This window comes from Malus sylvestris, chromosome 16 (assembly GCF_916048215.2).
Source record: "Malus sylvestris chromosome 16, drMalSylv7.2, whole genome shotgun sequence".
NCBI classification, from domain to species: Eukaryota; Viridiplantae; Streptophyta; class Magnoliopsida; order Rosales; family Rosaceae; genus Malus; species Malus sylvestris.
The window spans coordinates 24,747,904-24,892,082 of NC_062275.1; the positions used below are offsets into that span (position 1 = coordinate 24,747,904).

The following is a 144,179-nucleotide window of genomic DNA, read 5'->3' on the forward strand; positions in this document are numbered from 1 at the left end:
GTACGTCATAATTCACTTGTTGGCTTGGGTTTTATTCGTGTGAACAAACAGCTATGTAGGTAGAGAGAAATGATGAAAAAAACATGAATTCCGCAACAATAGTAACGACAACTTTAATCAAGAGTTCCTTCATGAGACATATAAGTACATCACATCTGCATAACTCTCAATCAAGAAGGTTCAGTAATGGTCTATGGTGTGGGATGTCTAGGTGTTGGATTTGGATGAGTAGTCACTCCATGATAATCGATGTGATAAACAAGCTCGTCTAAATCACTGTTGCTGTTTGAATGTTTGATTACTACTGGAATTTCTCGGAACTTCGATGTTTCTGACTCTCCGTCTCCATCAACGACCTACATGTAACACAACCCCAGTGATGATTTTGGATAAAAGTAGAAGACAAACACAATCATCTACTAAAAAAAACTTAAAAACTGATCGTAATAGAATCAGATAGTTTCAGCATACAAACTTGAAAATAAAAATACTATGTTTTCTGTCACTAAGCGGACTGTTAGGGGACTGAACACTATGATTATCAACTCATGCATTGTGTTCAAAGAAATTAAGCTTGAGCAGGATTCATTTTTCAAGTGGAATTTAGTATGTCTGAGAACTGGGAACAGATCTATTTTGGACCCTATATGAAAATAGTTGAAGTCAACTTTATGAATTGCACGAAAACTTGGAATAAAAACATTATGCATCATATAAAAAAACCTACCTTGAACTTTTGATACTTATTAACCTTGTTGTTGGTCAATGACATGCTTAATTTTCTCGTGGGTCGTCTTCCTGGGAGAGAAGTCCGTGAATCGGTACTGATCTTGTGGGAAGAAAGACAGAGAACTGTTATAAGGAAGCATAAGAAAATGATGTACACGGATTTCATCGTTTATACAGCTGAATGAAAAGAAGGTATACTTGGGGAGCGAAAAGTTGGAGAACGAATATAGATATATATTGTGTGAGAGTGTGTGTGTGTGAGAGAGAGAGAGAGAGATAGAGGGAGAGAGAATTATTGATTAAGGGACTGGGAAACATGTCTGAGCCCATGCTTGTGATTCTGTTGTTTATGAAATGGAGTAGACAGGTGTGTCCCCATGTTGTTTCCTAATATACACTCTTTGAAAACTCGATTGTGGCCTAAGAGCAATTCCAGCGGAGAGAAAAAAGGCAAAGGTAAGGGCTGCCAAATTGCCCAAAACTCTAGCCGCTTAGTACCACGGTCTAGTGGTACTTTTCTTCACTTGTAAGTGAAAGGTCTTAAGTTCGATTCTCGCCAAAGACGAATTTGAACCACATTATTGCTAGCTCATTGTGAAGCTTAGTCCACCCCCACCCCCTAATGTGTAGTCCACCCCCACCCCCTAATGTGTATAATATCGTTTGTTCAAAAAGAAAAGAAAAAAATAAAACCACTTAGTACTACAGTCGAGTTGTGTTTCTCTTCACTTGTAAATGAGAGGTTTTAGTGTCACATCCTGACTCGGGCTCCCACTATATCTTGGGCTCGACTCCACCGTAACACGATATTGTCCGCTTTGGGCCCCCACCACGTCCTCATGGTTTTGTTTCTGGGAACTCACACGAGAACTTCCCAATAGGTCACCCATCCTGGGATTGCTCTCGCAAGAACTCGCTTAACTTCGGAGTTCTGATGGAATCCGAAGCCAGTGAGCTCCCAAAAGGCCTCGTGCTAGGAAGAGATGAAAATTTACATATAAGGCTTAGAGGATCAACTTCCTTGCACACGAGTCAGAACCACCTAATGTCGTATGTACGACAGGACTAGGTGTAATAGGTATGCTCAAGTGCTACGATCACGTGAAGACCATGCGAATAATCGCGGGTCACCTACAAGTTGGAACCACCTATAATGGTCTGTACGACAAGACTGTGCACCAAACTTGGATCCAAGGTGAGCGTGCGGTGCGGGAGGTGAACATCACGTGAAGGACTGTGCCCTGGCCATAGGTGGGAGCATTAACACCGGGGTGCAGGTTTATGAGCTCTAAATGCGTCTATGCATAACCATCATAATGCAACTCACAATCATAAATACATATACTTACTTGGAACTTACCTGAGCGTCCGTAGCGTCAAACAATAACATACACAACTACTAAAAGCATATACCAAAATATAAAGCATTTGACATGGCATATAAAACACAAAATCATTTAAATCAATAGAAAATAAAAGCCCACTCACCTGGAGTCCGCGCTACAACTCCCTCGCACAAACATCGAGGCGTCACTAACGATCGGCGTCTAGAACAATTATCAAATCATGTCTCAGAAATCTTATCGATAGAATATGTAACTTACATAAAACACATCCCTAGATAATTTGATCCGGAAGATCCGCATCACGGATTTCCGATCCTTTACTTCCAAAGATCCACATTATGCTTTTAGAACAACATCCTAAAGTTTCATTACGATCCAACACACATCCGGCCAAGGATTGCTCTCGCGCGAACTCGCTTAACTTCGGAGTTCCGGTGGAACCCGAAGCCAGTGAGCTCCCAAAAGGCATCGTGCTAGGAAGAGATGAGAATATCATATAAGGCTTAGATGATCCACTCCCCTGGGTGATGTGAGATGTTACACTTAGGTTCGATTCTCGCTAAAGGCGAATTTAAACCACATTATTGCTAGCCTATTGTGAGGCTAAACTCACCCCCTCTGTAGATAATATGGTTTGTTAAAATAAAAATAAAAAATATGCCCAAAATTTCGAAGGGTTGCTCCAACAGCCCAAAAAAAATAAGGGACAATTCGTGGGCTTCACCAAGTCCGTTGTGCAGCCAACGTTTGCAAGGGTTTGCTCCCACTGATGTTGCACGACGTCCGCATGACATCAGCTAGTGGATGGCGGGCCCCGAGACAAATAAATGCTGACAGAGTCCAATGACTCTCTAAACCGCTTAACATAGACTGTTGGATTTTCTACAATCTAATGGTCAGGACCGTTGGATTTTCAATGGTAAAAGAATTGAAAACTTTATCGTTGTGCCACTTCACACAACTAGGTGCGTCTAATTTCCATATAGTATGGAAATTAACGGCGAAGATTAATCCAATGGTAAAAAAATATACCAAATATTTTTTGTAATTCTATAAATACCTAACCATCTTCTTCATTCCCCACACCACGCTACAATTCAATATTTATTTGTACTACAATCTCCTATATTTGTTTTCCACTTTCTAAATCATTTTGTTAAAAAAAAAAAATGAGTGAGAAGGCAAATTGGTTGATTGGAGAAGATGTTGCTTTGTTTGAGACTTGGGTGCTGGTTACTCATGACCCGGTCACGGGAAATGAGAGGAGGGTGCAACATGTAGAAGAAGATTCATTTACAAGGCACGAATGTTGGAACAATGTGAAGCATATTCCAAAGTACAAAGTTCTTCCTGCTGGTCCAGAAGTTGTGTTGAACGACACTCCTCTACACGAATCAACTACTGAAGAGTCACCATTGAAGCCCCCAATTGAATCGGTCACACCGACCCAAGAAATCCCAAGGCAAGAAGGCTACTAAGAAAAGAGCTACAAGAGGGAGGCGTTCGAATAATGATTATTCGAAATTAGTTGACAAATTGGCTCGCCAACATGCACTGACTATAGAGCAAGAAAGGTTATCTTATGAGCAAGAATAAGCTAGAGATAAAGTAAATGTGAGAGAAAGGGAGTTAAATATGCAAGAAATGTAAGAGGAGAAGGATGGAGTGGAACTGCTCTAATAATTTGCAACAGGAAAGTAAGGTCCATTTCCCCACCTCTTGTGTTGCAGAGCAGGTAAAGAGAAGAAACTGAAATTCACGTTTACGTTTCATGTCAAACAAAGCCATTCACGCTTGAATCATTATCCATGTTTTGTCCTCACCAATAACTTCCTTATTTTGGTCATGTCACTCTTTGGCTGCTTTCCCCCACTCTCACTCTCACTCACTCTCCAATGTTTCGATGTTGAAGGCATCTTTAATTCAAGATGCAATATGTGATGATGGCATTATTGTTAAATGCAATCCCTGGCCCTTGATGTCAGCTTCATATTTACAGTCATGTTTTTCATTTTTCAGAAATTCAGGACCCATTTGATTGCTATTTAGTTTTTTTGTTTTTGTTTTTCTCTTTTTTGTGCTTGATATAAGAAGAAAGTACATAGAAAAAGAAGTGATGAAGATGGGTGCTAGCAGAAGGCAACAAACAACTAAAGTATCAATTGAAAATAAAAATTTTAATTTGAAAACAATTTAAAATAATTTTGTCTTTTAGTTTTCATTTTGTGTCTTCCTCTTCTTATATATTTTCCACTATATATATCCTTCCTCGACGACTCGTCTAAACCCCTCATTTCTTCCGTATGTTATCCCCTATCTCTAAGATTAACATAAAAACAGAAAAATAAAAAACGAAATAGTTATCAAACAAGTCCTACAAAAATTGAGTATTCAACGGTTTTTTACCGCAAGCAGATTGTAGACCGCAACACGAGATCATGTAAAGATGTTTGAGAGACTGAGAGTATTCAAAGCTATGAAACGTTTTTTACAGCATGGGTTTTTTTTATGGTGGTCTTCCATAATTGTCAATCCGGACGGGTGGTGAGGGTCAACTCAGTGGTGGTTAAGGAAAAATGGGTCGGGAATGGTTATGAGGAGAATATTGATCTTCGTATTTGAAGAATTTTCCTCTTTAAATTAATGTATAGTCCTAGTGACGTTACTGATTCATTACATGTTTGTCATTTATTCATTAAATGCGTCAGGTAGTCGACAGCCGGCACTCCATGATCACGTCGAATCCTTATGAAAATGAATCCAGAACGAAATCGCGCTAAAGCTAGGGCGTCACCCGTAAGTGGCGCGCTGTGTGGCCTGAGCACAGTGATAAGTGAGCAAGGGTCGCTGTATCTCCATCGGCACCCGGATACAGTGTTAAATGAGCAAGGGGGCTATAGAAACTTCTTTTCGAACGACTCCACTCAAAGTTGTTTGGGAGCATATGCTCCTATCAACTTTACACGGGACACACAAAAGAAGTACTTTGATCCTATTAGACGGGGAAGGGTGAAGAAGCTAGGACAGAAGGGTAGAGTTCAAGAGAGCAAAATGCGTTTAGGAACGTGGAATATAGGAACCTTGACGGGAAAATCTATGGAAGTAGTCGAAGTTATGGTGAGGAGAAGGATAAATATTATGTGCCTACAAGAAACTAAGTGGGTTGGTCGTAAGGCAAAGGATCTAGAAAACTCAGGGTTTAAACTATGGTATTCGGGCACAAATAGAACGAGAAACGGTGTTGGCATCATCGTGGACAAGACCTTGACACAAGATGTTGTAGATGTCAAGAGGGTAGGAGATAGAATCATGGCAATCAAGATTGTAATAGGACAAGAACTTATCAATGTGATTAGTGCGTACGCACCTCAAGTAGGGTTGGATACGAGTTCGAAGGAGAAATTTTGGGAAGACCTTGGAGACTTGGTGCAAGGAATTGCTCAGACGGAGAAGTTATTTATAGGAGGAGATTTAAATGGACACGTGGGCAGGGAGACAGGCAACTATGGAGGTTTTCATGGTGGCCATGGTTTTGGGGAGAGAAACGAGGATGGGGAAGCTATCTTGGATTTTGCAATGGCATATGATCTCTTCTTAGCCAACACCTTCTTTAAGAAGAGAGAAGAACATGTGATCACCTACAAGAGTGGGTCGTCAAAAACACAAATAGATTTTCTTCTAATGAGGAAAGGGGATCGTATAACTTGTAAGGATTGCAAAGTTATACCAGGAGAGAGCGTGACTAATCAACATCGCTTGTTGGTGATGGATGTACATATCAAAAGAGTGAGAAAAAAGAACAAGACTTGGAAGTGCCCAAGGACTAGATGGTGGAATCTAAAAGAAGAAAAACAAGCCATTTTCAAAGAGAAAGTAATCACCCAGTGTGTGTGGGATAGAGAGGGGGAAGCTAACCAAATGTGGGATTCCATGGCTAGTTGTATCCGAAAAGTAGCAAAAGAGGTATTAGGAGAGTCCAAGGGCTTTGCCCCACACCAAAAGGAATCTTGGTGGTGGAATGAGGAGGTACAAGCAAAGGTGAAGGCTAAGAAGGAATGTTGTAAAGCCTTATACAAGGATAGGACCGATGAAAATGGTGAAAGGTATAGAAAAGCGAAGCAAGAGGCGAAGAAAGCTGTGAGAGAAGCTAAGTTAGCGGCTTATGACGATATGTATAAGCGACTAGATACCAAAGAAGGAGAGTTGGATATCTATAAACTAGCTAGAGCAAGGGAAAAGAAGACAAAGGACCTAAACCAAGTGAGGTGCATCAAGGATGAGGATGGAAAGGTTCTTGCTACAGAGAACGCGGTTAAAGACAGATGGAAAGGTTATTTTCATAATCTTTTCAATGAAGGACATGAAAGGAGTGCTTCTTTAGGGGAGTTGAGTAACTCAGAAGAGTGTAGAAACTACTCTTTTTATCGTAGAATCCGGAAGGAAGAAGTGGGTGTAGCTTTGAAGAAGATGAAGCATAGAAAAGCAGTAGGCCCAGACGATATACCAATCGAAGTGTGGAAAGTTTTGGGAGAGACAGGTATAACATGGCTCACTGACCTTTTCAATAGGATTTTGAAAACGAAGAAGATGCCGAATGAGTGGCGAATGAGCACTTTGGTGCCTATCTACAAGAATAAGGGCGATGTACAAAATTGCATGAACTATAGGGGAATTAAGCTAATGAGTCATACAATGAAGCTCTGGGAGAGAGTCATTGAGCATAAATTGAGGCAAGAGACACGGGTTTCGGACAACCAATTCGGGTTCATGCCAGGGCGCTCAACCATGGAGGCAATCTATCTCTTACGAAGATTGATGGAAAGATATAGAGATGGGAAAAAGGATTTACACATGGTCTTTATAGATTTGGAAAAAGCGTATGATAGGGTTCCAAGAGACATTCTTTGGAGGATTTTAGAGAAGAAAGGAGTACGAGTAGCATATATCCAAGCTATACAGGATATGTATGAAGGAGCAAAGACTGCCGTAAGAACTCATGAAGGACAAACCGAAAGCTTTCCCATAACTGTAGGATTACATCAAGGCTCATCCTTAAGTCCTTACCTTTTTGCGTTGGTAATGGATGAGTTAACAGGACATATTCAAGGTGATATTCCTTGGTGTATGCTTTTCGCAGACGATATAGTGTTGATAGATGAAACTCAGGAAGGGGTAAATGCAAAGCTTAACCTTTGGAGAGAAGTGTTGGAATCTAAAGGTCTTCGCCTAAGCCGATCAAAGACAGAATATATGGAGTGCAAGTTCAGTGCAAATGGAGGCCAAAACGAGTTAGAGGTGAGGATCGGAGATCAAGAAATACCAAAGAGCGACCGTTTTCGCTACCTAGGATCTATCTTGCAAAAGAACGGAGAATTAGATGGAGATCTCAACCATAGAATACAAGCTGGATGGATGAAGTGGAAGAGTGCATCCGGCGTGTTGTGTGACCGCCGTATGCCACTGAAGCTCAAGGGAAAATTTTATAGGACGGCAATAAGGCCGGCGATGCTGTATGGCACAGAATGTTGGGCGGTGAAGCATCAACACGTACACAAAATGGGTGTAGCGGAGATGAGGATGCTTCGTTGGATGTGTGGGCACACAAGAAAGGATAAGATTAGGAATGAGGATATCCGGGGTAAAGTAGGAGTAGCCGAAATTGAAGGAAAGATGAGAGAAAATCGGTTACGGTGGTTTGGACATGTGCAAAGAAGGCCTACTGACGCTCCGATTAGAAGATGCGACTATGGGACAGAGGTTCAGGGCCGAAGGGGCAGAGGAAGACCTAGGAAAACTTTGGAAGAGACCCTAAGAAAAGACTTAGAGTACTTGGATCTAACGGAGGACATGACACAGGACAGAACACAATGGCGTTCTAAGATTCATATAGCCGATCCCACTCAGTGACTTGGATTTTCCAAGTCTCCAACCGAGAAGTTTTCCTCACTCGGGAAATTAAGGGAACACTACCTCAACCTATATGCTCCACTCACAAAGCTTCAACATACAAGCTTTAACAAAAGAAAATTCAAAGAACTTAGCGAAGAAGGCTTTGGTGTATTTAACACAATACGTTGAAATGAAGGAAAGCTTATTTATTGATATCCCCGATAAGTTACAAATATGTACATATACTTGAGTCAAAATAAACAAATAAGAGGGAGCCTTCACAAAGGTTGCTTAGGAGAAGTCTCAGCAGTCGGTAGAGCCCCAGAAAGAGAAGGCACCGGAGGGGGATCATTCGGAGCCTCAGTACTGGACAAAACCCTAGAAGGAAGAGGCATCAGAGATTGATCATTTGGAGCTTCATTACGCGGTACAGCCCCAGAAGACGAAGGCAATAAATGCCTTTGGAACAAACCCACAAATCTCTGATGATCAAGTAAAACCTGACCATCAGATTCCTTCATCTGGTCAAGCTTCCTCTTCATGTTTGTAGCATAGTCATGTGCGAGCCGGTGCAACTGTTTATTCTCATGCTTGAGCCCTCTAATCTCCTGTTTGAGACTCATCACTTCAGCCGCCAATGATTCAACTTGGCGGGTTCGAGCAAATAGGCGTTGGGCCATATTAGACACAGAACCTGCACACTGAACACTGAGAGCCAGAGAATCCTTAACAGACAACTCATCAGACCGTTTGGAAAGTAGTCTGTTATCTTTGGGAGTGAGAAGGTTCCTGGCCACTACCGCATCGGTCATATCATTCTTCATCACGGAATCCCCAACGGTAAGAGGACCAGTAGGGGAGACGAAGGATGGGCGCCATATGTTGTCTGGAGAAGGCGGGGCTGCCTCTTCAACAAGGTTCAAGTCAAAACGACGGTCGGAGGGGCCAGACATTTTCAAAGGTGTTGAAGAGAGAAGAGGTCGGACAAATCAAGATCTTAGAAGTGCAAGAATGGAGCTTCTACTGGTGGATATTCAAGTGTGCTTTGGAACTTAATGTCAGCCCCTATAAAAATCTGCACTCGACGAAGCTTCAGAAATCGAAGAGGCGCCTGCTCAGAAATCGAAGAGGCGTTTGCTTTCTCAAAAGCTGGGCTGCTCAGAGACCACGAAGGTCGATCTCAAAAATCGAAGAGGTGTTTGCTTTCTCAAAAGCTGGGCTGCTCAAAGACCACAAAGGCCGATCTCAGAAATCGAAGAGGCTTGCTTTCTCAAAAGCTGGGCTGCTCAGAGACCACGAGGGCCGATTTTAGAAATCGAAGAGGCACCTACTTTTCCAGCCTTGTCAGCACCTGTCACACGCACACTCAGCTTTGCGGAAATTATGGGCATTCTGTCGAAGATTTCTGGCGAAGTAGAAAGCACATGAATCGTACTGTTCAATCACCCACTTCCCACACGCAACAGTAGCTCATGGGTACCACAGATAACTTTGTCAAAGTTCTCTGACAAAGTTGAGACACGTGAAGCTTGCAGCTCCCACTACATCGCTCTGACCAAGAAAGGTAAAAGAATTGCAAAGAAACAACACTAACAAAGTTTAGACACATAAATTTTGAAGGTCTAGCTACCATATTATTACCCACAAGGGTAAAGGAACAGTACCACTGCTGGATAATTGGAAAGTCCCGGTGTGTCAACCTCTGTGCTTCGTGGCAAGGTAGAATAGCAAACATGCCCAACCTTTACTCACATTCGAGAAAACACTCCTAACAAGATTGCTTGCTCCAAAATCGAAGAGGCACCGCCCTCCGAATCTCGAGAGCCAGACTCCCAACATGATTACTTTCTCAAAAATCGAAGAAAGGGTAAAGGAACAGTACCACTGCTGGATAATTGGAAAGTCCCTGTGTGTCAACCTTTGTGCTTCGTGGCAAGGTAGACTAGCAAACATGCCCAACCTTTACTCACATTCAAGAAAACACTCCCAACAAGATTGCTTGCTCCAAAATCGAAGAGGCACGGCCCTCCGAATCTCGAGAGCCAGACTCCCAACATGATTACTTTCTCAAAATCGAAGAGAGGGTAAAGGAACAGTACCACTGCTGGATAATTGGAAAGTCCCTGTATGTCAACCTCTGTGCTTCGTGGCAAGGTAGACTAGCAAACATGCCCAACCTTTACTCACATTCGAGAAAACACTCCCAACAAGATTGCTTGCTCCAAAATCGAAGAGGCACGGCCCTCCGAATCTCGAGAGCCAGACTCCCAACATGATTACTTTCTCAAAAATCGAAGAGACACCGCTCTCCGAATCTCGAGAGCCAGACCCCCAGCAGGATTGCTTTCTCAAAAATCAAAGAGGCATCGTTCTCCGAATCTCGAGAGCCAGACCCCCGACAGGTCTGTAATCTTCACACGCAACATCAGCTTTCCAGATACCACAAACCACTTTTTCAAAGTGCTCTGACAGAATTAAAACATGTGAAGCTGGCAGCTCCCACTACCGTGCTATAACCAAGCAGGGTAAAGGAATATCATTATTACTTGATGTTAGGGAGACTCCTATATATGTCGACTTCCATCCCTAACGGACAGGCAGACCTGCAAAAATGCTCAACCCTTTCTCTTATCTAAGAGGGCACTCCCAACAAAGCCTTTCGAAATATTCAGCTTTCTTTCCCCCCGATAATACCTCTGTAAACAAGCTATACTAGAGCAAAAATATCTCATATCATCAGGGTTAAAAGCAAGAGTATCCCATATCATGCTTTTTCCCTGTCTTTTCCTTTGGCCTTGTTCTTACCTGCAAGACAAGGAGAAAGAGAGCAATCAGTCAACACTTGGAATCAAGCTTCCAGCCAGGAACTGACTGCCTGGAACCCCTTACCTGATTACTTACCTGGCATTGCTCTCGAGTACTCATCTTCAACATCTTATGCTTCCAGGGAAGATACCGCATCTGCCTGAGGAACATATAGGGCAAGTGAGAAGGATACAAGGAAGCATGTGGAGACAAGCGTAACAGCACACGTGCCGATACATCCACTACTCTATCAAAAGCAAAAGTATCCCATATCAGCAGGGTCGAATGTACTCTAGATTTGATGGACTTGTTTTGACCCTCAAATTCTTCAGTCGGCCTTATACTCTGGAGGAAACCAGAAAACCCTCCAGCCCAGTTCAAGAATAAGCCTGTGGAAAGTTACTTCTTCAAAAGCAAAAGTATCCCATATCATCTCTCCTCATTTTTCTTCTCTTTATCCTTCATGCTGCCTGCAAGATAGGGAGAATGTGAACAATCAGCCGGAGCTCTGATTGCTTACCTTGTCTGTCACCTCTTTCAGCAGATCCCTCAGCTCGGCGACTTGGGGGACTCCTACTACATGGTTTGTATCTCGCTTGACCAAGCATGAAACTACAAGTAAGCTTCAAGTGAAATTGATACATTACCTTGTGCATCTCCACCAGTTACAGATACCACCCCTGGATGGAGGAAGAGTACTTCCAGAGAAGATGCCACATCTACCTATGAGATAGATAAGGCAAGTCAAGACGATACCACACTCCGGTACTTAGAAGTTTCGTGGCTACGAGATCATTCTCCCACAATATTTCCTAATGTCATTTGTACTAAATCATTCACTTGTACTCACTAAAGGAGAGCTTGAACCTATGTACTTGTGTAAACCCTTCACAATTAATGAGAACTCCTCTATTCCGTGGACGTAGCCAATCTGGGTGAACCACGTACATCTTGTGTTTGCTTTCCTATCTCTATCCATTTATATACTTATCCACACTAATGACCGGAGCAATCTAGCGAAGATCACAAAAAGTGACCGTTTTCGCTACCTAGGATCTATCTTGCAAGAGAACGGAGAATTAGATGGAGATCTCAACCATAGAATACAAGCTGGATGGATGAAGTGTAAGAGTGCATCTGGCGTGTTGTGTGACCGTCGTAGGCCACTGAAGCTCAAGGGAAAATTTTATAGGACGGCAATAAGGCCAGCGATGTTGTATGGCACAGAATGTTGGGCGGTGAAGCATCAACGTACACAAAATGGGTGTAGCGGAGATGAGGATGCTTCGTGGGATGTATGGGCACACGAGAAAGGATAAGATTGGGAATTAGGATATCCGAGGTAAAGTAGGAGTAGCCAAAATTGAAGGAAATATGAGAGAAAATCGGTTCCGGTGGTTTGGACATGTGCAAAGAAGGCCTACTGACGCTCCGGTTAGAAAATGTGACTACGGGACAGAGGTTTGGGGCCGAAGGAGTAGAGGAAGACCTAGGAAAACTTTGGAAGAGACCCTATGAAAAGACTTGAGTACTTGGATTTAACGGAGGACATGACACAAATGAGCGCAATGGCGTTCTAGGATTCATATAGCCGACCCCACTTAGTGGGAAAAGGCTTTGTTGTTGTTGTTGTTGTTGTTGTATGTGTTCAAAATTGACCTAACTATTTAATAGATGTTTATCACACTACTACATTTTACAATTACCACACAAAGAAGAATTCTGTCACACAAAACTCGTGAAGTTAGGGTTTGCACGATGAAGACACAGATCTTCGTCGCGCAAACACTTTTGCGCGATGAAAATGAAATTCATCACACTAGGTTTAAGGGATGAAGACCTTCGTGGCGCAAGATTTACAACCACGCAGGATTGTATGTCACACTAACTTTTAAGGAACGAAGTTGGTGCAAGATTTAGAACCATGAAATATGTCGCCAACTTGAAGTAATGGCGACGAAAGCATTTCCTTAGGTAGGTACTAGAAATTAGGCACACAAGTGTATATGGAGAATAATGAGTATGCGGAAATCAGTATAATTTGCTAAAATGTTTATCTTTATAACTCATGGTATATATGAGTTATGTTGAAGCACAAAACCGGAGGTCTTGGAACAACGTAAATCCGACCGTGAATCTGCATGAAATGTAAATAACACAAGATGTATCGTGGTTCACCCCAAGGTTTGGGCTACGTCCACACTGATTATGTATTTATCTGAGGGAGAAAGAGTTTGTGAGGTGAGAGTGAAGCCTCTGGGGGTGAGGAGGCTTCCTCTGAATATGAGAGACCTTAGGCCAAGGAAATGGCCTTCCCTAATTGTGAGGGTGAATGGTCGTTTTATAGAATAAGGACTCCTTACTTATTACATATTTGCCCCTTCCTTTATCACATAATTACATTTAAGTCCCCCAAGTATTTGTACGAGATCTAAATACGAGGCCCTAAATATGGTATAAACAGTAGTCCCCCAAGTCTTCAGTCAAGAGAGTCTTTTGGCTGGAGACTTGAAATTCAGTCTATGTGTGGGCCGAAGTAACTAGATGTCGTCTTGAACTGGTACTTGATATGAGGCGGTGCTCAAAGTGAAATTATGCTAAACTATAAGTAGCACATGCTGCGAGGCTGCTTGGATTGTGGCTTATGTTGCCTTGGTTGGCTCGACTTGTGGCGTTTGAAGGTGAGGGAGTCCCTTTTATAGAATAAGGGCTCGCTCCTCAATACATAAATGATGAGCTAGAGTTGATGCTCGCGGCGAGGCGGTTGCTCAGTAGGCGGCGATGCTCTCTAATGGAGGTGAGGAAGTCCCTTTTATAGAATAAGGGCTCGCTCCTCAATACATAAGTGATGGGTTAAAACTGATGCTCGCGGCGAGGCGGTTGCTTAGCAGGTGACGTTGCTCTCTAATGAAGGTGAGGGAGTCCCTTTTATAGAATAAGGGCTCGCTCCTCAATACATAAGTGATGGGCTAGGAGTGATGCTCGCGGTGAGACAGTTGCTTAACTGGCGACGTTGCTCTCTAATGAAGGTGAGGGAGTCATTTTTATAAAATAAGGGCTCGCTCATCAGTACATGAATAATGGGTGCTCTCTAATGAAAGTTAGAGAGTCCCTTTTATAGAATAAGGGCTCGCTCCTTAATACATAAATAATGGGTTAAGTCCCCTAAGTATTTTTCATGAGGCCCAGTTGAGGCCCAATATATGGTACATAATGTAGTCCCCCAAGTCTTCGGTCAATTGAGTCTGTTGGCTGGAGATTTCAAATTGAATTCATGTATGGGCCGAAGTGGCGGTTGTTCGAAGGCGATATTTGTATACCCTGCATTGAACCTTTGTAGGTGAGGCTTTGCAAGTGAAGCTTTGAAGTTAGAGCTTTGTAAATGACGCTTTTGAAGCTAGAGCTCTGTAAATGAAGCTTTTGAAGCTGATTGACATGAGTGATGCTCATGAATGTTAACATGAGTGATGCTCATGAATATTGACATGAATGATGGTCATAAATGTTTACGTATGATTGTCATGAGTAATGCTCATGAATGTTTATGTACGAGTGACATGAGTAATGCTCATATATAATTTGGAATACTGGGCGTACTTTTGATCACCTGGTTGGTGGCATGAAGGAGAGTACAAGTTGTACATGTCATCACCTGGTTGGCAGCATGAATGGCATGAAGGAGAGTACAAGTTATACATTTCATCACCTGGTTGGTGGTAATAGCGGCAGGTTGCCGAATAATTTTAGAGTATTGGGCGTACTTTTGATCACTTGGTTGGTGGTAGTAGCGGCGGGTTGCCGAATAATTGTGGAGTACTGGGCATACTTTTGATGACCTAGTTGGTGCTATTTTAGGCTTATGGGCCTTCGCTCTCCACACAACATTCCAGCCCATTTATTTTGGACTTTGCCTTTTTTTTATTTTTTATTTTTTTTTACCTTATGATGGGGTTTATACAGATATCTCCGAAAGATACAAAAAATAAATTACATCAGTCAAAAAACAAGAAAAGTAAATTACATTATTCTGGTGGGGTGTTTATTCCTTGCTTTTGCTTTCTCTTTTGCTTTTGTTTTTTTGCTTTTGCTTTCTCTTTTTCTTTTTCTGCTTTTGTTTCTGCATGGTCCATGAGGCCCCCGTAATTATCTCTGGTCTTGCGCAATTATCTTTGTCCACCCATGTTTATATGGCTTTTGGAAACCATCTGACTTTAAGGTTTTAATTGCCATTGCTTTTCTTGCTTTTCTCTAGAATGACAGCTGCGTGGACAACCTTGACACCACCCACTTGCTTTCTTTTGCTTTTCTCTAAAGTGACAACTGCCAGGCATCACTATGAACAATGACCAAAGATACCCAGTCATTTTCTACCATGCCATGCCGTCGGGTTTCCCATTGCCTGTGGATGGGCAGGTTCTCTTGCTGAAGAAACCCAACCTGGAAAATGCTTGGTGCGACGGGAGAAAGAGCATGGAGCTGTCCAGGGTCTCATGTAAGCTTCTTGAATATTTCCACGCAAAGCCAGCAGTTGATATTGCTCCTATAACCCTTCCTGCAAGACCAAATTTCACTGCTTCCCCTAGCAGTCTTCAGAGCGGGGCCATGAACAGGGTCGAGAGCAATGAAGGCTTCGACGCCGAAGTTGGACCAGTAACAGCATGAGAGTTTGCGAATTCCGGATGCGCGTTGCGCAGCGACTCCAGGTACTGTAGCGCGGCCATGACTCCAGGTACTCCCCAGCTTTTGCCAACCCACCAATCATTGGATTCCAAGACACAATGTCTTTCTCTTCCATCACCACAAACAGATTCTTCGCCTCACTAACGCCAATCAATTCACTATTGGAATAAGTATCAATGAGCGAATTGGGCAGGAAGATATCCAACCAAAATCCAAATTTCTCAATGTGGGCATGAATCATTTGAACCACCGGCAGCCATGGCAGGCCAAAAATGAAGAAAATGGGTACGTAAAATTATCAGGATAAACCCCATTAATCTGCATATCAAAGAAAGCCGCGAAGGCCTGCGAAGTCTGCGAGTTTTGAATGTGAGCTCTGATGAGAGCGTCGTACAAATGGACATTTGGCTGATCAATCTGATTGAAAATGTTTACCACCACCATCTTTTGACGGCAGAGGGAGAAGGTGGCGACGAGCTTGGGCGCCGCGTGGATATCCTGGTGAAGGTTGGTTTTGAGGATTTGGACGTGGACTTGCTGATGTGGCTAAGGTTTTTGCACCTATTGAGGTCCTAGAGCTTCTGGTTTAAGAGCTGTTCCGGGAAATCCGAGTCGAGATGAAATCGTACGACACACCGCTACCGTTGACGCCAGAGATGATGCATCGGACGGAAGGAGTTGAAACGTCTTCCAGGTCCAGGTCCTGCTATGGGTATACATCGATCTCGTCCTCCAGGTCCTGCAAATTTCTGCAGCTCTCGGATCTGATTCACCCAGAGTCCTTTTGGATCTTCAAACCCAACCCGTGACATAAACTGGACTGCTTAAGCTATTCTAGCATCGAATACGTGTCACCTAGCTGCCTGTACCCTGAGAATTTTGCCAGCGCATGATCCGACCCATTTTCCAAATCTGACCTTGAGGCCCCTGTAGTGAACAACCGTAGAAGAATGTTGCTGGGTGGTGGTTTGGGAGGTTGTGGGATCTGTGAAGGTGACGACAAGTGAGAGCCGTGGACACCAATTGGTCCCGAAGGCAACGTCAGGTTGGGGGCTTGAGGAGCTCCCAATTAATGGTGCTCAGAAGAAAACATTGGTGCAGCCCTTAAAAGGAAACACGTGGTTGATGACTCATGGAATGCAGGACCATGTGGCAATTCATGATAAGGTGACTGACGCATCAAGATGATGTGTCCTGCATTTCATATGACCAAGTGGAGAATTCTGCTCCTTTCACATGTCCAAGATGTCCAACGATTGTTCTTGGGACTACTGGAGGTCGTCGATCAGGTGTATCATTCTATGCTCGGAACTTGAGCTTGTGTATGGCGGAGTAGATGGTGGCAGCTGAGAAAGAAGAAACAGAGCAGGGCGGAAGAGACCTTCAGAGTTTTGGTTCTAATATTTTTTGCTTTTGGCTTGCTGGGTTTTTGCAGATTCACGGAGGGGTGAAAAATTGAGAGAGAACCGACATCACTTTTCGTATCGTTTCCCACAGATGGTGCCAAATGTTGATGCACAAAACCGAAGGTCTTGGAACAACGAAAATCCGATCATGAATCTGCATGAAATGTAAATAACACAAGATGTATTGTGGTTCACCCCAAGGTTTGAGCTACGTCCACACTGATTATGTATTTATTTGAGGGAGAGAGAGTTTGTGAGGTGAGAGTGAAGCCTCTGGGGGTGAGGAGGCTTCCTCTGAATATGAGAGACCTTAGGCCTAGGAAATGGCCTCCCCTAATTGTGAGGGTGAGATGTCATTTTATAGAATAAGGACTCCTTATTTATTACATATTTGCCTCTTCCTTTATCACATAATTACATTTAAGTCCTCCGAGTATTTGTACGAGATCTAAATACGAGGCCCTAAATATGGTATAAACAAGTTATGTTGTTGTTGCTTTTCTTGCCTTTGCACGTTCTGCTCTGAAATTTATAAATACATAGAATATTGTGATTGAAAGAAAAATAACTTTGGACCGAATTCTACATAGTCAATTTGATAGGAAGAAGGTTTCAAATCGGACGATTGGAAGACAAAAAGGTTATAATTGTTATGACGGATTGAGCATGGTATGTTTAATTATGCAAATGACCTTCTGTCTTACTTTGATTAATTTCTTTGGTCAGTGCATATCATAGATAATGTATTTAATAAATGATGTAGAAACAGTGTCCGGCTTCAATACTACAAGTGTATTATCCATTAGATTCGACTTTCACAATTATTAAATCTTTTAGTGTAAATCTGAACTGTTTATTTCCCGTATCATTCAATATTATTGAAGTATTTTCTGTAGAAACCTGCTGGAAAAAAATTGATGCAGAAACCCACCTGTGAAAAGCTCAATACAGGCATCTCAACTCAATTACTACAAACCCTATTCAAGGTGAAAGGTGTTGTACACTATGGAATTGGAGATGTCACCATCCCTCAATTTTGGGCTCATACAGGCCTTTGGAATTGGCAGGTATAAAACACTAATTTTCTTTAGAAAATTGGCTTTTGTTTGGTAATCTTTTTTTAATCCCAGTTAATTGAATATCCAATTAATGGAAAATGTATTTGTACCAAACCCCATTCCAATTGAATGGTTGGTGTATTTGTTCCAAACGACATTCGAATTGGATGATTGGTTTATTTGTTCCAAAACCCAATATAATAGTATGTGAATTTCTGCCCATTTATGGATGATTTGTGTAGCTGCTACGATTGTCAGATTATGTATGTTGGTTATTACTTAACTGAGCAAATAAGGTCAGCAAAAAAGTAGATGCTATGTCAGTGTATTTCAATGGGGAGTGTAGCTATGAAATATATGATTACATTGATCATGGATGATGAGTATAACAGAGTCCTAACAGAGCAATGTATGTTAGCGACTCAATGTAGATGCTAAATACTAATGGGTGAATAATGAATGTTCTGCTGAGTAGCATCTTATTACCAATCTTCATAGATTTACAAAGCATATGAGAGAATTCGTATGAATTTTGCACTGGTGGCTGAAGAAAAATCAACAAGCTAAATTACTCATTTAACCATTTACATGCATTTGATCACAGATATTGAGAAACCTTAGAGTTAATCATCTATGTTAATTATTCAATCTTGATTTCTTGGCAATGGCTTCCTTCGTTAACCTCGACAACTATGTCTCTCTTCACTTTCCCACTTCCTCCGGTCTCTCATTCTCTTTCTAATCTCTACTGAGTTTCTTTCAATATGTCAATTTATATCATTTATTCTTTGTTGTGATATTTAACTCCGTCTGTGTAAGTTTATCTTACATTGCCGGTCCTAAGCCCGGATAAAGGAGGAGGGGGAGGGCGTCAGGTAGTCGACAGCCGGCACTCCTAGTTTACGTCGAATCCTTATGAAAATGAATTCAGAACGAAATCGCGCTAAAGCTAGGGCGTCACTCGTAAGTGGCGTGCTGTGTGGCCCTAGCACAGTGATAAGTGAGCAAGGGTCGCTGTATCTCCATCGGCACCCGGATGCAGTGTTAAATGAGCAAGGGGGCCATAGAAATTTCTTTTCGAACGACTCCACTCAAAGTTGTTTGGGAGCATATGCTCCTATCAACTTTACATAGGACACACAAAAGAAGTACTTTGATCCTATTAGACGAGGGAGGTTAAAGAAGCTAGGACAGAAGGGTAGAGTTCAAGAGAGTAGAATGCGTTTAGGAACGTGGAATATAGGAACCTTAAAAGGAAAATCTATGGAAGTAGTGGAAGTTATGGTGAGGAGAAGGATAAATATTATGTGCCTACAAGAAACTAAGTGGGTTAGTCTTAAGGCAAAGGATCTAGAAAACTCAGGGTTTAAACTCTGGTATTCGGGCACAAATAGAACGAGAAACGGTGTTGGCATCATCGTGGACTAGACCTTGACACAAGATGTTGTAGATGTCAAGAAGGTAGGAGATAGAATCATGGGAATCAAGATTGTAATAGGACAAGAACTCATCAATGTGATTAGTGCGTACGCACCTCAAGTAGGGTTGGATATGAGTTCGAAGGAGAAATTTTGGGAAGACATTGGAGACTTGGTGCAAGGAATTGCTCAGACGGAGAAGTTATTTATAGGAGGAGATTTAAATGGACACGTGGGCAAGGAGACAGGCAACTATGAAGGTTTTCATGGTGGCCATGGTTTTGGGGAGAGAAACAAGGATGGGGAAGCTATCTTGGATTTTGCAATGGCATATGATATTTTCTTAGCCAACACATTCTTTAAGAAGAGAGAAGAACATGTGATCACCTACAAGAGTGGGTCGTCAAAAATACAAATAGATTTTCTTCTAATGAGGAAAGGGGATCGTATAACTTGTAAGGATTGCAAAGTTATACCGGGAGAGAGCTTGGCTAATCAACATCGCTTGTTGGTGATGGATGTACATATCAAAAGAGTGAGAAAAAAGAACAAGACTTGGAAGTGCCCAAGGACTAGATGGTGGAATCTAAAAGGAGAAAAAAAAGTCATTTTCAAAGAGAAAGTAATCACCCAGTGTGTGTGGGATAGAGGGGGAAGCTAGCCAAAGGTGGGATTCCATAGCTAGTTGTATCCGAAAAGTAGCAAAAGAGGTATTAGGAGAGTCTAAGGGCTTTGCTCCACACCAAAATGAATCTTGGTGGTGGAATGAGGAGGTACAAACAAAGGTGAAGGCTAAGAAGGAATGTTGTAAAGCCTTATACAAGGATAGGACCGATGAAAATGGTGAAAGGTATAGAAGAGCGAAGCAAGAGGCGAAGAAAGCTGTGAGAGAAGCTAAGTTAGTGGCTTATGACGATATGTATAAACGACTAGATACCAAAGAAAGAGAGTTGGATATTTATAAACTAGCTAGAGCAAGGGCAAAGAAGACAAGGGACCTAAACCAAGTGAGGTGCATCAAGGATAAGGATGGAAAGGTTCTTGCTACAGAGAACGCGGTCAAAGACAGATGGAGAGGTTATTTTCATAATCTTTTCAATGAAGGACATGAAATGAGTACTTCTTTAGGGGAATTGAGTAACTCAGAAGAGTGTAGAAACTACTCCTTTTATCGTCGAATCAGGAAGGAAGAAGTGGTTGTAGCTTTGAAGAAGATGAAGCATGGAAAAGCAGTGGGCCCAGATGATATACCGATCGAAGTGTGGAAAGTCTTGGGAGAGACAGGTATAGCATGGCTCACTGACCTTTTCAATAGGATTTTGAAAACGAAAAAGATGCCAAATGAGTGGCGAAAAAGCACTTTGGTGCCTATCTACAAGAATAAGGGCGACGTACAAAATTGCATGAACTATAGGGGTATTAAGCTAATGAGTCATACAATGAAGCTCTGGGAGAGAGTCATTGAGCATAGATTGAGGCAAAAGACACGGGTTTCGGACAACCAATTCGAGTTCATGCCAGGACGCTCAACCATAGAGGCAATCTATCTCTTACGAAGATTGATGGAAAGATATAGAGAGGGGAAAAAGGATTTACACATGGTCTTTATAGATTTGGAAAAAGCGTATGATAGGGTCCCAAGAGACATTCTCTGGAGGATTTTGGAGAAGAAAGGAGTACGAGTAGCATATATCCACGCTATAAAGGATATGTATGAAGGAGCAAAGACTACCGTAAGAACTTATGAAGGACAAACCGAAAGCTTCCCCATAACTGTAGGATTACATCAAGGCTCATCCTTAGGTCCTTACCTTTTTGCGTTGGTAATGGATAAGTTAACAGGACATATTCAAGATGATATTCCTTGGTGTATGCTTTTCGCAGACGATATAGTGTTGATAGATGAAACTCAGGAAGGGGTAAATGTGAAGCTTAACCTTTGGAGAGAAGTGTTGGAATCTAAAGGTCTTTGCCTAAGCCGATCAAAGACAGAATATATGGAGTGCAAGTTCAGTACAAATGGAGGCCAAAATGAGTTAGGGGTGAGGATCGGAGATCAGGAAATACCAAAGAGCGACTGTTTTCACTACCTAGGATCTATCTTGCAAAAGAACGGAGAATTAGATGGAGATCTTAACCATAGAATACAAGCTGGATGGATGAAGTGGAAGAGTGCATCCGGCGTGTTGTGTGACCACCGTATGCCATTGAAGCTCAAGGGAAAATTTTATAGGACGGCAATAAGGCCAGCGATGCTGTATGGCACAGAATGTTGGGCGGTGAAGCATCAACACGTACACAAAATGGGTGTAGTGGAGATAAGGATGCTTCGTTGGATGTGTGGGCACACGAGAAAGTATAAGATTAGGAATGAGGATATCCGAGGTAAAGTAGGAGTAGCCGAAATTGTAGGAAAGCTGAGAGAAAATTGGTTATGGTGGTTTGGACATGTGCAAAGAAGGCATACTGACGCTCCGGTTAGAAGATGCGACTACGGGATAGAGGTTCAGGGCCGAAGGGGTAGAGGAAAACCTAGGAAAACTTTGGAAGAGACTCTAAGAAAAGACTTACAGTGCTTGGATCTAACGGAGGACATGACACATGACCGATCACAATGGCGTTCTAAGATTCATATAGCTGACCCTACTCGGTGACTTGGATTTTTCAAGTCTCTAACTGAGAAGTTTTCCTCACTTGAGAAATTAAGGGAACACTACCTCAACCTACATGCTTCACTCACAAAGCTTCAACATACAAGCTTCAACAAAAGAAAAATTCAAAGAACTTAGTGAAGAAGACTTTGGTGTATTTAACACAATACGTTGAAATGAAGCAAAACTTATTTATTGATATCTCCGATAAGTTACAAATATGTACATATACATGGGTCAAAATAAACAAACAAGAGGGGTCCTTCACAAAGGTTGCTTAGGAGAAGTCTTAGCAGTCGGTAGAGCCCCAGAAAGAGAAGGCACTTGAGGGTGATCACTCGGAGCCTCAATATTGGACAGAACCTTAGAAGGAAGAGGCATCGGAGGCTGATCATTTGGAGCTTCATTACATGGTACAGCCCCAGAAGACGAAGGCAATAAATGCCTTTGGAACAAACCCACAAACCTCTAATGATCAAGTAAAATATGACCATCAGATTCCTTCACTTGGTCAAGCTTCCTCTTCATGTTTGTAGCATAGTCATGTGCGAGCCTGTGCAACTGTTTATTCTCATGCTTGAGCCCTATAATCTCCTGCTTGAGACTCATCACTTCAGCTGCCAATGATTCAACTTGGCGGGTTCGAGCAAATAGGCGTTGGGCCATATTCGACACAGAACCTGCACATTGAACACTGAGAGCCAGAGAATCCTTAACAGTTAACTCATCAGACCGTTTGGAAAGAAGTCTGTTATCTTTGGGAGTGAGAATGTTCCTGGTCACCACCGTAGCGGTTATATCATTCTTCATCACAGAATCCTCAACGATAAGAGGACCAGTAGGGGATAAGAAGGATGGGCGCTATATGTTGTCTGGAAAAGGCGCGGCTGCCTCTTCACCAAGGTTCAAGTCAAAACGACGGTCAGAAGGGCCAAACATTTTCAAAGGTGTTGAAGAGAGAAGAGGTCGGACAAATCAAGATCTTAGAAGTGCAAGAAGGGAGCTTCTACTGGTGGAGATTCAAGTGTGCTTTGGAACTTAATGCCAGCCTCTATAAAAATCTGCACTCGACGGAGCTTCAGAAATCGAAGAGACGTTTGCTTTCTTAAAAGCTGGGCTGCTCAAAGACAACAAGGGTCGATCTCAAAAATCTAAGAGGCGCTTGCTTTCTCAAAAGTTAGGCTGCTCAGAGACCACGAGGGCCGATCTCAAAAATCGAAGAGGCACCTGCTTTCTCAGCTTTGTCAGCACCTATCACATGCACACTCAGCTTTGCGGAAATTACTGGCAATCTGTCGAAGATTTCTGGTGAAGTAGAAAGCACATGAATCTTACTGTTCAATCATCCACTTTCCACATGCAACATCAGCTCATGGGTACCACAGATAACTTTACCGAAGATCTCTGACAACGTTTAGACACGTGAAGCTTGCAGCTTCCACTACATCGCTATGACCAAGAAGGGTAAAGAATAGCAAAGAAATAGCACTAACAAAGTTTAGACACATAAATTTTGAAGGTTTAGCTACCATATTATTACCCACAAGGGTAAAGGAACAACACCACTGCTGGATAATTGGAATGTCCCTGTGTGTCAACCTTTGTGCTCCGTGGCAAGGTAGACTAGCAAAAATGCCCAACCTTTACTCACATTCGAGAAAACACTCCCAATAAGATTGCTTCCTCCAAATTCGAAGAGGCACCACCCTTCGAATCTCGAAAGCCAGACTCCCAACATGATTACTTTCTAAAAAATTGAAGAGACACCGCTCTTCGAATTTCAAGAGCCAGACTCCCAGCAGGAGTGCTTTCTCAAAAATCGAAGAGGCACCGTTCTCCGAATCTTAAGAGCCAGATCTCTGACAGGATCGCTTGTTTGAAAACCGAAGAGGCATCGCTTTCTCAACTTCGAGAGCCAGATCTCCTTGGATAAAGCTTGTCTGTAATCTTCACACGCAACATCAGATTTCTAGATACCATAGACCATTTTTTCAAAGTGCTCTGACAGAGTTAAAACACGTGAAGCTGGCAGCTCCCACTATAGTGCTATGACCAAGAAGGGTAAAAGAATAGCATTACTACTTGTTGTTAGGGAGACTCCTATATATGTCGACCTCTATCCTCAACGGACAGACAGACCTACAAAAATGCTCAACCCTTCCTCATATCTGAGAGGGCACTCCCAACGAAGCCTCTCGAAATACTCAGCTTTCTTTCCCCCCGATAATACCTCTGCAAACAAGCTACACCAGAGCAAGAATATCTCATATCATCAGGGTTAAAAGCAAGAGTATCCCATATCATTCTTTTTCCCTGTCTTTTCCTTTGGCCTTGTTCTTACTTGCAAGACAAGGAGAAAGAGAGCAATCAGTCAGCACTTGGAATCAAGCTTCCAATCCGGAACTGACTGCCTGAAACCCCTTACCTAATTACTTACCTGGCATTGCTCTCGAGTACTTATTTTCAACATCTTATGCTTCCAGAAAAGATACCACATCTGCTTGAGGAACAGATAGGGCAAGTGAGAAGGATACAAGGAAGCATGTGGAGACAAGCGTAACAGAACACGTGCCGATACTTTCACTACTTTGTCAACAGCAAAAGTATCTCATATCAGCAGGGTCGAACGTATTCTAGATTTGATGGACTTGTTTTGACTCTCAAATTCTTTAGTCGGCCTTATACTTTGGAGGTAACCAGAAAACCCTCCAGCCCAGTTCAAGAATAAGCCTGTGGAAAGTTACTTCTTCAAAAGCAAAAGTATCTCATATCATCTCTTTTTCTTTTCTTCTTTTTATCCTTCATGCTGCCTGCAAGATAAGGAGAATGAGAACAATCAGTCGGAAATCGAAATCAAACTTCTGATTTGGGACTGATTGCTTACCCTGTCTGTCACCTCTTTTAGCAGATCCTCTAGCTCGGCGACTTGAGGGACTCCTACTACATGGTTTGTATCGCGCTTGACCACGCCTGAAACTACAAGTAAGCTTTAAGTGAAATTGATACATTACCTTGTGCATCTCCACCAGTTAAAGATACCATCCCTGGACGGAGGAAGAGTACTTCCAGAGAAGATGCCACATCTACCTATGAGACAGATAAGGCAAGTGAAGACGATACCACACTTCGGTACTTAGAAGTTTCGTGATTACTCAGCGGCTTGGATCTTGCAAGTCCCCAACCGAGGAGCTTCCCCTCTAACCAGGAGGCCAATACAGAGCGACACGTGTCGACATCAGAAGCCAATCATAGCGCGACACGTGTCAACATCGGAAGCCAATCACAACACGTCACGTGTCAATGTCAGAACAAGGCTAGAAACTCTCTTCTATAAAATGAGATCATTCTCCCAAAATATTTCCTAATGCCATTTGTACTAAATCATTCACTTGTACCCACTAAATGAGAGCTTGAACCTATGTACTTGTGTAAACCCTTCACAATTAATGAGAACTCCTCTACTTCGTGGACATAGCCAATTTGGGTGAACCACGTACATCTTGTGTTTGCTCTCCTGTCTCTATCCTTTTACATACTTATCCACACTAATGACCGGAGCAATCTAGCGAAGGTCACAAACTTAATACTTTCTGTTATACCAAAGTCCTCACTGATTTTGTGCATCAACAATCCTTAAGTCCTTACCTTTTTGCATTGGTAATGGATGAGTTAACAGGACATATTCAAGATGTTATTCCTCGGTGTATGCTTTACGCAGACGATATAGGGTTGATAGATGAAACTCAGGAAGGGGTAAATGCGAAGCTTAACCTTTGGAGAGAAGTGTTGGAATCTAAAGGTCTTCGCCTAAGCCGATCAAAGACAGAATATATGGAATACAAGCGGGATGGATGAAGTGGAAGAGTGCATCCAGCGTGTTGTGTGACCGTTGTATGCCACTGAAGCTCAAGGGAAAATTTTATAGGACGGTAATAAGGTCGGCGATGCCGTATGGCATAGAATGTTGGGCGGTGAAGCATCAACACGTACACAAAATGAGTGTAGCGGAGATGAGGATGCTTTGTTGGAGGTGTGGGCTCACGAGAAAGGATAAGATTAGGAATGAGTGGGTTGGACATGTGCAAAGAAGGCCTACTGATGCTCCAGTTCAAAAATGTGACTACGGGGCAGAGGTTTAGGGTTGAAGGGGTAGAGGAAGACCTAGGAAAACTTTGGAAGAGACCCTAAGAAAAGACTTTAAGTACTTGGATCTAACGGAAGACATGACATAAAACCGAGCACAATGGCGTTCTAGGATTCACATAGCCGACCCCACTTAGTGGGAAAAGGCTTTGTTGTTGTTGTATTCTTTGATGTGATATTTGGTGCATTTGATTTGGTTTTGTGAATGTCTTCCTGACTTTTCCGCTTTGGATTCAAATAATAAGTTCAATGGTTGTATATACAATAGAATACTGATTTGTGAACAATGCAATTCAAAGCTTGAAAATTTGTATATTATGCTAAGCTGACTACCTTTTTTCCCCGCTTTTTCAACTTTGAGCAATTGCAGTATTTTAGCCCAACTTGCTAAAATTTTTGTTTATTTTTAAACGAATTATGTATGAATTTACTTGGAAATGTTATATGAATTTGGTATAAACTAGAATAGAACTTATATCTCCAGGTTGAATGTGTCCTTTGCCAACTATTTTTTGGTATAAGAAAAAGATTACATTATATACACACAATGCAATATGTTACCTATCTGTTTATGTACATGTTATATTAATACATATAATGTTACATGTTAAATAGAGCAATAGATGCCAAGCCAAAAGTGAGAATGGGAACGAAGAAACCATGCCAAAATCTCACATTTGTTCAGAGTGGTCCTGATGGAACATGGAATTCATATCACCAAATGTACTAATTCAAGGTTCATTGTTCAAATTCTTAAATTAAAATTAATTTTGTCTTGACTCTAGTTTCTTCATGCCTTTCTTAACTTCACATGCATAGATATTGATAAAGAGCTTCAGGAGGGTCATTACTAAACATCTACAAATTTGTTAAGCCTCAGGCTGCCAGTTATCAAACTACAGGTAACTACGGATTAGTAGATGTATAGTAATGACCCTTCTGAAATGATGGATATATTGTCGATATTATTGATCAATTGAGTATGCATGAGAACTTGAAGTAATCATTGCCATAAAAAGTAGAAGTGATGACACACCAGGAATCAGTTATCTCATCAGCAACTTTATTTTTATCTAAGATCGAATTTGATACTTGTAGGTGTATATAGATTAAATCGATTGTTAAGATGGCAATTTAATCACTTTTCAATGTCCGATATCTCCATCTCCCTGTTCTAGATTTTTACTTACTTGAAATGAATAGATTCTAGGTGTTTCATTTAGCAAAATGAGCAATGGATAGTGCTAACTCATTTTTCTTACATTCACAACAATATGGGAACTTTTCTTGGCAATATAGTGCTTAGCTTAAAATTAGAATGTGATTAAGGTGTATTGAATTTGTTCGATTAACCACTGGTCCATTTATAGTTCATTTAATCTTTTGAATTAGTAAGCAACTGTGTTGTGTCCTTTACATTTCTTGGTATGCTATTGATATGGAAAACATCATTTATATGTTCTATTTATCGCATGTCATAAGAATCAAGGTAGACTTGGCATCCCTTTTGTGATCTTTTTTTGTGTTGGAAAATGCCATCAGATAGGCAAAATCATATCGGCTACAAAGTGCAATGAATGCTAAAGGTTACTAAGTTTCGCCATATGCTTTCAATGTGGCATTGCCTTCTCTACGACAAATAAGCATTCTAATTGCACTTTGTGGAATGATATTAAGTTGACTTATGTAATAATATAGGATTGTGTCATATATTCTTCTCAGTGTAATGCCAAGCAAAACAATCTCTGAATTCTTGCAAGAGATAGATAATTTGTGCCCGATCCTCACTTTCCAATAAACCACTGATTTGTATTGGTCTTGGATCCTCATTTGTTCCTATCTCAATAACTTTCAAAGGATCTTGGACCTCTGGTGGTGGCTTATCAGGTTCTGCACACAAAAATTCGACTAGCTCCGGGCTCTCGGGCAAGTCGTCTGGCCCATCTAGGTCATATATGCACTCGGCCATTTGAATGGCCCTTTCCAATTCTTCTCGACAAGATTCCTCCTTGCTTTCATCCTGGCTGGTTGAAGCTTCTACTTGCCATTCCTGCTCTTCTCTGTCTAAGAGCTCATTTTCTTGTCTTCTTCCTTTCCCATACACCAATAGTCGTTTAATCAGGGATCTGACTGCCATTACCTGATCCTTCCTTTTTTGTTCTGTCATTAATGGTGTAGGGGTGTTGGGACGATACAAGGTCTATCCTACTTATCTCTAGTAAGGAGCATTCCTTGTTCTAGAAGCTTTTGGGCCGTCACCTTGGTAGGGCGGCCGTTCTCATCTGCTCCTGAACACTTCAAGATTCCTACGTTGGGATTGTAGAAACTTGCTTCCGCTACATTGGCTATGGGAAGAAATGGCCGTGATTCGGCCTCTACCATCTCCCAAAAGCCTGGCCCTTCTGCGCTTGCCTTATGATAAACAACCACTTGTTGATGTAGGGTGGAGGGTATAGCAAGACTTTGGTGGATCCAATCTCTTCCGAGTAAGGCTCTATAGGTGGAGGTGCAGTCCACCACAAAGAATGTCAGCATGATATGTTTAGACCCCAAATCTACTTCTAAAGGCAATATCCCATCAGTCTTGGTGATAGCGCCCGAGAAACTAGAAACTGTGAGGTCTGTAGGAATGAGATCCTTTGTGCCTCTCCCTAACTTTTTCATCTACTTGGCCGGCAGTACATTAACAGCTGCTCCTCCATCAATCAAAATCCTTTTGAAGGGCACCCCTCCAAATGAGTTGTCACATATATGGGCTTCAGATGATTGGCAAGTGAAATGTTCGGGCGGTTGAACACCATCTTGTCTGTATAGATCCTTAAAGGACCTTCTTTGGATGCTTCAAATGATTTAGCTTTTCCCGACTCTCATTCTTCAACTATCTCCACATTGACATGAGCCATCATCGGCTCAGTTGTTACGTAATCTCCTTCCATGGAGGGGGGGCTGATTTGGTTGGGCAACAAACATGGCGGATAACACATACGTCATGTTTATATGAAAGTTGCTAGGCTCTGGCAGTTCTTCTTTCTTGCTCCTAATCTGGTCCATGAACTCATCCAACCAAGCCATCGCTTCTGGTGGAAGCAATGGTTCTGGTGCCCCCTCTAGTTGATTCACACTTGAATATGGTGTTTGCTTTGGAACTTCCCCGAAGGGATCCACTAATGATAGAGAAGGTTGTTATCTCTAAGGTGAGACAGTTCCAAAACAAATAGGCTGCTCTATCTTCCATCTGGGAGTTGGCACCATAACTATATATTCTTGAGCTCTCCTCAAGATTCTATATTTCCCAGGGTGTAGGCTTTGTGGCACATGGTTTCCTTCGCCTTCAGTCTTGCTATTAGACTTTTCCACCTCATTCTTACTTCTCCAGCGGAGCTGATTACTCCCCGCAGATGACGTTTTCTCCAACTTTTGATTTTTGAATGCTTCCGATGTCGCAGGGTTTTTTTAAGGAATTCATGTAGGCTTTGTGTTGCCTCTGAACCCCTCTGACCATGGAGGCTCCCATTTGCTTAAAGGGCTGTCCATTTTTCCCAACCACATACCATTTTCACCCGAGGCGGGCAGGATTATCTTTTTTGACAGGGTTTGTTATCATGTCATTCCTCCTGACCTCTCTTCCCATATGGCCGTACTGAGAGTGCTCTACATCTCTCTCTTTTGGCTTCTTGGCATCTTTATTCTCTGCCTCCTCAGAAACTTCATGGTTACGAAATATTTCTGATAAAGCCCTTGGTTGGGAATCACCTCCTAACCGCTGAAAGACACTTCGGGAGGTATCCCTTCCTGCAGTCCGCCGAGCTTTCTCTTGTGCCTCTTTTCTCTTTTCTTCTTCATTCCTCCTGATCAGTTCATGATCTATGAGGGCTCATGTGGGTGGTATTTTGAGCTCACACTCGCATTGGCACTTACTGCACATCACCCTCCCTTTGATTATGGCAGCTCTTGGATATTCGGGCAAGTTAACCACCCCTTTTATGGGTTTGTCAACCAGTCTTCTTTCTTATTCTTTTGTGACCTTCTCTTTCCCCTTCTCCGCCTAGGCCATACTGATCATATTTATAGGGGCATCTGAGAAGAGATCCGTATGTTTATCCGTCACCGCAGCTTCTTCTAGTCGGTTGGTTTTAAATCCCCTCTTCTCCCTATCATCTTTCTCCCCAAGGTGAGGTAAAGATATAAGAATAGGTGGTCTTAGAACCGGGTCATCTTCCTTTCTAGAGCCTGCGAATGCGTTCTCCAGTCTTTGTAGCATGTGCAACAAAGCAGTTTGCAAATCTTCTGATCCCTTTGACATACTTCTTTGATCAAAGATGTCTCACTAGGCGTGCCAAAACTATGTTCGTGGTAGGAATTTCCGTCGGGGATGCTTCCTAGCCGACGCGCACACAGCTCCCCGAGAGGTCGGCGCCGTTTGATGCTTTCTGTCGGGCTTGTCGGGCAAAGCCTATTGGGCAAGGCTTGTCGGGCAAGGCTGAAAGAGAAGGACATAGTTAACTTTGAAAGGTGCCTTTGTGGGGCCTTAGGTGTAGGCCTTGAGGCTCACAATCAAGATTAACTTTTAAGTGCTCAGGCGTGCCACTGCCATCTTCAACATGGCAGATGTAAAACGGATGTTGAGTTTTAATTATATATATATATTCGAGAGACTATGTTAGTTATTGACAGGTGCCTTTATGGGGCTTTAGGTGTAGGCCTTGAGGCTTCCCGTTAATAACTAACTTAGTACTCGAATACATAAGGTTTATTTTCTTGGTTATATGAGTCTTATAACCATTATAATTTTGATTACCTGAGCCCGAAGAGCAGAATGAATCCAAATAGGTGCCTTTGTAGGGCCTTAGATAGGCCTTGAGGCTTCCCATCAGAACTCATTTTATACTCAATGTTCTAGCCCGAGGAACATGATGAATCCAAATAGGTGCCTTTGTAGGGCCTTGAATAGGCCTTGAGGCTTCCCATTAGAATTCATTCTGTACTCGAACGTTCTATGGTAATCATAATATAATAGAAATAAAACTAAGTGACAGGTCGATTACTTGCGCCTCAAGTAACTTCGGATTTTTTGTTATCAAAGCTTATCGTGGATGGGTTAAGTCCACATAAGGTTCTTTTTTATGCCTTGAGGCTAAGGACTTTTTGAGTAATCAAATCTTACATGCCCGAGGGCTTAGAACTTAGATCTGGCTTGAACTGTGAAAACATATTCAAATCGGATTCAAGCGCTGAGAGAGTCTTTTAATAGCCATATTACTAGAAATAACTTGGATACAACTTGTAGTATACAACATATTGCTAGGCTAATGAATGAAAAGACAAAAACAAAGAAGGTCGGGCAAGGTTTAACCTTGTCGAGCAAGGCTGATCGTCTTGCAACTTCCTATCTTTGTGGTTTATCAGAAGGTTTGAAAGTTTAGAAAAGGGGTTGGGAGATGAGTTTACAGAAAGAAATCGATACTACAGCAATAGTTGAACAGGGTAGCAGAGCTATTACAAAGGGTTTATCCCGAAAGGGATGAAGGCTTGGGCTGACTACAGCTTTGTTTTGAAAGCAAATCTGGTTTTGAGCAGAGTTTGTGCTTGTGTTTGTTGGTTTGTTTGAGTGTGTCTTAACTCTGATTTCTCTTTCTTCTTTTATAGACACTTTGGCTTGGCCTCCTGTAGCAATAATCTTGCCCGAATGCAGTTTGAATGATAGTGACTCATCAGCTATTTACTTGTACTGCCACTGTAAAGTACTTTTGGGCTGATTAGCTGGCTGGTTTATACCACTTGGCCCTTGGGTAGGTGAGCAAGTGGTGCAAATGATCTGCACCTAGTTGGGAAAGCCCTTTTCTGCCTTCTGGGCTTGGGCTGTGCTTCGGGCTTTTCTCCTCTTTTTGGGCCAACTCTTTTGAGCCCAAAGTTTAAGTTTTAACCCAAACACTCTCCCTCACTCACCTTTCATCTCTGGGAATCACATAGCAGCACCATCACCCCACCATCGCCATTCCGACGAGCACCACCTTCACGAACTCTTTCCATGGTAATCAATGACGGACCCACACACCCCAAAACCCTAGACGTGGCCACTCTCTTCCTCTTTTCTCTCTCTACACAGTGGCACCACCACTGTTCAAAAATTTCTCCAGTGATTTCTCACCATTCCTGGCAAAGGTAAGCTTCGAAAACTCTTCAAATCTTCGTAGATCGTGTTTAGGAGTACGATTAGGACTTGTTTGAGATGCTTTGGTGTTGTTTGGATGCAGAGATAGCTCGGGGAAAGTCTCCCTAATTTTCCGACAAAAGACCCGTGGTATAACTCGAATCCCCTACCCTCGTAGCTTCATTCTGGTATTTAAATGGTGAGTTTTGGTTGAGATTTAAAGCTAAATGAAGTTGGAAAAGTTTTCTGGCCAAAATGCCTACAAACCGATCTTTTTCTTCTTTCGAAATTTTCTCGAAAACCTTCCTACGCTAATTTCGCTAATTTCGATTCCCCATTCCTTTTTTGGCATCCATTTAATGAAATTCTAAAGTTTTAATGTAATTTTCCAGCTTGGTGTCTCGGTTAACTTTTTGGTTGACCGTTGAATTTTCGTTGACTTTTTATGAAAATTGCTCGGGTCCCTTCTTAGCGTATTTCGACACCCTAATTCCAAAATCGGCACTCTTTTTTTTTTCTTTCCAAATTTACCAAATTTAATCATTTCAATTGAGTTTTACTGATGGGTCTTAATATTATGCTTATGTGCGATTACTATCGTAGACTTTGGCTTTCCTAGTTCGAACGACTGCAACCTCGCAAGTATCTGTGAGTGAGTCTTGTCTTTTATATAGTATATATATTCATTTAGTTCCATACATATTAATAATGCATTTTCTACGTGATGCCATAATTAAACTAACGTTTATAAGAATGTCGTAATGATGAGATTTATGAGATCATTATAAATTCTATGGGACGTCTTAATTATATTTACGGTCATGAATAGTATTATGTCGACTTGAATTATTGATTTACCGTTGCATGATTATATTTACGTTATCTGTTCATCGTATGCTACACTGGTGTTAGTACTCGTCTGGGCTAGGGCTAGGCTTCACGTGCATGTTCACATCGCACCGTACACTCACTTTGGATTCATTGTAGGCGCTAGTCTTGTCCTAGATTGCTATAAGAAATTAGGACTCGTGTGTGATGCACATAACGCTAGTCTTCACATGATTGTAGTACTAAAGCGTAAATCATTGTTACAACCAGTCATGTTCATGTCGCAATATCTTTGCATGAACTCGTGTATCGGCATATGTCGATGAGCACTCGATATGATATGTTGTTTATTAGAGATATTGTGATTATTAGATGTTATGTTTTTATTTATGAATTATTGTAAAGTATTGCATTCTTAAAATATTGTTGGCTACGGTCAGTATTCTAAAAATCGGCCTAGGCAGCCACCTCGGCAGTGCCTAGGTGCTGGATTGTGACCAACCGCTCCAATTAACAGTTAATCGGTCGCAAAATTAGAAAATATATTAGGCGAACACCTAGATGGGATTAGACGGGTCTAGGTGGAGCTATACAGGTCTGGGCTGGGCTGGGTGGAAGCTAGGCGAGCGTATGAGAAGACGCTGGGATCTGAAAATGTTTCTGGAAAAATGATGTTGCATGTCAGGAAGAAGAATATGAAGAAGTGGTGTAACATCCCACATCGACCAACGGACATGGGGTATTGTGCCTTATATGTACATCGGAACTCCGAAGTTAAGTGAGATTGGGCGAGAGCATTCCTAGGATGGGTGACCCACTGGGAAGTTCTTATGTGAGTTCCCAGAAACAAAACCATGAAGGCGTGGTCAGAGCCCAAAGCGGACAATATCGTGCTACGACAGAGTCAAAACTAGGATGTGATAGGTGGGGACCACCATATTAGCTTTCAATTTAAACGGACGGGTAGGGTGAATTCATTATGGTCCCACCAACTCCTCTCTTTTTGAATTTTGATTGCACGGGTCCTGGTCCAATTACTCTCTTTACCAATTTTTTATTCTTTTATTTCTTTTAAGAACATTTACATAAATTGGTAAAGGTCTATTGTTTTATTATTCTTTTTTCTTTTAAGAACATTTACATTAGTATGTATTTAAATCCTAACATCACATATATTATTTTAAAAGAAAAGACATATTATTTATATATTACATAGTAAGTTTACTTAATTTATATTAAATTTATATAAATCCATCTAGGTGCTACACCCAGCTCACCGTCCGACTAGCGTCTAGTGTCTTTTAGAACAATGATTTTATCATTTTTTATTATCTTATCCATGAATTTTATACAAGTATAATTTTTTATACATGTCAATATGCACTTATTTACAAGATATACAAGAAATTTACCTAAATCCGCCTAGGCCGCCTAGGCGCCCGCCTTCCGCCCGACTAGCGCCTAACATTTTTTTAAAACCTTAGCTATGGTAAGTATTTTCATATTATATGTGGTATGTTATATTTGGAAACTATACTTATTTTACAATGAGGGATTATTAAAAGGTTTTACAAAGCTTTATGTTTTGGCCCACTCACCCTTGTTTTTCACCCCTTCAGGTTTTAGTAGTAAAGCTTTTGTGTCAACGAGGATTCTTGGCAAATGTTGGTATAAGAGAGTACATTTGACGGTATATTTTTTATCCTACTTTTACTGTACTTTACTTATATGCTCTGACATCACGTGTGAATTGGATTCAATCCAACTCTCATGTGCACTCTTGCATTTATTCACTTTTAGGCTTAAATTTATTCGTATTTCCTACATCACTACACTATATGGCCTCGTCAACTTTATGTTGTCGGCCAACACAGTTCGATTTGGAGTCCAGATGAACATTCTGGGTCGGAGTGTGTCACAATGCCCTAGTAAACTTTCTCCGACCTACGACCAAGGCTTTGATCAAGGTATCGTCATGATGTGAAGACCCACATCCTGGGCAAGAACGACGGCCTCGATCGAGATGTCTGGGGGAAGCTATGAAGCTGCCTCAAACTTACATGGAGCTGCTCTGTCAATCTCAAGAAACTTCAATCCCACATGCAATTGAAAGAATGTTAACAAATATGTTATTAGTTGTTTAATAGAGATTAAAATGTATTAAATTTTAAAATAAATATGTGCTTACCTAACGTCACTTCTTTATCCTATAAGAGAAGCATTGCGAGCCAGGATGGTGGAGAAGTTTCTTCTTCGACCTATATATTGCGTTGGTCTTCTCTCTTTTTTGTTAAACAAAAAAATTCCTTATTTTAAAAAAATTATTGAAATAAAATTAAAATATTATTGAAATATTACTAAGTATTATTGAAGTATAATAATATATATTTTATTTAAGAGGTATATTTCGTCCTAAAGATGGCCATAGCATCACGTCCAATCTTCATGGTAGTTCACCAACTCCTAGGGGCACCTAGCTGCTAGAGCAATATTCAGATCCTCGTATTTCTCATAATGCTTGTGAAGGTCGCTCTTCTGCTAAATGGACCGGCCGGAGAACATCTTGTATATATACTTGGTCTGATCAACATTAAGGCCCTGAAAATCATAGTGATGTTGCCAATTTAAAAAATATTAAACAAGTTAATTTTCCTTTTTCTTTTTAACTACTTTATTAAAAATTAATAATAGAAGTTGAAAATACTAACCAATAACTCATGAAGAACTATGACCTTGATCTTAGTCGAGATGGCTCTTCAAGACTCTCACTAGAGGAGGCAATGTCCCCTAACAACTGAGCCAATGTCATACACAAGGAGCAATTGTTGGAACCAAATTTGTGCATCGCCTCAGATGGTGGAGGTACAAATCAGAGTACTTTGGAAAACAGAGAACAATCGTGAGCAAGCCTAAGAAGAGGGGAATGTGTTGGCCAAAGGCTCTTTGATGGTTAACTTGGTTAACTTAGTAACAAAGTTTTAGATTCAAGCAGTTGGCAAGAGAATTAGAGTACAAAGATAGCGTTATTAGAGACGAACCCTAGATGGGTGTATTTATACCATCCAAGAGAGAGAGACTTTTTTTTAAGGATAGAATCCTTGTTCTAAGTTGGAAGGAACCTATAGGATATTTTGAAGTAGATATTGCACCCTCTTACGAGTTGTGATTAATTGCAGCACACGCCAATTCCTAGATTGTAGGAACTCTAACACTTATAGGGATCTGGATGACTTTATACCAGATGAGATCCTATGTCTTGCGAAATAAGTATAATCATTTTAGCGAAGTCGCTCGGACTTTGCTTATTGCCTCGGAACAAGGTAATAGTGGCATAACTACTCCGTTTGATATAGCTGAGGTAATTGTATTCCGATCAGCTTTATTGGGACCCTGAAAAATCGTGTTCTCACAAATATCATAAAAATTAAACTTAAGTATTATACATCTAGCGTTTTTAGACGGAAATATACTAATTAATTTTATGCAGATAAAATAGCTAACCCATTGAATCTTTCTTGTGACATAGTTGATCAAAGATAAGATTGATCTTTAATTTTGGAAAACTTCTTTCTATAGAGTCAAATGTAAATTGTACAGTTAACAAAATTCTATTAAAAGACTCAAAGACTCAAATCCTGTAAACTTCTTATTTGGACAGACACAGTTTATAATATTAATTTAGATATATATAATAAAATAAAAGTTGGGGAAGTGGCCCACCTACTTCGGCTACCCTCAAGGCCGACCCTAATAAATGCTAATGTTTTTAACTAGGGTTAAACTCTGTTTACTACCCTCATGTTTCATGGTTTTCAACATTTAGTACATCAAGTTTTTTTTCATCCCAGAGTCATACCTAAAGTGTTAATTTTGGTACAGGCTCATACATCCGTTAGTCAAACTGTTAGTTCTCCCGTTAAGTGATGACGTGGCGCCCAGGTGGACAATGACTGGGCGCCACGTGTCATTAAAAAAATATTAAAATAAATAATTAAATAAAAGTTAAAAGAAAAAAAAAACATCCCTCCCCCCCAACCCAGAAGAAGAAGAAGGAGGAAGAAGAGGAAAAAAAAAAACCAAATCTTCAACCCAGAAGAAGAAGAAGGAAAAAAAAAAAAACAAAACCGAATCTGCAACCCAGAAGAAGAAGAAGAAGAAGAAGAATAAGAAGGAAGAAAAAGAAGAAGGAAAAAAAAAAAAAAAACAGAATCTACAACCCAAAAGAAGAACCTTCTGGGTATGCGTTCGCGGTCACGGGGCGGAGGGGGTGGACGAACTGGGTTTGGGCTGCTCTTTTTTTTTTTTTTTTTTTTCTTGTTCTTCCTTTTTCTTCTGGGTTTGGGCTGCTGTTCTTTTTTTTTTTCTTCTTGGTTGTGGATTCTTTTTGTTTTCTCTTATTCTTCTCGATTGCAAATTTTTTTTTTTTCTTCTTCTTCTTCTTCTGGGTTGCAGATTCGTTTTTTTTTTTCTTCCTCTTCTTCTTCTTCTTCTTCTTCTTCTTCTTCTTCTTCTTCTTCTTCTTCTAGGTTGCAGATTGGTTTTTTTTTTCTTCATTGTCGAAATGGGCGCCACATCATCACTTAACGGGAGACCTAACAATTTGACTAACGGATGTATGAGACTTTCCCAAAATTAACACTTTAGGTATGACTCTGGAATGAAAAAAACTTGATGCACTAAATGTTGAAAACCACGAAACATGAGAGTAGTAAACAGAGTTTAACCCTTTTAACTAACTATGCTACAAACCTCTTGCCCACCTACTTATTTTTTCGAATGTACTAATTTCTAAATGTGGAGAGTGATGAGTGATAATGCAGTTGCAACAATGCCAATGGGATGGTCATGGAGGCAAGAATATGCTCGCACTTGATAAGATTTACTTTTATAGAGGTTGTCAACTAGGGGATCATTTTTGTGTGTCTAATGACATTTTGATTTGTACATACTATATGGCATGCATCTATCGAGATAATGATTAATGATATTACTATTTACAAAGTGTACATCACAATCACAATTATTTATTGAGTAACCCTAGTTAGTACATATACAGTCCGTCCCTAGCCAACTCTATATCATCATGATTTTAAAAGTTAGGCCTAATTGGCGCGTCCCTAATTTCACAGAATACTGCTTGCTGCGTGTAGATCCGTGACCAGGTGAAAGAAAGGCCCTTCCCAGTTGTATTCCGCCATTAACTAATGCCGCACTTTTCTGTTGGAATGGCCAACCATATTCAAGATTATTGTATATATATCTACAGACATCTTTCTTTCATGTTAGAAAATAGAAAATACATCAACGGTAAGAGCCAATATTTGATTTTCTTCACCATCATCATTTCATCTTTATCATGCAATTTTGCGTTTTTTTACAAGATCTTAAAAAATAATTGAATAAAAAACGCATATTGCATGATAAGATGATGAAAGAATAGGAATATAAAATTTAAATGGTTAAAATTATTGCATTACATTACAGGATAGCCCATAACAAGAAAGTCATGATCCGATATTGTATTTCAGGAGGATGTTCAGACTCTAAGAAATGTGTGATGTCCTCCTATAAGCAATGTAGTTCAATGATCAAGATTTAGAATGAATTAAATCATAAATGACTCTTTTGCTGTTTACGATTGGTTTTAGGGTTTAGGGTTCATGAAGATGAATTACTTAGAAACCTTATTTATCTTAGGGGTGTGACTTTAGAAACCTTATTTATTTTAGGGGTGCGATATCCATACATCCCTTTTACTTCTCCCACACCTTTTTGGTTTTCGGCCGTCGGATTAGATGAATTGAAGAATATTAACAGACAGAAATTAACAAAGGATGTGTGAGAAGTAAAAAAGGATGTGTGGATAGCACATCCCTTTATTTTATTCCCCACCAACATAGTAAGATTATAAGAAATATATTTCCTTCATATTAATCGCCACAAAATAAAAATTTATTTATTCCGTCCTTCCTTTTAATACACCTTGAATTCTACGAGTTACATAATTTATACTAATTCTAAATACCAAACAAGCCCTGGATGTCATTTTCAAACATCCTCCTTGCGAGTCAGTTAACCAAAACAAAAGTGACATAGTGATGGTAATTAAATTGCTAAACGATTTTCTATTCAACTGATTTTTTCTTTTAAATCCTAGGAAAGATGCTTTCACTTTTCACTGTTTGAGAGGTCCCATAGTTGAACAAAATTCTGCAAATTATTGGATATGAATTCTTTTTGTTTGTTTTTTAAGAGTGGACGTAGATATTGTTGTTACGACGAAAGTCAACTTTGTGGAAGAGAAAAAAAAAGCTCAATAAAAATCATTAAGCCATGGAATTCCTGAAGTCAAACATATGGCATTGAAGGAGGTTTGGGTTTCCTAATAGGAGTCAAACTTTTAACGCCTTCCTTTACTCTTTCTTCCATTATATACTCTACTTTGCATTAGTACATTAAAACGGGTCATTTGGTGTAAGTAATTCCTCAATCAAAATTATTATTAGGACTAATAACTGATTGAAATTCAACTCCCATAATAAAATCTCTATCAAATATCCCTTTATTCCCCCTCCCATTTCACAATTATATTCATCTCCCCCCCCCCCCCCTCTCTCTCTCTCTCTTCTCTCTCTCTCTCAAAAATGGGTGATGTTGAAGAAGCATGCAACACAAAGCTCCAACTAGGGCTTGGTGTGTGTGAATATGCTTCAAGGCAAGAGAAGAAGGATAATCCTCTGGTTTGCTTGGACCTATCATTTGCGCTTTGCCCGAAACAGGAGGTTCCTAATTTGGACGATCACATTGCAAATGGATCAAGCGTGAGGACAATGGATGAAGATGAAGAAAGTTATGAGAGAAGCATCGATCACACCAATAACAAGAGTGTTATCATGAACAACAAAAATGGTGTGAGAAAGAAACTGAGGCTCACAGAAGAGCAGTCCACCTTGTTGGAAGAGAGCTTCAACCGGCATAGCACCCTTAATCAGGTACGTATTAAACCTTCATCTCAGCTGATATAACCATATTCTATGTTAGATATAAACGATATTCTATTTTAAATTTATATAAAAACTATAAGAAGGGGGATTTGAACTCAAGTGCACAAGGGGGAGCAGTTCTATTATAATTGTTTATTTTCAAAACTTCGTCATGAAGATTGGTTCATCAGCATAGCATAAAGGTTAATGAAAAAGATAAGGAAACGAGATTGACGGTTTGCTTTGTCAAGAACTGTTTAATTTCTTAATATTATTATTATTATTAGTTTGTTCAATTTATATTTTCAACCAAATTTTTTAGGTCCAGAAACAGTCACTTGCTGAGCAATTAAATCTGAAGCCAAGACAAGTTGAAGTTTGGTTTCAGAACAGAAGAGCAAGGTGACTCATAAATAGAAATTATTCTCGTATCAAACAATTTGACATGTTATATATGTTCTCAAAGGGCAACACCCATTAACTGATGTCTATGCATCACAGGACAAAGTTGAAGCAAACAGAAGTAGACTGTGAGTTCTTAAAGAAATGTTGTGAAAGTCTAAGTGACGAGAATCGAAGGTTGAAGAAAGAGTTGCAGGAGTTGAAATCATTAAACGCGAACGGGACATCACCATTGTACATTCAGAAGGCTACAATGCCTCCGGTGTGCCTATCTTGTGAGAAAATGGTAAAAGCTCAGGAAAATAACCCAGCTGCTGCGACGAATGCAGAAGATCTCAATGTGGTCCGAAAGAGTAGTAATTAATAAATTGCAGGGCGGCTTTGACGGTACAAATTAACAAGAGAGATTGGATGGTATAACTTCATAGCTATAACCACAGCCAATATTTATAGGTGCAACAAGTAATGAAGTATCGATCAGATCGATCAATCAACAACTACCCACATGAGTAAAATGATTTATATGAATTACAATGAGGGGTCCAAGTGTTGTACTAATTATAGAAAAGAATAAGCTAGAAAAGAAGAATTAATGTTAAACTGTCATAACCTTCGCAAGGATTTATTTGATTTGATCTGAATGTTTTTTTATCTACCTCACCTTTGTTTTACCATATGTACTTTTGCTTGTTTGGAAATGCTTCTTTAAAAGCACTTCTATTATAAACACATGTGAGGATCACGGGGATTCTCAAATCATATAAGTTCATCGTACATCGTATGATCAGAAATCATTGTAAATTTTTTTCATTTTTTTATTTTTGAAGCAAAGGTACGATATTCATTAAGCAAATCAAAATACATACAAACTGAAGATAGTGTGCATAATGGGCCTCGATAAAAACTTTGCCGGGGATTTCAACCCGGTCGAAGGAAAAGAGCGTCCCGCACAACAATAGACCTATCCTCAAATGAACAGTAGATATGAGCTTACAATCCTTCCTCTAAAAGAATATCCCAAATCAAATATGGAGGCTCCTCGAACCACAATACCTTCTGACCATTAGTAGTCCCCATACAAGCAAGCCAATGCGCCGCCGAATTACCTTCCCGCTAGATATAACTAACCAACACAATTGACCACTTTGTAATAAAACAATGCAAATATTTTATAATAGGGCCAAACTTTGAATAATCATCCCCTTGGCCTTTCATGGCTGTCAGCACCAAATTAGCATCTCCTTCAAAATGAATCTTCACCTCCACTGTACCTAGACTCTTCGCCAACAAAACAGCTCGTTAAGCTACAATGAATTCAGCTTGCAAAGCCAAACATGACCCCTCAATCGGACCTGCAACAGCAACAAATTCACCCAAATGGTTATGGATCACCACCCCAAAACCTCCCCCGGTTCCCGTTTTGACTCCAAGCTCCATCAAAATTACACTTAACCCAACCCTCTGCAAGTCTCCTCCACGTCTGAGTCTTTCAGATAAACTTCTTATTTGCTGCCTTGTGCCATTTATAGAACTTCTACATCCAACCCTCGGCCTAGAGCACAATCTCAAGCGGAGGCAACGACTTGTCGTTCTAAAGTATCTCATTCATATGCTTCCACAAGGTCCAAATCAACATTAAACATAGTTCAAACCCTGAAGTAGGACCCTATAACTGCAGATTGGCTAACCAATGCATAAATGACACTCTCTGGCCGGTATCCACCCTTATACCCAAGCTTTAAAACCACACTGTTCTTGCCACATTGCAATCTTGCAACACATGCTCCGTGGATTCCACTTGGCCAACGCAAGCTACACACATCTCCTCATTCAACATTCTCTGTTTGCAAAGGTTCAACTTTGTAGGCAGAGAATCCAAGCATGCACATCAAACACAAATTTTCACCTTCCCTGGAACATAGGCTTTCTATAATTTCTCTCCATCAGAGTTAGAAGAAGAAGAGGATCCAGATGCACCTTCACCACTAACGCCAATTAATCCCTGTGCGACATGATAGGCACTTTGGACAGTAAACTTCCCATGTCATTCATAATGGCAGATCCTACGGTCAGCCATATCCCGTAAACTTAGTGGAATCCCTCTAATTAGCTCCACTTCCTCCGAGGAGAAAAATTCATTCAATAACTGAACGTTCCACTGTTTCAACTCCGCCCAAACTAATCTGTCCACCATGGCATCAACACCCCATTGCACCAGTGGCGGGGTCAAGATCCAGAAACAAGACTCTTTGGGCACCCAGTTATCTTGCCATATTTGAACCTTTTTCACATTACCCACCTGCCACCGAAGTCCCTTTTGAAGCACCGGTCTTGAAATTGTGATACTTCTCCAAACTTATGAACTATTGGAAGTCACCCTCACATCAAGAAAATCAACCGTAGGGAAATAACGAGCTTTGAAGACAGGAATACAAGAGACTCTGGATCCTGAAGAAAACACCATGCTTGCTTAGCCAACAAAGCCTGATTAAATGCATAAAGGTCTCTAAATCCAAGGTCTCCCTCGTGCTTGGGCTTACACAAGTACCTCCAGTTAAGCCAATGTCTTTTCCTTTTACCCGGGTCCCCACTCCACCAAAACTTAGCTATCATCACGTTCAATTCTTCACAAAATGATTTGGGAAGAAGAAAACATTGCATAGAGTACAGAGGTAAAGCCTGAGCCACCGTCTTCACCAATAGCTCACAACCCGTACTACTTAGGAGTCCACCTCGCCAATTTTGTAACTTTTTCCATACCATATCTTTGACACACGCGAAAGTTTCCTTCTTCAACTTCAGAATTAATATTGGCAATCCCAAATATTTATCATGAAATTCCACTATCCTCGTACCGAGACAATCGGCTAGTAACTGCTTGTCGCAACTTGTAAAATTGGGACTGAAAGAAATACAACTTTTCTCAAAATTTACCATTTGACCAGAAGCCATTTCATACAGTCTCAACACCTATTTAATGTTTTGGCACTCACTAAGTGTACCTCGGGCAAAGAGAAAGCTATCACTAGCAAAAAACAGATGGTGGATACTAGGACCCGCCCAGCAAACCTTTATCCCCTGTAAATCTCCATCAAGTTCGGCCTTTGTTAATAATGCCGAGAACCCCTCTGCACACATAACAAACAAATAAGGGGACAACAGATCCCCTTGTCTTATACCTCTTTCAGGATGCATATAACCCACCGGGTTTCCATTCAACTTAAAAGAGTAAGTCACCGTTGTAATACACAACATGACCGTACAGATCCACCTATTCAAAAACCCCATGCGATGCATCATAGCCTCGAGAAACTTCCATTCCACACGATCGTATGCCTTGCTAATGTCTAACTTCAATGCCATAAAACCATGGACTCCTGAGGACCGTTTATGCATATAATGAGCCACTTTAGCAGCTACCAAGTAATTATCAAAAATTAATCGCCCCAGAACAAACACACTTTGAGGAGGAGAAATAACATGTGGAAGGATAAGCTTCAACCTGTTCGTCAGCAGTTTCGCCACTATTTTGTACAAAACATTGCATAAACTAATAGGGCGTAGTTATGACATTAACTTAGCGTCCTTGACTTTAGGGATTAACGTGACATGGGTATAGTTAATTTTCCGTAAGTGACTAGATATGAGCATGGACTGAACCCCATTGCCAAACATCCGTACCTACCACCCCCCAGTGTTTTTGATAGAAACTCGGAGACATACCGTCAGGGCCTGGTGCTTTCGAATGATGCATCTAAAACACAACACTTCTAATATCCTCATCCATGAACGGGCTATCAAGATAGTTATTCATCTCCTCCGTCACCGAAATAGGCAAAATTAGCCACCCCACTTGACCTAAACATCTTTTTGAAGTACAACACCACAACCTCCTCCATTCCATTACAGTCTTCACGCCAACACCCATTATCATCCATTAACCCATATAAACAGTTACGTTTTTGCCTCCTATTAGCTTTCTAATGAAAGTACTTGTTATTACGATCACCAAGTTTAACCCAATTCTTCTTCGACCATTGTCTCCAAAACTGCTCCTTTTGTTCAAGTAATCTATTCAAATTTCCAATAAGCTCATTTTTCTGCTCAATAGATTCTTCTGTGAATGGCTGGCCTAACAAACTCGTAAGCTTGTCCTCGAGTTCCCTAAACTCTCTTGGCCCTGACCTAGCATTGCTACAGGCCCAGTTACTGAGCTTTATTCGTGTCATCTTTATGATTCCACCCATTCTGACCTAGCATATGACAAACTTCCTCATAACGAAATTGCTTTTTACCTTGGATTGGTGTGCGTCACGAGCAATTAAGCAAAACCAGAATATGATCGGACAAAGATTTGTTTAAATGTTGCACCTTAAAATGTAGGAATAAACCCATCCATTCTTGATTACCCAACGCTTAATCCAAACCCACCTTGATTCCACCCTCTTTCGTCGTGAACCACGTAAACTTATTTCCTGAGAAACCAAGGTCAACCAATCGACAATGGTCCACTACATTCTGGAACCCCTCCATTTGCCTATCCTGTTGAATATTGCCCCCTTCCTGCTCGTTGGCTTGGACGTTAAAATCACCAATACATACCCAAGGTGTTGTATCATTGTCAACAAGAGCCTCTAACAACCTCCAAGATTTATATCTATCACAAGTGGCTGGAAATCCATAGAAAGCAGTAAATCTCCAACACATTGTATCCCCCGGAACACCCACATCAAAATCAACATGTTTCCAAGAATAAGATCTTAAACATAAATTTATTTCATTCTTCCATAAAACGTATAAACCTTCTGAATTACCTTTACTATCAACAGTAAAACTACGATCAAAATTCAGCTTTAAACGTAACCGGTCCATGTAACGAGAATTACTTTTTGTCTCACACAAGAACATTACAGTGGGATCTTGACTAGATATTAAACATTGGAATGCATGAACTGCCCAAAAGTTCCCAAGCCCCTGACAGTTCCAACTTAAACAACTTATTGCTGACAGCGGGGTTGACCCCTGTTAACCCCCGCCAATGAACTGGAAAACACCGAGCTATCAATCAACCTTCTCCGATCTCCAGAATGATCTACCCTATCATCATCTTCTCGAGTCCCACGTTTCCCTAATACATGTGCATGTGCAACCTCATGATCCCCTGCACTGGGCTGAGAAGAGGTCGACACAACCCTCTTGACACCTTTTCGTAGTCTCATTTTTCTGGTTCTCTGATGGTGTTCAATAATAGGCATAAGGCTGAAAAGGTTTGATCCTAGCCCTAAATCATCACCAACTGGTACCACTGAACCCTCCCCTCCCCCAAATTTTGCCTAAAAGCTACATCCGCCTCAATAAGCCCACAAGCTGGCTCAGCATAACCGCATCTCCACCCTCGGGCCCATTCAAATTCATCTCATTCTTGTTGATTTCATTCCCTATTCCCACCACCACTTAAGTTGATTAGCCCTGACTAGTCTCCCCATGCATAACTGGCGGTGCATTCAAATCAATTCTAAACAAGGTCAGCCCCACTCTTTCCTAAGCTAACGGGATTTGCTGAGTTGACATAATTGCCATAGCATCTTCCCTCGTTTCCTCCAGGTCAACCTCAACATTCAAATCAGGAATATTAATGTCCCAATTGATTATGGTATCATATGTTTCCACCCCAATAATCTCGCTGTTTGATAGCCCCTCCACAGCCACCACCGGTGTCTCATCTAACTCTCTCTGATCCACCACTACAACTCTATTCATACTCTCCCCATTCACTACATGCAGTGGCGCTGTCATGAACCATCCCTATAAGGCATCTAACTCAAACCTCTTACCTTGTGGCCACCAATAGTTATCACTCAACACATCATTCTGGAACCATCGTCCATACGGCTTTGAAAGGTCATCCTCATTCTTACCTTTGAACTGTAGACACTGTTCCTCTATATGCCGAATAATCCCACAGATAAAACAGGTAATTGAGAGTTTTTCATAGCTCAAATCAATCCCCACCTCCGTACCTTGGAACGACAGCAAAAGACTTCGTCGTAGCGGCTTTATAATATCGATCTTGACCCGAATGCGTAATATACTTCCAAAGATATCACCTTTTAGACTCTGATCAGTGAGAACATGCGCTCCAATATGGTTATCGATGAATTGCCCTATGTGACGAGTCATATACACAAGGGGTAATCCCTTCACTTGAATCTAAAACTCCTGCAAATTCAACGAAATACTCGCGGGATGTGCCAAGTTAACCGCCTTCGCCAACACTAGCAGAGCACCATCGTACAACCATGGCCCTCATTTCTACACTATCAAACGTTCCCGCAAACTATTGAACCCAAATGAGAATAGCCTATCATCTATCTTCACTATCGTAACCCTAGCCTTGGGGCACCACAGATTCAACATTTGGCGTTTGAACCACTTTTTGTTAAACGCCTTGCGTGAGAGCACTCTCTTAACCAGAAACGCCTTATCGGCGTGGAGCAATGCATTATCCTTGTCATCAATTACAACTACTTTTTGCTCTTCCACAGTGAGAGCCAATCTATTTGCAAATTTCATCACCATATCCTCCATTAGTCACTGCACCACTTGCAAACTTGTTCGATAATACCCATGAATTTTCTCCCCTAGATGTCGTGCTAACCTTCGAACCATCCATTCAAACCTAATCCACTCTCCCAGCTGTGATCTCTACAGGTTGTCGAGCACAAACACCAAGAATTATACGGCCAGTGTCATAATTACTAGTCCCTCCGCTCTCTTAGAGAAGGCCTAGAGAAACCTTAGAGAGGAATATTTTAGTATTCAATTAAAGATTTTTTTTATTAAAACTGAATATAAACAATACTTGACAAAAACTGGCTACACGATGTACAATGAACGAGATGTGATTGAAGGATCTCCGGAATCCTCACAAAGAGCATTTGGTGAGGATCCTCCCTCTATAAACACATCAAATTTTTTAATAAAAATCTAAACGCTTCTTGAAAAATCATTTAAAGTGCTTCTTGAAGAAGTAAAGCACTACAAGTTCTCTTTTAGCTTAGAAGTACTTTGAACTTTTTTTGTAACATTATCATTAACATTTTTGTGATCTAAAAGTGATTTTAGTTATTTTTTAAAACACTTTTGAGCTGACTATCTAACATTGTAGTGATGTATATTTTGGATAAAAATCATAAGCTTTCAGTTCAATTTGGGAAAAGAAAAAAAAAACTTACAAGATGAACTCCTTCGGGACAGTGTTTAACTTTTTCATGATATAAGTGATATTTTTTTTTGGAAAATACCCTAAATTGGGACAATTTCTTAATCTTGGGACAAATAAGACAAACTGGCCATGACACACCCCGACTGAAGCAGAGGCATGCTGGCCAACACTCGAAGGTGACGTAACCATAAAGGAAAGTGATGCATAAAAATATGGATAAATTTAAATCGAACTAGGATTTATTTTAGCTAATAAAGTGTGTGCGCAGTAGTGGGAAGAACCTATAACACAAATGTTCATAGCATAGATGACATAGGTAGTGCAGTCGAAACTAGTTAACTACTTAGTACACAACATGAACAGCTCCTACATTTAATTATAGATATGTCAGAACCGTCGAAGATTCCTCATATGCCACAGAGAGTTCGGCTATCTAAGACCTGGAGGGGTGAAAAACAGAAGGGTAAGTGGGCAAAAACAAAGGTTTATAAAACACATTTATTTTGTGAAGACTGGCGCTATTCTCGATCACATACGAGTCGGAGTTGCCTATTGTAACATGTACAACATAATGTCGGATTTGTTTATTGCAACTTGTACGACATGACTGGCACCTACTTGGATCCAAGGCGAGCATGCAGTGCAGATCTGAACATACACATGAAAGACTGGCCCTAACCCTGGGCGAGCACTAACATTGGGTGCAACAATGATGAGCAGACTACATAAATATAAGAATGTCATAATGATTCAATAATTCTAGTCAACATAATAAACTTACCTGCGCATCCCGTAGTATTATTTTAGCGTTTCACAACAGTACAACATTTCTTATAACATTATTTAATCATGGCATAATAGGCATGAATCAATTCAAAAGCATTTGTGGAAACTATCAAACTTTATATCTCATATATATATATATAAACAAAATCCCACTCACTGATACGTGGTCGGATCGTAGCCTCCTTGCCTTGCTTGACCTCATACTTCTTCAGGATAATTTTCTTCTATATGTGAAATAACTAAAATAATTAATTAATTTAACACATACACCAAGAAGCTAGGAAAAACCCCTATAGTTTTCTCAAACGGAGGATTGAATTTACGAAAATGTTCTACTTGACGTCATGGACTTGTATACGTCAAGCACACACCCTCACGCGCTGCCTAGCTTACGGCCACACTCGCGTCCAAGCACAATTCAGAAACTGAAAGACCTAGGGAATATTCTGTTAAATAGTAACAGAACCTAACGGCGTTACCTAACAGCGTCAAAATATTCCGTCAACTTTGACGAAATATTCTCCTTCTTCTCTGGTGACTTCCGTTGTCCACCGCTGCCGTTTGGTTTCGCCAAAAACTAGAAAAAATTTCAAAACTTCATAACTTGCTCATTTCTCAACCATTTTCAACGCACTTTATATGGAATTGAAGCTCTTAAGGAGTAGAATAAGATTGTACCTTTCAAAAGTCCAAAATATGGACGGAAGTGGCAAAAAAAAGCCTCGAAAAGTTTGGACTTATTATCTTCGCCTCGAAACCGTGTGTTTCCACGTCAACTTGACTTCAAACTTAGGCTATTGACTCGAGAGAGTTGCGTGAAGGTTTCCAAACATCCCAAAAGCTTGTAACTTGGCCAAGAACACGTCGGGGAAAACTCGTCCGAGTCGGAGCTTCCGAGTTGGGTGTTCAAAACTCAACCATTTCACAATCGATTTGTACAGTTGGGTTCGTGAGGATGAGAAGAGTGTGATGGTAGAAATTTTAGGCTCGATCCATGGAGTTTGGTGGTTGTTCTTAGTGGTTGCACAGAAGAGAGAGTCTCGGGATAGAGAGAGAGAAGGAGAAGAAGAGAGAGAGAGAAAGAAAGAGAGAATATGAGTTCTGATTGGCTGAGAAGAAAAATCTGATTTGGTGCAATAGTGTGGGAAAGTAATTCATTGTTGGTGGGGAAAAAGGGCACGGGTCCATTTTTTAAAAAAAGAAGGGGATAAGATTTATAGATTTTGTACAGTAAGTTGTACATAAAAAAATTGTCTCCTTATCAATAACAGTGTCTCCCACACTGATAAATTAACACACGCGTGTACCAAATTTTCCCGTTGTTAACGTACTTTAACTGTGCGTAACTTTTTCGTTACAGCTCCGATTTGGGTCTAACTCGCACTCACACATTCGTAAAAATGAGTACTATTTAATTAGGATAACAAGAAAAATAATTTAAGAATTAAATAACTACGTCCACGTCATGTTCCACTTTTTCCAAAAAGGCATAAACGTCAATTTACACACTCGGGGAGAAAGTTACATGAAAAATTAGGGAGTGGTCATCACAGGTCATACACACCATGCACAAAATAGAAATGACTAAAATACTCACATATAACTGGGTTATTTGCTCCAATTTTCTGATTTCTCTTTCTTTACTCTCTCTCTCCCTCCCTCTTTCTCTTCTGTCACTTTCTCCCTCATGTACTCTCTCTCCCAATCTCACTGTGCACACAAGGTGCACTATCATCCCGACCAACACCGTCAAAATTGAAGCCACCATCAATTTCATCTTGACCACACGAGTCTAAAACACATAGCCGTGTCATGCATCTCGTCCCTGATCGTTAGGATCGAAACTCAAGCGGGCCAATAGTTTTCCAGCCATTTTCCGGCAACACGACAAACAACCGAGGCTCGAGACCACCACCACTGGACTCACATTGAGGGTGGGCACAAAGCACAGTCAATAAATGTTGGTGTTTTGTTTGATGAATTTATCAGGATTTGCTCACTATATGTACACGACATGCACATTATATGCTCACAGATCTGAGCCAACCCAAAAATCCAAATGAATTAATACTTAGAAGTTAAATTAGGGTTTGTGTTTCATGTTGGGGCCTATGAGTTGTGGAATAAATTTCAAGTTTTGACATGCTACAAAACTAGGAAGGAACAATTTTTGGTTCAAGTGTCCAATTGCAGAAATTTGTGAATTTTTTTTCCGTAATGTGCATATGGTGTGCATGGCTAACATAAAAAATTCCAACTCCAAAAACCTAGAGCTCAAAGCTCTCTTTTCGAAATCAGAAAAATGATGTCATCACCTGCGACGTCACCACCATATACACTATATGCACACCACATGCACATCCTATGTACATTACATGCACATGATATGCATAGAATTGGAGATCAAGCAACGAGCTGCTTTTCGCATTAATAAGAAACTTTAACGGCAACCTATTGGTATAATGGATATAACTAAAAAATAATTGTTACGTATATAACGTTACAGTGGTAGTTTGAAAAGTCTTGTTACATATATCAATCACCACTTAACCGTGCACTTGGAAAACATAATACTCGTTGCCGTTATTTCATGGACATGCATGATCCTTAACATCCTCTAACCTTTTTCTTAAAAAAAAAAAAAATATTTGTCGAGGCCAACTAGGTTGTGGTCATACTCGCTAAATTCCGGGGCACAATATACGTACCTCATAACTAGTGAATATTCCCGCTTCTCATATTAAGATGTAGCCATGCACACCACATGCACATTACGGAAAAAATTTCCCAAATTTTTGCAATTGGACACTTGAACCGGAAATTGTTCCATCACAGTTTTGTAGCACGTCAAAACTTGAAATTTATTCCACAACCCGTAGGCCCCAACATGAAATACAAACCCTAATTTAACTTCTAAGTATTAATTCATCTGGGTTTTTAGCTTGGCTCATATCTATGAGCATATCATGTGGTGTACATACAGTGGACAAATCCTGAAAAATTCATCAAACAAAACACCAACATTTAATGACTGGGCTTTGTTCCCACCCTCGATGCGAGTCCAATGGTGGTGGTCTCGAGCCCTGATTGTTTTCCGTGTGGCCATAAAATGGCCGAAAAACTTGCTGCCTACTTGAGTTTCACTCCCAACGATCAAGGATAAGATTTGACAAGGTTAGGTGTTTTGGACTCGTGAGGACGAGATGAAATTGGTGGTGGCTTCGATTTGGACGATGTTGGTCAGGATGACAATGCACCGTGTGTGCACAGTGAGAAGGGGAGAGAGAGTGCATGAGGGAGAAAGTGAGAGAAGAGAGAGGGAGGGAGGGAGAGAGAGTAGAGAGAGAAAAATCAGAAATGGGAAAAATAACTCATTCATATACAAGAGCACAACTAAAAGGTAAGTACTTGCACGGTGGTATTGGCTCTTTTGGGAATATTTTTCTTTCCAATCATTCAGGGAAACACAGTAGACAAGTCTCTTTCAAGCAAATCTTCTTTTAATTCTGTTATATATATGGTTAATCCTTTAATTTTCGATAAAATGTGCACTTAAATTGAATGAAAATGATAAATTTTTAAGGAAGTAATATTCCAGCCGATTAATAAGGCGATGATCGATGATAAGGAGAAACATTTTATGTCAGGAAAAGAATTAACAGGATATGTACTTGTCAATCATAATAACTTTCTCTAACTTTAACGTACTCAATTTTGTTGTGGAAAAGTAACGCGCGGTGGATCAATTCAATGCTTACTAAAAGACTTCCTAAACAAACAGTAGCAACATTAAATAGATAATTCTTAATACCTAGTGTATAATAAATCATGAACAACTAATATCAAGAAATACATAAACAGTCCGTGAGTCTTCCCGATCAACTAATATCAAGAGTACTTAACAGTATGTGAGTCTTTTTGATTTTGGAAGAGAACTGCTGTGACGAAACCACTAGCTGATCGCTTGTACAAAAAAATAAAATAAATAAATAACAGTCCATTACAATTCTTTTTATTGAATCTAGTTATGAATTATCCCACTCTAGCAAAAAATTAATGGATGAATTATCACACACTAACATAGCATATATAGATGTTTCTTACACTATGTTTGAATGAGGGAAATAAACTTGGAATTTGGATAAAAGTCAGAATTTATAAATTGACATGCACCAATTCCCTTGTTTGGATTTATAACATAGAAATTTAGAATTTCCGCGTGGAAAAAAACCTTGGAATTTGGGGCCTCCAATTTCCAAGTTTAAATTCCATGTAAATAGGTGTCATTTCCCAATTTCTATGATTGGGAGTTTATAATTAACAAATTCTGTTTTCAATTCCATTGTTCTTTTAAGTTAACCAAACAACAAAATTCAAAAATTCTAGAAAATAAAATCCCTTCATTTTAATTTTCGTCATTTTAAAATTCCTTAGTAATCTTAAATTTCTTCATCCAAACATAGTGTTAATGTCATTAAATACGGTGGAGAAAGTTCGAATGAACCGTTTATTAACAATGTATGGTGGGGTATTTGAGTTTTTCTTATGTATTTGTACACATCAGCTAAATGAAGGATATTAGATTACTTAGTCATTAAGTTTGGACAGCTACTATATCTAAGGTTGGATAAGGTTGTAATTGATGAGTTTTTGGTTCAGTTAATACAATAGCTTCTTTTGCAAGTTTCCTTTCTTTCTCTTTCTCTCTTTCTCTCTTTCTCTCTGCGATTTCCATATTTTCTTACGTTTAAGCTTTTCTGAATGTTTCAATGGTTGAACATGCCATTGTTATGACCGTTGTTTCTCGACCTCAATTCACAGTGGCTTTCTGTCAAAAACAACACCGTTTAGTACTGAGGTGCTTTTATAAAAAGTGGTTATAAAAAAAACTGAACTAAAAAAGGTGTTTAGTAAACACTTTAAAACAGCTTATTTTCACAATTTTTTGTAAAAAAAAAAACTTAAAACGTGAAGCATAAAAAATAAGTTTATTCTTATAGCACAATATAAGCAGTTTTTTTTTTCGAAGCATAGTAATACCAAACTAGCCCTTAGTTAAATATTAGAGCTCGTCGAGATCTTTCCAAAAATACCAAGATGATCTGCCTCACTCTTAGAGTTCTTTTACTTTGATCGATTGAAAGCCTAACAAGATCTAACAAGGCCACATTTGTGCACCTTGTTGATCCCTTGTGCAGTTACATCAATGAATATAGTACTATTCTTGAAAAATAATAAATTAAAAAGCATGTGTATTTTTTTGAGATGAAAGGATGGTACTAGGGGAAGAGGAAGTTCGGCAAAGGATGGTACTAAAATAAAAAACAAAACTGCGAGAGCCCATGAGAAGAGAAAGGAGGAAGGCTAGGAGAACGGGAGAAAGGATGCCACAGGTTCAAAATCGAAACAAGGGGCCATCAGCTATGGAATTTTTAGATCTAGGATTTTGGTATAAAGCCAACCTTTCAGTAAAAAACGGAAGGTCATTTTATTTATAGATGAAACAACATTTCATTAGAAAAATACCATGCAAGACATCTAAAGACATCAAAAACACTGTCTCTTAGTACTACAGTCTAGTGATATTTCTCTTTACTTGTAAGTAAAAAGTCACAGGTTTGACGCTCGTGAATGGCGACAGCAATACCAAATTAGACTATCACATTGTGTAGTTTAGTTCAACTTTTTCATCCCCTTTAGTGTAAATATATCATCATAATTCCAAAAAAAAAAAAGAAAAAAAGAAGAATATCAAAGACACTAAGAAACAAAGCCAAAAAGGAAAACCACCCACATCATAACGTATAAGCAAGACCCAAACTTGACCCGTACAACTCGTAGTAACCAAAAGGGGTGTGATATCCACATATCCCTTTTTACTTCTCTCATATACTTTAAATTTTCAGCCGACGGATCAGATAAATTAAAGAATATCAAATGATAGAAATTAACAAGGGATGTGAGAGAATTAAAAATGGGTGTGTGGATAGCACACCTCTAACCAAAACCCTGATTTAACTCATAACCCTAGGCACTTTGCCACCACAAATTGAAGTTTCGCTGCTATATAATTCATCGCATCTCGCTATAAAGAATATATGGAATAATTGAGGGATTTTGGACTTGAACTTGGTCATAAATGATCCAGTCGCACATAAGAGCAAATAATAGTCTTAATTTGACTTAGTAGGCGAAAAGCACATGAGGTATATCGTAACAGAGTCCTTCAAATATGTGGTGCATCAAAGTACAACGAAAACAAAAGATACTAGAGAGAGAGAATCATGAGTGGACTTGTCATGAAGGGGGAGCACAAAATTAGCGGTGGGAACTCCGATCTAAGCATGGCCAAGTTTTTGAGAAAAGGGTACGACATTCATTAACGATAGGAATACGTACAAACTTTGAGAATAGCGTGTATATAATGGGCCTTGATAAAAACATTGCACGGGATTTCAAACCGAACGAACGGAAAAAAAGAGTGTCCAACACCAAACAAATTAGGAATTACTATCCTCAAAAAGAAGATCCACAATTTCAAGGTTCTTCAAACCAATAAGCATGGCTAAGATTAAATCACTAAAAATGATAACAAACGAGAAGAAAAGAAATAAAGGGTCTAAAATAGCCTATTCTTGAAAACTTAATAACCTTAGAATTTAAAACCATGACACCTTCTTACACATATGTGGGAACAACTATACAACAGCACTTATTTGACCTCAAAAGTGCATATCCAACATCAAACAGCAATAAAACACAAAGGGCACATCATGATATGGCATCAAACATGTTACAAGATAATAATAACATATAATTACTTTGTCATCTCACTTATGACTTACTGTATGTCAACACGAACTTGAAGTCTCCAATGTTACCGTTTAATCACGTAACTCCACCTCTTTTCCATCTGCAAGTCAAGCAGAAAACACATTTCAATTCTCCCAGCCATAATTTTAGAAAATCTCAATTAAATAAAATATATAATACTTAAACCGAAATAAAGAAATTGACAATTTGTAAACCAATTGATTGTTGAGGATGGATAGCTTTTCGAGCTGTTTGTGTGGAGCGCTTTTTTTCCCTTCGACCGAGTTGAAATTCCGGCAAGATTTTTATCGAGACTCATGTATGCACATTAATCTCTTATTTGTACGTATTCTCTTTCAATCAATGAATAACGAACTTTTCTTCTTCAAAAAAAAAAAAATTAACTGAATAACCGTATTGTGTTCAAGGTTTAATTTTTCTTCCCATAAAGAAATCAAATAATTGATGAAAAGTAGGAAAGTTATAGAGCTTGCTATCATGATGAAGATTATAATTGTATGACTGTAGAGATGGCAATTAGCCAAGTAGTTTGGTATATAGAATGGCAGTCTAATTACCAGACTGAATACATAAGGCACATATATACAGCTACTAACCAAAATCACAATTAAGTGAGTTTTATACTACATGACGTAGGGGGTGGCTGCCAAACCTAACTCTGTGCCAATCACCATTTAGTTTTCCATACTTAGGGGCGTTTGATAACCGTTTTCAGTTTTTAGTTTTTTATTTATTTATAATTAAAATCTTGTCTGATAACTACATTTAATTTTCAATTAAAAAAAATAAAAAATCAAAACTGAAAATTCAAGGGAAATTTTATTAAAACTCATTCATCCTCTTTTTACACCCAATTCTAAAAATATTTTATTCAAATTCCTAATTCACCCTTGTATAAAATTGAAAAACAAAAAACAAAATCAAAATGTCTTTTTACACCCACTGTCACTTCCACCTCAAACCCCACCAAAGATTTGCTGGTGATTTTTCAAGGCAACTTCTGCCTAGCCCATTTACCTTTCACAAGCTTTGACATCTAACGCCTTCCATTGGGAGAGGATCCTCTCCAGACCCAAACCCACTGGATCCTCCGGATCCTTCTTCTTTGATCCTCTCCCAGATGGTTCACAACGAGTTAAAGACCATGAAGAACTCAAGTCTCTCTCTTTCTGCTATATGCACACATCATCATCTTCTGTTCTTTAAATGCTGCAGAAAAATCAGGAAAAATTTACCACCATCAAAGTTACTGTTAGTATTCACCACCAGTCCATATGGAAAGATACAAACATGGGAAGCTTGAGAAGAAGCTTGATCACGAAGCCAACTCCGAAGAAGCACGACGCCGACTTGGCCTTCAAAGAAGAAGGATCTGGAGGATCCGGTGGGTTTGGTTCCGGAGAGGTACCCTTGGTCGTGATTCTCCATGTCACCAACTCTGTAACACTCGAAAACTGTGTAGGCCTCGATTTGCTTTCGGCATTTGTCGGTTAAAGGAAGTGATGTCGGTTAAAGGAAGTCAGCAATAAAGAGGAGGAGGAGGAGGAGGAGGAGGAGGAGGAGAATATAGGATGGAAACAGAGAGAATGGAAAAGAGCCTGAAAAGAAAAGACACTGACACAAAAAATTTACCCGCATCAGTGAAGACGCCGGAAAGCAGCGGGCGTTGGTGGGGCTAATATGGGTTCATCTTCTTTCAATATATTCTCCTTCTCTCACATTAATTTAGGGGTAAAGTGGAGAGTTTATTGGCAAAAATATTTAAGATGGGTGTGGAAAGAAGTTTTTAGGGTTTAAATAAAATTTCCCTTTTGAAAACTCAAAGAAGTAGTTTTTAACTTTTGGTTTTCAATTTTCAAAAAAAAAAAAAATGAAAACTGAAAATAGTTACCAAAGAAAATTTCAGTTTTGAAAAAGTAATTCACCCTTCTAATTCCAAACATGTTATTATTTTTTGTCCAAATTATATCTTAATTATCAATTGCCTAATCCAAATGCAGCACTACATGGCGTGTTTGGATGTCGTAAACTTCTGCTTCTTTGCTTTTAGTAACCTATTGCAAAGAAAGGGCGCAAACCCTCGGTATATAAAAGATTTGGTTGTATATTTTTTTCTTGTGGCACAAAAATGTGATACACTACTACATTTAACTGTTCTCGCGATGAAGAAATGTTCGCCGCGCAAGGATGATTTTCGTCCCTTAAACATTCGCAATGAAAGCTTCGTCGCAAAGATGTCATCGCGGAAAGCTTGTGAAAAAATCGTTTGTGCGATGAACGAAATACAGTTTGTCGTGTAAAATTGCTTACGTGACGAAGGACAAATTCATCACATAAAATATTGCGGAGCGAAAACATGTCGTCACGCAGACTAATGGTGATAATATTACATCGTTAGGTAATATTACACGCAAAGAAGACCTTCGTCAAGTAAACATTATCCAACAGAAGTCAATTAATTTTAATGTTATTTAATGATGAACATTTCGTTGTTTAGGAATCTGCGCCACAAATTTTTTTTGTTGCTTTTATTGTTTTTTTTTTTTTGGAGAAACTGGATCCGATGAAGATATTTGTCGTGCAAGGTTTAGAAATTTACCTTTGTAATTTTTTTTATTTTTTATTTTTTATTTTTTAAACTTCCATAACTAAATAAATACTTTGAAAATATTATAATTAAAAACAATAATAAATAAATAAAAATATGTAACTATACTATAAATGCAAATGTATGTATAAGTCAAAATTTTTAATAATATCCAGGAGAAAAAAAAAGCCCAATAAAAAGCTAAGAGGGGTCAACCACTGCATGAGGAGAATTTGGTGAAAGACAGATGTCGGACAACTGAAGGGCCTGTAAGATCAAGAACATCCAACTCCCCTAGGCCGAGAACTATTGCTTCAGGTCAGCCACTTTTTGCTTTAATGCAGTGACCTAGCCCGTGGGCTGCTTGGAAGAATAGACCACTGTGTCCCGATGACAGGAATTTCCCATCCCCTGGTAAACCTTCCCGGCCTAGGACCGAGGGCCTGGTTGAGAGTCTGAGTGAGGATATGAAGACTTGCATCCCCGGCCAGGGTCACATTCTCGATCAGGGTGTCCAAGGGAAGCTGAGAAGTCGCCTCCTGAAGAACAACCTAGCTCATCTCCAACATCGTCGCCTGTAATAATAAGACAAAACATATTAAAAATTGATTGCTAAATTGTCAGACCTTTGCACGACGAATTCGCAAAGTCTGTAGTAAATACTGCGCCTTTAATTGCCAACCCACTCGTTGTGCACAACGCATATTTTATCGCTCAAATCTTTACATCATGAACATTGCGTCACGCAAACCTTGCAGTAAATATTTAGTCTTAAAGGGCTACTAACCATTTCCAGAATGTTTTGCGCGACGAAAACTGTGTCGTGCAAAGGTTTCGCGAGAAAACCTCTGTTGCAAGAGGTTTTGGCGCCATATTTCCCCCTACCCGCGTTTTTTCTCACTCTTTGCACAACGAATAGTTGGTGTCGTCGTGCAAAGCCCTTTTGCCCGACTAATCTATTTGTTGCATAAGGTGTTTAACAATATTTTTTGTCAACACGTTTTTACGCAAAAAAAAAAAAAAAGTATTACTTATGATTTTCAAGGTTTTTCTATAGGGTCAGGGCTCCAATCCAACGTTTTTATTTTGATTGTTTTCATCAGGTTTGATTTGAGGTTGGTGGCTCATATGGAGTTCAAACAACCCGTTGCTTGTAGGCTCTGAGGAGGAGTGAGAGGAAGAAAGTCAGAGAGGCTTGGGGTTTAGGTTTAAGGAAGAGGATGATGAGGGCGACACCATACCAAACTCAAATGACGGTGGTCGGTTTACTCACCACAAAGCGGAGTAATTTTTGTAAGATCAGGAAACGATAGATGGTTGGTCGCTACAAGGCAAAGTAACTTTTGTAATATCAGAAGAGTGTTTCGGATTGAGACTTGTTTGACCCTTCTAAGCTAAAATTCTAACTCTGCTACTGTTTGTTTCAACACAATCATATCGATCTTCCATAAAAAAAAATAACGTGGTTGACTCTTCCATTGATAAACTATGCTGTTTCTCTGTATGATTATATTTGAATCGAACCCATGTCAGGGTCCACGGAGTTGAGTTTTCCTTGAGTTTTAACCAAGTGCGGGGTTTGAAAAATCCGGTACGATACCGACAGCGGGGCCCGCCAAAGAAAGAAGCAAATAGAAGCGGATGCAAAGAAACTTTCATGGGACAGGTATATTGTTAATATATTTTTTTTTCAAAATAACCGATATTATGTACACTAAAAGAAAAATGATGGGTTTAGCCTCACAATAAACTAGCAATAATGTAGATAATATCGTTGAACTGATTCTAGCACAATGAACTAGAGACCAAATGCAAACTAGCCTCACATCGCCTAGGGAATGATACGTGTGATCCCTATACAAATGAACAACCTCCTCTTCTACGACCGTTTAACTGATTCTTGGTCAAGTAAAAGAATGCAGATATTCCATATGTATATAGTAATTACTCTTGTGGTAAATTGAGAAAACCCTATGAAATTTTACTCTTTGAGTTGGTCTGCTGTAAAACCAAAGTGGCATAGATGAGCTCATTCCATGCATCAGGGACCCCAGGAACGCACCAATGGCTGCAGTCTTGCTTCCTTATGGAAACTTTTTTGCCAGCAGTTGCATTCTTGCCATAGATCGATGGATGGCCATCTTTGCGGAAATTGGTCAACCTTGTCACATTCAGCAGCCTCACAGGAATCCGCATATCTTTGATCACTTCATCCACTATCTTCATTTTCAAAGGATAGTTATCAAGTATGGCTCCACTCAAGACTGGTTCTTTTTCACCATTGCATGACCCACCTGAATCCCAATCTCCACCTCTGCTTTCAAGAGTTTGGAATTAATAGAAATTTATCATATACGGGAGTTTCTAGTATGCTCTGGTGTGCCGTACACACAGGATCATAGTAAATTTTCGATCAAACACTTGCCATAATAAATAGAACACCAAAGTAATTGTTCCTTCTCTTAAGTGCTTAAGAATTTGTTCTAGGCGTTTGTTTATCCCAAAATTTGGTTCTGTTTCTCATTATATCAATGTAAAGTGGGAGACCTCCTAAATCAACCACCACTCGAACAAGATCGCAAAAGAATTTAGCCAAAAAACCCCGGATTCATCTTTTATCTTTTTTGTTGGAATTTTGACAAAGCATGTTTTCCAAGACCAGAAAAGCAAATTACATAAAAATACTCTCTCCTAGTTGTCTCGTATGAACTGAAAAAGGACATGAAAGATGAAAGGATTAAGTAGTTGAATATACCTGAAATGGGCAGAAGAGTAGCCACGATAGAAGACCAACTGCTTTGATGGATTAATATTATGATCAATCCAGTTTGCCCATGTCCTCAGAGCTCTTCTATAGGCCTCAGATGCATCAAACTTTGGATAAAGATAATCTCCCTCTTTATAGTAGCTTTTCCTGTGAGAAATAACTGTCATATTACTACAGTGCTCCAGTATCTTTTACAGAAGTAAAAATGGCCTAAAGAAGAGTTTATGCACTGCTCAACCAGACTACGTTTCAATTAGTTGTCATCAATATAAGCTAATCAAGTAATTTTCTTGGTAAGAAATGCATGAACATCATATTACTTTTCAGCATTTCAAATTTTATTTATCCTCGCTGAATTTTAACAGTACTATGGATGATCTTATGTTTTCAACCACCCAAAAAAAATTTAAAAAGGAAGAAACACCCAAAACAAACCAGTGGTGAACACCCCTGAATGAACCAGAAAACTATATTCCGATCTGCAAAACAAATTTCTCAGAATACGAAAAGTAAATATGAGATAAGCATGTACCCTCGAGCAGTTTTTCCATGAGTCCACCAATGGCCAGTGTTAAAGACAAGAATGTCAGCCCTCTTCCAACGTTTAGCAGTCTTGTCAATTTGATCTATTGAAAGTGTTGGATTTGAACTCCCTTGCGCATTAATGCGGACTCCTTCCTTCACCAGGAAATGTGACCTCACAAATTCTACTGTACAGTCATAGTCCTGTCCAAGATCATCAGAAACCCTCACAATCACTAAGGGTACTTATTGATCCATTGACTCCCCAAATCTAAGTTGACCTTAAAACGACTATGATGTAATTCTGCATGCTGAAAAAATAATTATGGAAAATTGGATTTAACTTAGATAATTTCAGCCAGATTTAGCATGCGTTAACTTGCCCACACACACACACACAGATTTGGCATGTTCAATGAAAGTAATTCTACCTTCTAAGTAACATGAATTATACATGTGAACCTATCCAAATGGCTAATGGGGCTCGAAATTATACTAACCAATCAATGCTTGAGAAAGCAACAAGTTATCAAGAAAAAACTTCCTCAAGTGCAAATTATATATGTCCACGAAATGGAAAATTAGGAGCACAAGGATCTAAATTACCTCGAATTTGAAAACAAAGTAGCCTCTTCCCTTAGTTATTTTGTGGCCATGAATCTCACGCATTCTGCTTTTATTATGCAAGCCCTCATGGAGGAGGCAAAGGATTGACTCAAACTGGTTCCGATTCATGGAGTCTCCTACCAGCATCAACTTTTTACCCCGTAGTCTCACCAAGAAGTCTGTTGCATTAAACCTACGAGTGACAGTGAGTGTCAAAACAAAATGTAAGCCCAACAAATTGATAAATAATACAACCAATGTAAAATAAGATGTTAAAATAATGATTCAAATACTGAAACAAATAGATACTAGGAAATCCTTTTCAATAATGTTTCAGTGAGAGCATGCTACAAAAATTACATTGAAATAAGGCTGGAAGTGGAACTAGTGACATTGCACTGAGGCTGGACATAGAACAAGTAGCATAAAACTTGAGGACTATGCAAACCATCAAACTCTCTAAACTCTAAATTTGTAGTCAAAGAGGCAAATGATACTGCAGAATTGAAGGAACCAAACTGAGCAATCATGATATCTCTAGACACCATCTGTAATTCATTTCCCAAAACCATATCTGAAAGTTCAATTTGTAAATATACATCCGTAAACTAGCCATTGCAAAAATATCAGTTTTCAGCCCTAATTTTATGTACTGGTCCAATATTTCCCATGGCAGTTCAAATATATGAATGACTCATCTTTGGCAAGGAGATGTTTCAATCCTTCAAATTCATGCAAGGTTATTAGATGTTCAACATCACTGGCTGTGCAGGGGGGGATCTCCATAAAGGGAAACTTAAAACTATACATTAACTAGCCCCCTTTTTCTTAAAACTATACAGTTAACTAGCCCCTACTAAGATGTTAGTTGACTCCTGAATTCTGATCACCTCCATCGCATCCCTTGTCCCTGCAGTCAAGCCACCAGTTGCCATCCATGGGCATCACCTCTGCAACCAGATCATCACAACTCTTTAAGTTCACCTCTATGTAATAGATCGTTATCATAGATTGGCATCACATCTCTCATCAGATCCTGATCCAGTTCCAATTTCAATTCGTTGCACCATTTCACCATAATCATCATGCTATCCAAGGAATCATGTCCTTGAAGATAGGTTCTAGTTTTGACTACCTCCTATGATCCTATCACGGGTTCAATGATTCCCTTGATTTATCAAATGTGCCTTATTTTTGAGAATTATTTATATATATGTACCTCCAATTACTGAACTCTAGTATAACAGCATAAAATTATCCTTCGTGACATTTACTTAATGAGATTCCAAAATTCATATTTTATCACTGGCCTCAAGCCCTTTCTCATAATGAAGAAGCTGTTAATGACACAGGAATGAGCTGAATTTAGGCAACTTCCTAGGCATGAAGTCGATTTAGGAAAATATGCACATGTTTGGAAGAGTGATTAAACAGAGAGCACAATACCAACGGATGCAATGGTTGTCATGAATCTAGTGATAAGTGATAACCAATAACAAGTGAATGGGAGGTTGCCTTTTGTGCAATCTACAAACGGGGTGTCTAGAAACGCAGAATATCTGAACAAAATTTCTATTTATGACGAGACATCAAGCATCCTTTTCTCAGAAAGGTTGCTTCATGGGATAAAATAAATAAAATTTAGTTTTTCGTGGGAAGCTTCTGTTATCTATGTCTGCGACACAAAAAAAATTCCAGACCTCGTCGATGCAAGCTTTCTCAAGCAAACAAGACGTTTGGCAACCTAAAGGGTCCTAAACTGTAATTGAGCTTGAACTTTAGTCAAATCTATATCCTTGGTAGACATTCAAATTAGATAGTACGGGTTAGTTATTGCAGCTACATGGAAGCCATTACACATATTCTTCCAAAAGAAGATACCTCGGAAGATTACAACCACATTGAACCACAACAGAGGAGACAATAATAAAGCAGAAAAGAGATACCTTGGAAGATCACATCCCTGAGGCTTCCACCGCCATTTGAGATACTCAGAGTCACTCCTTCCATTGCTCTGGCAATCAAAAGCTTCATCGACATAAGGGCAAGAACGCGGTTCGTAAAGCGGATAATGCTCGTCTTTCACCCAAGTCCCCGCATACAAATCACATCCAATTTCACCCATTTTTCCGAATGGGTTCCCATTTCCACTACCTGGGTCTTGCTCAGTTCCGTCATTGGACTCCGTCGGCTCATCAGTTTCTGAATTGGACGAAATGGGTTGGTGGGTTGGTGGCTCCTCTGGTTCTGGGGAGGGGGAATCGGTGCCAGAAGGAGGAGGAGGAGGAGGACAAGGAAGAGGAGGAGAAGGTGGGTCTACAGCTACCTTTAGTGGGGTTGTGGAGTTGAGGAGAGAGAGATTGGAATGGGTAAGCGAGGAAGAAAAAGATGGGATTTTGGGAAGGAGATCTTTGTAGAGAAAAAGAGAAGGCTCGAGAGCTCGTTTGGAGAAGACGAAAATGGCGAAGAGGAAGAGGGTGATGAATAGGAGAGCAGTGAAGGTGTAGCGATTCTTTTGGGTCGTGGAATTGGATGTTGTTGTCGCCACTGCCATTTCAGCATTTGCTATCAAGTGAAGAGTGGAGGCTGTGCAATTGCCGAGAGAGAGAGAGAGAGAGAGAGAGGCAGTGAACTTCCCGATGGGGAAATGGAATGTTTTAATATTGTTTAATCAAATAATAGGGTTGTCTAATGTAAATCTTTCTTTGGTTACCTACTTTTTTTCTTTCTTTTAATTCTTTGTTTGTATTTATACTAGCAAACAATACCCCCGCGCGATGTTGCGGGATTGAAAATCGTATAAAATTTTGTATAGTACTATTTTCATACAAAAGATTTAGTAGATAATCCTATTAAAAATCGTACAAAATCTATAAACAATCAAATTGTGATACATAAGCTTAATATGTGCATACCCCTCTTTACTTTGAACTCCCCTGTATACAACAACAATGAAGTCTTAACTTACAAAAATCAGAGATTAAATTAAATAAAAATTCCAATAAAACTTAATCACAAATTTCATTTGGATATTTATCAAATATCCAAAAAAAAAAAAAAAAGAAGATTGAAAGAGTCAAATGAGAGAATTAGGTGGACATAAATACTTATAAATAAAAACAAAAAATAAACCAAAATCAATATTAACATTTCTATTCATGTTCATGGTTCTTTACACAAGTATATTTGTTGATTTGGTACTGCTAGAGAGGCTAAATTTATAGACAAAATTTACAAATTAAATTATATGTCACCAATAAAAATGAGCACATTTATCGATGCTTAAGTCATAATCCAAAACCAATCATTAACTTCCATATCATTAGTTTGAAAATTTTGATTTACAAATTTTATCTTCATAACATTACCCTAATTGATTTGAATGTTAAAGCAAAGGCTTTGGCCTTTTATGGCATATTAAATACCTCCCTTAGTGCGAAAAATAAAACGACTCTGCATCAGCTGCAAGCTTTGTTTTTCAATCTTTTTTTTATCCTAATCCACCATTTATGGCATATTGTTTTTCAGTCTTTATTTTTATTTTTATTTATTTTTATCCTAATCCACCTTTTGTTGGTTTGAGACATTTCATCTCTATTTCCTCACAAAATCTTCCTGATTATTCAACCGTTTATTTACATCTGTGAAATTCAAATTCAATCTCAGCAGAACGCAAACACCAAACTTAGATTAGGAAAAACCCTCAGTTTCCCAAAATCCCGCCATATTTTCAGATCGATTGGCCAGCGGCGAAGAATTTTCGAAGGAAAGAGATGGGGACTTTTAAAGAGGAACCAAACATACAATCCTCTCCCCTACATCTCAGAAACCAAAATCACTCGTTGCATGCCTCGTTACGGTTCCGGCGAGGAGAGGGTTCTTTTTTGTTGGTTTGGTTGTGGTCGCAAGGAGAGGAGTGAGAGGAAGAGAGAGAAGGGAGAACCAAGAAACAGAAAATATAAAATAAATACAGTATATATCTCTGATGGGTGTATCAGGATATAATCGAAATTAGTGCAAAATTGGGAGGGTAAAATCGGCAGAGCACTGTTCTTATGAACAGTGTTTCAGTTTATTTTCAGCTTTAGTATATATTAAATTTCTAGTTGGTTGGTAATGCAACAAGACGAGCCATGCTCCTTCAACCCAAAGTTGCCCTCCCCTCACCTCAATCTAGACAAGACACCTATTCAATTTTAAGGTAATGCTAAGTGGACTAAAGTTCTAAACTTAATTTTTCAAACCAAATAATGTTAATGTTAAGGAATTGAATTATTATTTAAATGTTGATTAACATGCTTATTTCATATTGGTGACACATCATTTGGTTAGCAAATTTGATTTAAAATTTTAGTCTCCCTAGCATTATTCAAAATATGTAAGGACATAGTATGTCCACATAAGCTATAACAGTATAAAAAAACGACATTAATGTTCTCCAACCCAAATGTCAATTCCTATGTGGCGATGACATGGATTGGCAGCAAGAAGGTTGCTGTCAAATTTGACAGCAGCTTCAAAATTAATTATTAATTTTTTTATTGGTATAATCATTATTATAATGAATCACCGATGCCTTTGTTTGTTGACGGGTGCATTAATGCGTGAAATTTGGAAAAATAACCAAAATTAGAACTTTATATAGAATTATAGCCACCCTTTAAATTTATGATAATTGTAACCAAAACCTAATATAAACGTACTAATATACCTTTAATGATTAAAACTTTTTACAAAATAAATCCAAAGAAATTCAAGGCTCACCTCAACAACTTAGACAATTCTAGCCTTCTCAAAAAGCTAGCCAATTTCTGATGAGAAGTTTTAGTCATTATTAAGCGCTTAGTTATTTTTCCATCTAATCTTAACAGTTACCTTTCTAAATTTTTCAAAAATCTCAATCTTTGTCATCTTCTTCCTATCATAGCAAAACCCAGAGGTTGGAGCCTCATGCAACATTACAATTTGTTTTTCGAAGACAATCATATCATTCATTCAAGGTAACCACTAAGCAGTAAGCTCTCCCCCTTTCTTTCCCTCTTGCATTTCTCTTTGTTGAAGATCAAATTGGATTTAAGTACACATTAAAATCAAATTGGGCTCTGATTTGTAACAAGATTTATAGAAAAATGATTGTGCTTTTTGTAGATCAACTGTTTGCGGAGTTGATTTCTAGGAGAAAAGGTGTTGGAATCAGATAAGACCAAAATGAGTTTTGGAGTTACAACCCTAATCTTTGCAATGGTGGGCGTAATTGCTTCCCTCATTGTTAAAAGGGTACTTAGTATTTTTACATCAACTTTTGGTTCTAATTATAATAAAATTAAAAGGGGTGATTATAATTCTATATGGAGTTCAAATTTTGGTTACTTGTCCAAATTTCTCCATTGATGCCTCTTTTGACACACCTCGATCCGGAAAGTCCAGTAGGACTCCGAATCGAGCTGTGCTGGCCGACACCTGGAAGGTGATGAAGTCATAAAGTGTAGTGATGTGGAAAATGTGAATAAATTTAAACTTAAATGTGCCTAATTAGGAGTGCGTTGTGAGCGGGAATGAACCAATTTCACACGTGATGTCAGAGCATAAGTAGAGTATAGTAGAGTGGATTGAGAATCATACCATTATAGGTAATCTCCAATACCCAGATTTGTCACGAATCCTCATCGATAAGAAAGCTCCACTAATAAAACTTGGAGGGATGAAAAATAAATCAGAACTAGTGAGCTTGAAAACAAAGTTTTAATAAAGATCTTCTAAACGTTATAACCCCTCGCTGTAACACCTGTTTAGTTTCCAAAAAATCATACTACATATAAGTATGAAATCAATTGTATACTAACAATAAATCCAGAAGTATACCACGACACAGCATCTCATAAAAAATATAGATAATCTGGTGCTTAATAATCCATACTAGTACGCAAGTCGAAGTCACCTAATGTGACCTATACGACTACACCCATATCTCATCAATCAATACTAGCACATAAGTCGAAGTCACTTATAGTGACTTGTACGACTCACCCATATCTCATCAATCAATGTTAGCACATAAGTCGGAGTCACCTATAGTGACTTGTACGACTCACCCATATTTCATCAATCCATGCTAGCACATAAGTCGAAGTCACCTATATAGCTCATCTACCAATTCTTGCACACAAGTCGGAACCACCTAAAGTGGTATGTACGACAGGCTGGCACCTACCTTGGTTCCAAGGTGAGCGTGTGGTGTGGGAGATGAACGATTATGTGAAGGCTAGGCCCTGTCCTCAGGCGGAGCATTAACACCGAGGTGCAAGATAATGAGCTATAATTACATCTCGACATAACCATACCCACTGCAATCATTATCATCAACATGTACTCACATGAAGCTTACCTAGGCGTCCGCAACGTCAGTTGGCATAACCACTTTAACGTCCCAAAATTTTGAATCGGAACTAAACTCGATAATAGGCCAAAATAAAATCACGGTTAATCTCTATGCTATTAACCATCATAACTTCTTTCCTTAAAGAATTCAAGTACCATGTTAAATTCGGGTTATTTTATGGCTGCATCTAATTGTCTTGTTAGACTGCCTACGTACCCTCAAAAGGGATCAAGCCATTTGTAGTTCAACTTAGTACTTCAAAGCATTCACAGTAATTATATGTCGGTAATATGCATATAGATATACCATAATGCAAATCTAAAACTCAACCATACCATAGTATTTTAACATATATACACACACACACACACATATATAACATGACATAAAATGCATAGAATAATTTAAAAGCAATTGTGGAATTATCACTCATATATATACGATAAAAATAAAAAGACCCACTCACTTGAAGTCTGCGCTACAATTCTCTAGCCCGAATATCAAGGCGTCACGAACCATCGTCGCCTAGAACAATTATCAAATAACGTCTCAGAATTCTTATCGATATAACACGTAACTTACATAAAACACATCCCCAATGACGTTCTAGAATGATTTAAGACCCATTGATCAAAAGTCAACCGTCGGTCAAAGATCGACGGTAGGGTCCACAACCCTACATAACTCGATGCAGAAGATCTACAACTCATATTTTCAATCCGTAACTTTCAAAGATCCACATTGTGTTTCTAAAACTTCATACTAAAGTTTTATTATGATCCAACGATTGGATCTCCGCCAATTGTGAATTCAAGTGACGGTCAACATTTTATTTTATGAACTTACAAATCCAATTCGGGAAGATCCGTAAGTTTCTAATATCCTCAAATATTACTTACTATAATGTATTAAAGTTTGGAGACGATCCAACGGTCTGATCGTCAATTCATATATTGACCAAGTCAAGCATCGTAATGAATTTAGGTTCAAACAATCAACCTGCGTCATATGAATATCCAAACTGAAATCAAGGCATCTAATTTAGCCTAAAATAGCATTGAGGGTCCCCTGGCCACGCGCTGCCGTACGCGCCACCGTGGGTGGCGGTCGGCCACCCCAACTCACCGGAACAATCAACTATTTCTAAAAATTACCAAAATTTACAGAATTGTAGGTCTTAATGAGTAAAGTAAACTTTATACCTGGGGCCAAGTCTAATTTGGTCGGGAAACACCTGAAATCGTCCACGAACCGCCGGAACCCTAGAATTGGGTGTGCTTCAATTCAACCTCCAAACTTGTTTCGACGCCTTCACCACTGCCTGGGCTTTGTTCCTGGGTTCTAAAGGAGTGTTCTAGTGGTGGTAATTGAAGGAGATGGTTTCACAATTGATGGATCCCGAGTAAAGGTCTCATGGCACCCCCGTGGGTTATTCAATGATTTACACCTAAATCCCTTCCAAATTTGGGTGGAAATGGAAGAGGGGAGGTCAAGGGATGATTTCCAGGTGAAGAATGGGTGACTTTCGTCGGAAAAAGTGGTGGAATCTAGCCGGAATTAGAACCGAGTTGAAAGCGATTTTGTTGTAGGTGTGGCTGACAGGAAAATGGAGATTCTCCCTCCTTATTGGCTGCCGCCCTTTTTCTTCTAATTAATCCCTTGCCCTTTTGTAATTGGTCCACTCATTCCTCCTTAATTTCTAATTGGTTACAATTCCCACATGGTGGGAGTTTATTTTCCTTTAAATCTAAAGCTTAGTGAAACAACTTCAAAAGTTCGCCACTATACCGTTATAATTCGGATTCACAAACGGTTTTCACCTATGCACTCGTACCAACGAGTACTAAACAAATGCACCAAAAGAATAAGTCATACATTCTTCTAGACGATAGTCAACAAAAATCAAAATCCTTGCCTCTAGGCATTTTAGTCAATTCCCTTGATTAAAATAAATAAAAACGTAATTTTAGGGATTGGCTATCACATCTTTGGTGCATTTGATGAACGGTCCCGATTTAATAATTATTAAATGTCCTTAATTAAATTTTTATTGGTTTAATCATTTATTTTATAAAACAATAAAATAATAATTAATTTGACATATCGGGTGGAAAGTAAAACTTCAAAAGATGTCAAAATGCCACATAGGCTATCAAATCTAAATTTTATGTTCAAAATTTGACACCTCCTTGGAGCTGCTCTAACATTACCATCGTCCTATGTCCACTTGATTTTCATTGTTGTCATTGTTCGAGGTAAAATATTTAACATATTTGTGGAGGAATTGATGAGCGAAGAGCAACTCTACCGATTTGTCAAAAGACAAGGGAAGAGCTACTTAATTGCCTGAAACTCACAAATTCATGTCCAGCGGGCCAACAAATGGAGGGCAACCACTATACCTATTAGGCTGCCCAATTAATTCAAGCCAAGGCCTAACCCCGTTGGCAGTGCAGATGTCACGCTGACATCGCATAATGGAGCGCGAGAGTCCGGGCCTAGTTCTAGCCGATAAAGCCGTTGGGATCTTAGCCTTCCACGATGTGGACGGTTGGATTTTCAATGGTCGGTTGATCTAGTGTTGGATTTTCAACCATAATTATGTTTCAATGAGGGAAAAAATTCAAATTTAGATGAAAGTCAGAATTTATAAATTGACATGCACCAGTTCCCTTATTTGGATTCATAAACATAGAAATTTAGAATTTCTACATGGAAAAAAAAATCTTGGAATTTGGAACCTTCAATTCCCAAGTTTAAATTACAGGTAAATAGGTGTTATTTTTCAATTTCTATGATTGAAAGTTTAAAAATAACAAATTCCATATTTAATTTCATTGTTCTTTTAGGTTAACCAAACAAAAAAATTCACAAATTCTAGAAAATGAAATCTCGTCATTTCAATTTCCGTCATTTTAAAATTATGTAGTAATCCTAAATTTCTTCATCCAAATAGAGTGTAAAAAAAATTTGGAAATTTTTGTGCAGTTGCCATGTGACGTAATTTGGTGCATCCAACAATAATAATTTTGAAAATCAACGACCAGCATTAATCCAAAGTTAAAAAATCCGAAAAAAATACAAAAAAAAAATACTCAACCATCTTGTTATTCCCCACACCACACCACAATTCAATATTTAGTTTTCTACAACTCAATATTATTAATGGATAATAACACTTGGAACAACGAGAATGGTTGAAAATCTCTCGTAAAAAATCTACGACGATAATGAACACGTGGAGGATAAGGCCAATAAAACATAACTAAAGTAAAATATATATTTGTGAATTGTAACCGCCATTGCCCTTGCCATCTCCAAATTGTTATGGACTCACACAAAGGCAACTATTGTTTAGAGTGAATAATAAGGGCAATTCCACCGACTTGCCCTTGCTCTTGCCTTCCTAAAATTAGTGGAGTTGGGCGGTATAATATAATTTTACAATGGTGGTTGTTCAATTACTATATTCTGGGTAAGTTACGTACATAAGTGATTTTAGTTAGGATTAATCTCAGTTTACTACCCTGAAGTTTCGTAGTTTTCAACATTTGGTACATGAAGTTTTTTTCATCCCAAAGTCATACCTCAAGTCTTAATTTTGTGACAGTTTCGTACATCTGTTAAGTTGAATGTTAAGTCAGCCATTAAATGATGACATGATGCCTATGTTGACAATGATTGAGCGTCACGTGTCAATATGGGCCCACGTAGATATTAAAAAATTTTAAAAATTAAAACCTTAAAAAACTTAAAAACTTAAAAAAAATAAAAAAATAAAAAAGCAAACAAATCTGGAACGTCACACCCTTACCCACCTTTTCTTTCCCGTCCGACTGCTGCACCACCATAACTTTTGCAATTCCATCTTCTTCCCTCTCAGTTCTCTTCCTCTCTCTATAGATCTCCATAACTTTAACATATTCTTCCTCTAAGCGAAAAACCAAAATCCATTTGAATTAAACCCTAATTGATTGCTAATAAAATCAGTACCTTCAAACAAATTGGGACCCAAACCCCCTCCCTCCTCCTTTCTCTCTCATCTCTCTTCCTCTCTCTCACTACAATTTTCTTCAGCGTATCTGGGTTGCATACGATGAGGCTCTCAATCTGGTTCTTCTTGGCATCGGGGGGGGGGGGGGGGGTCTCGTCCGAAGAGGAGTTGGGAGCGCATACAAATTCAAATCGAAGAGGAGTTGCAATTGTAGAGAGAGAAAGGAAGATAAAAATTCAAAAAATTCAAAAAATTCAGTCAAAAAATTCAAAAATCGAAGGGCAGCTCTACCTAGACCTACATGGAGAGAGCAGAGGCCTTAGGATTCTCGCCTCTCGTTTTCTATACCGAAACCCAAGGACTTCCTCCTCTATAGATTTGAACCCGATGACCTTCTCCATTCTCAAAGCTCTCATTTTGGTGGTTATCGAAGAGAAGAAGAAAAAGGGTTGGGAGGTGGTGGTGAGGGAAGGACGAGTGTGAGTGGGGAGAGGGACGGAGGATGGAGACCAAATCGGCAAGGATGGAGGAGGAAGAACGGGTCTGGGTGATGGGGAATGGTTCAGGTTTTAGTTTAGGTTTTAACTTTTTTTAACTTTTTATTTTTTTAATTTTTAATATCTACATGGGCCCATATTGACACGTGGCGCCCATGGGCACCATGTCATCAATTAACGGCTGACTTAACAACCAACTTAACAGATGTATGAAACTGTCCTAAAATTAAAACTTGAGGTATGACTCTAAGATGAAAAAAGCTTTATGTACCAAATGTTGAAAACCACGAAACTTCAGGATAGTAAACTGAGATTAACCCTTTTAGTTAATACATGTAAATTTAAAAGTATGTGGGGAATTTCTGTATGGCAATGTTATGATGATTGAGATGATATACGTTGGAGTGTACCATTTTGTTTGTGAAGCAAACGTGGACAAAGTAATACTGGATTGTCCAACTTATTCAAACTTTTTAAATCTCAATTGATGTGAAAATATTTATTTATTTATTTTTAATAGTAGATATGCACTATGAATCTTCTTTGGTCATAACATATGAAAATTTGACACCTTATTCAGTCGTAAAGTACACTTACGTTAACTAATAGTTGGGGACTTCAGTATTATTGCGGGACTAATTACTCCACGTACCACACTAATAAGTTTAAGAGCTTGTTTGGATATGCTTTTAAAATAACTGAAACTACTTTTGGTAAAAATGTGTTTAGATCCAATCTCTAGTAAAGATGCAAGTAAAATTTGGAAAAGCACTTAAAGTGCTTTATGAAAGAAGCACGTAACTGATGCTTCTTGCAGGAAACACTTTAAGCAAGGTTCTAAAAAATGCTAGGCGCTAGTCGGGCGGCGAGCTGGCACCTAGCACCTAGCTGGCTAGGCGGGGGTCTAGGAGGGCGCCTATACAGATTTAAGTAAATTTCTTGTATATCTTGTAAATAAGTGCATATTGACACTTACAAAAAATTATACTTGTATGAAATTCATGGATAAGATAATAAAAGAATGATAAAAGTGCAAAAAGAGTATCCAACAAGTCCAAAATTTAAAAACACATTAAGCATATATGTCATATAACCATAGTGACAAGTATTGTAGGATGACACATGTACAACAAGTTCACAATTTTAAACCACTTAGACATAGATAAGATTTTATTTATTTATTTTTATTTTCATTAAAAAAAACCGCCTAGCGCCCGCCTAGGGCCGCCTAGAGACTGGCCGATTTTTTCAATTGATTTGCAAGAAAACGCATCGGGTCACCACCGCCCAGCGCCTAGGCGCCACCTATGCCCTTTTTTCGAACATTGACTTTAAGTGCTTTTGGAACCCAAAAACATTCTCTAAAAGCGCTTTCAATCATTTTAAAAGTACATCCAAACAAGTTCTAACTCTACGTTTTTATGAGAGCAATAAACTTGAAATTTAGAAGGAAAAAAAAGTTAAATTTCTCAATAAACTTGCACAAGTTTATGTATTTAGATTCATAAATATAGAAATTTTAAAAAAAAAATCTGTATGGAAAGAAAAGGAAGTTTGGAAGCCACAAATTCTGTCTTTAGATTCCATCTAAATAGGTTTCATTACTAGATATCGATCACGAATGAGAATTAAAAAAAATGAAAAAAAAAAAAAACCACGTACATTACCTATAGCATTGTCGTCGCCCTGACCGCACTACCTTCGTTGCAACATCGCCACCACCACTACTTCTCTATGGCAATCAGCCACACTCTTAACGTCGTCATTGCGATCAGCGCTCCACCACTATCACACCACCCTACCACCACTAGCACCGCATTTCTATGGACATCAACAACCATTCTTCACTGTGGTCACCACTACCATTACTGCCACCACCATCCCCACATGATAACTCTAAATACATAGGGAATTCTATATTTAAATTACGTCAAACTTTTAAGTTTGCCAAATAAGAGACTTCATAATTTCTAAAAATGTACACTTCATATTTCAAATTCTGTCATTTTGAAATTTCTTAATATTCTTAAACTTTGTCATTCAAACAAAGTATAAGATCTATGAAAAATTGCTTGACAATTACTTGTGATTCTTATAGTACTCTTGTGGCATGTTGGAATAAACTGCAAGGTATGAGTATCATTCCGAATCCTAACAAATCCCCTATTTATTACCACACAAAGAAGGAATAATTAATGGGCCACATGTTAATAAGATGTGTTCCATTCCAAATTCTAACATGCTATCGTTACCAAGGGAAGGGGGTATAGGGTATGTTAAATCTCATATCTGAACAACTTAGTTATATATCATTCCCCCATTACCCATATCACTCTCATTCCCAAAAATATTCTTCTATCAGTTTATAAAATGAATATTTTCTCACTAAGTCACATAATGAATTAGTTATAACAAGATATCGAACTCAACAAATATTAAACTGTCTTCACCCTTTATATGAGACCTCTTATATACAAAGGAAAAAGGTATATATTCGAACAAAAAAAAAAAAAAAGAAATGGGTACATTGAATCTTAGTACTACAAGGTTTTCTTGTTAGACTATATATTTCATAAACAACTAAAAACACTAACCTGAAAGAATCCACAAATTATGCTCAATTGATAAAGTACTCAAAGTCAACATGGCATGCAGGAAAGATGAACCATCTTTTGACAAAACCATGCGGAATAGGCTCAACCATGGACTTCTCCTTCGGTGGAAATTGTACTGGAATCCTGCGGAATAATATGTTAGTTGACTAAAGTCTTCTGCACACTTAACACTCCTTTAAACTCGAACTAATGGGGCGTTCATATGAGTTTATGTGTGTTGTGAGCAGGGACCTTAGCCTTGTATTTATATAGACTTAACCCTAATGAACCTTCCCATAATAATGTCATTAGGAATCCTTGCGGTCCAAGGATAATTGATACACCAAATCTCATTCCAAATATGATAGAATTAGGAGCCCTTATTCCCCAAGGAAATTCGGAATATATTAACTTTACTTGGGGTACAAGCTATAGCTATTAACTAAATCCTAATCTTATTTATATTCCAAGCAATCCTTAAATTAACTGTGTAGACCTATTAACTGTTGGATTATGGTCCAACGTCCATCATTCTCCCACTAGGTCAAACAATTAATTTAGAAAAGATCTTTAATGGATTTATAAGCAAGATACTTTATTGGCCAATGAATTTAGTCAGCTAATAAGGTTCCTACATTTCTGTCAAATGGAATTTACTTATCTAGAACTATCGGAGACTATGAACTTGGTAGCATCCATAAGCTCTTATAATCACTGAAATATGCTCTCCATTCACATGAAACATACGCCACGTATTTGGTAGTTAAGTGAATCAAAACCTGAATTGAAAGTATCAATTCATTCACTTATTGGCAAGCTTGAGCCTCATCTGTACCATGCTTTCAAATTTCTGAATCGTAGGAGAAGTGTATGAATTGGAAGAATTGAGGTTTGAGAAAAGGGAATTAGGGTGAGAAATTGGAACTGGAATTGAATCAATCGAAGAAGAAGATTCAGATGAAGAAGCCATGACAACGAGATGAAATGGAGAAGAGAATTAGGAATTGTAACAACAAGATTGAATCAAGAGATAGCAGAGCAAAAGTGAGAAAGGATCGGAGCTGCAAGGCGAACGGCTAGAGATATCATGAAAGAATGAAATCTCTAGAAAAACTTCTCTTTGATTTGAATGAATGGATAATTACAACAAAGAAAGAGTACATTTGCTAATTCATCAGGTCCCTAACTATCTTTACTAATTACAATTATAAGTATAAACAAACTACTTAATGACTGAACTTAAATTGCTAAGTTTGCTTCTTTATTTACAAGGTTGTCTGAGTATCACTTCCTTCCCATTCGCCAAAAGACAAAAAAAATTGTAACTAAAAACTGATTCCATCATTTACCACTTCAATCGCAACCCTATTAAGCAAATAGCATGCTTTACAAATTGTTGATGCACAAAATTAGCGAGGACTTTGGTACAACAGAAAGTGTTAAGTTTGTGACCTTCGCAAGATTGCTCCGGTCACTAGTGTGGATAAGTAAGTAAATGGATAGGGACAGGGAAGCAAACACAAGATGTACGTGGTTCACCCAGATTGGCTATGTCCTCGGAGTAGAGGAGTTCTCATTAATTGTGAAGGGTTACACAAGTACATAGGTTCAAGCTCTCCTTTAGTGAGTACTAGTGAATGATTTAGTACAAATGACATTAGGAAATATTGTGAGAGAATGATCTCTATTTATAGAAGAGAGTTTCTAGTTTCATTCTGACATTGACACGTGTCGTGTTGTGATTGGCTTCTGATGTCAACACGTGTTGCGATGTGATTGGCCTTCTGGTTTGAGGGAAACTCTTCTGGGTCCTTGACGGTATAACGTTGACCGGTGCTCAATAGTTTCAGGATTGGTCAAGTATGGTACAAACAGTGCTCCCCTAAGTTCTCGAGTGAGGGAAGCTCCTCGGTTGGGGACTTGCAAGATCCAAGCTATTGAGTAATCACGAAATTTCTAACTACCGAAGTGTGGTATCATTTTCACTTGCCTTATCTGTCTCATATGTAGATGTGGCATCTTCTCTGGAAGTACTTTTCCTCCATCCAGGGGTGGTATCTTTAACCGATGAAGATGCACAAGGTAATGTATCAATTTCACTTGAAGCTTACTTGTAGTTTCGAGCTTGGTCAAGTGCGATACAAACCCTATAGTAGGAGTCCCCCAAGTCGCCGAGTTAGGAGATTTGCTGAAGGAGGTAACAGACAAGGTAAGCAATCAGACTTCCAAGCAAGCAACCTGGATTGGAGGTTCGACTTCGGCTTCCGGTTGATTGTTCTCCTTCTCCTTGTGTCGTAAACAGCAACAAGGATAATGAGAAGCAAATGGAGAAGAGATGATATAAGATACTTTTGCTTTTGAAGAAGTAACTTTCCACAAGCTTATTCTTGAATTGGGCTGGAGGGTTTTCTAGTTTCCTCAAGAATATAAAGCCGACTCAAGAATTTGAGGGTAAAAAAAAGTCCACCAAATCTAGAGTACGTTCGACCCTGATGATATGAGATACTTTTGCTGTTACCAAAGTAGTGGATGTATCGGCACGTGTTCTGTTACGCTTGTCTCCACATGCTTCCTTGTATCCTTCTCACTTGCCCTATCTGTTCCCCAGACAGATGTGGTATCTTCTCTGGAAGCATAAGATGTTGAAGATAAGTACTCGAGAGCAATGCCAGGTAAGTAATCAGGCAAGGGGTTCCAGGCAGTCAGTTCCTGACTGGAAGCTTGATTCCAAGTGCTGACTGATTGCTCTCTTTCTCCTTGTCTTGTAGGTAAGAACAAGGCCAAAGGAAAAGACATGAAAAAGCATGATATAGGATACTCTTGCTTTTAACCCTGATGATATGAGATACTCTTGCTCTGGTGTGGCTTGTTTGTAGAGGTATTATCGGGATGAAAAGAAGCTGAGTATTTCGAGAGACTCTACTGAGAGTGTCCTCTCGGATGTGAAGAAAAGTTGAGCATTTTTTTTATTTGCAGGTCTGCCTAGCTGTGGAGGATGGAGGTCGACATATATAGGAATCTCCCTAACAATAAGTAGTAGTGCTATTCCTTTACCTTTCTCAGTCATAGCAATGTAGTAGGAGCTGCAAACTTCACGTGTTTTAACTTTGAAAAAATGTTTTGTGGTATCTGGAAAGCTGATGTTGCATGTGAAGATTGCAGACAAGCTTTATCCAAGGAAATCTGGCTCTCGAAGTTCGGAGAGCGGTGCCTCTTCAGTTTTTGAACAAGTAATCCTATTGGGGATCTGGCTCTCGAGATTCAGAGAACGGTGCCTCTTCGATTTTTGAGAAAGCAATCTTGTTGGAAGTCTGACTCTTGAGATTCGGAGGGTAGTGTCTCTTCGATTTTTGAGAAAGTAATCCTATTGGGAGTCTAGCTTTCGAGATTTGAAGGGCGGTGCCTCTTCGATTTTTGAGCACGTAATCCTGTTGGAAGTCTGGCTCTCGAGATTCGGAGAGCGATGCCTCTTCAGCTTTTGAGAAAGCAATCTTGTTGGGAGTTTGACTATTGAGATTTGGAGAGTAGTGTCTCTTCGATTTTTTGAGAAAGTAATCCTGTTAGGAGTCTGGCTCTTGAGATTCGGAGGGCGATGCCTCTTCGATGTTTGAGCAAGCAATCTTGTTAGGAGTATTTTCTCAAATGTGAGTAAAGGTTGGACATTTTTGCCAGTCTGCCTTGCCACGGAGCACGGAGGTTGACACACATTGGGACTTTCTAGTTATCAGGCAGTGGTATTGTTCCTTTACCCTTATGGGTAATAGTAGTGTAGCTGGACCTTCAAAATTTATGTGTCTAAACTTTGTCAGAGATCTTTGGCAAAGTTATCTGTGGTACCCGATGAGCTGATGTTGCGTGTGGAAAATAGTGCCTCTTCGGAATCCGGAGAGTGGTGCCTCTTCGATTTTTGAACCAACGGCCCTGTTGCCCTTTCTTTTATAAGGGCACTAATTATGTGCAAGAAGTACATTCAGAGTGTTATTGCTTGTAGGAATTTTCCCCTTACTTCAGAGATTTATTGCACCTCATTTCTCCTTCATCATTTTTGAGAATGTCTGGCCTATCCGACCGTCGTTTTGACTTGAACTTTGGTGAAGAGGCAGCCATGCCTTCTCAAGACAACATATGGCGCCCATCATTCTTATCCCCTACTAGTCCTCTTACCGTTAGGGACTCTGTGATGAAGAATGATATGACCGCTGCGGTGATGGCCATGAACCTTCTCACTCCCAAATATAACAAACTACTTTCCAAACAGTCTGATGAGTTGGCTATTAAGGATTCTCTGGCTCTCAGTGTTCAGTGTGTAGGTTCTGTGTCTAATATGGCCCAACGCTTATTTACTCGAACCTGCTAAGTTGAATCATTGGCGGCTGAAGTGATAAGTCTCAAACATGATATCAGATGGCTCAAGCATGAGAATAAACAGTTGCATAGGCTCGCACATAACTATGCTACAAACATGAAGAAGAAGCTTGACCAGCTACATGAATCTGATAGTCAGATTTTACTTGATCATCAGAGGTTTGTGGGTTTGTTCCAAAGGCATTTATTGCCTTCGTCTTCTGGGGCTGTACCGTGTAATGAAGCTCCAAATGATCAACCTTCGGTGCCTCCTCCTTCTGGGGTTCTGTCTAGTACTGAGGCTCCGAATAATCACCCTCTGGTGCCTCCTCTTTCTGGGGCTCTGCCGACTGCTGAGACTTCTCCTGAGCAACCTTTGTGAAGGCTCCCCCTTGTTTGTTTATTTTGATTCATGTATATGTACATATTTGTAACTTATCGGAGATATCAATAAACAAGCTTTGTTTCATTTCAACGTATTGTGTTAAATACACCAAGGCCTTCTTCAATAAGTTCTTTAAATTTTTCCTTTTGTTAAATCTTGTATGTTGAAGCTTTGTGAGTGAAGCATGTAGGTTGAGGTAGTGCTCCTTTAATTTCCTGAGTGAGGAAAACTTCTCGTTTGGAGACTTGAAAAAATTCAAGTCACTGAGTGGTCGTGAGACTTCCGAGTATTAAGGTGCAGTAGCATATGGTAGGAGTCCCCCAAGTCTCCGGTCGAGGGAGTTGACGAAGGAGGAAGAAGGTGTCTTGCTAGTAGCCAAGTTTCCAAAGTAATAAAAGTTCACCATTTTCCTTTCTAAGTGGTAGCCCAAAACTCCTCCTTCATATATATTTGTTATGAAAGTTGTTAGACACAAAGAAGAGGAGGCCTAGGCAATTTTTTTTTTTTTTAAATTTTCAAATTTTCAAATTTCTGAATTTTCGAATTTTTGAATTTCCGAATATATATATATATATATATATATATATATATATATATATATATATTAAGCATTATAGGTGAAGCTTTGTAGGTAAAGCTTTGAGGTTGAAGCATTGTTGGGTACCATGAATTGATTTTACTTCACACTGTCTTGATCAAGAGTGTGTGAAGCTTTTGAGAATTGTGGTTGCCCTCCATTGATGAAGCTCTTGTTGGCACCATAAATTGGTTTTGCTTCATACTGTCTTGATCAAGAGTGTGTGAAGCTTTTGAGAATTGTGGTTGCCCTCCATTGATGAAGCTCTTGTTGGCACTATAAATTGGTTTTGCTTCACACTGTCCTGATCAAGAGTGTATGAAACTTTTGAGAATTGTGGTTAAACTCCTTTGATGAAGCTCTTGTTGGCACCATAAATTGGTTTTGCTTCACACTGTCTTGATCAAAAGTGTGAAGCTTTCTACGAGTTGTAGTGTTTACATTGTTACAGAAGGGAAATGTCTGAAACAGATGCAAGAGGGATGAATAGCTTGATCTTCCTACGCCATGCACTGAAGTTGTTGTTGGTTTGCAATAAGACTTTGTTGGTGACTGTAACACTTGTTGGGCATAAGTGCTCCCCTAGTTGAGTTGTCAAGCTTGAGGGTTTTTTATTATTTGTGAATGCTAGGAGTTCACATGTACAAGTTGTACCACTCATCTTCTGGTAGGTGGAATGAATGGTGAGTTGCTTTCATCACTTGGTTGGTGGTACGAATGTGAGTTCCTTCATCACGTTTCATCACGTTTCATCACCTGGTTGGTGGCACGAAGATGAGTTCCTTCTTCCCCTGGTTGGTGGCATGAATGGCAAGTTGCCAAATGATATTAGAATACGGGCTGTATATTTCATCACCTGGTTGGTGGCATAAAGGAGAGTACGGGTTGTACATTTCATCACCTGGTTGGTGGCACGAGGATGAGTTCCTTCTTCCCCTGGTTGGTGGCATGAATGGCAAGTTGCCAAATGATATTAGAGTACGGGTTGTATATTTCATCACCTGGTTGGTGGCATAAAGGAGAGTACGGGTTGTACATTTCATCACCTGGTTGGTGGCATGAAGATGAGTTCCTTCTTCACCTGGTTGGTGGCATGAATGGCAAGTTGCCAAATGATATTAGAGTACTGGTTGTACATTTCATCACTTGGTTGGTGGCATGAAGGAGAGTATGGGTTGTACATTTCATCACTTAGTTGGTGGCATGAAGATGAGTTCATTCTTCACCTGGTTGATGACATGAGTGGTAAGTTGCCAAATGATATTAGAGTACGGGTTGTACATTTCATCACCTGTTTGGTGGCATGAAGGAGAGTACGGTTATATATTTCATCACCTAGTTTGTGGCACGAAGATGAGTTCCTTCTTCATCTGGTTGGTGGCATAAGTGGCAAGTTGCCAAATGATATTAGAGTACGGGTTGTACATTTCATTACCTGGTTGGTGGCATGAAGGAAAGTACGGGTTGTACATTTCATCACCTGGTTGGTGGCATGAAAATGAGTTCCTTCTTCACCTGGTTGGTGGCATGAAGATAAGTTCCTTCTTCACATTTCATCACCCGGTTGGTGAGAATAAGGGCAAGGTGTCGAGGCACATTGTAGCAAGTGTCGAAGACATAAAGTATGTTGAACCCTTTCGAAGCACAGTTGGCTTATGTATAGATGTGTTGGAATGTATGATATTTATGTATGAATGTATTGGAATGTATTATGTTTATGTATGAATGTGTTGGAATGTATAATGTTTATGTTGATTGATATGAGTGATGCTTATGAATGTTTTGCTATGCATGAAGGGGTCCATGTTGTTGATATGTGAACCATGTTGGTTGTAACACTTAGTATCACATACTTTGTGTCAAAGTACGTATGTTGAAGCTCTGAGTTGGAGTATAAGGGTAGGTCAGCGTAGACCAAGTGTTCCAGTGCTAGGAACGTAAAAGACTCAGAAGAAGTTGTCTGAATTCCCTCTTCTTTAAATATTTGCCGAATGGCTTATGTGACAAAAGATCTCAAGCGGTTGAGATTCAAAACATTTGTAATGTGTATGCCTTCTTATAATAGTATGTCCTTCAGTACCTAGTCCACCACTTTGAAAGAGTGAGGCTTGGCCCCATAGTCATAATAGTCGACGGTACGTTCACCCCTGGTTGTCTTGATACGAACTTTTATCCTTCTTGTTGTAATGGGCTTGCTGAGAGTAAAAATCCTTTCTCTTACCAAGAGACAAATACGTTTAGTGACTTAGCGAGTAGCTAAATGAGGCAGGAGATGATGCAATGGGTATCTGAATGGCCAATATCTCCTCACTTGGTAGAACTTGACTTCCACTTCCCATTTGTTGATAGGGGTTAACCATATGGGGGTTCTCTTAGTATGTCCTTACTTCGGCGGAGGCGTGGTTGTAAGCCTATGCCATCACCTCAAAGTAAGTCTTCCAAGTGTTGGCATTGATCATGTACTTGAAGAAACAATCACGAAGGCCTGTCGTAAAGGCATTGAGGGCGATCTTGTCATCTGCCTCAGCGCAGCAAAAATACTCATGGCTGAAGCGACCAGCATACTCTCGTAGTGACTCGTCCGGCTTCTAGCGAATAGTGTACAAGTCATCTGCAGAATGCAAGTGATCGGTCTGGAAGATGTGTTGAGAGACAAACAGTTTCCTCAATTCCTCAAATGAGTCTAGTGTCTCAGGTGAAAGACGGCAATACCAGTTTAGAGCTCCGCCAGAAAGGGTGGAGGGGAAGATAAGACATTGCTGTTCGTCGATGTGCATCCGATATGCCATGGTGGACTCAAAGAGGTTAAGGTGTTCAATTGGGTCCTCATTTCCAGTGTAGAGTTGTAAACCAAGCTTTTGTTTTGTCTTCGCTTGAAGAAGGGTGTCAAGGATCCTTCTTGTGAGAGGGCCAAGCCTGGGTTGGTTCCAGTCAAGTATCTCGGCCTGACGTTCTACCTTCAACTTGTTTACGTCCTCAATGAGCTGTAGGACAAGGGGGTCCTGAGTGGAGTCATGTATTACTGGAATTTTCTTTTGTAAGTCTTCATCGCCTCTTGGAAGTAGGAAAGTTTGAGCAAGGGCGTGTGGTTTTTTCTTGGACTCGCTGTACTGACTTCTAGGGCGAGTCTGTCGGAATACCTCAGAGTCCCCCGTACCTTCATGTTCCTCTGGGACATGTCGTTCCTTCCCTAGATTGGTAGCTGGCCTGGGTCGTGGGAGAGGACTGAGTCTTTTAGAAACCCTTGGGTCATTAAACTTCGAGCATATGTGGAGGGGATTCTCTCGACGTTGCTTTAGGAAGTCTCGGCAGTCACGATAAACGGCTATCGATCCTTCCAACCCTTCTATAAGGAAGTGTCTTCCTCCACTTTTTCTACTTCGGGTCGAAGCATCTGGGTTGAGAGAAGTCTTAAGTTAATCAATGTTTTGATGATTAGCTCGCTCCTCATCAGGGATACCCATGTCGAAGGGAGGTGACCCTCCGTATTGGGGGGCACCCAGATGATGGTTGATGTCTACATGGGGAACGAGCTCGCATGGTTGAGTACGCCTAGTTTCGTGGAGCGTCTCAAAAAGCTTCTCATACTGCTCCTAGAAGACCTCATTCTTCATTGCTATCTTATTGTTCTGAGCTTCTAGCTCATCGACTTTAGCTTGAAGAGCAACCCTCTTTCCTTCCTTCTTTCGTTGTTTCGCACTAAGTGCAAGATGGGTGTCATTCTGTGTGTTGTGGCTTCCTTCGCTACCCACGTTGGAGAGGGATGCCTGGTCAAAAGAGAGTGTAAGAATGGTGAAAACCAGCTTGGCAAAGTTGAAGAGAGTGGGAATAAGTGTCGTTCCCACAGATGACGTCAAATGTTTATGCATAAAATCAGCGAGGACTTTGATACAACAGAAAGTGTTAAATTTGTGACCTTCGCTAGATTGATCCGGTCACTAGTGTGGATAAGTAAGTAAATGGATAGGGACAGGGAAGCAAACACAAGATGTACGTGATTCACCCAGATTGGCTACGTCCACGGAGTAGATGAGTTCTCATTAATTGTGAAGGGTTTACACAAGTACATAGGTTCAAGCTCTCCTTTAGTGAGTACTAGTGAATGATTTAGTACAAATGACATTAGGAAATATTGTGAGAGAATGATCTCTATTTATAGAAGAAAGTTTCTAGTTTCATTCTGACATTGACACGTGTCGTGTTGCGATTGGCTTCTGATGTCGACACATGTTGCGCTATGATTGGCCTTCTGGTTGGAGGGAAACTCTTCTGGGTCCTTGACGGTATAACGTTAACCGGTGCTCAGTAGTTTCGGGATTGGTCAAGTATGGTACAAACATAAATTAATGTGATCAAAATATTAATTTGCAGCTTCCTTTTCCTCTGAGTGTCAGCTTTTGACATATGGGCTTTAATAGCTCTGTCATGGAGGACAGAAGGGTTTCTCCTAAAACACAAAACAGCTTTAGATTGCACTGCATGCCTTGGGAGATGCAATAGAAAGGGTATGTAATATGTATGAATACGTAGCTTTAAGCTAGGCAGCTGAATAGCAGGCAAAAGAATGTTGCCGTTTGCTCTTAATTATTTAGGCGTTTGAGCCCCTTGACTCTCTGATATAGCCCCTTCAAAACTTTAAACTTGTTCAAAGAAATTCTGTTTTGTTTAATTTTATAACTAAGCAGTGTTGTAATTAAATTACTCTAATTTACAGCAAATTTGAATTCAAGCATAAAGTGACGGACTAACTGCTATACCCAACTGACGTAACCCACGTTAAAAAAAATTATGTTTGTTTTAATTTGGTCATAATTAGGTAAATGATGTCTGATGAATTGAATTCTGCTGAAGGCATTTAATGTTGTTTGGTGAGGAGGCATTCTGTTCAAAGCTACAGATGTTGATATATCAAACTAGTCTTTCACTGTATATCCTGGGACGCCCTCAGTAAATGCATGTCCTCATAACCCTTCTTTTTATTATTATCCCAGCTCTTTTTCTTTGCTTTTGTTTTCGCCCTCCCAAATATCGAATCCCCTTATTTCTTTTGCCTCTCTATCTCCCCGGTCCTCTCGAAGGTCGCTTTTTATATGTGTTTTGTGGGACTTTCCTGCATATATTTTGGTCCTCCTTGTTGACTTCTGGGTCAGTCGATTTTTCTGTATAATGAGACTCGCTGAGATTGCAGTTTTGTTGACCTTGGTTTTGGCTTGTATCAGATCAAATAATGCAGCTTCAAAGTCCAGCTTCTTCCTCCCTCCCTTTGATCATGAGCATCATCACGATGTTGGAAAGAGGGTGAAGGGCTCTTCAGCAAATGGAAGAGTGTTGGGAGGGGCAGCAGCTAATTTCAGAGAGTTCTGCAAGTCCAAGGGGCACCAGTTTCATGATTTTTTCTTTCACTCCAAGAACACAAACTCAGATAGCAAAAGGGTTGTTCCCACTGGTCCTAATCCCTTACATAACAGATAACTTATTAGGAGGGAAAATTTAAGCTTGCTAGCTAGCTAGCCTTGATGTAATAGTACTAATACCCTTCATATTTGGAGTGAGGCATATTGCTTCTCCTCTATGTTGATGTTTGTCTTTTTTTTTATATTAAGTTACAGAGGAGAATTATCCAAGATTATTAGCTTCTCAGCTTGGCGCTTCTCTCTAATTTGTAATTTTATCTTCCTTTGTTTTATGTAATTTTAGTGATATAACTAAATGAGTTTCGTTATGTCTACTTAGTTACCTACTGAATTTTGAAGATCAATTTATCTATTTAACAATTTTGAAGTAACCTTTTCTTTTGTATATGCAATATATCGATGCATCGTAAAAAATTTTTGTTACTATGATCTGCTTTCTTTTTGCTTCCCTTTGGTCCATACCTTCTGTTGGAAAGAGGAGGGTATGCAAAAGTTGGCGGGGGCTCCTAAAACTAAAAGAAATTGGAGGAAATCCCTTGTACAAACAAAACTGTCTGAAATGGAAAACGTCCTTAACTATATGAGGAATGCTTGGCTTCTTAAGATTGTAAGATTGAGGAGTTCCTCTTCAATTTACTCTCTAGCCGATTTCACAGACTTCGTGTTTATGATCAGAATTATTTAGAGTACAAATCATTATGTAAATATCCTATCTACAAAGAATCAATTAAAATTGAGGTCATTTAGTCAATAAATTGTAGCAAATAGATAGATAGTTCACAATGCTTTTATCAAATTCATCCATATGATTTTATATATTTTTATGACTAAAGATTCTCATATTTTATTAATTATTTAAGGTTATGATCATAAGTCCGGAATTTTGTAAATTCGATCACGAAATGAATTGAGGAGCCAATAAATTTATTCCAAATCAAATTTGTGTAAAAAAAAAAAGACCTTATTAAAATTCTAATATACACAAGTTAATGACATGCACCGAATGAATAAAAAATTAAATGTTCTCTAAAATTCCCAATACATACTAGAAAACATCACAAACTTGATTTTTCTGTAACAGCTGCTGCCGAAACATGGCATTAAATTCGAAGCTACTTTTTTCTTGTAATAGGTACAGATCTTTGTTAAGCTTCTCATATTTTTGTCTTGTTCTTTTGTCACTTCTTGATTTGCAGTTGTGATCGTGGTATTATTATTTATTTCTCCCTCATTGTCTTTAGGTTGGCACAGCACAGTGAGAGGGGTGCTGCCGTCGTGGTGGGGTGTGTGTTTATGGTGCAGTGCGAAAAGTATCAAGGCTGGGGTGACAGAGAGAGAGAGAGGATGTTGGGGTTCGTGTATGAGAGTTGAGTACGTATTATTTAATTTATCAAGTTGAAGAAAGAGTATAAGTATGATTTTGGTTATGATTGTGTTATGTGGTCAATGTTCTTTTGGTTTTCTTCTTTTAGTCAATTTACATAAGTAGTGGTGAAACTAGAAAATCATAATAAACCCTAGGCCGGAGACATAAGTGTAGTCCTAATGGTTATAGCATTTATTTTTTAACATCCATGTGAATTTCAAACTACTCTCTTTGAATATATATTAGGTTGAAGAAGTCATTTGTATTAACAAATTTTATATGTCCAAGATATCTACAATAAAAGATGTGTAATTTAATGAGGAGAAATGAAGCTTATAATCCGCTTTGAAGCTGTAGAGTCAAGTGGTCCTAAGTACGATCTATAGAACAATATCAATCGTACCCAATCCACGTTTATCATGCAAATGATCATTTTGTCTAATAACACTCGATCGCTACTTTGTACAAAAATTACTGTTGATCATTTCCATTTTCATTTCACTATCTGAATTTTCCCATGGTTTGAATTAGTGTTGCAGAGAAAATGGGCGCCTGATCAGACTGTTGGTCTCTTTGCTGAACGTCAGACTGTAGCTAGGGTTACAAGAAGGTTGATAATGCTTTCTTCTTGGCAAAAAGGTAACCCTCCATTTACTAGTTTGGGTGTGAGTAACAAGAAAAAGCTGCAACTAGGGTTCAACTTTATTTCTCAATTGTACATTTTCAAACCCTAAGTTCGGCAATTTGCTGTACAATTTTACCCATAATCTTAATTGCACCAATAAATCAAACCTACTCATACTTTCTAATAATTCTATGTCCATGAGTCAAACCATAATCTCATACCTCATGTTTTAAACAATGAAATGTCATTACTCAACTTATGAATTTGTTGAAATGTCATACATTCGTTAATTTTTCTATCCATTTGGATGTTAAATGATGACATGGCAGGAGCGAGGCCCATTCCTTCGCCGCATCATCATTTAATATCTAAATTATTATTTTTATTAATTTTTTATTATAAATTATTAAAGGGAATTGTTATTAACACTCCAAAAATCTCATTTGGTACTCCAAACTTTCTATAATTATAAAGAAAACTACACTTGTAAGGAGTGTAGAATGAGAATTCCCTTATTAAATTTTTATTAATAAATAAATAAATTATTAATTAAATTTTTTTTTCCAATTGGGGAAGGAGTGGGGTCCGCTCCTTCCACATCATCATTTAATAGCCAAAATGTCAAAAAACTTAATGGAGGTATGACATTGCAAAGAATTCATAAGTTGAGGTATGACATTGCAATGTTTAAAACATGAGTCATGAAATTGTGGTTCGACATGTAGTTGAGGTAGTCTTTAGAATCTCGAGGTACAAGTAAAGATATTTACCACCAAGCAGACCCTTTTTCTATGAAAATTAAAAAAAATAAATGACATATATGTAAAAACCTAGGGGGGAAACAAAACAAACCAAATACTTTGCAGCTACATTTGAAATGTTACCGTGTGCATGAAGACCTCTCATATACCCTTTTTAACTTTCTTCCGAAATACAAGAAGCCTGAAAATGTCGTCAAGTGGATGGTTTAGCTAACGAGGGAGGCTCACTCTGCAAGGGAGATGGGAAAGCCTCACTTATAGAATCCCAAGAAATGTTCTGGTTCTTCGTTCGCCTTCTTCCCAAGAAGGCGGGTTTCATAGGTGTTCCGACCATTTCAACTTCGCATGTTAACATTACTACAACCTCCGACATCGGGGGCCTCAGGTTTGGGTGCGGCTGAAGGCAGAAGAAGGCGACTTGGATTGCTTGCAAGACATCCCTTTCCACATATCCATCTTCTTTCATTTTTGGATCTATCAGATCAATCACATTCGACGTCTCAAACAATTTCCATGCCTAAAATTTTAAGGCACAAGGTCAGTGGCAAGATTGAAAACTATATATTAACAGAATGATCGTAAGCTTCTGTACGAGCAAGCATTAATCAAAGATAGATCGGCCTACATATTCAGGGAGGTATTGCATATCTGATGATAAAGTGAGATCTGTGTTTTTTCTACCGCTGATTATTTCGAGCACAAGAACTCCAAAACTATAGATGTCCGCCTTTTCAGATAATTCTCCTCTAATAGCATACTCAGGTGCCGTATATCCTCTGAAGAACAATTCATATTAGGTACTATAGTTTCATAAATAAGTCATCGGTTAGATGGCATATGCATTACGGAATCTTGAACAAATATACAGAACGTGCCATCTAATCAATGACTGATGAAGGGGTCTTGTGGAAAATATCATATCAGTTGAAGGACTTACAAAGTTCCAGCAAATGTAGTGCTGAGATAAGCTTGGTCTTCAGGGAAGAACCTAGCCAGCCCGAAATCTCCAATTTTCGGTTGGAATTTGTCGTCAAGAAGAATGTTGCTTGCCTTGATATCTCTGTGGATAATTCTTAGGGGGGAATCCTCATGTAGATATTGTAACCCTCGAGCAATACCGACAATTATCTGGAACCTGGTGCTCCAGCTCAAGAACTGATCACTCTTTCCTGTTTTCCATCAAGAATAATTGTAAGTAACATATACACTGAAAGTTTAATGATTCTTTGCACCGGTCAAAGTGTTAAGTTTATGTGCTCAGTTTAACTCATTTTGTCATAAGAAGTAGAACTTGGAACAAGTCCGCATCATAGTTGGATACAATGCAAAGTACAGTGAAGATGTAATACCATAAATAATGAGGTCCAAGCTCCTGTTCTTCATGTATTCATACACAAGAAGCCGTTGCGGCCCATCAGAGCAGCATCCGATAAGACGAACCAAGTTCCTGTGTTGGACGCTTGTGATCAACTTTACCTCTGTAAGAAACTCTGATTCTCCTTGTTGGGATTTGTCAAGGCACAATTTCTTAGCAGCAATTAACGTCCCATCTCCTAATCTCCCCTAAACAAAAAGATACAAATAAGACTTAGAAATAAAGGAATCCACCCATATATGCCTCAAAAATCCGAAGAGTTTTGTCCAAATAGATCCGAAAGTTTTGTTAAGAAACCTTAAGAGTTCAGTGAAACTATATGTAGTAAGTTGTGGTTGGAATGAAGGCCTCAAACTTGCACGTTCGAGAAAATAAAAAAGTACCACCAATGTTGGTTTCGTGGATTCAGTAATCATACCCGATAGACAGGGCCAAATCCACCTACTCCAAGGAGATTACCAGGATGAAAGTTCTTGGTTGCCTTCTTCAATGTCTTAAAATCGAAGTAGCTTATTGTTCGAAGCATCCCACTGAAAACATCTGTCGATGCTGCATTAAGAATACAGAATATTATGATTGAGGTCTTACTAAAATATTGGTTAGTTATTTTTTAGATTAATCTATAGTACAACCTGCTGGCCGCCTTCTCACTACTGCTACCAATTTCTTAGTATCTTCTGGCTTGATCTTTTTCCGAAAGACAAATAGAAGAACTAGCAATATTATGAGCGTGACTAGCCCTCCAAGGAAAAAGAACAGCACTGGAGACTGCGACTTAGAAGCAGGGGGACCCGTTGTCATAGAGGATACTGAAGAAATCTCTGCAACCAAATATAGTGTTAACATATTTTTAGTCATTTAGGGTCCTTGAATTGAAAAAACATGTGCTTATAAGGAACAAATGATGGGACAACGGGATTGAATCATTCTAGTGCGTGGATCTGTGCATGTAACACAAGTCTCTTGAGGCAACTTCATATATATATATATATGTAATATCTTCATTCACAATTAGCCATTGCAATCAAAGAAAAATAAAATAACACTCAACTATCACAAATTCTGGTGATCTGATGCCGTTGGTGGGTTAACTAGATATACGAAACTGTTTGTTGGCATGAGTGTGTGGAATTGCTTGTAGCACAAGGTTTCATCAAGGAGAAGCTTGAGAGGCATATAACAACTGACATCCGAGTAGCGATTCAGTCTAATATTTCGTATATAATATCATCAAAACTGAAGAATTTGTGAATCCTTATTTAGTCTAATGAGAACGAATACACAGGGTTTACACTTCACAGTCAAAACAATTATCTTCCAACTGTGGCAAATCGACAAACATGAGGAGCGTGGCCCTGTATACGGAGAACAAGTTGGAGAACATATCCATACAACAACAAATGAACGTGGTCTTTACAATTTTATCACAACAATTAATTAAGTTACATCAGATATAATTTTAAGGTACTGAAGAACATTGTTTTTCCAGTGAAGCAATCGTCACGTACCTTTTAGTCCTCGGGCTGTCATTGTGTATACCTTGAAGCTCCAAGGGGTCTACGACGAAGCTGCAGCAGACAACAATGGAAATGTGGTGATGGTGTTGCTTGCAGCTTAACAACAGCAGTGACTGCCACCATCCATTCTTCTCGTTCGATCTCTTTCCATCTTCCTTGTTTGTTTCGCGTTCTTTTTCTTTTTCTCGCGTTGGCAAAACCGCTGTGGGGGAGAGAGAGAGAATATAAAAGAGTAACATAAGAGTAATCGAAGGAATGGAATTTCGGATATTACGATATGTGGCATTTTGGTCACTTTCTTCCATTCCAAACGACAACCTCAATGATTTAAAATAACACACTCGTAAGTATTCACTCAGACTGATGATAAGGACAAAATGTGGTTCTAATGATAAGAACAAAATAAAGGGTAAAGTGAATAGTACCAGGATTGACTTTTTAGTGTAAAAATATGGTTTTTCGTTAAAGTGAACAGTACCGGGTGCTTTTCGTTAAAGTTCCCTAATAATAAGATCAACATACCATTCCAAAGTGGTAACTCCTGGCTTTGGATGTTTATGAATTATAACATGTTCACTTGTCTAGAATGAGCAAAATCATCGATATTGGGGAGACACTATCCTAATTGAATTTCCTATCATTGCGTATTGTAGTGCGGGAGGAACTTTTTTTTCTTCTTTTTTTTAACTCCGTACATGTTAGCAAAAATAAGAGAAGTCATAAGTCGGAATAATTTCAATATTCATGTGTTTGTGAGCCCGAAAAAGATAAGAATAATAATGATTTCACTTTTCTTTCAGACAAAATGTGTCATAAATTGATTTCACCAAACATGTTATACTTTTTGGTTATGACTCAAGTTAAGCCTCTATCAAAAGATGTGTTACCTTAATCAACACGTCCTCCTCTCGTACACCTAGAGAATTAATTCAAATTGCGTATTTAATCAATGGGCGAAAAAGAATTCAAACTTGCGACTTCTTCTAACATTTGGAAGAGAAGTATCATCAGTCTTAAATTCACACCATAAACTTAGTGCCACCTAATTAATAAATAACATTCACAGCTGTTGGTATGCACAGATGTCAAGTGCAAAAGAATTAATATCAATCTGCAAAACAAATACATAAAAATGTAATGACAATTGTAAGACGGCCTTAACAATACGAACGGATTTTAACTCAAACTTCCAGTGAAATGATAGTATGATAGGCGTGTTGCCATGTCATGGCGTGCAAAAAACCTTCATGGCTACCTCCCGCCACTAAATCAAGGTTTTATGAACTTGGAAAATGTTTTCATCCCTTCATAACGATTCTGCCATGTCGTTCCTTGAAGGCTTGAACCCTGTCAACTGAGGATTTGTTTGCTCATGTTTCCTGGAGCACCAAAATAACAACTTTAGACGTCAACTCATTAGGGAATAATTGCACTAGAAAACTACTTCTCTCCTTTTTATCGTTTTCAATGAAGAAGATACGACTTTGTAGAGGAAATTGGAATGTTAAATGCCTTTTAGGGACGCATAGTTGTGGAATTTATCCTGCATACAGCATAATTAATATATTTAGCACTTGAGACAAGGGTTTCCCTGACACTAGATTTGCAAGTTTTTGTGATATCTGTATGAATCGTATAAATAGGTAACAGCTTATGAAGAATCGATACCTTGTTCCGAACTGCCTTTTTGTTGTGAATTTCATGACTCCTTGGAAGACGATGGATAAAATGTTTTCTCCATATGAGACGGGCATATTCTGGATGATCAACAAAAGGATTTCTATTGTGTTGATAAAACTTGCATACTCTTTCATTTCTTAACTTCTCTTCTCTTGAAGGTGGATCACTATCGTTCCACTTTAACAATGTAGAAAGCAGTCCCATCTCACCAGTTGCTGTCGCATGCACCCAAAAAGTTCATGCTATCAAGGTGCATGCTCAAAACAGGTACAAATTCTTAATTCCCAACTAATAAAACAATATATGCATGCAAGAATGAACTCACAAAACCAAATATAAACTGCATTTCTGCCCCACGTTTAGCCGCAATGCCTCTTAATTCTCATATAAAAGGGATTGTGCTTACATGGCAACAGAGATGCAACACTAAAATCGAATTTGATCTCAAACTAGTCAAAGATTATTTTTCCAATTATACTTACAAATTTTTGGAGAATCTGAAAGGCGAAGAGCTGGGCCTCCACCTGGTTGATGAAACCCATAACACACTGCCATGTACATCAGTGCCCTAGCAACATCTCCTCTATGCTAGAAGAAATAAAGCAAGTTACAGCCAAAAATCAAGGGTTCAGTCTTCAATGCCATGCTAGAACTAGAATCCTAGAACCTCAGTCAAACACTCCTTTCAATCAAGGAGACAACGGATCCACACTTCAAAAGGAACTACACCATTTGGCCATTCCCATACCAATAAGAACTCTGAATACCAAAAACAATTTTACACAATTGCAGAACAATAACAGAAATAAAAGTAATGTAACAAGATATATATTTTATATGAGGGTACCAGAATATTATAATCCTTGCTACCCGAATAGACCTTTCTTAATGTAACAGGATATATTTATATGATGACCAGAATACTAGAATCCTTGCAACCATTGATAAGCCTTCTTTCAAACCTAAACTCCTAAATGAGGGTACCAGAATACCATAATCCTTGCTACCATGAATATGCCTCCTCTCAACCCTCGACTGCTAAGGCATGCATGGGTATAACATCCAAATTTACAACTTGTGTGGCACATGTTGCGTGCATTGTGAGAGATTAATACCCTGTTTGATACCAGTACCACTGCTTTTGGTATCTTCAGAATTTTCTTCTACTTGTGAAAGGACCCTCGGAACTTTAATAAAATCCAAATATGTGGGTTTTACTTTTGATTCTGCTTGCTCAAAGTTTCATCCTGCCATATTATTATTTGTGTTTTTCAGGATCTCTTCTCATTTCATAAATTTCCAACATTTGATGGTAAACAATATGGTTTTAACAACTTCAATCAGATTAAAATATATGATACATATCTACGTGCTAGCACAGGAACATGAAAAGAATTATGATATGCCAAAATATAGCTAAAATACCTGTTTAGGTGGTGCCCATCTGTCCTTGTCAGTTTCCGTGTCCAAAGCGGCTTCTTTGTTTGCTGGCTTCAAACATTTAGCTGAGTTACCCATGCATTCTCCATAGTATTTGTTCCCCCTGGATGCATTGACTGCAGGACACTTCAACTATTTTACATCAAAACACAAGAGACCTGATTTTCACAATACATACAGGCAGTGGCCCATCTTACCATTCACATCTGCTGGGCGAATGTTGTGTATATCTGTCAAAGACGCACCATCTTTTAACCCATAAGAACGAGGCCATAGATGCTCCCCTAGAAAACAGAAACATTAACATTTAATTTCTTCCAAACAGAAAATAGAAAATAGAGCTTGGAGATTGATATATTTTGCAGAGTAAAAATAGGCAACTGTGTATAATAAAGGGTCGAGCGTTGGAACAATAAAAAATAAAAAATAAAAAATAAAAATAAAAAACAACTTGATAGAAGGCCGACCTAAAAGAAACACTGCAAACGAACAAAAATTCATTTCATTTGAACATGTCAGTACGTCTACCTAATCAAAGGATGTAACCAGTATCTAGACAGAGATTTATGAGCCAAAATTGTGCTACTTTAAACTTCTTTCAGTTAGAGTAGTCAACGTAACATATACAATTGTTATACCTTTCACTAATTTCTCTATTTGAAGTTTAAACATTAAAACAATAAATATCTCATGTTTCTAAGTATATCTGTCCTGGAAATACAAAGACCATAGAAGAGCAAACTGCTAAAGGTGGAGCTGCAGCAAATCGATTACCATAACCACAGACCATTAGAATGCAAGAAACCAACATCAAAATCATACATGCTGCGGAAAGTCTGGTTAATTGACTCACTATTCCATCCTTCGGGCTTCCCAGCTAAAGACTTGGGTACAACCCTCAAGGAGTAAACTTCAACTCTGCATAAAAGAGTCGGTAAGCGAATTGGTAAGAGTTGCAGGGTATATTTGATAGTACAAAAAACAATGCAGGAAGCAGTATTCAGCATATACATTCCCGACGAAGCTTCTGGGTTGTCAACATCCGAAGCATCAAGAATCTTGAGAGCTTTCCACACCTATTTCCACAAAAATCGAAAATCTAGAATCATATATTTTATTTTATTTTTTGAACAAACAATATTATCTATACTAAGAGGGAGAGGGTGGGCTTAGCCTAGCAACAATGTGGTTCAAACACGCCTGGAAGCATCAAGAATACCATTAAACCGTGGTACTAAGTGGCTAAAATCAAGAATCATATTAGATTTTACTAAAACGTAGCAATACAACAGGATCAATAGTGAATGTTAATTGCTAAATACCTCTCTGTAGGATAAAGATTGGTGCCCGGAAATAATGGAATTCAATTTTGTCTTGAGCGATTTGCCCTCTAAATTCTCCGCACTGTCATAATAATTGCTAACATCTTCACAATCATACATAAAAGAAGGAGATGGATCATCAAATGCCTCAGCATCAGCAACAACATTGAGAAACAACAAATAAAAAGAGATGATCTGAGAAACCCATCTCCAAGAAACACTGATGCATTTTCTGTAATTCCATCTGCACCCAGAAAGAATGCAACAATTACCCAATTGCCCCACTACCATCTTAAACTTTATCAGCAACCCAGAATTGAAATACCGAAAAAGGTGAGAGCTTGGAGGTTACCGACCTTGTAGAAATGGGGGAAGTGGTTGGAGAGACCAAATTATTATCTGGGTTGCGATAGTTGCAAGCTAATTGGAATGAGGTTTTGAAGTGTTCGCCGCGGCTGCGGGAGAAGGTGGCGCTCTGCTTGCGGACGGCGGTGCTGTCGACGACAGATTTTGTGCAGTGGAATTTGGTGGCCAACACAACGGGATGCTGCATTCTATCGGTTTAGAATTTGGATACCCGCCACAACTGGTGTTGAGTTAGGAGGTGGATTGTCTGCCTCTCTCATTTCCATACTTTTTTCATCCCCTCCTCACCTATTAAGCCACGATAATATTTTATATTAATTTTCTAATAAAAATAATAAAATAATAAATAATATAAATATAAAATATTGACGTGATTTAAACCATACAAAACAGAAGGAGATAGAAAAATATAGAAATGAGAAAGCCACCTCCATTGAGTTAAGCCAACTGGTTAATTTTCTACAAGGTTAATTACGCATACATGTACCACACCTGATTTTCGTTTTTCACAAAATCCTTTTAACATAAGATTAATTACACTAGCACACCGTGATGTTTATTTAGTTTTCTAGAGAGTTTTATTATTTATATTGAAGAAAACAAAATTCATTTTTATTTTTTGAGAAATTAGGTTTTCATCCTTCATTTTGCTACTCCATTGATTAAAATTTTATTCTTTTTTCAATTTTTGATCAAGGTCCTTAGGTATTAATAACGTCATTAATTATTTCAATAATAAAATATTTTTACCTAAAAATATTCATTTAGTGTTAAAAATGTTACAATTAGTATATTTATATTTATGGCTAAATTTTTTATCATATATTTTTATTTTTAGTTTGTACCCCTTTTAAATTTGCAAACCTTTTTTAATTTGTACCAATTTTCTTTTCAATTTTAATTTGTACTACATATGGTATATTTATGTTGGGATACTTTAGATGTGGTCCTTACTCTCTAACACTCTTTGATTAAAACCTTAATGGTATTCAAAGTTTGATCAAAGTCCCTTGACTTTGTACACCTCATGTAAGATCCCACATCGCCCAAGGATGAGGATCTTGTAAGCCTTATATGTATATTCCCATCTCTACCTAGCATGAGGCTTTTTGGGAGCTTACTGGTTTCGAGTTCTGTCGGAACTCCGAAGTTAAGCGAGTTTGCGCTCAATCCCATAATAGGTGACCCACTGGGAAGTTCTCGTGTGAGTTCCAGAAACAAAATCGTGAAGGCGTGGTCGAGGCCTAAAGCGAACAATATTGTGCTATGGCAGAGTTGAGCCAGGGATGTGGTGGGGCCCAGGTCGGGATGTGATAATTTGGTTTCAGAGCCAATCCCTGGCCAGATGTGTGCCGACGAGGACGTTCGACCCCTAAGGGGTGGATTGTAAGATCCCACATCGCTCAGGGGTAAGGATCTTGTAAGCCTTATATATATATTCTCATCTTTACCTAGCACGAGGCTTTTTGGGAGCTCACTGGCTTCGGTTTCTGTCGGAACTCCGAAGTGAAGCGAGTTCGCGCGCAATCCCATGATAGGTCACCCACTCGGCTGGGAAGTTCTCGTGCGAGTTCCAAAAAACAAAACAGTGAGGGCGTGTTTAGGGCCCAAAGCGGATAATATTGTGCTACAGCTGAGTTGAGCCAGAGATGTGGTGGGGGCTCGGGTCGGGATGTGACACTTCATTATATTACTATAGTTTGTACCATACTTGACCAATCCCGAAACTATTGAGTATCGGTCAACGTTATACCGTCAAGGACCCAGAAGAGTTTCCCTCCAACCAGGAGGCCAATCACAGCGCGACACGTGTTGACATTAGAAGGCAATCATAGCGCGACACGTGTCAACATCAGAAGCCAATCACAACACGACACGTGTCAATGTCAAAATGAAACTAGAAACTCTCTTCTATAAATAGAGATCATTCTCTCACAATATTTCCTAATGTCATTTGTACTAAATCATTCACCAGTACTCACAAAAGGAGAGCTTGAACCTATGTACTTGTGTAAACCCTTCACAATTAAAAAGAACTCCTCTACTCCGTGAACGTAGCTAATATGGGTGAACCACGTACATCTTGTGTTTGCTTCCCTGTCTCTATCCATTTACATACTTATCCACACTAGTGACCAGAGCAATCTAGCGAAGGTCATAAGCTTAACATTTTCTGTTGTACCAAAGTCCCTCGCTGATTTTGTGCATCAACATTTGGCGTCGTCTGTGGGAACGACACTTATTCCCACTCTCTTCAGCTTTGTTAAGCTGATTTCCACCATTCGTACACTCTCTTTTGACCAGACATCCCTTTCCAACATGGGGAGCGAAGGAAGCCACAACATGCAGAATGACACCCCGTTTGCACTTGGTGTGAGGCAACAAAAGAAGGAAGGAAATAAGGTTCTTCAAGCTAAAGTCGATAAGTTAGAAGCTCAGAACAACAAGATAGCAATAAAGAATGAAGTCCTCCAGGAGCAGTATGAGAAGCTCTTTGAGACGCTCCACGAAACTAGGCGTACTCAATCACGCGAGCTCGTTACCCCCGTGGACATTAACCATCATCTGGGTGCCCCCCAATATGAAGGGTCACTTTCCTTTGACATGGGTATCCCTAATGAAGAGCAAGCTAATTATCAAAGTATTGATCAACATGAGACTTCTCTTAACCCAGATGCTTCGACCTGAAGTAGAAGAAGTGGAGGAAAACACCTCCTTACAGAAGGGTTGGAAAGATCGAAAGCCGTTTATCATGACTGCCGAGACTTCCTAAAGCAACGTCGACAGAATCACCTCCACATATGCTCGAAGATCAATGACCCATGGGTTTCTAAAAGACTTGGTCCCCTCCCACGACCCAGGCCAGCTGCCAATCTAGGGAATGAACGACAGATCCTAGAGGAACATGAAGGTACGGGGGACTCTGAGGTATTCCGACAAACTAGCCCTAGAAGTCAGTACGGCGAATCCAAGAAAAAACCACACGCCTTTGCTCAAACTTTCCTACTTCCAATAGGCGATGGAGACTTACGAAAGAAAATTTCAGTGGCACATGACTCCACTCAGGGACCCCTTGTCCTACAGCTCCTTGAGGAAGTAAATAAGTTGAAGGCCGAACATTAGGCCAAGATACCTAACTGGAACCAACCCAGGCCTGGCCCTCTCACAAGAAGGATCCTCGACACCCCTCTTCAAGCGAAGACAAAACAAAAGCTTGGTTTACAATTCTATACTGAAAGGGAGGACTCAATTGAACACCTTAACCTCTTTGAGTCCACCATGGCATATCGGATGCACACCGACGAAGAGCGATGTATTCTCTTCCCCTCCACCCTCTCTAGCGAAGCTCTAAACTGGTATTGCCGTATTTCACCTGAGATAGTAGAAACTGGTATTGCCGTATTTCACCTGAGATAGTAGACTCATTTGATGAATTGAGGAAACTATTTGTCTCTTAACACATCTTCCAGACCGATCACTTGCATTTTGCAGATGACTTGTACACTATTCGCCAAAAGCTGGACGAGTTACTACGAGAGTATGCCGATCGTTTCAGCCATGAGTATTCTCGCTGCGCTGAGGCAGATGATAAGACCGCCCTCAAGGCCTTCACAGCAGGCTTACGTGATTGTTTCTTCAAGTACATAATCAGTGCCAACACTTGGAAGACTTACTCTTAGGTGATGGCACAGGCTTACAACCACGCCTCCGCCGAAGCAAGGACATACCAAAGGAACCCTATATGGTTAACCCCTATCAACAAGTGGGAAGTGGAAGTTAAGTTCTACCAAGTGAGGAGATATTGGCCATTCAAACACCCATTGCATCATCTTCTGCCTTATTTAGTTACTCGCTAAGTCACCAAACGTATATGTCTCTTGGTAAGAGGAAAGATTTTTACTCTCAGCAAGCCCATTACAACAAGAGGGATAAAAGTTCGTATCAAGACAACCAGGGGTGAATGTACCGTCGACTATTATGACTATGGGGCCAAGCCTCACTCTTTTAAAGTGGAGGACTAGGTATTGAAGGAAATGTTATTATAAGAAGGCATACACATTACAAATGTTTTGACTCTCAACCACTTGAGATCTTTTGTCACACAAGCCATCTGGTAAATATTTAAAGAAGAGGGAATTCAGATAACTTCTTCTGAGTCTTTTGCGTTTCTAGCACTGGAACACTTGGTCTACACTGACCTACCTTTATACTCAAACTCAGAGCATCAACATGCGTACTTTGACACAAAGTATGTGATACTAAGTGTTACAACCAACATGGTTCACATATCAAAAGCATAGATCCCTTCATGCATAGTAAAACATTCATAAGCATCACTCATATCAATCAACATAAACATTATACATTCCAACACATTCATACATAAACATCATAAATTCCAACACATTCATACGTAAACATCATACATTCCAACACATCCATACATAAGCCAACTATGCTTCGAAAGGGTTTAACATACTTTATGTCTTCGACACTTGCTACAATGTGCCTCGATACCTTACCCTTATTCTCACCAACCAGGTGATGAGATGTGAAGAAGGAACTCATCTTCATGCCACTAACTAGGTGATGAAATGTACAACCCGTACTCTCCTTCATGCCACCAACCAGGTGATGAAATGTACAACCCGTACTCTAATATCATTTGGCAACTTGCCACTCATGCCACCAACCAGGTGAAGAAGGAACTCATCTTTATGCCACAAACCAGGTGATGAAGTGTACAACCCGTATTCTCCTTCATGCCACCAACTAGGTGATGAAATGTACAACCAGTACTCTAATATCATTTGGCAACTTGCCACTCATGCCACCAACCAGGTGAAAAAGGAACTCATCTTCATGCCACCAACCAGGTGATAAAATGTACAACCTGTACTCTAATATCATTTGGCAACTTGCCATTCATGCCACCAACCAGGTGAAAAAGGAACTCATCCTTGTGCCACCAACCAGGTGATGAAATGTGATGAAAGGTGATGAAGGGACTCATCTTCGTACCACCAACCAAGTGATGAAAGCAACTCACCATTCATTCTACCTACTAGAAGACAAGTGATACAACTTGTACATGTGAACTCCTAGCATTCACAAATAATCAAAAACCCTCAAGCTTGACTACTCAACTAGGGGGGCACTTATGCCCAACAAGAGTTATGGTCACCAACAAAGTCTTATTGCAAGCCAATAACAACTTCAGTGCATAGCATACGAAGATCAAGCTATTCAGCCATTTTGCATTTGCTTCAGACATTTCCCCTCTGTAACAATGCAAACACTACAACTCGTAGAAAGCTTCACACTCTGGATCAAGACAATGTGAAGCAAAACCAATTTATGGTGCCAACAAGATCTTCATTAATGGAGGGCAACCACAATTCTCAAAAGCTTCACATAGTCTTGAGCAAGACAGTGTGAAGCAAAACCAATTTATGGTGCCAACAAAAGCTTCATCAAAGGAGTTCAACCACAATTCTCAAAAACTTCACACACTCTTGATCAAGACAGTGTGAAGCAAAACCAATTTATGGTGCCAACAAGAGCTTCATCAATGGAGGACAACCATAATTCTCAAAAGCTTCACACATTCTTGATCAAGACAGTGTGAAGCAAAACCAATTTATGGTGCCAACAAAAGCTTCATCAAATAAGTTCAACCATAATTCTCAAAAGCTTCACACACTATTGATCAAGACAGTGTGAAGCAAAACCAATTTATGGTGCCAACAAGAGCTTCATCAATGGAGGACAACCATAATTCTCAAAAGCTTCACACATTCTTGATCAAGACAGTGTGAAGCAAAACCAATTTATGGTGCCAACAAAAGCTTCATCAAATGAGTTCAACCATAATTCTCAAAAGCTTCACACACTCTTGATCAAGACAGTGTGAAGCAAAACCAATTTATGGTGCCAACAAGGGCTTCATCAATGGAGAGCAACAACAATTCTCAAAAGCTTCACACACTCTTGATCAAGACAGTGTGAAGCAAAACCAATTTATGGTGCCAACAAGAGCTTCATCAATGGAGGGCAACTACAATTCTCAAAACTTCAAAGCAAATTCAAGACTGTTTGAAGCAAATTCAATTTATATGGTTCATCCAAACCTTCAACTACTACAAAATGTGGCTTGCATCACAATCTCTTGCTCAACAATGTGGAAGCAAAATTTGTATATGTTGTCTTTCCCACATTTTCAAATTTCTAGTTTCCCAAAAAAAAAAAAAATTGAGAAATTCAACAAAGCTTCATCAATGGAGGACAACTACAAATTCTCAAAAAAAAAAGGGAAATTCAACAAAGCTTCATCAATGGAGGACAACTACAAATTCTCAAAAGCTTCACACTATCTTGATCAAGATAGTGTGAAGCAAAATCAATTCGTGGTACCCAACAAAGCTTCACCAACAAAAGCTTCATCAATGGAGGACAACTACAAATTCTCAAAAGCTTCACACTATCTTGATCAAGATAGTGTGAAGCAAAATCAATTCATGGTACCTAACAAAAGCTTCAACTCTAAAGCTTCACCAACAAAAGCTTCATCAATGGAGGACAACTACAAATTCTCAAAAGCTTCACACTATCTTGATCAAGATAGTGTGAAGCAAAATCAATTCATGGTACCCAACAAAAGCTTCAACTCCAAAGCTTCACCTACAAAGCTTCAACTCCAAAGCTTCACCTACAAAAGCTTCACCCACAATAGCTTCACCTACAAAAGCTTCACCCACAATAGCTTCACCTACAAAAACTTCACCCATAAAAGCTTCACCAACAAAAGCTTCACCCACCACAAAAGCTTCACCCACCACAAAAGCTTTACCCATAAAAGCTTCACCAACAAAAGCTTCACCCATAAAAGCTTCCCCCACCACAAAAGCTTCCCCTACCACAAAAGCTTCACCCATAAAAGCTTCACCAACAAAAGCTTCACCCACCACAAAAGCTTCACCCACAAAAGCTTTACCTACGAAACTTCAACATAAAAACTTCACCTACAAAAGCTTCACACTATCTTGATCAAGATAGTGTGAAGCAAAATCAATTCATGGTATCCAACAAAGCTTCAACCTTAAAGCTTCACCTACAAAGCTTCAACTCCAAAACTTCACCTACAAAAGCTTCACCCGCAAAAGCTTCAACACAAAAGCTTGACCCACAAAAGTTTGACCCACAAAAGCTTCACCTACAAAAGCTTGACCCACAAAAGCTTGACCCACAAAAGCTTCACCCACAAAAGTTTGACCCACGAAAGCTTCACCCACAAAAAGCTTCATCTACAAAACTTCAACACAAAAGCTTCACCTACAAAAGCTTCACATTATCTTGATCAAGATAGTGTGAAGCAAAATCAATTCATGGTGCCCAACAAAGCTTCAACCTCAAAGCTTCACCTACAAAGCTTCCACACCAAAGCTTCACCTACAAAGCTTTAAAATTCAAAAATTCGAAAATTCAAAAATTCGAAAAAAAAAATTGAAAAAAAATTTCAAAAAAAAAATTGCATAGGCCTCCTCTTCTTTGGGCCTAACAACTTTCATAACAAATATATATGAAGAAGGAGTTTTAGGCTACCACTTAGAAAGGAAATGCCTCATTCGTCAACTCCCTCGACGGGAGACTTAGGGGACTCCTACCATATGCTATTGCACCTTGATACTCGGAAGTCTCACAACCACTCAGTGACTTGGATTTTTCAAGTCTCCAAACGAGAAGTTTTCCTCACCCGGGAAATTAAAGGAGCACTAACTCAACCTACATGCTTCACTCACAAAGCTTCAACATACAAGCTTCAACAAAAGGAAAAATTCAAAGAACTTAGTGAAGAAGGCCTTGGTGTATTTAACACAATACGTTGAAATGAAGCAAAGCTTGTTTATTGATATCTCCGATAAGTTACAAATATGTACATATACATGAATCAAAATAAACAAACAAGAGGGAGCTTTCACAAAGGTTGCTCATGAGAAGTCTCAGCAGTCGGCAGAGCACCAGAAAGAGGAGGCACCAGAGGGTGATTATTTGGAGCCTCAGTACTAGGCAGAACCCCAGAAGGAGGAGGCATCGAAGGTTGATCATTTAGAGCTTCATACCTGGTATAGCCCTAGAAGACGAATGCAATAAATGCCTTTGGAACAAACCCACAAACCTCTGATGATCAAGTAAAATCTGACAATCAGATTCCTGCAGCTGGTCGAGCTTCCTCTTCATGTTTGTAGCATAGTCATGTGCGAGCCTATGCAACTGTTTATTCTCATGCTTGAGCCATCTGATCTTCTGTTTGAGACTTATCACTTCAGCCGCCAATGATTCAACTTGGTAGGTTCGAGCAAATAGGCGTTGGGCCATATTAAACACAGAACCTGCATACTGAACACTGAGAGCCAGAGAATCCTTAACAGCCAACTCATCAGACCGTTTGGAAAGTAGTCTGTTATCTTTGGGAGTGAGAAGGTTCCTGGCCACCACTGCAGCGGTTATATCATTCTTTATCACAAAGTCTTTAATGGTAAGAGGACCAGTAGGGGATAAGAATGATGGGCGCCATATGTTGTCTTGAGAAGGCATGACTGCCTCTTCACCAAAGTTCAAGTCAAAACGACGGTCGGTTGGGCCAGACATTCTCAAAAATGATGAAGGAGAAATGAGGTGCAATAAATCTTTGAAGTAAGGGGAAATTCCTACAAGCAATAACTTTCTGAATTTACTTCTTGCACACAATTGGTGCCCTTATAAAAAAAAAGGCAACAGGGCTGTTGGTTGAAAAATCGAAAAGGCCCTACTCTCCGGATTTCGAAGAGGCACCACTTTCTACATGCAACATCAGCTCCTCGGGTACCACATATAACTTTGCCAAAGATCTCTGTAAAAGTTTAGACACATAAATTTTGAAGGTCCAACTACCTTACTATTACCCACAAGGGTAAAGGAACAGCACCACTGCTTGATAACTAGAAAGTTCCAATGTGTGTCAACATCCGTGCTCCGTGGTAAGCCAGACTAGCAAAAATGCCCAACCTTTACTCACATTCGAGAAAATACTCCCAACAAGATTGCTTGCTCAAAAATCGTAGAGGCACAACTCTCCGAATCTCGAAAGCCAGACTCCCAACAGGATTACGTGCTCAAAAATTGAAGAGGCATCGCCCTCCGAATCTCGAGAGCCAGACTCCCAACAAGATTACTTTCTCAAAAATCGAAGAGACACTGCTCTCCGAATCTGGAAAGCTAGACTCCCAACAGGATTGCTTTCTCAAAAATCGAAGAGGCACCACTCTCCGAATCTTGAGAGCCAGACTCCCAACAGGATTACGTGCTCAAAAATCGAAGAGGCACCGCTCTCCGAATCTTGAGAGCCAGACTCCCAACAGGATTATTTTCTAAAAACCAGAAAAGACACTGCTCTCCGAATCTCAAGAGTTAGACTCCCAACAAGATTGCTTTCTCAAAAATCGAAGAGGCACCGTTCTCTGAATCTTAAGAATCAGATCCCCGACAGGATTGCTTGTTCGAAAACTGAAGAGGCACCGTTCTTCGAACTTCGAGAGCCATATTTCCTTGGATAAAACTTGTCTACAATCTTCACACTCAACATCAGCTTTCCAGATACCACATACCACTTTTTCAAAGTGCTTTGACAAAGTTAAAACACATGAAGATTGCAGCTCCTACTACATTGCTATGATCAAGAAGGGTAAAGGAATAACACTACTACTTGTTGTTAGAGAGACTCTTATATATGTCGACCTCCATCCTCCACAACCAGGCAGACCTGCAAGTAAAAAAAATGCTCAACTTTTCTTCACATCTGAGAGGGCACTCTTAACAGAGTCTCTCGAAATACTCAGCTTTTTTTCCTCCCGATAATACCTCTTTAAACAAGCCACACCAGAGCAAGAGTATTTCATATCATCAGGGTTAAAAGTAAGAGTATCCCATATCATGCTTTTTCTCTGTCTTTTATTTTAGCCTTGTTCTTACCTGCAAGACAAGGAGAAAGAGAGCAATTAATCAGCACTTGGAATCAAACTTCCAGTCAGGAACTGACTGCCTGGAAATCCTGGCCTGATTACTTACCTGGCATTGCTTTCAAGTACTCATCTTCAGCATCTTATGCTTCCAAAGAAGATACCACATCTGCCTGAGGAACAGATAGGGCAAGTGAGAATGATACAAAAAAGCATGTGGAGACAAACGCAACAGAACACGTGCCGATTCATCTATTACTTCGTCAACAGCAAAAGTATCCCATATCATCAAGGTCGAACGCACTCTTAATTTGATGGACTTGTTTTGACCCTCAAATTCTTGAGTCGGCCTTATACTCTGGAGGAAACCAAAAAACCCTCCAGCCCAATTCAAGAATAAGCATGTGGAAAGTTACTTCTTCAAAAGCAAAAGTATCTCATATCATCTCTTCTCCATTTGCTTATCCTTATCCTTGTTGCTCTTTACGACACAAGGAGAAAGAGAACAATCAATTGGAAGCCGAAGTCGAACCTTCGATCCAGGTTGCTTGCTTGGAAGTCTGATTGCTTACCTTATCTGTTACCTATTTCGGCAAATCTCTTATCTCGACGACTTGGGGGACTCCTACTATAGGGTTTTGTATCGCACTTGACCAAGCCCGAAACTATAAGTAAGCTTTAAGTGAAATTGATACATTACCTTGTGCATCTTCATCGGTTAAAGATACCACCCTGGATGGAGGAAAAGTACTTCCAGAGAAGATGCCACATCTACGTATGAGACAGATAAGGCAAGTGAAAATGATACCACACTTCGGTACTTAGAAGTTTCGTGATTACTCAATAGCTTGGATCTTGCAAGTCCCTAACCGAGGAGCTTCCCTCACTCGAGAACTTAGGGGAGCACTGTTTGTACCATACTTGACCAATCCCGAAACTACTGAGCACCAGTCAACGTTGTACCGTCAAGGACCCAGAAGAGTTTCCCTCCAACCAGGAGGCCAATCACAGCGCGACATGTGTCGACATCAGAAGACAATCATAGCGCGACACGTGTCAACATCAGAAGCCAATCACAACACGACACGTGTCAATGTTAGAATGAAACTAGAAACTCTCTTCTATAAATAGAGATCATTCTCTCACAATATTTCCTAATGTCATTTGTACTAAATCATTCACTAGTACTCACAAAATGAGAGCTTGAACCTATGTACTTGTGTAAACCCTTCACAATTAATGAGAACTCCTCTACTCCGTGAACGTAGCCAATATGGGTGAACCACGTACATCTTGTGTTTGCTTCCTTGTCTCTATCCATTTACATACTTATCCACACTATTAACCGAAGCAACCTAGCGAAGGTCACAAACTTAACATTTTCTGTTGTACCAAAGTCCCTCGCTGATTTTGTGCATCAACAACAATTAATATTTATATTTTTATAGTTTTGATATTAATTGTTTGTTATTTTATCAAATTTATAATCATATAAATTTAAAATCCCTCATTATAATACTATTAGAAATGACTACAATAAAAAAATTCAAACATTTTAATTGAATAAATGGATAAAAACCATGTAACAATAAGAAATAATAAATGGCAAAAGAATGTATCCATAGTGTTAAAAAAATTGGTACATTTCACATATAACAAAGTAGTACATTAATACAAAAAAATAGGTACATTATAATAAATTAGGGTACAAATAAAAGAATAAAGTTTTAATCAATGGAGTAGCAAAATGAGTGATGAGAACCTAATTTCTCCATTTATGTTTTATGGATAAACTTTGTATCATATATTTATATTTTTAGTTTGTACCCACTTTTAATTTGCAACCTTTTTTAAAATTTGTAGTATTTTATTTTTAGTTTTAATTTGTACCCATGTATTAATTTCTTTTTGCGCCCATATTTTTTAAAATTTCATTTGTACTCATAATTTTTTTTAATCTATTATTTGTACCCTAATTCATTTATAATGTACCCATTCTTTTTTATTAATGTACCACTTTGTTATATGTGAAATGTACCAATTTTTTTAACACTATGGAGACATTCTTTTGCCATTTATTATTTCTTATTGTTACATAGTTTTTATCCATTTATTCAATTAAAATGTTTGAATTTTTTTATTGTAGCCGTTTCTAATAATATTATAATGAGGGATTTTAAATTTATAGGATTATAAATCTCATAAAATATCAAACAATTAATGTCAAAACTATAAAAAAATATAAATATTAATAGTAATATAATGAGGTGTACAAAGTCAAGGGACTTTGAACAAACTTTGAATACCATTAAGGTTTTAATAAAAGAGTGTTAGAGACTAAGGATCACATCCAAAGTATCCCTTTATTTAATATAATATATTTTAGTACAAATATCTTGGTACAAACTTTTAGGTACATTAATTGTGTCTTTCAAGTTTAAAGAATGTTAAACAAAATAAATAAATAAATAACTTTATTTGGTCAAAAAATAAATTAAAATGTGTATATTAATAAATTAAAATATTGAATGAGAGACATTGAATACAATACATTTGAATTAGGACACATCAATGAACTATATTCAATATGTAATCTAACAAGGGGAAAGTAAGCCTCTTCGCTTGTGTGCATGAGGGTTTTCTAAAGTTCTAGGGTTTCGAAGCTTGCTGTCAGCGTGGGTCAACGATGGTCTTTGGGACAGTGGACAGGGAGATGATGGATAGTGTTCTAAAGCTTTTCTGTAACAGGCTCCGGTTGTCGGAAGTTAAGGAGATCAAAGTGGAATTTAGTGACACGGTTAAGGAACGGTTGAAATTATCCAAGTTCTTCATGGTAGGGAAGGTTTTCACGACGAGGAAGCTTTGCTCCCATATTGTTATGGGGGTTATCAAGGAGTTATGGTTGCTAAAGGTTGCAGTGGAGGCTATGGCGATTGGAGAAGACATGATTCATTTTTCCTTCAATTCAAAAGATGACATGCGCACGGTGTTAAATGGCAAGCTATGGTTATTCAAGAGATCGCTGCTTATGCTTGCCGAGGTGAGGGGAATGGAGGTGCCCGCAAGTGTCCTGTTGGATGAACATGAGTTTTTGGTTCAAATTCATGGGCTTTCTCCGTCTCTTATGCTTGTGAGTATGGGGGAAACCCTAAGGGCTGTGATTGGTAAAGTGGTGAAGGTTGATTGTGATCATAATGGTTGTTGTGTAGGGGAGTTCCTAAGGGTACGCGTGGGGGTCGATGTTTCATTGCCACTAAAAAGAGGTCTGCAGGTGCAATTAAATGATGAGAAGGGATGGTAGGTGTCTTACTGCAATATGAGTGCTTATCAGACTTTTGTTTTCTGTGTGGATGTTTAGATCATAAAGGGGCTCAGTGTCTCTCTTCTACTGGTGGTCCTGTTCATGATTTAAGGCACTTTTTGGCTCGTGGTTGAGGGCAACCTGTTTTGGGATCGATACGGGGGTCTCGGCCATGTCAGTTTGGTTTGGGAGATAAAGGTAGCCATGGGTGGTGGATGCAGGCTCCAAATTTTGTAGATGATAAAGAGGTGGAAGACGTGGACATTGACACCCCTGGTGAGGCTCGGGACTCTAGTGATAAGGGAAACAAGAGGTACTCGGTACGAGGGAGTTCTCTGAGCAAGCGATGGTATAGGGTGGAGTCAGCAGTGGTGAGAATGAAATGTCCTGAATATTGTTGAGAGGGCTTTTTCCGTTGGAGGATCCCCTACGAAATTTTGTGCCAGTGTCAAATGATGTGGTCCATGATGAATATGCTTTGATTAGGGTCGTTCCTAAGCCAATATGGCTTATTAACTTGGAGTTAGAAGACAGGTTGGTAGCGGGAAATAAGAGGTGCAAAGATAGGGATACTCATGCTAGAGACAAGGTTCCTATCGGTTCTAAGAAGAGGTGCTCTAGTCTATCGGTAGGGTTTGTCGGCGAACAATCTCATCGTTCACAATGAATTGCCTAAGTTGGAACTGTTGAGGGTTGGGGGACTCTCGTTCAATTCAAGCGTTGCTGGAAATTATCCAGTGACAACATCCCCTTTTGGTTGTCCTTTGTGAAACCAAGTGTAGTTATCAAGCTTTGGAGATTAAGAGAGGTGGTTTGGGCTTTCAGAATTCAGTTACGGTGGCAAGTAATGGAAGGTTGGGGGGTTTATGCTTAATTTGGAAGGAAGAAGTGGAGTTGGTGGTTCGATCTTCATCTTTAAATCACATTGACGTGGAATGTAGGGTTGGAGGGGCTTCAGTTTGGTGAAGATTTACAGGGTTCGATGGGTACCCGAATACGGCAGAGCACCATTTGTCCTGGGTGTTGTTGGCTACGTTAAGTAAGCAATGTTCACTCCTATGTTTGTGTGTGGGAGAATTTAATGAGGTGTTGAGTGCTTCGGAATAACTTAGAAGGGTGGGACGGATGGAAGGTCAGATACATAGATTCTGTGAAGTGGTGCACGAATGCTAGTTGGTGGATTTAGGGTTTGTTGGTAGCGAGTACATGTGGAAGGATAATAGGGAGAATGAGGTGCGATGCCGTCTAGATCGTGCTCTTGCTACATAATCTTGGATCATTTTGTTTCCGCATTCTCAGGTTTACCACCTTAACCCCTCCAAATTGGATCATTTACCTATTGTGGTGGAAATTCGAGACTCGATTGGTGGAGTTCTTAGGAAGTCTCCTCGATTCCAATTTAAGGAAATGTGGTTGCTTGAAGTTAGTTGTGAGGAAACCATAGCGGCTGCGTGGAATTTGCAGCAAAGGGGAACGTCACCAGTGCGTGTCTATGACAGGATTAGGGTCACTAGGGTGGCCTTGCTCGAATGGCAGCGCTCTACCTTTAGGAGTACTAAATTGGAGATCACGAAGGTTAGGGACAAACTAGGTGTGTTATTTGAGCATCATCCACCTTATTAAACAGCAATGAGTGCTAATGCATGAGCTTGATAATTTGCTTGGCCAGGAAGAAACTTATTTGAGACAAAGGGCACAGACCCAGTGGCTCAAGGAAGGAGATTGGAATACGAGGTTTTTCCATACTCGTGCTTCGAATAAATGTCGAAATAATACAATAAAAGGGTTTGGGGGGATGATGGGGTATGGTATGACTCACGGGAGGGGATAGAAAACACAATGGTAAGCTACTTTCGAAGGATTTTTAAGACGCATGGAATTCTTAATAATGTGTTATAGGAGGTATTAGGGGCGATTTCACGTCGCATGACCCCAGAGATGAACGAGTTGCTATTACAACTGTATGAGGAGATTAATGGCGGTGTTCTAAATGCACTCATCTAAATCACCAAGGTCGGATGGTATGTCCCCACTCTTCTATCAACGGTTTTGGCATGTTGTTGGGCCGGATGTAGTGGAGGTGATTTGGTTCTTTTTGTAGTCAAGGCATTTAGGTAAAGAGATTTGCTTTACACATATGGTGTTGGTCCCTAAGTCAATGAGCCATAAGATATGTCTTAGCTTCGTCCCATTAGTTTATGTAACGTGATTTATAAAATTGGAGCCAAGGTGATTGCAAATTGCCTTAAGGGTATGATGGCCACGATTATCTCATCAAATTATAGTGCATTTGTGCCGGGAAGGTTAATTTCTGATAACTCATTGATGGCAGCGAAGATTTGGCATTTCTTGCACAACAAGAGGAGTGGTAGAGATGATTTTTTTGCTCTTAAACTTGATCTTAGTAAAGCATATGATCAAGTTGAATGGAGATTCCTTGAAGCTATGATAGAGAAGTTGGGATTTGCTAGCGAGTGGATTAAGATGGTGATGGCTTATGTTACATTTGTGCCGTACTCTTTCTTGATCAATGGTCAGTCATGTGGTTATGTGTTACCGTCTCGGGGACTCTGACAAGGAGATCCCTTGTCTCTGTATTTATTTGTCTTATATGTGGAAGGATTGTCGACGCTTAGTGCAAAAAATGAGCAAAATTGGGCATTTAGTTGCATTCGACTTTGTGGGGATGCACTTACAATTCATTATCTTTTGTTTGCGGATGATAGTTTTCTTTTCGGTAAAGCAAATATGGATGAATGTGCGGTGATACAATGAATCATAGATATCTACTCTCAAGCATCGGGACAATCGGTAAATTTTGGTAAAAGTAATGTCGCCTTTAGTGCAAATTTGAGTTCGTATAATCAAGAAACGCTAGCAGGTTTTCTAGGGGTTATATTGGTAGAGCAGCATGAGAGATACTGGGACTGCCGACTTATGTGGGAAAGAATAAAAAGCAAACATTTTCATATATTAAGGACAGAGTGGCACAAAGATTAAATGGGTGGAAGAGTAAACTTCTAAGTCATGCGGGGAAGGAACTCCTTATAAAGGTAGTTGCCCAATCTCTCGATACTTATGCGATGAATTGTTTTTTGCTCCTGAAGTCTTTTTGTGCTGATTTACATTAGCTTATGGCATGGTTTTGGTGGGGGAATGGTTCGGAAGATCAGAAAATTCATTGGCGGTCATGGGATAAGATGTGTAAGCCCACAGGTGAAGGTGGGTTGGGATTTCGTGATCTCTATGCGTTTAAATGGCAGTGTTGGCAAAGCAAGGGTGGAGGGTTTTCTACCATCCCTTATCTTTGATTGCATAAATCTTCAAGGCAAGGTATTTCTCGAACTCTTCTTTTTGGGAAGCAGAGGCCTCCACATGGTCTTCGTACTACTGGTAGAGTATTATTAAGGCTCGAGAAGTGTTGGTAAGGGGTTTGAGGTAGGTGGTGGGTAATGGTCGATGGATATGAGTTTGGATGGATAGGTGGTTGACTCGGCCTAGCACTTTTAAGGTTTTATCGGCGCTTCCTTCAGAACAGGTTCACATGAAGGTTGATGAGTTGATTGATACCTCCATAAGGGTGTGGCGTACTGATTTATTTTTTAGCCTGAAAGAGGTATCTCTCATCTTTTCTCTGCCTCTTAGTTTCTGTGCTCCGAATGATAGGTTGGTTTGGCACTATGATGAGTGGGGACTTTTCTCTGTCAATAACGGGTATTGGGTGGCTCAACAACGGCTTCAGTATATGGATAGTAGTGCTTCATCTTCTTCGAATGATAGTGTTTATGCGAGGCTGTGGAAGCACCTTTGGAAAACAAACATCCTACCTAAGGTGAAAAATTTCACATGGAGGGTGTGTCATAACATTCTTCCCATTAAAGTGAATCTTAAAAAGAAAGGTGTGGGAATGGAGCCAGAGTGTGGGATTTGTAGGGGAAAGGATGAGGTTGCGAAACATGTCTTTCTTACTTGTTCCTTTGCCATAGTGGTATGGTTTAGTTCTCCGTTAAGCCTGAGGGGGTATGTGAATTCCCTTTTTTCTGCTTAATGAGTAGTTGTTGGAGGTGCTTAAACAGAGATAGGTGGATTTCAAATTGGTATGCATGGTGTTGTAAGGTATATGGCAGGAACAAAATGCACGGGTGTGGAAGGGTTCCAGTGTTTTACCCATGGTTGTTTGATAGCGGGTGTCTTCATGGTTGATGGCGTTTCAGGAGGCTAATAGGAAACCAACCAGGACATGGGTCTCCTTACCCCACGGTGGACTCCCTTTACTTAAGGATGGGTTAAAATTAATATTGATGGGGCGCTGAAATTTCAATACAAGTTGGGTGGTGTAGGGGTGGTGATACGGGACTTGAGGGAATGACACTTGGTGGTAGGGGTGCAGCAGTTCCCAAGCATTATCTCTGTTTTGATTTTAGAGCTGTATGCGGTTAGGTTTGGCTTGCAGATGGCTCAGTAGCATGGTTTCCAATAGGTTGTGGTAAAGAGTGACTGTATGAAGGCCATTACAACTCTAAATCAGACTCATTTAGACTCATCGGTGATTGGTATGATTGTGGATGATGTTCTGCAGCTGACATCCACTTTCCCTAAAGTGAGGTTTATCCATGTTTCTTGCTTATGTAATGGTGTTGCACATCGACTTGCGAAGTTTGCTTTGTCTAGTGGCAATAATTTAGTTTGGTTTAAGGGGCCTCTTATCTTGATTCAGGAGCTTCTTTTCCAAGATTTATGTAACTCTTTATGAGTTTGATTAATGGATATATTGCTTCCAATTCAAAAAAAAAAATGTAATCTAACACAATGTTTTAATTAAATTTCAATCTTTTTTAAGGATTAAAGTTAAAAAATAAAAAAAATAAAAAAACCCCCAAGAAATAGGATAATGCTAGAGATTAAATTTGGAGACAAAATTTTGTAAACTAAATGACATAGAAGTCAATGATTAGATTAGTACTTTAGTTGATTAACGTGCTCATTTTTATTGATGACACATCATTTAATTTACAAATTTTGTCTATAAATTTAGTCTCTCTACCGTTACCTCAAAAAAATTTATACAATCTTAGTATTTGCTAGAATAGAAAGTACAACAAACGAGCAAGAAAGTAGAAGAACCACTTCCCCGTATCACAAAAAATTTCACGTGCCATATCGTATCCGTGGTTGTCTAGAATATCTATCCCTCTGCTCGTGTGCCTAGAATAATGCTTTCTACTCAAACAAAAGTAAAGTAAAAAATAAAAGATATTTTGGAAGGTAGTGAACTGGCTTCTCTTCTCTCTACTATCTAAGTTTTGGCGCCTTCTGTATAACTTTAAAAAATAAAAAAAATAAAAAAAACTGAAAAAGCTAACAAATGGGCGATGGAGAAGTGGGCGTGGGGACAGTAGTACACTCCGTTCGTATTGCCGATCGAGAGAAAGAATAAACTCATGCCAACCACCTAGCCACGAGCTTGATCTGTTGTTGTTGCTGCACATGTTGGCTTCCATTACCCCCCGTCGCTTTGCTTGAAAACCTGCTTAGCTGCGTGATTTCCGACACGCTTCTTGAATTTATTACGCTTCTACCACCACCACTACCATCACCGCTCCATGATCTTCTGCTTCAATCAATCCCTCCGGGCCCCCCTCCTCCTCCTCCTGCCGTCGTGGGCCCAGCAATCACCTGCTGCCCATTATCATTCTCACTTTGCTGCTGCGCCCCATGACATGTCAACCCTTCGCTCATGATCATCTCTGACCATAGATACAGAAGATCTGACGGCTGTAAATCGCTCCATCTCTGGTGGAGCCCACCGGGACCAGACCCTGATCCGGTTAGGGAGACTATGGGGTGGTTTGGGAGTGAGGTGCTTAAAAAAAAAAGCACCCATGAAAAAAAGCTGTCAGGGTTTTAGGTGTTTGGTAAACTAAAAAAAATGGCTTATTTTGGAAGCTGCTATGAGAATAAGTTGAAATAAAAGGAAAAAGCTGAACCTGCTATTTGCAGCTCTGGAAAACTGGCTTTTTTTCAAAGCACACGGAGCTACAATGCTCCTTTAATGAAAAGACCCACTATCAGACTGTTTTTTTTTCCAAAAGCACTTTTACAAAAAAGTTTACCAAACACTCTGTTAATTTATTTCACAGCCGTTTATTCTCACAGCACAGCCGCTTATTCTCACAGCAGTTTTTTTTCAAAGCACAGCAATACCAAACCAGCCCTATGATCCGGTGCTCCAACCTCGTCTTGTATTGACCCAACAGGAGTCCGTCTTTTCTGGGTCGGTTGAAGCATCCAACGGCTGCTGGCTTGCTCTTCTTTCGGAATGTCATCCAGCTATCCAACGACCTCCTAAACGACCACGTTTGGATTTGATGATGTCCCGGTCTGTGCTCTCCGACGAACGAGTGCCACCCCGAAATCCGACGAAAACCTGGGTCGTTGTCGATCTCTATAACGACGTCGTTGTTCTTCGGTTGCAAGACTTTTACGGCGTCGTCGGACATCTTCTGGGTCGACCCAGTACTTGCAAAGTGGGTAGGTGGATTGGGCGTCAAGCCACGTATCGATGCACTCGACGTGGAACACATGTTTGCATTTTGGAAGGAGGCGGAGGACCTCGGTCTGGTTGAACCGGGTCAGACAGACCACGTACTCGAGCCTATCTTTGTAACCGCGGAGCGATCCTAAACAAAAAACAGGTAGGGACTCGATGATGGAACGGTCAATGCCAAAGTTTTTACTCGGGGAGGGTTCAAAATTGGAGTTAACGTCGACGACGACGAGAGCACTGTCCTTGAAGTGCTTGGCATAAAGGAGAATAAGGAAGAAGACGGAGAAGAAGGTGGTGAAAACGTCGACGATTATGGCTATGCTCGGCAGGAAGAAGGAGGACCTGGTAGGGCCCGCGTTGTTGAGTTGAGGGGGATGGGGCGGTGAGGGAGATGGGTAGGCTGAGTTGGCAATGTCGCCGAAGCCTGGGGTGGAGAAGGGAATCTGTTGCGCTGCTACTGCGTGTGGGTGCACGCGAGTGGGTGTGGTGAGAAAAAAGAAGAGGAGGGTGAAGAGGAGAAGGATGAAGAAGGAGGTGGGGGTGGTAGGCTTGAGAAAAAGAAAGAGAAACCTCATTTTTCCTTATTTTGTGTGAGGCGGGAGTGGCAGCAGGAGGCGGAGGAAGGGAAGAATCTTGGCGGTGTGAGGGCGAGAAAGTTTGTAGTTTTGGTTTTGGAGGCGCAAAAAAAGGAGAGGCTTTTTCCTTGAGATTCTTTCCCAAACATACAAACAAAATTAAACCAGACAAATGCATTTACCTATCCAGTTTTTGTCATTAAGGGGGTGCTTGTTTGCCCTCACTAAGTGGGACTGGACTAGACTGGACTAGGTGTTAGTGTAATCCCATGTTTTTGAGAGGAAAGGACTAGCTTTAGTGGGATTAAACCTCACTCGCCTCGACTACGGGGCTCGCTAGATAGTCTTAGCGAGACTCCCCCGAAAATCACCGGATTGCTGATACCCTTTTTTTCTCTCGCATTGTCCCATCGACTGCTTGCTCTGCTAGACTCCTCACCTTGATCGACAACCTCGCCAGACCATCCTAAGACCACCACCACATCCTCGTAAATCATGGCTTCCTCTGCCACTTTCTCTTCTTAGTTGCTCCGCTCTCCCTGCTTCGCTGCTTTCATTTACTTCTTCCTCATTGCCTCCCACATAAAAAAACCCAAAACATCCAACCCTAAAATTTGAAACAAAAAAAATAGAAAACAAATTCTACAAAATCATTATGCCTCTAAACCTAGTCGCTCCATCAGCCATAGATCAGTCATTCCAGCACCTCCAAAATCCAAATTGCGCCATGGGCTCTGTTGATTGTACGATTTGTTCGTATTGCTTGGCTGTGAGAGGATAAACTTTTGTCGACGGTGACTGGAATGAGCACCAATACTTTCTGTACTAAGAGGGATAAAGAGGAAGTGAAGATATGAGAGAAAGTGAAGAGGGGCAGGTGTGTCTCTACAAAGTTGTGAGAGAGAGAGAGAGAGAGAGAGAAAATGGGTTTCAGGGAAGGGTATCAGTTATCTTCCAGAAGGCAATGGAAGAAGCACGACTAAACAAAATGTAATGGCAGAAGATATTTTTATAATATAATAGTTACTTTGTTATTTTTATAATTTAAGAGTGAATAAAAAATAATAATAAAATATTGTAGGTCTTAAAAATATTTTAGTAAGTAGTTTTGTCCAACACTGCACCAAACGCTTCACTAAGCCAGTCCAGCTTAGTCCTTGCAGCTAGTCCAATCCGAGATAGTCCGGTACAACAAACGCACCCTAAAGGTAATGTCAGAAGACTAAACTTGTAGATAAAATTTACAAACTAAATGTCATGGAAGTTGATAATTGAATTATCATTTAAGCTGTTGATGCACAAAACCAGAGGTTTTGGAACAACATAAATCTGACCGTGGATTTGCAAGAAATGTAAATAGCACAAGATGTATCATGGTTCACCCCAAAGTTTAGGCTATGTCCACACTGATATTGTATTTCTCTGTTTGTGAGGGGATTGAGAGGGGGAGAGCTTTGCTCTGAATATGAGAATGGATGTGAGGCTTATGACCTAGGAATTGGCCTGCCCTAATGAGGAGAGTGAGAAGTCATTTTATAGAACAAGGGCTCCTCACTTAATACATATTTGCCCCTTCTTTTATTACATAATTACATTTAAGTCCTTTGAGTATTTATACGAGATCTAAATACGGAAGCCCTAAGTATGGTACAAACAGTAGTCCCCAAGTCTTCAGTCAAGAGAGTCTTTTGGTTGGAGACTTGAAATTCAGTCCATGTGTGGGCCGAAGTAACTAGATGTCGTCTAGGACTGGTACTTGATATAAGGCGGTGCTCAATCTGAAACGATGCTCAACTCGAAGTAGCACATGTTGCGAGGCTGCTCTGCTTGTGGCTTATGTTGCCTTGGTTGGCTCGGCTTGTGGCGTTGAAGGTGAGGGAGTCCCTTTTATAGAATAAGGGCTCGCTCTTCAATACATAAGTGATGGGCTAGAGTTGATGCTCGCGGCGAGGCGGTTGCTCAGTAAGCGGCGATGCTCTCTAATGATGGTGAGGGAGTCCCTTTTATAGAATAAGGGCTCGTTCTTCAATACATGAATAATGGGCTAGAGTTGATGCTCTCTAATGATGGTGAGGGAGTCCCTTTTATAGAATAAGGGCTCGCTCCTCAATACATGAATAATGGGCTGGGCTAGAGTTGATGCTCTCTAATGAAGGTGAGGGAGTCCCTTTTATAAAATAAGGGCTCGCTCCTTAATACATGAATAATGGGCTAGAGTCCCCCAAGTATTTTTCATAAGGCCCAGTTGAGGCCCAATATATGGTATATAGTGTAGTCCCCCAAGTCTTCGATCAATATAGTGTTGACATGAGTGATGCTCATGAATGTTGACATGAATGATGGTCATGAATGTTTATGTAAGATTGACATGAGTGATGCTCATGTATAATTTTGGAGTACTGGACGTACTTTTGATCACCTGGTTGGTGATAATAGCGGCAGGTTGCTGAATAATTTTGGAATACTGGGCGTACTTTTGATCACCTGGTTTGTGGTAATAGCGGCAGGTTGTTGAATAATTTTGGGGCCATAGGGCCTGGCTCTTTTGGGCATATGCGCCTTAGTCCTCCACATAACATTTCAGCCCATTATTTTGGGCTTGCCGTTTTTTTTTTTTTTTTTTTACTATGGGGTTATACAGATGTCTTCGAAAGGTAAGAAAAATAAACCACATCATTAAAAAATAAGAAAAGTAAATCACATCTTTCTGGTGGGGTATTTATTCCTTGCTTTTTTAGTGTCCCCATGTGCCTCCCTTTTGCTTTTTTTTTTTTTTTTTTTTTTCTGCTACACTTAATGGGCAGCTATTCTTTCTGCTTTTACTTTCTCTTTTCCCTTTTGCAGATGGTAGACAAGGAAATCATGGGGAGTGTCTCTTTTCCCTTTCTGTTTTTACCGGATCAAATTTGATGCATTGGTATCAGCTGCAATGATCAAATCATGAGAAAAGCTAAAAAGGGTCAGCAATGTAACAAGTGGCGGAATGGCTCCTAAAGCGCCAATCATAACTTTATTTTCATCCACAATAGAAAGGCTGAAAAGGGTCATAGCTACATTTTCCCATGCTTCCATCCTTCCATTCTTGAGAACATGAACAATACCAGGAACTGCTCCAGAGGATATGATACTTCCTTTGTTGTCTTCACATAAGGAAAGGTTGAGGAGTGCTGTCACAGCATGCTCTTGGGTGCGAGAGTCTGGGGTTGAAAGTAGGCCTACAAGTAGGGGTATTGCACCAGCTTCAGCAATAACTACACGATTATCTGCATTAACTTTGGCAAGAAGGCGGATTTCAGCCGCAGCAGACCCTTGGTCTTCGGGGTCTACTGACGTGAGTTTGGGGAGGAGAATTTTGACCTACTGTTGTTGCTGAGCCATTTGCCTGCATAGAAAGACTCATGGAGCTCGCGCACCACCTCATTGTTCATCACAGCATCCCAAACCGCTATATCAAAGGATAATGCCATCATCATTTGTAAACACAGAAATTCCTATGATGAATGAGACAAGAACACGTGTACAAAATAATATTTGTATTGATGATTTAGGGGTTACAATCTCTTTTACAAATTTAGCCTCTGATTCTATCTTTGTAATGGGTGGGTTTGATGTTGTTGGTCCAAAGGGCCGTTGGGGCTTGATCTTGGGATAAACAGTTGTGCGGATTTGTTGACGTTGTTGATCCAAAGGGCCGTCGGGGCTTGATCTAAGGATGAACGAATGATGAATGATGGACACTTTCTTCAAGGGTCGTCGATGCTTGATCTTGAATTAGTGGAAGTTCTTCAAGGGCCGTTGGGGCTTGATTTTGAATGAGGATTTGACGAAGAACGAAGAGAGCTTTCTTGATCCTTCGGGATTTTCTTGGGAGCTTTTGAGTTTCAAAGCTTCAAGGTTGTGGTGTGAGGTGAATTGGTTATGAATTGGTCTCCAAAATGAATGCCTTGGCCTCCTATTTATAGAATTCCAAAACTTGATTTTTTGGATTTAAATAATTAGATGAAATAAATCATTTCTGCTAGGTGTTGACACGTGTCTCGTTTGATGACTTTTCTGATTTATTTTGATTTTTCGTTTAGTCACATGCTATGTGTAAAATTTATGTGACACATAAACGTTGAAATTTTAATTATTGATCAACATTTATTTTACCAAAATTTCGATGTCTACAAATGCCCCCACTTCAAGGCGCGTCGTATACATGTGCTTGTCACGTGTAGAAGATGCGTTTTGAAGTCCCTTGCTGCAGATGTTGATCCAAGGGCCATTGAGGCTTGATCTTGAACTGGGTTGGTAATTTCTTCAAGAGGCGTTGGGGCTTGATCTTGAACTTTGTTTGAAATTTCTTCAAAGGCCGTTGAGGCGTGATCTTGAAGGTTGAAATTGGACCACAAGGAGCTTCATGTGGTAGATGATCTTTTGCTTTGGTAGTGGGTGAATCGGCACGTATTTTGTTGCGCTTGTTGACTTTCCACAGCTTTGATCTTAAACTGGTTCGGAGGATTTTCTGGTTTCCTCTAATTGTTGACTTTCCACAGGCTTATTCTTGAACTGGGTTGGAGGATTTTCTGGTTTCCTCCAATTGTTGACTTTCCACAGCTTATTCTTGAACCGGGCTGGAGGGTTTTCTGGTTTCCTCCAAAGGACTTTCCACAAACTTAATCTTGAACTGGATTTGATTCAAGGATGGTGGCCATTTGATCTTGAATCGGACTTGTGATTTCTTTAAGAGCCGTCGAGGCTTGATCTCAAACTTAAACATGACCACGAGCAGTTTCAGGACATGCATGCTTTGAAAGATCAAGGAAGTTCGCAGCATTTTCATATGAACCCTGAGCAGTTTGGTCAACGGTATGATCTTCAAGATTGATGGGATCTTCTTCCAGTTGGTGACTTGATCTTTAAGGATTATCGAGACTTTGCTCTTTGGCGATAGTGCCAGCGAAAGGTTGTTGAAGCTTCTCGAGCTCTTTGATTATAGCAACAATGGCAGGCATGGATTTGACTTAGACCCCTCCGTCTGGATTATGCAGTTCTGCCATAATGATTTGTTCCGGCTCATTGTGCTGCTTTTTTCTTTGCTTGTTTCTTTCACCTAGCCGAAGTGGTGCGCAACCTTTTGCCTTTAAATGGTCTTTCAGAGCATCACTTTTCAGCCACTCATCCATGCTTGGCAGCTTCAGTGTAAAGAGCCAACACCATATCAACTGTTTTGAAATATTTGCTGAGGAAATTCGAGATCCGTCAACAGTTGAAGATGAGTACTCGAGAGCAACGCTAGGTAAGCAACCAGGCAAAGGTTCCAGGCAATCAATTCCTGATCGGACGTTTAATTTCAAGTTCTGACTGATTGCTTCCTTTCTCCCTGTTCTGCAGGCAAGAACAAGGGCAAAGGAAATGATAAGGAAAAAGCATGATATGAGATACCTTTGCTTTCAACCCCGATGATATGAGATACTTTTGCTTTTGAAGAAGTAGCGGATGATCAGCACATGTATTTGTTGAGCTTGTCTCCACATGCTTCGATGCATCATTTTCACTCGCCTTTTCTGTTCTCTCGGCAGATGTGGTATCTTCTTTAGAAGCATAAGATGTTGAGATAATGGGTACTTCGAGAGCAGTGCTAGGTGAGCAATCAGGAAAGATTCCAAGCAGTCGGTTCCTTACCAGGAGCTTGAGTGGAGGTTCCGACATATTGCTTTCTTTATCCTTGTCTTTGTAGGTAAGAACAAGGACAAAGGAAAGGACAGGGAGAAAGCATGCTATGAGATACTCTTGCTCTCAACCCCAGTGATATGAGATACCTTTGCTCCGGTGTGACTTGGTTGAAGAGGCGTTTCCAGGGAGGAAGAAAACTGAGTGTGTCAAGAGGTTTTAGTTGGAGATGTATTCTTGGCAAGGAAGAAGAGTTAGGCGTTTGTATTTTCAGAGAGGAAGAAAACTGAGTTTTGGTTGCGGATACATTCGGCAAGGAAAAAGAGAAGTTGGATATGTGTCTTGCTATAAAGGATGAAGGTCGAATTATATGGTGAGCTCCCAACAGCAAGTGGCAGGGTAGATGTGGCCTTGTCTCCCATGCTTTGTCGGCCAAAAGTCGGGTAGGTGGGTATGATGGACTCCACACGTTTTCAACTTTGTCAGTGCTCTCTGGCAAAGTTGCACATGATAGCCGAAAGCTGAAACTGCGTCTGAAAAGTGTTAACGGATTTTACGCAGGAAAATCTGGGTTTTGAAATTCGAAGAGTGGCGTCTCTTCGATTTTTTTTTTTTTTAACAAGTGGTTGTGTTGCCTCTTCTTTTTAAAGAGGTGTCAATTGCATTCAACATGGACACTTTGAAGATTGCCCGCCTTTGACAATTGTCTTTGCTGTATTTCTGAGGTTTTACTCAATTCAAAATGGCTAACCCGTTTAACATTTGCTTAGATTTGAGTATCAGCAGTGACACAGGTGCACCGCGTTAGGGTAATATATGGCACCCATCCTTCTCATCTTCTAATGGCCCTTTTACAGTTGAAGACTCTGTAATGAGGGATGCAGCAACGGTTACGGTTCTAGCTAGGAACCTCATCACTCCTAAAGATAATAGGATACTTTCACGACGGTCCGATGAATTAGCTGTTCGAGAGTCCCAGGCTCTCAGTGTCCAGTGTGCGAACTCTGTTTCCAACATGGGTCAACGCTTACTTGTTCGAACTCGCCAAGTTGAATCATTGAGAGCTAGGTGGCAGCTTTCAATCAAGTGATCAGACAGCTCAAGCACGAGAATAAATAGTTGTATGTGCTTGCAAATAATTATTCGACAAGCATGAAGAGGAAGCTTGATCAGTTGCTGGACTCTGAAGGTCGGATTCAAAGTGACAATCAGAAATTTGTGGATGTATTCCAGAGGCACCTTTTGCCTTCGTCATCTGGAGTTCGACCAAGTATTGAGGCTCCGAATAATCCATCTCCAATGCCTCCCTCTTCTAGGGCTCCGCCGAGTACTAAGGCTTCAAGTACTGAGGCTTCACATAAGTGACATTTGTGAAGGCTCCTTTTTTATTTTTTTATTTTTTTATTTTTTTTTACGCGCTTGTAATTTCTTAGAGATATAAATAGACATGCTTTATTTTATTCAGTATGTTGTGCTAAAACGTATATTTGACTAAGATGTGTTACTCCTTTTTTTTTTTTTTTTAGATGGAAAACTTTCTTCCTTTCAATCATAATGTCTCCACTTTGTCAAATATACGTCTAAAAAAAAAGGAGTAACACATCTTTTCTAAAAAAAAATATACGTCGAATATACGTAAAGAAATCCACCACCCTACCCTTTTCACACTTTTTTTTTTTTTAGATGGTGCCTGATGCACACTATTCTTTCACCCTTTTTTTTTTTTTAGATGGAAAACTTTCTTCCTTTTAATCATTATGTCTCCACCACCCTTTTCACTTTTTTTTTTCTTTTTTTTTTTAGATGGTGCCTGATGCACACTATTCTTTCACCCTTTTTTTTTTTTTTTTAAACGGAAAACTTTCTTCCTTTCAATCATTCTGTCACCCTTTTCACTTTTTTTTTCTTTTCTTTTTTTTTGACTTGCTAACAGTAGCTTGCACTTTCTTTTGTGTGTACATAATCATATTTTCACAGTGCACCATCCCATCACCTCTCATTTTGGTTTTCTTTCCCAAGCACGGGTGGTCGTTTGCACAGTTTGCACAGTCACAAACCTGCGTTTTGAATAGCCACCGCATTTCATTTGTTTCTTCAGGGACCGTTATATATATATATGGGACTGCTCCTTTGCTTGTACACTCATTACACAGCTTCAGCCACTGCGTTGCTTGCTGGCTTGCATCGCCACTGCACCATTGTCCTGCAATCCTGCGCTGTTGCTTTTACTTGGTGAGTCACTTGAGTATGTGTGTGTGTGTGTATATATATATATACAGAAAGCTGCTGTTGTAGTTTGCTTTATCACCGTGCATACATATATATATGTAATATAATGTACTTTGCCCTCTGCAATTCCTTCATGCTGCTTTTACTTGGTGAGTCACATGTGTATATATATATATATATATGTCCTTTGAGCCGTGCATACCATTTCCATCTTTTGAGCCATGCATATATGTATATATATATATTTGTCCCATCACCATCACCATTTGCGTCTTTTCAAGCCATATATATATATATATATATATATATGTATGAAAGTTGATCGTCCCGTGATCATCTCCATTTGCGTCCTTATAAATATATGTGAAAGTTGCTCATCTTGTCACCATCTCCATTTTGTGCACTTGTCCCATCACCAAACCGTGCACACATATGTCTATATATATATATATATATAACATAATATAATGTTTTTTTATTTTTACGCACAATGTGTGTGTCCCCATTGATGGATTTCTTTGTTTGTAATGTCAGGAATTTTTTAATCTTGAGAAGGCAGAGCTTGACGTCAGGATCTTCGCGAAGCTTTTAGAGCCGTGGTAGCAGGCCGTGGGTGTGCTTGTGTAAGAGACTGCAACGAGGTTTCGCTGTGTAGTGCCTTTTGACCACAGTTTTCCCTTGGTGGTGCGCTGTCGTGTGGTGCTGTGCAAGAGCCTGCAGCGGGGCTTCGCTGCGTAATGCCTTTTGGTCACAGTTATTTCTTGGTGGTGACGTCGACGTGCAGTGCAAGAAACTGCTTGCGTAATCGCTACGGGTTTGCATAGTGCGATTGCGTAGCATTTTGGTTTCTTTTGCCACTGTAGCGTGCCTTGAAGGACCATCATGTAGCTGCCATCTTTGTCGTGCTGCTCAAGTTTTATGGCTGATTTGTGATCATGGTATTTTTCAAATGTTTTAGGAACAACACCATCACCATTCTTGCAAAGGAAGGCGATTCACAAGATGAAGGAACAACGTCCGCCGCTAACTGGTCCTAAGGCGCTTGCTTTTCTCGTGAAAGACAATTCCATGCATATTAAGTCGTGGTCTTCTGAAGTATCTTGGGAGGTGGTAGACGCTGTTCAACCAAATACGAAGAAAAATGCGTGCACATTGAGGGTTCTTATTTTGAATCATTCGCACCATGCTCGTGACCATCATCCGGCCTCGTTTAAGCTTCTTGGTGATCACATTCGCAGCGGAGCCATGGCTTGGAATGGTACCCTGTCGACTACTGGAGAAGCTGTCATTGATGAGTTTTATTGGGAGTGGCTTAAAGATGTCTTAAGCTGATCTAAAGATGTGCTTACTAAAGTGGGCATTTACCACGCTGTGTACGCATCTTTGTTTAGTTATGATCGTCATCTTTCCGTCCTTCGGGCATTCTTTGAGCATTGGTGTTCAGCGACTAACACACTTCACACGGCGCAAGGGGAGATGTCAATTTCACTGTGGATCTTCACAGGATAGGAGGCTTGCCGATCCATGGTAAGTTTTATGACGAGGTCGTTCCCAGCGCGGAGGAACTTTCTCTTTGCAACAGCCGAGGATTGCCTACGAGTTGCCGCTATTTGTTTTGGGCGTATCACAAGTTTTTCCAGGATGCTCAAGGTAAATCAGGCGTGAGGATTTCCTCATGGATCCGATTTTGGTACTGGAAGGCCATGAGGTATAAGAAGTCTTCGAAGAAAAGTTGTCGTAACAAGACCACTAGGCCAAAGGGAGACTCAGACCCGTCCGGTGTTATTGGCTCAACCAGGCACCGCTCTTCTGACGAGTTGAGAACGTTTGAGGATCTTGGCATAGTATCAGAGCATGTGGATGAGTCTTACCTAGCTGCTTTCTTAGCTTGTTGGCTTTGTAAGTTTGTTTTCCCGACAGGCGACGTCAACTTAGTTCATCCTGGAGTTTTCAAAATTGCTAGCAAGATGGCTGCATGTGAGTCTTTTAGCCTTGCTATTCCAATTTTAGCCAACATTTACAATGGTTTGAGCATTGTTTCGAACTCGGCAAGCACTGAAGATCGTGTTGCGGTGCTTCCTTACCATTATGTGTATGGTTGGTTGGGTGAATATTTTGGCACTCACTTTTCTTTGACGACTCTAGACAAGTCAAGGTCTTCTTCATCGACTGCAGCCAAGATGGGGCCTTTGATGACGAAGTATTTTGGCGTGCTCTCCGTAAAGAGCCTTGATGATTTGTAGGCACGAGCGTTATTTGAAAGTTGTGAAGATTTGAGGATGGACCCCTTAGCGAGAGTTGGCTCGGTGCGGCGAGGCATCATAGACAATTCGCATCTCCGCTCGTTAGACTTGTCTTATCTTATAAGTCTTCGTTCGGGGTTTGTTTCTTTGCGGCAAGAAGACTGATGCATTGTTCAGCCATATAGTCCCCACCGTTTCAGCAGGCAATTTGGTTTTGTCCAAAACTTGCCAGGCAAGCTGAAGGAAAAGAACCAATAAGCATTCTTGCAAGCCGTGTATATGCATTGGGAGTCTTGTACCCGTGCATGTATAAATGTTATTATCACGCTGCCAGCCAAGGACGAGTTCAAGAGTAATCCAGTGACCCGTGTTTATGCTCATTGGTGGTCAAAGGTATATTATAAGAACTTGGGGATGGCAAGTGGTACCAATTCTTCTCACTCGGGCAATGATATGTCGAGAGAGAGCTGTCATGTGGTTCCTATGCAAGTGGTAGCTCTTGATTGCACCAGTACAGCTCCCTTACAAGATAGATCTGTAGCTTTAGCTCCTCAACGTCTATGCTTGTCTCCTCGACATCCGGATGCTTCTGAAGAGGCGGGAGATGAAGTTGACTCGGACGAAGATGGATTTATTTTGCAACAGCGTCAACAAGTTTCAAACAAGCGACCACTTGAGGATGCTCAGGTTGACAGCGATGTCAATTTTCATCATAAGAAGAAAAAAGTGTTTAGACCTCCTCTACTCGATGACCGTGTGCCATTTGAGAGAGATGTATGTACTTCATTTTCTCTCGTGATTTCTTATGCTTTCATTATTTTGGCTTTCGTTTCTAACATCTTTCTTTGTCTTCTTTAGGTTGGGCCTTCTTGTTCTTTTGATTTGGCAACTGCAGATGTTTATTCCTATACGGAGATGCTATTTACGGGCGAACTACCTACAGACAGGGAGATTGGGGATCCGCCTGGTGCAGAGCTTGTTCCAAATCCGCCGAACTTCCCAAGTTTGCCATGTGTAGGTAAAGGTATGCAAGAACCCGTCATGTGTCCAACTCCTTTGCCAGCTAACTCTGAGATCTCTTTGAGAAGGCCGAACCTTAGCGGTACTGAGCAAGTCATCCATCCCATCAGTCTTAGTGCGGCAATGGATATCAAGAGCCATATAGAGAAGAGGATTTCTAAGTGCCCGTTGGAAGACCTTACGTTGCTCAATGAGGATTTGTCGAAGCTTGTTTCTGTGATTGACAACCTTAACGTTGACTCTTCATCCTTGAAGATCAAGATTGCCGAACTTATGGCCGCCTCGACTGAGTATTCTTCCTTGCGTGCTATTTCCTTGGAGAAGTTGAGTCCAGATGTTAGAGCTCATCAACTAGCAACAATAAACTCGTCACTGGCTCAAGTTCAGTCTTTTCAGCAAGCTGCTTCGGGAGATTATCAAGTTATAGAGACTTCTTTATCTTCTGTCCAGGTGCGTCTAGATGTGTTGGCGAAAGAGCAAGAGCAGTTGGTAATCGAAGCATCACAACTTGAAAGTGTTCTCGCGGAGTAGGGAACTACACTTTCTCAGTACCAGGAGGAGATTTCACGCCTAGAACAAGAGAAATGCATGACTATGGAGTTGCCCATCTTGTCTCCCACCGAGGCAGAGACTTTGAAGACTTTGGAAAGCTTGCTTGAAGATCGTCTTCGTAGTTTTGGGGACATAGTTTTCAAGTAGTATCTTTTTTTTTTTTTTTTGTAATATGGCTTTTGGAGCCGACTTCTTCTTTCAAATAAATAAAGTATTTACATTCTTGAATTTGCTCTTCATTCTTCAAAGTGTTTTTTTTTTTTTTTTAAATGGTGTGATTGTACTTGAAGTTTTGACTTTTCAAGTTGCCTACATACCCTCTGTTGAGGAGAGATCAAGTCATAACGTAGTTCAAATGCTTTTTTTTTTTTTATGATGATTTTGCCGTACACAGTTTATGCTCTTACGGGCCAGGAGCTTTGGTTGTCACCTTTTAGGGGTAGTAGCGCTTCAAGAATCTTCCATTGATAGGGCCAATCTTCAAGCCGTCTTCTGCCATGATTAAGTAAGCGCCATTGGTGTAGACCTCTTGTTCAAAATTATAGAATCGGAGGCAGAGGTGGAATTGCGTGAGGTGTCGGAGTTCTGGAGAGCCATTTGGAAGAAAAATTAGAAGATCCCGCGTTCACAAACTCATTGTCCACCGCCAAGCTTGACCCTGAGCATTCACCGTCGCCCTGAACCTCCGGCCGCAGGAAACTGGTTGGAATTCTTACCAGCGGCAGTCGAAAGAAACCCAGATCGCCCTTTTCAATCATATCCTCTTTGAAGCTGGTGCATATTTGAGTGTTTGCAGATTCAAACTCGTATGTGACGCCGGTGCAAAATCTGACGGGGGAGCGCATGATGTCCATAGAGATGGGGCAGCGGAAGAGGTTGGGGACGATGATGTAGAGGTGGTCACGTTCCCTCGCCATTTTTGCTGGCGATTTGAGTGTTTGCTGCTCCGGAGTGGTGCTTCTCTGTAATTGGGATTTTGGAAGAAGCTCTGTTTTCTGTAAATTTTGGGTTTTGAAAGAGATGGGCTTTTCTAGGTATTTGGAGAAAGAATCTTAGGATTTTTAGAGAGAGTGTGGTGTTCTTGGTTTTTGTAAAGGTGAAAGAGATCAGAAGCAAGAGAGATGCCGTGAGAGTTTTGGTTGTCTCTTGGGTTTTGCAGATTCACGGCGGAGATGAAAAATTGAGAGTGAACCGACATAGCTTTTCGTGTCGATTCCCACAGACGGCACCAAATGTTGATGCACAAAATCGGAAGTCTTGGAACAACGTAAATCCGACCATGGATCTGCAAGAAATGTAAATAACACAAGATGTATCATGGTTCACCCCAAGGTTTGGGCTACGTCCACACTGATATTGTATTTCTCTGTTTGTGAGGGGATTGAGAGGGGGAGAGCTTTGCTCTAAATATGAGAGGGGATGTGAGGCTTATGGCCTAGGAATTGGCTTCCCCTAATGAGGAGAGTGAGGAGTCCTTTTATAGAATAAGGGCTCATCACTTATTACATATTTGCCAATTCCTTTATTACATAATTACATTTAAGTCCTTTGAGTATTTATACGAGATCTAAATACAGAAGCCCTAAGTATGGTACAAACATAAGCGTTGACAAATGTGCTCATTTTCTATTGGTGGCACATCATTTGATTTATAAATTTAGTTTCCGTAGCATTATCATTTTATCATTAATAGCAAAACAGTAATGTTAGGGGACGAATTTTTTAAATAAATTTTGTAAATCATTTGAATTTATTGATGATTTGATTATTATTTAAGTAATGATTAACGTACTTATTTCTTAGGAAGCTTTCATGTCTTAAACATATACAAGGTCTCATCTTTACTATGAAGCAAATAAACATAACAATATTTACTGAAATCATCTATAAATGTTACATAATAGTTCTTTCCACCACGAGTTGGATACAATCTAAAATCACACAAGTCACTATGAATTAAATCTAATAAATCATTGGATTTTTCATGCATTGATTTAAAGCTTTGACTTGCAAATTTGGATTTGGTACAAGTCTCACATTTAATATTATTTAAGTAATCAAGTTTGAGCAGCAAGCCTAGATTATGCATTCTAAAAAGAGAACGAAAGTTTACATGTCCTAGCCTAGAATGTCATAAATTAGAAGAATCAACAATATAAGCATAAGCATTATTTATTTCATTCATAGCATTAGCAAGTACATTTAATTTGAACAATCCATCAGCAAGGTATCCCTTCCCTACAAACATTCCCTCTTTATTTATTTTCTGGAGATCTTCAGTTTGAGAGACAACAGACTTGGAATCCACCATTTTGTAGTCCAAAAATTTGCCCATTACAAATTTCTTTGAACCAGCATCCTCTGTTTTATATTTTTTCTCAAGTGATTCCCAAAGTTCCTTGGTTGTTTTGCACACCACGTAGACATCATACAACGAATCATCTAATGCATTAAGAATATAGTTTATGCAGAGGAAATCATTATGATACCAAGCATCTATAGCAATCAAAGTTTCTGCAGAAAAAATATTTTCTCCATCTGCAGTAAGTACAGTCTCGCGTAGAACATTAGCCAAATTCAGGGTTGTCAAATAAAACAACATTTTCTACTGCTGATGTGAAAAATAAGTTAACACACAAAATTAAACCCTCTTTTTGACAATTGTAGTATAGATGTAAGTAGGGTATCGTTCTAGGCCGGGGATTAGGAGGGATTGCTAATCTATTCTAAATTAATTTAAAAATATTAAATAAGACTCAAGGACATAAAATTAGGCTAAAAACTCTAATAACTCGAAACACACTTAAAATGACTCAAAATAATGAAAACAATTAAATTAAACACTAGGAACTGAAATGGACGGAAATTAAATTAAAAGACTAACAATAAAGAAAACTAACTAAATAATATAATTTAATAATGGATGGGTGTTTGGTTTTGATGAAAAGTAAATTAAACTTAATTAAATTACAGAATTGACAAAAACATAAAATTAAGGTAAAATGATAAATGACGGACTAGCTAGAGGGTTCTTCTCCACACATGACACATATGCAACCTAAATTGATTTTCAGTTGTTCTTTCAATAAATTGTGAATCTCAATACTCCAGATTAACCGTGAACAGCACTTTTTTAATCTTCAAGTTTTCCTTAAGTTATTGAATTGGACGGGAAAACGCATACAACAATTCAAAACATTCTTCAAAAGTCCCCTACGTGAAAAGCACAATAGAGATACAATCAAAGATCATTAAACTTTGTGAAAACTATAAGCATTGACGAGACATTTGTAACTATGAAAAGCATGATACTCTTGCCAAGAATTTACTTAACACGATTGTGGATAGCAACCTTCACTACTTGTGAATATAAGTTCATAACGATTAGGTGAAATTCACTTATATTCTAGCATCAAATTCATGCATGTAAATTAAGTATGCATCCTTAACCAACATACACAAATCAGTTTTTATACGAACGGATAAGTAAATTGAAATCACAACTTATGAAATCACAACCGAAGGTAATCAATTCATATTACAAATATATTCATGGCTTTGAATTAACCTCTAGCCAAAATAAATTTAATTACACATTATTAAAACAAAAATAAAATAGAAGTTTGAAAAGATTTAACCGAAAGAGGGTGATCTGTTGCGTTCGTGCCCACGCTGCCAAGGGTAGCTTTCTGTGCCGTTGGTTTCTCGTTCCTGCGCCTGCAGTTCTCTCCCCTCGCGCTGATTTCTTCTCTGACCTCACCTCATGCTCAAGCTGCCAAATGGCAGCTTTCTTTCTTAACCTCTCTCTTCAGTCACGCTGCCAAGGCAGCGTCTCTTCTCCCGCGCCAATCACTCTCCTGCCAGGCGCTGCCTTATCGCCTTATCCCCTAGTCCTCTTCTCGCTGACCCCGTGCTGCCCAAGGCAGCCTCCTTATTTCTCTCGCTCCCCCTCTTCTTCCTTGCGTCTCTGCGAGCTGCCCAAAGGGCAGCCCCCTTCTCCCGCTCCAAGACCCCCCCTGTGCAGTGCTTTCTGTTTCTTTTATTATGCGCATGTCTTTCACTTTGGCAGCCAGGCTGCCCTCCACTTTTCCAGCTTATTTTTACTCCCTTTGACCAGCTGCAAAGCAGCTTTCACCCTAGCTTTTGACTGTCATCACACAGCTGCCCACGCAGCTATTTCTTTTTCGTCACAGACAGCCCACCTGTCTCTCCGCAAGTCTATCTTTATTTTCTGCCATTCTTTTTGTTCCACTATTATTCCCCCGTGTCTCATGCCTTGGATTCTCCTTTTTCTTCTTATTTTTCCACTGCCCAAAGGCAGCTTCCCTTATTTTATTCTTTCACGTTTTGCTGTCTCTTGGATCCCTTTTTTTTCCATTTGTTCCAGCTGCAAAGGCAGCTTCTTTATGTTTCTTTTCTTTACTCACCAACTGCAAAACACTTCAATTTTAGATATATCATATAATTTCTAATGCATACCTAATAAATTTAGCCTAACTTCCATGACCTATAATCCGTGACATAATTCTACCAATAACCCATGACAAAATGAGAACGACTAAAGCAATTTTCGATGAATTTATTATTTAAAACTCATTTGTGCCATTTTTATTTTCTTTGCATAAACAAATCCTATAAACACAAAAATAACGTAAATAGCTCAAAATATAAGGAACTAACTAAGAAAAGACGAGTGAATTTGAAGTAAAAATATATATAAATATGATCCGATCAACTGCCATCTTTTAAAATCTCCACCCTTAAATTTCTCAGGCTTTTCATAATGAGGTTTAGTTCCTTATTGTTCCATATTGTTCGAAGAGTGTTGGAGAACAATTTAGAAACAAAAAATAACAAAAACTGAAATACTTATACTTTATTATTCAAAATTACTTTGCAATACAGAATGAAATTACACAATAAATACAAAAATTAAAATGATACTAACTTGAATGAATCAAAGGTAGAGGCTAGCGCAAAAGCTATGTCCTTCGAATAGTATTTCAGTCCCACTCTTGTGTTTGTGGTTCTACAACGTCTGCTCGACTAGGATACATGTACCTAATTCTACAACATGCACTGGATTATAGAATTCTAGTGAATTGCTTTGTGTGTTTACTTTCTGGGAATTTTGTACGGAAGAAAAGATGATTTTTGATGGAACTGAGGACTCCAGTTATATAGACTCTTTCATACCTCATCAAATAACTTTCGGATGTATCTGAAGCTATACAACTCTTTCCAAGTCTATTAATCAGAACATTTTTAATTAATTTAATTAAAAACTTAATTTGAAATTAAAACTAATTGATCAAATTTATATGAATATTATGGTATAATCATCAAGCCTAATCTACATAATTAGTGGTCCAAGCCTCAATCCCCATTCCAAATGGTCCAACACCTAATCATTAATAAAAGAGACTAAATTAATACAAGGACCTCAAGTTCCCTTGAGTTCCCCAATGTGGGACTTAAAGGAGCTCAAAACTCCAACAACTGTCAGCTTTAAAAAAAATTTCAAGGGTTATTTTTTTAATCCAATGGTTTAAATCTAATTTAATCAATTTTAACGGTAAAAAAGAAGATCCAACGATCAAAACTGTATGTACTTGTAAAGAACTCAAATGCGACAACGGTATAATAATATGATATGATGACAACATGCGATTGTTATTGATCAAGAAGAAATTCCAAAAGGAACCCGAATTTTCGGCGCGATTGCCCGAGAATTAAAACAGTTAAATTTCACTAAAATAGTTTCTTAGTGTCTGAAGTATTATAGGGGAAGACCTTCATATAGCATTTGAATGATGTTTGTATCATATTTGACCAATCCCTAAACTACTGAGTATCGGTCAATGTTATACCGTCAAGGACCCAGAAGAGTTTTCCTCCAACTAAGAGGCCAATCACAGCGTGACACGTGTCGACATCAGAAGCCAATCAGAGCGCGACACGTGTTAACATCAGAAGCCAATCACAACACGACACGTGTCAATGTCAGAATGAAACTAGAAACTCTCTTCTATAAATAGAGATCATTCTCTCATAATATTTCTTAATGTCATTTGTACTAAATCATTCACTAATACTCACAAAATGAGATATTGAACCTATGTACTTGTGTAAACCCTTCACAATTAATGAGAACTCCTCTACTCCGTGGACGTAGCAATTCTGGGTGAACCAGGTACATCTTGTGTTTGCTTCCCTGTCTCTATCCATTTGCATACTTATCCACACTAGTGATCGGAGCAATCTAGCAAAGGTTACAAAATTAACACTTTCTGTTGTACCAAAGTCCTCACTGATTTTGTGCATCAACATTTGGCGCCGTCTGTGGGAAACGACACTTATTCCCACTCTCTTCAGCTTTGCTAAGCTGGTTTCCACCATTCGTACACTCTCTTTTGACCAGGCATCCCTCTCCAACATAAGGAGCGAAGGAAGCCACAGCACACAAAATGACACCCTTTTTGCACCTAGTGCGAAGCAACGAAAGAAGGAAGGAAAGAGGGTTGCTCTTCAAGCTAAAGTCGATGAGCTAGAAGCTCAGAACAACAAGATAGCAATGAAGAATGAGGTATTCCAAGAGCAGTATGAGAAGCTCTTTGAGACGTTCCACGAAACTAGGCGTACTCAATCACGCGAGCTCGTTACCCCCGTGGACATCAACCATCATCTGGATGCCCCCTAATACGGAGGGTCACTTTCCTTCGACATGAGTATCTCTGATGAAGAGCGAGCTAATTATCAAAACATTGATCAATATGAGACTTCTTTCAACCCAGATGCTTCGACCCGAAGTAGAAGAAGTGGAGGAAGACACCTCCTTACAGAAGGGTTGGAAGGATCGAAAGCCGTTTATCGTGGCAGTCGAGACTTCCTAAAGCAACGTCGAGAGAATCTCCTTCACATATGCTCGAAGATCAATGACCTAAGGATTTCTGAAAGACTCGGTCCCCTCCCACGACCCAGGCCAACTGCCAATCTAGGGAATGAATGATAGTTCCTAGAGGAACATGAAGGTACGGGGGACTCTGAGGTATTCCGACAGACTCGCCCTAGAAGTCAGTACGGCGAGTCCAAGAAAAACCACATGCCCTTGCTCAAACTTTCTTACTTCTAAGAGGCGATGGAGACTTACGAAAGAAAATTCCAGTGCTACATGACTCCACTTAGGACCTTCTTGTCCTACAGCTCATTGAGGAAGTAAACAAGTTGAAGGTCGAACGTTAGGCCGAGATACCTGACTGGAACCAACCCAGACCTGGCCCTCTTACAAGAAGGATCCTGGACACCCTCTTGAAGCGAAAACAAAAAAAAGCTTAGTTTACAACTCTATACTGGAAGGGAGGACCCAATTGAACACCTTAACCTTTTTTAGTCCACCGTGGCATATCGGATGCACACCGACGAAGAGTGATGTCTTCTCTTCCCCTCCACCCTCTCTGGCGGAGCTCTAAATTGGTATTATCGTCTTCCACCTGAGACAGTAGACTCGTTTGAGGAACTGAGGAAACTGTTTGTCTCTCAACACATCTTCTAGACCGATCGCTTGCATTCTGCAGATGACTTGTACACTATTCGCCAGAAGCCAGACGAGTTACTACGAGAGTATGTCGGTCGCTTCAGCCATGAGCATTCTCGCTGTGCTGAGGCAAATGACAAAACCACCCTCAAGGCCGTCACGGCAGGCCTACGTGATTGTTTCTTCAAGTACATGATCAATGCCAACACTTGGAAGACTTACTCTGAGGTTATGGCACAGGCTTACAACCACGTCTCCGCTGAAGCAAGAACATACCAAGGGAACCCTCATATGGTTAACCCCTATCAACAAGTGGGAAGTGGAAGTCAAGTTCTACCAAGTAAGGAGATCTTGGCCATTCAGACACCCATTGTATCATATTCTGCCTCATTTAGCTACTCGCTAAGTCACCAAACGTATCTGTCTTTTGGTAAGAAGAATGATTTTTACTCTCAGCAAGCCCATTACTACAAGATGGATAAAAGTTCGTATCAAGACAACCAGGGGTGAACATACCGTCGACTATTATGACTATAGGGCCAGGCCTCACTCTTTCAAAGTGTAGGACTAGGTACTGAAGGAAATGCTATTATAAGAAGGTATACACATTATAAATGTTTTGACTCTCAACCGCTTAAGATCTTTTGTCGCACAAGTCATTCGGCAAATATTTAAAGAAAAGGGAATTCAGACAACTTCTTCTGGGTCTTTTCCGTTCCTATCACTGGAATACTTGGTCTATGCTGACCTACCCTTATACTCCAACTCAGAGCTTCAACATGCGTACTTTGACACAAAGTATGTGATACTAAGTGTTAAAACCAACATGGCTCACATATCAAAAACATGGATCCTTTCATGCATAGCAAAACATTCATAAGCATCACTCATATCAATCAACATAAACATCATACATTCCAACACATCCATACATAAGCCAACTGTGCTTCGAAAGGGTTCAACATACTTTGTGTCTTCGACACTTGCTACAATCTGCCTCGACACCTTGCCTTTATTCTCACCAACCAGGTGATGAAATGTGAATAAGGAACTCATCTTCATGCCACCAACCAGGTGATGAAATGTACAACCCGTACTCTCCTTCATGCCACCAACCAGGTGATGAAATGTACAACCCGTACTCTAATATCATTTGGCAACTTGCCACTCATGCCACCAACCAGGTGAAGAAAGAACTCATCTTCATGCCACCAACCAGGTGATGAAACATACAACCCGTACTCTCCTTCATACCACCAACCAGGTGATGAAATGCACAACCCGTACTCTAATATGATTTGGCAACTTACCACTCATGCCACTAACCAGGTGAAGAAGGAATTCATCTTCATGCCACCAACCAGGTAATGAAATGTACAACTCGTACTCTCCTTCATGCCACCAACCAGGTGATGAAATGTACAACTCGTACTCTAATATCATTTGGCAACTTGTCACTCATACCACCAACCAGGTGAATAAGGAACTCATCTTCGTGCCACCAACCAGGTGATGAAATGTGATGAAAGGTGATGAAGGAACTCACCTTCGTACCACCAACCAAGTGATGAAAGCAACTCACCATTCATTCCACCTACCAGAAGACAAGTGGTACAACTTGTACATGTGAACTCCTAGCATTCACAAATAATCAAAAACCCCCAAGCTTGACAACTCAACTAGGGGAACACTTAGGCCCAACAAGAGTTATAGTCACTAACAAAGTCTTATTGCAAGCCAACAACAACTTCAGTGCATGGCATACAAAGATCAAGCTATTCAGCCCTCTTGCATCTGCTTCAGATATTTCTCCTCTGTAATAATGCAAACACTATAACTCGTAGAAAACTTCACACACTCTTGATCAAGACAGTGTGGAGCAAAACCAGTTTATGATGCCAACAAGAGCTTCATCAAAGGAGTTCAACCACAACTCGTACAAAAGCTTCACACACTCTTGATCAAGACAGTGTGAAGCAAATCCAATTTATGGTGCTAACAAGAGCTTCATCAATAGAGGGCAACCACAATTCTCAAAAGCTTCGCACACTCTTGATCAAGACAGTGTGAGGCAAAACCAATTTATGGTGCCAACAAGAGCTTCATCAAGGAAGGGCAACCACAATTCTCAAAAGCTTCACACACTCTTGATCAAGATAGTGCAAAACCAGTTTATGGTGCCAACAAGAACTTCATCAAAGGAGGGCAACCACAATTCTCAAAAGCTTCACACACTCTTGATCAAGACAGTGTGAAGCAAAACCAATTTATGGTGCCAATAAAAGCTTCATCAATAGAGGGCAACCATAATTCTCAAAAGCTTCACACATTTTGATCAAGACAATGTGAAGCAAAACCAATTTATGGTGCCAACAAAAGCCTCATCAAAGGAGTTCAACCACAATTCTCAAAAGTTTCACACACTCTTGATCAAGACAGTGTGAAGCAAAACCAATTTATGGTGCCAACAAAAACTTCATCAATGAAGGGCAATTACAACTCGTAGAAAGCTTCACACACTCTTGATCAAGATTGTTCGAAGCAAATTCAATTTATATGGTTCATCCAAACCTTCGACTACTACAAGGTGTGGCTTGCATCACAATATCTTGCTCAACAGTGTGGAAGCAAAATTTGTATATGTTGTCTCTCCCACATTTTCAAATTTCTAATTTTCCCAAAAAAAAAAAGGAAATTGGGAAATTTAACAAAGCTTCACCACAAATGCTTCATCAATGGAGAACAACTACAAATTCTCAAAAGCTTCACACTATCTTGATCAAGAAAGTGTGAAGCAAAATCAATTCATGGTACCCAAAAAAGTTTCACCACAAAAGCTTCATCAATGGAGGATAACTACAAATTCTCAAAAGCTTCACACTATCTTGATCAAGATAGTGTGAAGCAAAATCAATTCATGGTACCCAACAAAAGCTTCAACTCCAAAGCTTCACCTACAAAAACTTCACCCACAAAAGCTTCACCCACAATAGCTTCACCTACAAAAGCTTCACCCATAAAAGCTTCACCAACAAAAGCTTCACCCACAAAACTTCAACACAAAAGCTTCACCTACAAAAGCTTCACCCACAATAGCTTCACCTACAAAAGCTTCACCCACAAAAGCTTCACCCACCATAAAAGCTTCACCCACAAAAGCTTCACCCATAAAAGCTTCACCAACAAAAGCTTCACCCACCACAAAAGCTTCACCTACAAAAACTTCACCCATAAAAGCTTCACCAACAAAAGTTTCACCCACAAAAGCTTCACCCATAAAAGCTTCACCAACAAAAGTTTCACCCATAAAAGCTTCACCAACAAAAGCTTCACCCACCACAAAAACTTCACTTACAAAAGCTTCACCTACAAAAGCTTCACCTACAAAAGCTTCACCTACAAAAGCTTCACACTATCTTGATCAAGATAGTGTGAATCAACTCATGGTACCCAACAAAGCTTCAACCTCAAAGCTTCACCTACAAACTTCACCTATAAAGCTTAATATATATATATATATATATATATATATTCGAAAATTCAAAAATTCAAAAATTTGTAAATTCAAAAATTCAAAAAAAATAAAATAAAATTGCCTAGGCCTCATCTTCTTTAAGCCTAACAACTTTTATAACAAATATATATGAAGAAGGAGTTTTGGGCTACCACTTAGAAAGGAAAATGGTGAAGTTTTGTTACTTTGGAAACTTGGCTACTAGCAAAACACCTCATTTGTCAACTCCCTCGACTGGAGACTTGGGGGACTCCTACCATATGCTACTGCACTTTAATACTCGGAAGTCTCACGACCACTCAGTAACTTGGATTTTTTCAAGTCTCAAATCGAGAAGTTTTCCTCACTTGGGAAATTAAGGGAGCACTACCTCAACCTACATGCTTCACTCACAAAGCTTCAACATACAAGCTTCAACAAAAAGAAAAATTCAAAGAACTTAGTGAAGAAAGCCTTGGTGTATTTAACACAATACGTTGAAATGAAGCAAAGCTTGTTTCCTGATATCTCAGATAAGTTACAAATATGTACATATACATGAATCAAAATAAACAAACAAGAGGAAGCCTTCATAAAGGTTGCTCAGGAGAAATTTCAGCAGTTGGTAGAGCCCCAGAAAGAGGAGGCACCAGAGGGTGATTATTCGGAACCTCAGTACTAGGCAGAACCCCAGAAGAAGGAGGCACCGAAGGTTGATCATTTGGAGCTTCATTACGTGGTACAGCCCCAGAAGACGAAGGCAATAAATGCCTTTGGAACAAACCCACAAACATCTGATGATCAAGTAAAATCTGACCATCAGATTCCTGTAGCTGGTCGAGCTTCCTCTTCATGTTTGTAGCATAGTCATGTGCGAGCCTGTGCAACTGTTTATTCTCATGCTTGAGCCCTCTAATCTCTTGTTTGAGACTTATCACTTCAGCCGCCAATGATTCAACTTGGTAGGTTCGAGCAAATAGGCGTTGGGCCATATTAGACACAGAACTTTGACACTGAACAGTAAAAGCCAGAGAATCCTTAACAGCCAACTCATCAGACCGTTTGGAAAGTAGTCTATTATTTTTTAGAGTGAGAAGGTTCATGGCCACCATCGCAATGGTCATATCATTCTTCATTACAGAGTCCCCAACGGTAAGAGGACCAGTAGGGAATAAGAAGGATGAGCGCCATATGTTGTCTTAAGAAGACATGGCTGCCTCTTCACCAAAGTTCAAGTTAAAACGACGGTCGGATGGGCTAGACATTCTCAGAAATGATGAAGGATAAACGAGATGCAATAAATCTCTTAAGTAAGTATTAAATTCATACAAGTAATAACTCTCTGAATGTATTTCTTGCACACAATTGGTGCCCTTATAAAAGAAAGGGCAACAAGGCCGTTGGTTCAAAAATAGAAGAGGCACCACTCTCTGGATTCCAAAGAGGCACCACTTTCCACATGCAACATCAGCTCCTCGGGTACCACAGATAACTTTGCCAAAGATCTCTGACAAAGTTTAGACACATAAATTTTGAAGGTCCAGCTACTCTACTATTACCCACAAGGGTAAAGGAACAGCATCACTGCTTGATAACTAGAAAGTCCCAATGTGTGTCAACCTCCGTGCTCCGTGGCAAGGCAGACTGGCAAAAATACCCAACGTTTACTCACATTCGAGAAAACACTCCCAACAAGATTGCTTGCTAAAAAATCGAAAAGGCACCGCTCTCCGAATCTCGAGAGCCAGACTCCCAACAGGATTACGTGCTCAAAAATCGAAGAGGCACCACCCTTCGAATCTCGAGAGCCAGACTCCCAATATGATTACTTTCTCAAAAATTGAAGAGACACTGCTCTCCGAATCTCAAGAGTCAGACTCCCAACAAGATTACTTTCTCAAAAATCGAAGATGCACCGTTCTCTAAATCTCGAGAGCCAGATCCCCGACATGATTGCTTATTCGAAAATTGAAGAAGCACCGCTCTCCGAACTTCGAGAGCCAGATTTCCTTGGATAAAGCTTGTCTGCAATCTTCACACGTAACATCAGCTTTCCAGATACCACATACCATTTTTTTAAAGTGCTCTGACAAAGTTAAAACACGTGAAGCTTGCAGCTCCCACTACATTGCTATAACCAAAAAGGGTAAAATAATAGCACTACTACTTGTTATTAGGGAGACTCCTATATATGTCGACCTCCATCCTCCACAGCCAGGCAGACCTAAAAATAAAAAAATGCGCAACTTTTCTTTACATCCGAGATGGCACTCTCAGCAGAGTCTCTCAAAATACTCAGCTTCTTTTCCCCTGATAATACCTCTGCAAACAAGCCACACCAGAGCAAGAGTATCTCATATCATTAGGGTTAAAAGCAAGAGTATCCCATATCATGCTTTTTCCCTGTCTTTTCCTTTGGCCTTGTTCTTACCTGCAAGACAAGGAGAAAGAAAGCAATCAATCAGCACTTGGAATCAAGCTTCTAGTCAGAAACTGACTGCCTAGAACCCCTTATCTGATTACTTACCTCGCATTGCTCTCGAGTACTCATCTTCAACATCTTATGCTTCCAAATAAGATACCACATTTGCCTAAGGAACATATAGGGCAAGTGAGAAGAATACAAGGAAGCATGTGGAGACAAGCGTAACAGAATATGTGCCGATACATCCACTACTTTGTCAACAGCAAAAGTATCCCATATCATTAGGGTCGAACGTACTCTAAATTTAATGGACTTGTTTTGACCTTCAAATTCTTTAGTCGGCCTTATACTCTTGGGGAAACTAGAAAATCCTCCAGCCCAGTTCAAGAATAAGCTTGTGGAAAGTTACTTCTTCAAAAGCAAAAGTATCTCATATCATCTATTCTCCATTTGCTTCTCATTATCCTTATTGCTATTTACGACATAAGAAGAAGGAGAACAATCAACCGGAAGCCGAAGTCGAACCTCCGATCCAGGTTACTTGCTTGGAAGTCTGATTGCTTACCTTGTCTGTTACCTCCTTCGGTAAATCTCCTAACTCTGCGACTTGGGGGACTCCTACTATAGGGTTTGTATCGCACTTGACCAAGCCCGAAACTACAAGTAAGCTTCAAGTGAAATTGATACATTACCTTGTGCATCTTCATCGGTTAAAGATACCCCCTAGATAATGGAAAAGTACTTCCAGAGAAGATGCCACATCTACATATGAGACAGATAAGGCAAGTGAAAATGACACCACACTTCGGTACTTAGAAGTTTCGTGATTACTCAATGGCTTGGATCTTGCAAATCCCCAACCAAGAAGCTTCCCTCACTCGGGAACTTAGGGGAGCACTGTTTGTACCATACTTGACCAATCCCGAAATTACTGAGCATCGGTCAACTTTATACCATCAAGGACCCAGAAGAGTTTCCCTCCAACCAGGAGGCCAATCACAGTGCAACACGTGTCGACATCAGAAGCCAATCAGAGCGCGACACGTGTTAACATCAGAAGCCAATCACAACACGACACGTGTCAATGTCAGAATGAAACTAGAAACTCTCTTCTATAAATAGAGATCATTCTCTCACAATATTTCTTTATGTCATTTGTACTAAATCATTCACTAGTACTCACAAAATGAGAGCTTGAACCTATGTACTTATGTAAACCCTTCACAATTAATGAGATCTGCTCTACTCCATGGACGTAGCCAATCTGGGTGAACCACGTACATCTTGTGTTTGCTTCCCTGTCCCTATCTATATGCATACTTATCCACACTAGTGATCGGAGCAATCTAGCGAAGGTCACAAACTTAATACTTTCTGTTGTACCAAAGTCCTCACTGATTTTGTGCATCAACAAATGAAATTGATTAAATTTATTTAATTAATTAGTAAATTGTTTATCTATCACATATATATCTTTAATAATTCATAAATATTAAAAAATTCAGAAAAAAAAAAGAAAAAGAACATGTTGATTATATCAAAATTCGTGGGAAACAAAAATCTTAGTTTATCATCTGTAAAGACACTATTGCTGACACAATAACCTCTTTACAAAATGCTGACATGAATAAAAAAAGAACAGTTCGAATACCATCTACTAGCATCATTGAAAATATTGTTAAAATCCTTTTACAAAAAGGTTTTATTGGAAATTAATGCAAATTAGGTTCAACACCAAAACTTATTCAAAATTCTACCCATCCAGTTGTTCCTTAATCCATAAAAAAGAAAAAGAAAAAAAAAATCAATTTTCTTGTATTTTACCTCCAAATTTCTTTACTCACTCCAATCTCCCTTTAAATATAGCTCATATGACAGACAAATAAAGCGTTAGAAATGCCAATTGGCTTCCCAGCGAAGATGTGGCCCAATGCAGAGCTTGGGAGAGGTGCTTCGTGGTAGGGGTGGTTTGTTTCAGGGGGTTTTAAGGTTTTGGCTCTGTCAAGCAGGTGGAGCTACTAGCGATCGGAGTTGGGCTGCAGCTTGCTAGGAGTGATGGCTGGCGTTTGGTCAAGGTCGAAACGGACTCGATTGAAGTAGTTGATGCTTACATATGAGGGACTATTGATTATTCTTGGTTTTATAGCTTCTGATATTA

The 144,179-nt window shown here is 39.6% G+C and overlaps 6 protein-coding genes and 1 pseudogene across 7 annotated transcripts; 1 reads left to right on the plus strand and 6 right to left on the minus strand.

Moving 5' to 3' along the window:
* Nucleotides 1-70: 70 nt before the first annotated feature.
* LOC126607928 (uncharacterized) lies at nucleotides 71-966 on the minus strand. The gene is made up of 2 exons (XM_050275643.1): nucleotides 728-966; nucleotides 71-356 (listed from the first exon to the last, which is right to left on the minus strand). Exons 1-2 carry the CDS (start codon nucleotides 893-895, stop codon nucleotides 192-194), a joined length of 333 nt encoding a protein of 110 aa, XP_050131600.1. The 5' UTR covers nucleotides 896-966; the 3' UTR covers nucleotides 71-191.
* A 7,276-nt stretch (nucleotides 967-8,242) lies between these two features.
* Nucleotides 8,243-104,932, minus strand: LOC126607927 (uncharacterized). Its single transcript, XM_050275642.1, has 2 exons — nucleotides 104,843-104,932; nucleotides 8,243-8,658 (listed from the first exon to the last, which is right to left on the minus strand). The coding sequence occupies exon 2, from the start codon at nucleotides 8,642-8,644 to the stop codon at nucleotides 8,243-8,245; it is 402 nt and encodes a 133-aa protein (XP_050131599.1). The 5' UTR covers nucleotides 8,645-8,658; nucleotides 104,843-104,932.
* LOC126607922 (homeobox-leucine zipper protein HAT22-like) lies at nucleotides 39,733-41,263 on the plus strand. Its single transcript, XM_050275638.1, has 3 exons — nucleotides 39,733-40,096; nucleotides 40,410-40,489; nucleotides 40,589-41,263. The coding sequence occupies exons 1-3, from the start codon at nucleotides 39,749-39,751 to the stop codon at nucleotides 40,851-40,853; spliced, it is 693 nt and encodes a 230-aa protein (XP_050131595.1). The 5' UTR covers nucleotides 39,733-39,748; the 3' UTR covers nucleotides 40,854-41,263.
* On the minus strand, nucleotides 59,655-64,473 carry LOC126607914 (protein trichome birefringence-like 5). Its single transcript, XM_050275628.1, has 5 exons — nucleotides 63,763-64,473; nucleotides 61,817-62,009; nucleotides 61,221-61,414; nucleotides 60,677-60,835; nucleotides 59,655-60,235 (listed from the first exon to the last, which is right to left on the minus strand). Exons 1-5 carry the CDS (start codon nucleotides 64,368-64,370, stop codon nucleotides 59,893-59,895), a joined length of 1,497 nt encoding a protein of 498 aa, XP_050131585.1. The 5' UTR covers nucleotides 64,371-64,473; the 3' UTR covers nucleotides 59,655-59,892.
* Nucleotides 88,678-92,005, minus strand: LOC126607918 (cysteine-rich receptor-like protein kinase 44). The gene is made up of 7 exons (XM_050275632.1): nucleotides 91,636-92,005; nucleotides 90,760-90,948; nucleotides 90,546-90,676; nucleotides 90,102-90,315; nucleotides 89,690-89,921; nucleotides 89,378-89,528; nucleotides 88,678-89,269 (listed from the first exon to the last, which is right to left on the minus strand). Exons 1-7 carry the CDS (start codon nucleotides 91,655-91,657, stop codon nucleotides 88,946-88,948), a joined length of 1,263 nt encoding a protein of 420 aa, XP_050131589.1. The 5' UTR covers nucleotides 91,658-92,005; the 3' UTR covers nucleotides 88,678-88,945.
* LOC126607920 (uncharacterized) lies at nucleotides 92,609-96,727 on the minus strand. Of its 2 annotated transcripts, XM_050275636.1 has the most exons (9): nucleotides 96,443-96,727; nucleotides 96,087-96,330; nucleotides 95,776-95,840; nucleotides 95,618-95,682; nucleotides 94,962-95,048; nucleotides 94,750-94,880; nucleotides 93,807-93,912; nucleotides 93,313-93,539; nucleotides 92,609-93,187 (listed from the first exon to the last, which is right to left on the minus strand). In XM_050275636.1, exons 1-9 carry the CDS (start codon nucleotides 96,637-96,639, stop codon nucleotides 93,149-93,151), a joined length of 1,161 nt encoding a protein of 386 aa, XP_050131593.1. In that variant the 5' UTR covers nucleotides 96,640-96,727; the 3' UTR covers nucleotides 92,609-93,148. The 2 variants fall into 2 exon arrangements, with proteins under 2 accessions (XP_050131593.1, XP_050131592.1); XM_050275635.1 differs by having other exon boundaries at nucleotides 95,618-95,840.
* A 10,174-nt stretch (nucleotides 104,933-115,106) lies between the features above and the next one.
* LOC126607915 (RING-H2 finger protein ATL43-like) lies at nucleotides 115,107-116,870 on the minus strand (annotated as a pseudogene).
* Nucleotides 116,871-144,179: the final 27,309 nt, after the last annotated feature.

Bases quoted from the DNA above. Each gene is read 5' to 3' on its own strand.
- LOC126607928 (XM_050275643.1), bottom strand. From the start codon at position 895: ATGAAATCCGTGTACATCATTTTCTTATGCTTCCTTATAACAGTTCTC. The intron at 357-727 runs GTAGGTTTTTTT...TGTTACATGTAG, and splicing joins ATAAGTATCAAAAGTTCAAG to GTCGTTGATGGAGACGGAGA.
- LOC126607927 (XM_050275642.1), bottom strand. From the start codon at position 8,644: ATGGCCCAACGCCTATTTGCTCGAACCCGCCAAGTTGAATCATTGGCG.
- LOC126607922 (XM_050275638.1), top strand. From the start codon at position 39,749: ATGGGTGATGTTGAAGAAGCATGCAACACAAAGCTCCAACTAGGGCTT. The intron at 40,097-40,409 runs GTACGTATTAAA...CAAATTTTTTAG, and splicing joins GGCATAGCACCCTTAATCAG to GTCCAGAAACAGTCACTTGC. The intron at 40,490-40,588 runs GTGACTCATAAA...TATGCATCACAG, and splicing joins TTTCAGAACAGAAGAGCAAG to GACAAAGTTGAAGCAAACAG.
- LOC126607914 (XM_050275628.1), bottom strand. From the start codon at position 64,370: ATGGCAGTGGCGACAACAACATCCAATTCCACGACCCAAAAGAATCGC. The intron at 62,010-63,762 runs GTATCTCTTTTC...TGTCACTCGTAG, and splicing joins CAGGGATGTGATCTTCCAAG to GTTTAATGCAACAGACTTCT. The intron at 60,836-61,220 runs GTACATGCTTAT...TATTTCTCACAG, and splicing joins CATGGAAAAACTGCTCGAGG to GAAAAGCTACTATAAAGAGG.
- LOC126607918 (XM_050275632.1), bottom strand. From the start codon at position 91,657: ATGACAGCCCGAGGACTAAAAG. The intron at 89,529-89,689 runs GTAAGTCCTTCA...ATTGTTCTTCAG, and splicing joins ACTACATTTGCTGGAACTTT to AGGATATACGGCACCTGAGT. The intron at 89,270-89,377 runs GTAGGCCGATCT...TTAAAATTTTAG, and splicing joins TGCAATACCTCCCTGAATAT to GCATGGAAATTGTTTGAGAC.
- LOC126607920 (XM_050275635.1), bottom strand. From the start codon at position 96,639: ATGCAGCATCCCGTTGTGTTGGCCACCAAATTCCACTGCACAAAATCT. The intron at 93,913-94,749 runs GTATTTTAGCTA...TATTTCTTCTAG, and splicing joins GATGGGCACCACCTAAACAG to CATAGAGGAGATGTTGCTAG. The intron at 93,540-93,806 runs GTAAGTATAATT...TGCATGCGACAG, and splicing joins TTCAGATTCTCCAAAAATTT to CAACTGGTGAGATGGGACTG.